The sequence below is a fragment of the Thunnus maccoyii genome, chromosome 19 (genome assembly GCF_910596095.1).
Source record: "Thunnus maccoyii chromosome 19, fThuMac1.1, whole genome shotgun sequence".
Classification (NCBI taxonomy): domain Eukaryota; kingdom Metazoa; phylum Chordata; class Actinopteri; order Scombriformes; family Scombridae; genus Thunnus; species Thunnus maccoyii.
In genome coordinates, this window is record NC_056551.1 from 6,690,562 (window position 1) to 6,834,740 (window position 144,179).

The following is a 144,179-nucleotide window of genomic DNA, read 5'->3' on the forward strand; positions in this document are numbered from 1 at the left end:
AAAAAGCAACCACAGGAGATGTTGATCTACTGTATTTTTCCTCCTCATCGCTCTTGTACAACACTTTGTAGGCGTTGCCTTTTGTGTGCGTCATCACTTATTTGTGGGTGGGCAGGACGTGCTGGACCACAACACAGCGTCAGTGGCAATCAAACAGTATCACACCCCCCACACTGAGTGACAGCAGCGGACGTGAGCATGCGGCATCTTACTGTGTACAATCATGAGGAGGAAATCTGCTGACAGTTTATTTTTCTATTTGGACTATTGTATCTGTTTTTTTCTTTAAGTGATGGATCACTGGCATGACATTCAACCCCCACTCCAACGACAGCACAATTCTATAGCTGCCTTTTGCTTACAATTATGATTTGGGGGCATACCTTTCATTGATTTTTCTTCAATTTTTTATTAATTCAATATCTTTGTTCTGGCTCACTCCCAATAACAAAACATAGAATTGTTTTCAAGATTCTTTCTGTAGATTAAAGGTTATATCCTCAGTCACCATGTTGCATTCACTTTCTAATGCCAAATTTTGTTTCTCAACAATATTATTATTTTTATTATATATAATTTCTGTATTTATGTTTGTAGCTACATATTTTTTGGCCTGTTCCCTGTGCTGCTGTGACAGTTGAATGTTCCCTCCTATTAGGTATATTAAAGCTATTATCATATCTAATTCAATCTTGTAATAAAAGCCACATGTTCTCAGAAAGTCTCTATAAATCTCTGTTTGTGCTGTTGTTATATCTCTTATTTTATATTGTTTCCTTTTATAATGTTTAAATTAACCAGTTTCCACTCTTGGTCTCTAATCTTGTCTTTTTACATTTTTGCCCTGATTTGATGGAAAAGAAGCTAAAAGCAGTTTCCCAGCAGTAGCATGTAGCACCACGCTACTCTGTCAAACGCATTTGCATGAAGGAGAGGACAGTTTTTCTGATTCACAGACAAATCATTTTGCTGAATCTGCTGACTCACATTAAATGTTGAAACAGGAGGAACACAGAAAAAATCTGGGTCCTACAACTGTAAAAGTGATTTCTCTTTAGGTTTAAACCCCAAAACAGAGTCAGTTGGAGATACGAGGCGGGATGAAAGGCCTGTTTGGTCACAGGTATCGTAGAGCAGTAAATAATGACTCAGACTCATGTGACTTTCTCTTTGATCTCACAGTGAGAGTGGCTCTCCTTGGGAATCTCCCGCTCTGTCTTCCATGAATGTGTCATCGATGCCCTCGGGCAAGTTCAGCCATCCTGCCATCCTGCAATGTTTCCACAGTACTGGCCCTGGCTTATTTGCATAGAACAAATTTGCAAGACAAATTCGGCTGTGCTCCATCTCTGTGCCTGGTGTGTGTGTCTGTGAGATAAAGAGACAGGCAGAGCTGCATTTGGTTTGAAGTGTGTCCATTTTGAGAAATAGCACAAATGTTAAGTCTTGATTTTTTGAAAATGTGTTTGTTGGTCTTTGTTTAATGGAACAGATTTGGTAGTGTCTGTCTGTGTTTCCTGTCACTGTGTTTGTCACCACTGAGGCTGTTACTCCCACTGGTCAGGCAGCAACTTGCAGAAATTTCCTGGATATCTGCTACACTTAATATATATTATATAATATATACATTCAAATATAGCCTATATTTTTATGTTGTTGGCTCAATATACCTTTTCATGTAGTTGAAAAACCTTTGGAACCTTTTCCCCTGTCCGTTCTCAGGTGAAACTTTTATGAGAGCGGAACAGTTAGGAAGAAAATCAAGTAAATTTGCAACTTTCAGGTTACCACAACACCCCAGGCAACACAGATATGCAAATGAATAAGGGCTGGATATGATACTTTGCCTGTCATCCGTGAAAAAAGAAATTAAAAAAAATCAATATGACTCTACTGCATAAAGCTTTTCACACCTGTACACTTGTACGCTGAAGGAATGTTTCAGGTGCATGTGGACATGCGTGCTTTCTTCCTTTTCTCCCGTTTTTCCCCAGGCTACCCCCGCAGCACTGCCCCTCCCCTTTCAGGACCCATGTCCTGTTTGTTTAGTCCTACCCAAGATGATCCTCTGTCTCTCTCTCTCTCTCCTGTTGGTTACCTGTGCATGATTTTGATTTGCTCTGTGTCCTCACACCAGGATGCAGCAGCAGCAGCAGCAGGTTTAACTGTTATGCAGGATCACAACGGACCCTGTTGCCCTGGTAATATCAACAAATTTTGCATAAAGACCTCAGATTTGTTTGCCAGACAGTAAGCCTTCATGTCTGCTCTGTTCCCTGCAGACACTGATTTCTGCAGAAATCCCTCTGACATACATTGGACAACATAGGGGAATAAACTTTTGCACTTTTACTATCCCATCTGTCAACTTCTTGTTATGATATTGAACGATGTAAATCATTTTTAGATCCATATTAGGATCCATTAAGCTGTAAAAATGTGTTGTTGTCATGATGCTCAGCAGTTGATCTAAGTTCTTATATTTAAAAACCATATCTACAAACTCTGATGATGCTTCATCCAGCTCTTGTCAGATTTAACAAGGTCAGGTGATGATCTGATTTGCCTTGAGCAGCTTAACATCCTAACAGGTTTGGTGTTTGAGGAAGGTGTTTCGAGTCCTCGTTAGAGCTACCATTTGTTTGTTGAGGTAAATCCAACAGGCAGGCCGGGTGTGGTGACAGTTGACTAAGTAATCAATCCCTTTTCCACTGCCTCTTATTAATCCCTGTATCCCATTCGACTCAATGCACTGTAAAGGCCGAGCAGCTACACTGGATGTATGCAAGGGTGTGTGGCCACACATAGTTCATAACCTAACAGTTTGTGCAATTCTGATTTTCTACTGAGAGTTGGTTTTGCCTCTCCAGTAATATCGAGGGAGCTTCTGAGCATTAAATACAATGAAATATCTCACTCGACAACTGTTTAACTTTCCTTCATCTGCTTTCAGGAATGAATAGCTCACCGGCCTCGGATTTGCATGGTGTTCCTGTCTGCTATTTGAATGCATGATTACTCCATTACACACTATCTCAAGAGATTTTCACCTGACGGAGGCAGTCATGTTCTTGTTCTTATTCTACAACCTGCTCCAACAGGAAAGTGACTGAGAAAAACACACAGAAAGAGCCAAACTGGGAGAAAAAGTGTGTTTACAGTGCTCATCATGTCACCTTACTAGACAAACAGTACACGTGTGTTTTGCCCGGCAGGTACAAAGGATTGTATCTTGTATTTCACTCTGCATGTCTTTATTCTAACAGAACAGCCAAAGATTTTCTCATTCAGGTCACTCTTTATTTCAGCTGAAAACATTTATCACCTCACATACTGTACAGGCTTTATCCAATCTACATCGCTCAAGCACATTTTAAATAAATTAAAGGAAACTAAAAGTAACGCTCTTCTTATTTTTTTTTATAACAAAAGCCAAAAAACATATTTCAAATCTAAGTGACAGCACATCTCCCACTCATCCACATGTAAACACATCTTGAAATTACTTCCAATATATTAAGTAAACATATTTTAATTAATTACTTGATTTCTTCATACAGAAGATATTATTCTGAAGTTAAATCTCCTTCGAACTGAATTTGATTTCACAACTCCCTCATTCTTGTACATGTATCTGTAAAGGCCACCCAAAATATACCAGATCTACATAGTATGAATATTAGCTTATTTTTTTAATTTAAAAAAGAAAGTACATTTATAAACACTTGCTTCTGTTAAGTTTAGGAGTATTTTCCTATACATGTTGTTGTCCTTCACTTCATGCCGTGCTGACTCTCGTGGTGCCTGCGGAGATCCACCTTGCGCTGGAAGCCCTTAGAACAAACATCACATCCAAACGGTTTGAAGCCCGTGTGTTTCCTGCTGTGTGTGATCAGGTTGGAGCTCTGGCTGAACGCTTTGCCACACACTTGGCATTTGTGGGGTTTTTCACCTACAACATAAAACACACACAAACACCAGTGAGAAATCTATGTAATCAAATCTTGGATCATTTTTTAGTTATTTGTGTAAAAGAGTTGCCGTTTCCTTTCCGCTGCTTCTGGAAAATCAGGTTTGTCATCTGTTCCAAAAAGTGGCAGCGAGAGTGTTTACCATAAACCTTGTATTAATAACTATGGGGAATGAATCCTGCCATTGTTCAGATTTGTTAAACATTTATTGGCGACACATGGCGACTGCATATAGTTCCTTTTACAGAGCTGTGTGTGAAGCAGGAAAACCAGATATGCAAATCCACAGGATATTTGTTTAAGTTTCTTTTTCTGATTTATCAGCAGTTATATTACTCTTGGAAACAATTCCTGCATGCAGCACCTGGAAAGCAGATGATTACAGCAACAGGAGTAAGGGGCAGTTATAGTTTTTTTAGTATCATGAAAATATGGCCACGCAATGTAAAATAATCTACATACCAGTGTGAATGTACGTGTGTTTCTTCATATCAGACTTCTGGTGGAACCTCTTGCCGCAGTACTGGCAGGGGTAAGGCCTCGTGTCCGAGTGGATGAGCAAGTGTGTGGAGAGAGTGGAGGAGCGTTTAAATGACTTCCCACACATCTTGCACTCGAAGCTTTTTTCCTGATAAAAGACAAACACACAAAAAGTGTTACACAATCATCAACGGTTGACTATTATGTCAGAAAAGTTGAGCATCAAAGTTCCGTCTTGATCTCGAAAAACTAGTTGACAAAATAATTTCACCTCAAGGTCCATTTAGTAGCTATTCTGAAGCTTTTGATCATATTACATTACAACTATTAAGGCAACAACAATTAAGAAGTCCTTGAAGTGCTCAGAAAAAAATGGACATTTTAACATTTCAATTCTATGACAACTGGGCAAACTCTATCTGCTGAGGAGAACCATGTAATATGATCAAAAGCTCCAGAACAGTTACAAAATATACTTTGTAATAAGATTGTTTTGTTAGCATCAGAAAATGTTTTTAAAACCCATCCTGGGATTATTGACATCAACTGATCATTTAATTAACTTTGAGTACTATTCCAGCCCCGACCAGTGTCAGAACCTTGAACCAGTTGTTCTTTTTACTTAAATTTCATGACTTGACATGATAAGTTGGGTGTCCTGATGAGCATCCATTATAAGCTCATTAAGTTCAGATGCCTAATTCATACTGCACTCTACAGCATATGTTTCAGATGTTTGTCCTTGTACAATAACACACGTGATATTGGCTCCTACATTTACTCAAAAAAAAACATTACGGATTTATGTGGCATGTGAAGAACTGTTGGTCTGAAGGAGCTTTGACAAGACTGAAAAAATAACCCTGATGATGTCACAATGATGTCATCAGGGTTATCACAGTATGGGCTTGGACAAGACAAATTTTTAACAGAAAGCCTGCGTTGCAAATTAATTATTAAAGCACAGAAGTGCCCCTTTAAAATGAAGTAGCTCATAATGTTTTTAATTGTGCAGCATTTTTCACTGATATACCTGAGAGTGGACATTCATATGTTGCTCTAGACTGACGGCATGGCCGAACGTTTTTCTGCAGATGCTGCAGCCAAAAGGTCGCGTTCCACTGTGCGACCTCCTGACATGAACCTCCAGTCCGTGGGGCGTTGAGAACACCTAAAACAGAGTTTGTCCATCAATAGAAGCAAATGACAACGTGAAAAAACTCTAAAATACATTTTCATTTTGAAATCAAAATATTCTTGAAGTGGATATGCTGTAGTACGTATAAGAAGGTTAAAGTTATTTTAACCTTTAACTATAGGATGTATGGTGTGAGGCTAACATGTGGTGTGTACCTTGTCACAGGTGATACAGTGGTAGGTGTTGGAGGTGGGGGAGTAATGTGTGCTGCAGTCTAGAGGCTGCTGGCGCTGTGGACTGCGGCTGATGTGAGTGCCGTAGAGATTGCTGGCATGCTGTAACACCGTGGGGCTGAAACTCATCTGACGAAGCTCGAGGGAGGAGGGCACTGGCTCCCAGGCGTACGTTGGCTTGTAGTAAGGAGGGAATTCTGCCATTGGAGGTTCTGAAGGTGCACACATACAGGCACAAAAAAAATTCTGTGATTACAAGTTATACTGGAGACTATGCTGAAAAAAAGATGAGGATACTTGCAATGGCAGCTCACCAGTTAGGTAATATGGCTGTGTGGGAGCCACAGTGGGTCTGGTTGGCTCTGGGTGAACAGGCAAGGGGCATTCAAGCTTTGCCTCCTCGGTTTTAAATGTGCAGCTGTCTGGGGGGGAAAGCTGACCTTCTGACTGAGGCCTGTCTGGGGAGTCTGTGCTCTCAACCTCTGGTGGGACTTCTGCAAATCCACAACAAATAAAAGTGTGATTAAAGCAAAAGATGTGGCCCTGTGTGATTAAAATGAAAGTAAATATTCTATAAAAACAAAACCCTGAAGTACAATTCCTCTTGGAAAACATTTTGTTTAAATATAAAACATCTATTCAGTACCAACATCTGGCAAGTTCAACTGGAGAATGATATTTTAGTTAATATGTTAAAATTAAAGTTCATCAATAGTAGTAAAAGCTTATCCATTTTTTTGCGTAGAAATCGATATCCATTTACATTTTTCAAACTGGCCGCTCATCGTTATATAATGCAGTAATCGTGCTCTAAGTGGACAGCAGCGACATAAACTGTTGTTTCCCTCAAGAACATTTTCAGAAAACATTTTTATAGTCTTACCTGTATTTCTGAGGGCCTTCGGCTCCTCTTCATACGATCGGTGCACGTTATATGACGTGCATCTTTTGTTTTTCACCAGAAATGACCGGGGCATGTTGATCCTATACCACAAAGATTTTGTTAGCGACACAGTATCACTTAAAAATATTTTGGAATATAGTAGCCTATAGATGTCAATAAAACATAGATCGAGTCAAAATTGGACAAAACTGCTATTTCAAGCACAGAAATGTAAGATCTACCACTCTCGTTTACATCATTTCAGCCTTTAATTGCAGGCAGGTTACTCTGTTATAATTAAATTGATCATAAACTATTAAAGTCACGCGCTAATCGTTTAATAGAAATTATTTTTTCTTTTGTACTTGCTCAACATGCCAACAGTTAAAAAATAGTTTAATTAGCACATTTGAGATATTTTGATAGTTTCCATTAGCCCTTAAACAAGAAATAAAACTCGGTAAAAGTTTCCTTCTAGCTGGGTGAAGACTTTATTTAATATACAGCAGCTACTCACCGTTAACTTAACAGGTTCCCGTAGAAATGAAACGTGCAGTAATAATAATTTCCTTGTCCTTTGGAAGTCAATCAGCTCAGCTCGGCGGAGGGATGAAAGAGCGTCGCAAAAATCCTTTCCTAAAAGTCAGAAAAGCAAACCAGTGTAAAACCATCACACTTGTTGCTCTTTCTTTTCTCCCCTCCCTGATTTTCAATCAGATAATTTCGCAGGGGAATCTGACTGTGGTTTCAGCCAATGAAAAGGCCATGCTGCAGGTGGAAATTTGCGTAAAAAAACACAGGGGCCTTTGCTGTCCCTGGAACAGTTACACAAAACACCCAGTGCTCCAAGGAAAATAAATGTTAGGGAGAAAAGCTAAAGTGTAAGTTAATAAATATAATTTTCATGCAGAGTGGTTTAGTAATGCGTCAGTGCCTTAAACGGATGATAATAATTTTTTATCCAACTGCGTGTTTGCGCTGTTCCTAGAAAGATATTTAAGCATTAAAATATTCAATTTAAAAATAAAAAACAGAAAGAAAAGTTAGAATTTTAACCCCCCAAAAATCCGACTAAATATTTCCACTTCTCAATGTTTGATTTACAGGATTTACTTGAAGTAATGCTGCGTGTGACTGTGTTGTGTGCAGGATTTAAGTGTCCAAAAGATCATATGAGGCTGTAGCACCTCCAAAGACACACACACCAAACCAGTCTGGAAGATTATTAGTGTTGACTCTGTTCTTCTGTGTTCATTGAAGCATACCAATATTTATCACGACAGATTTCTTCACAGGATGCTTTGGTGTCATACATGTAGCCTACCGAAAGGCAAGATAGCTGGTGATATGACAAAATTAGACAATTTAAAAAATAAGATTTGTGAAAGGGTTTTTAAAGAGGTATGTCAACTTGTCAAATCATGTTAAAAACATTAAGTTGAAGACTTTCATGGGGGAAAGAAACACTACGAGGAGGAGGAGGAGAGGATTTACATGTGGGAAGAAGTGCAAGCGCGACACCTTGTGGACAGTGTTTATATCTATCTTGACTCTTGAGACTTGAATTGGTTTGTTTAAGACTTCAGATTTTACTTGGACGTTGATGAAAGAAATATATTTATGATATTAAATAAATACAATTTTTGTACCATTTTAAGAGACAAAAATCAAATTAAGTCATCAGACTTTCCACATGGAGATATAAACATCAATCACCTTGTAAACGTGGTTTGATAATGCAGTAGCTCAGTCATGTACAGTCAGTGTCACTTATGGGTGCCTATTAATCTAACACTGGCTGGGAGGGCGTTTCTTGATATGTTTCTGCAGCCTAAATATATAGAATTCACTTATAGATGTAAACATTACTGATGTAAACCAACCTTCAACTACAACAGACAGCAATGTTAGTCCAAGTATTAAAAGATCTCTCAGTAAGTGCCAAAAGGTTGAGTGACTATTCACACTATTAAAATTTAACTTAAACCTGTTTTTAGCTTTTTAAATCATGTTATGTAATGTGTGTTTACTGCCTGCATTACATATGTACTTTATTTTATATATGTATTATGTACTCATTTACCCAAATGATAAGGTCCTGATAAAGCTTCAACTCTTCAGGAAATAACTTAATTTTATCAAAACATGTATTAGTTGTATTATTATATGCTATACTATGCTATGCTATGCTATGCTATGCTATGCTATGCTATGCTATGCTATGCTATATGATATGATATGATATGATATGATATGATATGATATGATAACTCTAGCTTAGATGGAGTTGATTTTGTCTAAAATGAGGCCAGTATACAGTAAGGGTTGAGGGCCTCTGAAACTTCACCATGCGTGATCACTCTGCCTTCACCTTTTTATTATTCTGTTATGTTTGTGACTCTATTTGCTGTTGTTATCTGTATTTTAATGATAAGTGTGGCTGTAAAAGAGCATGTATGCTTAGCCAACTTACCCTGAAATTATTACGGTTAAATAACTGAAATTTACACACAAGAATGGGATACAAAAGAGAAGTCAAGTCAAGTCAATTTTATTTGTATAGCTCAAAATCACAAATCAAAAAATTGCCTCAGGGGGAGAAAAGTCCATAACACCTTTAAAATATTCACCATGACTGTAAAGTTAAAGCACTGAACATAAGATTGATGGCAACATGGAGATGTGTATCATCTGCATAGGAGTGAAATTTATATTGAGGCATGAGAAAATAGATACAGAAAAGTAGTGGGCCGAGTAAAGCGCCTTGAGAGATACCATGCCTTCGGTAACTTATTATTATTTGGCAAGACAATCTATAACATATTTGTATAAGCTGTACATAATTTTTACTTTTATACTGTAAATACTGCATATTAACTTATTGTTCACACTGTAGGCCCACATAAACCAACTGTCTATTTTTTAATTTTTTTTTATTTCAGAGCAACACCAAAGCAACTTCAATGTAACACATTAAAGTGAACTTTTAATCACCTTTAACTTGCTGTACTGTTAGTCCTGTTTTCTTCACCTGCTGTTGATCTTGTACGTAAAGCTTTCTGCAGGATTTGAGCCAAAACAAAAATCATTCAGTAACACTGTTAGGCCAGCAGCTTAATCAGAATAATTTTGATAGAGAGAGGCACATTTTGCCAATGGCAAAGATGCAAAGTCATTACATGCTGTAGCATTTGTAATGAGTGTATGGAAGCCCATGCGAGGAAAACAGGACAAACAAACAAACAAAAAAAGATGAAATGTTAGAAATGGCAAAAATAAAAATCAAGAGTCTGATTTAGCCTCGTAAAAAAAGTATTACTTCAACATTTTGTCTTACTAAGTGCTGTACGGATTAAGATGCCAACAGGGACCTTTGTTGCATGTCATTCCCCTCTTCTCTCCCCTCATTTTCCCCTAATCTCTCTACTGTAATAATCCCCAATAAAATGCCCCGACAAAAAGTCAAAATTTAGATTCAGTATTATATGATTTGTTATCATCTTATCTGCACTGTTCACTTTATAACCATGCTTACTCCTCTAACATTTTGCTCTTATCAGTAGTTATGTATTTTGTATATTTTGCACAACTGCTATTTAAATACTGTCGTCAGCGTATCTACTGTTCACTTTACAAGCATGTTTAGACTTTTGCTCTTATTAATAGTTTTGTTTTTCATTGTTTTTTCCATTCATAGATATAGACATAGATTTTGTGAATAATAGTTTAGCTTTTATAATTTCTTGTACTTGTGCACTGCCTGGGAGTTTGACTCAACAACATTTCACTGTATGTACTTGTATGCATATATGACAAATAAAAATGTTTTGATATCTTGATTTTTACTTAGAAAGTGACATTTTATGTAGAATATTACTTTTATTTTGACTTTAGTGTTGACTTTTGTTTTGACTTACCATGAGTATTTTTATTTTTCATCATGTTACTTTTCTTTTCCTGGCAGATATAAACTTCCATACATATTGATCTCTTAAATACCTGGTTAAAAAAAACAAGAATCTGCGCGTGCGCTCTGTACATGTGGGTCACGCGAAACCGCATTACACGCACTCCATCCCTCCACCAATCATCAGCTGGGACAAACACTCTTCAGCTTCCCAGCAGAAAGCCACGACTTGTGCGGACTACGGATGAAAACGCGACCTCTAAATCAATAGACAATTCCACAAACTTTATTTTAGATGTTGTGCAGAGTGAATGAGTCGTAAAAGCTGCGGTTGCGACTTGCGGGGAGCGCTAACTTGCGGGATTAGTTTGCATGCAGCCTGACAGCGGAGGCTGACTGCGGTGGGATGGGCTGTGAGGTGTTCAAGATGGCGGCGCCCTGTGGAGTGCAGCTACTCTAACAGGTAAACAGGTCCTATTATTGACATCTTCTGTGTTTCTCTTACAGCGAAGCTCAACGCACATGACTTGTTTGACTAAACACTCGCTGTATGGCTCGCTCCCCCGCCGATTAAACGCTGCTGACAGGCGGGATGAATCCCCGGGGCGAGTGCGGGTCGCTGCTGCCAGCTAGCGTTAGCTGTGGCCGCCGGGACCGACCTGTTCCCGCACGGACCCGCAGATGGTTCATTGCATGTTCATGATTTCATCATCATTTTATCTGCGTTTTCTGTGGGGTTGCAGGCGGTGTCCGGTTTACCAGAGAAAAGGTGCCTACATATTTGTATAATCGGATAAAGTACACCCAACCCTGCCCATTGTTCTCTGCGAGTTGTTTACGACACACACACACCGCAGCTGTCTCTCTGTGTGCATGTCAGTATAACACAATAACATCACGGCCTGTTTGCATTTGAAGCCTCTTGTTTGATGCACCTCAGTGCAACATATCCTGCAGCTTTCTGCATCTTTCTTGCTTTTCTCTTTCAGCTGCAGTCACACTTGAATACAGCTTAAAGGGTATGTTCACAATCTTTCAGTTCTGTCCTAAACCAACAGTCAGGTGAGCACTGACACATGTTTATCTTGCTATAATCATTCCTCCTGTTCATACTGACCATTAGAAGATCCCTTCATAATGCTCTTACAGTGTAAGTGATGGGGGACAAAATCCACAGGCCTTCTGTGCCAAAATGTATTTAAAAGTTTATGTGAAGCGAATATGAAGCTTCAGATGTCCAAGTAAGTCAAATCAAGTAGATATCTTTAAACATTACAGTCTTTTTATTGCCAAAGTCCCCCTTTTTGTTACTATACTCTCACTGCAGCTCAACAGGGAAACACTGTCCGAGGAACACAAAGAGAGAATTTGATGCTAAAAAGACTGTAAATGTATGTAAATATGACTAACTGAGACTGCTGAAGCCTCATATATGCTCCAGATCAACTTTTAAATGCATTTTTGCACAAAATGACTGTGTGGACACACTGTGGATTTTGGCCCCCATCACTTACATTGAAAGCACATTAGAAGGTGATATTTTAATAACCAGTATTAACAGGAGGAATGATTACAGCAAGGAAAACCTCTTTCACTGTTCATATGGACACCTGACTGTTGTTTTAAGACAGGCTTGAAAAAATGTGAACCTATCCTTTAACTGATTTTTCACCCTATGATCATATCTATTATAATATCCTTTTATCATGAGTTCATTCACCAGTCATCACTCAGGCTCTCCTGCCAACATTGAGACAAAATGGGTCACTAGTTTGACAGTCTCTGACCTCCTCGACCTCCTCTGTCACATTGTGCTGGACTCACTGCCTTCCCTGTCACCATGTCTAATGTCTCTTTGTCACTTTGCCTAATCCATGCAAACTCCAGCATCTTAGAGCCAGGACCATGGCCAGAATATGAATAATAGAGCCTTTGAAACGTTTCAATTATTTGGAATTGTCATATTCTATTTATTAAGCTATATTTTTTTTGTTGTAAATTTTACTTTCCAAAGATGGCTTCAAAGCCTTTTCCACACTGGCAGGAATACAATTAGGGGAAATATTGAAAGTAATGTAGTGATTTGAATCCAGTACTGAAACTTAGCCATCAAATCAACACTAGAATAGAAAAACTTATCCAGCCCTGACTGTTAATAGTTTTTTTTTAGTATTTTGCTATGACAGGCGTTATTTTTTGACAGGTTATTTGTTTTGTCATGAATCATGATCCACAATTTTGTGAATCACTTCTTTCCAAATGATTACTGAAACTCTTGAGACTGCCGCATGATAAATGACAATTTGATTTGCCATTACCGCGTTAGCCTAATGCGATAAATATCAACTAAGCAACATGACATGATTTTAACTGGTGATAAATATCAGAGGAGACCTTCCTCTGTTTACTGTGATATCATTTTTCTTGCATATTACCCATACCTGCTCTGCAGCTTCTCATCAGGCGTGCAGCTATTAGATGCGTAGAATTAATCATATTTGAGTTTTTGTGTATATTTGATCAACGGTTTATGTAATAGCTCTTGTTTGGCTATTGTCTCTGGATACACTTAATTATTTATCTGTATCCTCATTTTATCAAGTTACTTTGAAGCCTAAATATATGTGTGGACTGATAAGCTAATCTACAGAAAAATAACTGCCAATAATGGTTCTGTTATCTATAATCAAATTTATTAATCGTTTATGTCCTTTTATCAAGTAAATGCCAAATATTTTCTGGTTCCAGCTTCTCAAATGTGAGGATTTGCTGCTTTTCTCTGTTTTATATCATCGTAAACTGAATATCTTTGGACTGTCAAAACAAGCAACTGCAAGATGTTGCATCGAGGGGAAAAAGTGATGGGCATTATTCCTTTATTTTTGGACATTTAAGAGTAATCAATAATGAACATAATGTTTTAGTTATTATATCCCTGTTTCCTTGCATCTGTCTGCTAAATGTACAGGGCAGTTGGGTTGATGAAAATCCTTTCTTCAAAATGAACCAAGCAGGCTGTTTTGTCTGTTTTTATGAAACAGCTTTTTAAAATATTCATGCAGGGAGAAAAGGAGACTGTTGCTAACAGCTTGCGCACAGCCAAATGTAATTTTCAGTGTGTACATGGAAGTGCTCGGGCTGCATAAAGGTTCTTTGTGTCCTCCTGAGCGTTCCCAAGCTGCCTGAGATCACACCGAGGGTGGTTCGTGTTTATGCCACTGACCTGTCCCTGCAAGACGTGCGCTTGGACGGTGAAAAAAACAGCCACGTTTGAATCCACTGTCCACACCCTGACTCTCAACCTCATGACTGAGCAGTTAATTAATAACAGAGAGACAATTGCACTGTGACTTTTTATGAACAGGAACTTCTACGAGCATTTTATCATCTTGTTCTGATTTGTTATGAATGAGAGAGGCTCGAGGAGACTAATACTGTCATGTTTCTTCCCAGAGGGCAATGCTTTTATCTAACATATAAGATAAAATACACTGGATATTGATTCATTTCTTCTTGTCTCACTCTCCACTCATCCACATAGCTCCTGTTATCTTGCTTTTGCTAGCATGTGACTATTTTTGAAAGATTCAATATTCTGCAGTAATGGGATAGTTTATAGCCTGTAAATGCATAAAAAACAACCAATTTTGGTCATATTAGGATTCTAATTGTCTTTTAGCGCTCTTAGTGATGTGGCTTCAGTGTTGAAATGAGATCTGAAGAGCTGATGAGATCTCTGCTGCTGATTCATTACTAAGCTGCTGGCTGCAGACACTCCGGCTATAATGACTTGCCTATCAGGATTATTTATGCCCGTTTTCCAAATGGAGATTTGTAAGGCTCCTCTGGCCTCTTTAACTTTGAATGACTGACTCAGGGTCCAGCCTAAATGTATTATAGACAACTTAAATAGACCAAAAACCTGAAACAGTAAACGGGTTAGGCCACATTGTGTTTTTGTTAAAGCAAAGTTCTGCAAATGTTAAATATAGCTCCTCATCCTGGTGCCTAGGATCAGATTCTCTCTGGCAGGGTCAAATAAGATGCAGGTCATACATTTGGTTTCCATCACACTGTCTTAATTACTTCTTGGATTACTACTGAACTTCTCTTGCTTCGTGCTACATTGTGTAAGCGTGGCAGCCATGGTTTATGTTTGTTTGTGAGGTTGTGTATAGTTCATTTATAATCTCAACTCCTGTGAACTGAGCCCCAGGATTGCTGGAAGTGAATGAGTAACATTTAGGCTAGTTAAATCTCAGCTAGTCAAGTGTGGATGTGGTAATGATATGTTGCATTGTCAATGGGGAAAATGATCAATGCCTGCTGAGTTTGTACTTTCCTGAAAAGAGATCATTCATGTTCACATTTTGACACGTCAAAGTAGGAAAAGCACACGTGTAAATAATACAGTTTAATGATGGCTGAGTTCCATTTAGCTGCTTCAGTTTCAGGCTCCTGGTATTGTGCATGCTGGCTCACTGTCACACTGTCATGGTTTACTGGGTCAGTTGAATAGAACAGAGCCATCGTTAATGTTATTAGTTACAGCTGCTGTGAAAAAGGCCTATACTCATTAAAAATTAACTTAATTAAGAATGAACTTCCCCATAGCACAACTTTTGACAATTGTGACATTTTAAAACATGGCTTGAATTAACATTGTCATTTGACAAAATATTCATAAAGTGGCCATAATCAATATTTTTAATAATAATGAATCAAATGACAATGTGTAATGAGACAGTGAATAAAACCCGTATAGCAAATTTAAGCTAATTTTTTTTGTTTTATGGCCTACAACTGAACTCTTTTGGTTCACTCTCACTACTCTCAAAGTATCGTTTTTGGCCACAAAGCAACTGTTTTCAGAGAACAAGCTCTAAAAACCCACTGTACACTACCTGCTCAGCACCAAATGGCAAATAGACACAGTTAGCTGTAGACTAACTGGTGAACATAGTGGAGCATCTAGCAGTAAGAGCCAGATATTTCCCTCAGGAGTTTGTAGAGACCAAAAACAGTTAAAATGGGAGTGAACATTTGACTTACAGTCATCAGGTGGAAAGAAACACGACCCCAAATGGATGATAATGTTGGATAAACAGCTGGATGTGCTACTTAATAGTATAGTGAAATATCCCCAACAGACAACTGCATAGTATCCATGAAAACAGGTCATGCAAACTATAGCAAAACAGGGCAATTCAGTTCGAATATGTGGTGGGTTTATTGAGAATTCAACCCTTCTCTAGAAAAGTATTTACAGTTAACGTTTTGTTTTTTTTCTTCCCCAAGTTATGACCCGTCTTACTCTCCCTCTGATTGGCTTACCCTGATATTCTTACCCTAACCAATCTCACTCCTCATGCCTAAATCTAACCAACCCAACCAACAAAGGTAACAAGTGCAAGCCAGTCAGAGGAAGAGTAGGGTGGGTCGTGACTATGGCATTCTGGGAAGAAAAAATATCGCTTACAGTAACTGTCTTTGTTGAAGCTTTAGACAAAAGATGAAGAAATAAAAGAAAAACTAAATTGGTTGAGTTGACAACTTATTTCCACTGCCCCCAAGTGGCCAAAAAAACAGTTATTGCAGGTTTAACTCAGAGTGTAACTAGACAAAAAAAATTAAAACATGGTAAAATACCAAAATTCTCTATCAGGCAATAAATAATTGTAGTAAATATACAGTATTTTTCATGGACACAAGTCACTGAGTTCATTTCAGCCAAACACATTCATCTGTCAAGATGTTTTAACAATAAATCCCTAAACACAAGTCTTACTTTTAATGATTTTTTTCAGGTGTCTGTTCAGTTAACAAGTCAGTCGCTAGCTATCCTTTGCTGCCAGTTTACGCTATGACGACCAACACACAGCTTGCAGTTACTGTGCACTCAGATGCATGCATTCACACCTGGAAGCTGCCTAGAACAACCTCAGACCCTGTCGGCCACTGAGCAGTTGCACTGTAGCAGATGGGGATTTAAAGGATAAGGCTGGCGATTTGCTATATTTTTCTTATTGTCAGCAAATTTCACGTGCAGAGCCAAACCATCAATGAACTCATCCTACTTACAAGTATTGTGTGTGTGCATCCAAAGCCTGATATCTTATTCCACTGTGCCATAGACCTCTGCTGTTGTCCAAAAACGATTAAAAACCTATCAATGAGCCGCACTGCTGCACTGGGTGACATATTCCTCTCGCTGTGAAGACTACGGTTACAGTAGTTTATTTAGAAACGGCTCCAAACACTAATAACAGCAATCACATTTTCAATCTCCGGAGAGTAGTTCTGTGTACAGCAGACGTCCGCTCCACATGTGTGAGAGAGCGGTTCCATTTACAGAGCTTCGCAAGCTTGTTGTGCTACATGTCACAACCTCTTGACTTTGTGCTACATCGTAAATTTCTCAAGGAACTTCAGTGGTTTGTCTTTGATTTGTTGACTAGAAAAATATAGAAAACTGCAAGCCCGGGACTGTATTCACAACCATTCTGAGAATATTCTCAGAAAGCTCCTAACTTAACCTAAAAAATTCTTGCAAGGAGTCCTTGCTTAGGAGTGATTTAGGAAAATTCTCAGAGCATCTCTGAGCAAGGAAGGGACAGAAACTTTTACTGTAGTGGGGAGGTTTGGTCGACCCCGTTGCTATGTATGACTTATTCTTTTAGAAGGTGTGATTGATTGATCAAAAAAAAAAAGAAAATTAATAAAAATGCACTCTTAATGATAATGGTCACATAATGGACAGTGAAATCGATAGCCCTAATTGTAGAATTTAGTGTCTCTTAAGACATGGTGTAATTATAAATACTATTTTATGTAATGAACATCTCTGTTGAATAAATTGTGAGCCATACTTTAAAAGTAGCCTGTACTCATGCTGATAGTTGTTATATCTATTTTCTTACGTTTATTTACCATGCTGGTCATTTTAATACTTAATCTATTTGATATTAACAAGGGAAAAATGGCTCAGCTTTCATCAGTTTCTGTGATTGCTGGCCAGTCTATATAAGTAGTAGTGATGGTTGGCATGTAAATCTTTTTTTTTTTCAGCTTACAGCAAATTCCAAATTTTTCCAGTTGCCAAATATCTCAGTGTTGTGATCACTTTCATCTCTGGCATTATAGTGTTATTGCATTGGGTGGAAGATGTGAGTGTATCTCTAATGAGATCGACCACAAACATTATCACTGCATGATCTAATCTGTAGCATTTCATGAACTCTCTGTCATTCAGCATTTGGAGAATATTTCTCTTACCTCATTGTCTTTCCGCCATTTTCTCCTCTGACTAAGAAACTCTTCAGCCTCTTAAAAGTCCTCCCTTTTTTCTTAAGGGCTTTGTGAATAACTTTTATCTTTACCAGGATCTAGCCTTAACTGTAAGGGTAAATTCTTAGAAAACGTCGTAATTCTAAGAATTTTATTAGAATTTCGTCACTAGGAGAAACTCTTTGTACCAGGAAGCTTTATGAATACGCACCCTGATCTTTTAAGGGCCTTGCTCAAGGGCACCTCAGTGGTAGTAATAAAGAAGGGGCTAGAGCTGCTCTTTCGCTTTCTTTCGCCTCTCTTGTATAACAAATTAAGACATCACAAAGATGTAATATTGGCCAAACATGAAAACAGCCTTAGGTCTGTTAGTGATCATAGTTCATCATCAAAATGTCGCCAATAGATACTTCATAAGAATCTACAGTGATGCGTAAAATGAGACAAAAACCATGCATAAATACTCAAAACCAAAAATTTAACGGCAGAACAAATATGGAGTTCATCAATGAGGTTAAAAATAAATCGGGCAAAGACTGCTTATTTGTGAGTCAGGACTGTTATACAATCACAGTAACACTTTATAGTAAAACATTGTCTTTAAATGTGTATTACAACCATAAACTGCAGAGAAATATGGACATAGTGTCTATGATATTACATGAAGTCTTTTAGCAGTATGACCTCATGAGGCCTTGTCAAAGATGGCATCCCAAGGCCACCCTGTCGCCCAAAAATATAGTTTATTTTTTTCTTTAGAGCCATTAGTGATTCTGAGTAAATGAGATGAAGTTTACTCATTAAAGACATTTCATTTTTTTTTAGTTTTTAAGAAATACACAAGCCCTGCTCTTCCAGTTGGTATGGTCACATGACCACTAATCCAAGATCTGTGCTCAGACTAATTCTGGGAAATGTTTATGAATTGGCTTTGGTGCGATGTAGAGCTGCCTGGAGACTGTATTGGTGGGTGGCCCCAGGAGTCCTCCAGGCAGGAAGGGACGGACAACGCGAGAGAGACGCTGCCTCCACCTCCACCACTGCCACCATGGCCAGGGAGCAGCCCAACGTGGGGGACCTCCTCCCGCTCCTGGAGACCTCCGACCTCCACCAGCTAGAAGAGATCAGAGGCCTTATCAACGAGCAGCTCAGCACTGGTAGGGCCACTTGGCTTGTTTTTACGTCAGCGTGGTTTATCTGTTTGTGTCCAGCTTTCTGGTGAGCTTTGAGAAATTATAACTTCACTGATAAGTTTGGCCAGTGTGTCAAGATCACACCAGATTGCTTTAATAATTTCCCTTTTGATATCTGAACAGTTGTATGTGGTGAAACTTCCCCTGTTGGTGTCATTTTTCTGAAATAATATGCCTACTACCCTTTCATTTAAAAGCTTCTCAAAATATCCCTTCTGTTCTCGTTGAAGAGCGAGGGTCCATGCTGCTGAACGGGCTGGTGGACTACTTTTTGGAAACTAACTCTGCCCAGGCCATGCATATCCTCTCCTCAGTCAGAGAGCCACATGACAAGGTGAGAAACGCCCCCATGAAAGCTTAGCCTCAGTATTTGTAACCAGTGTTCTCACTATTTCCCACCATCACTTTGTAAATACCTTGTAAAACTTTGAGACTTTTTAGTCAGACAAATGAAGTTAATAAAATGTTTTCTATTATAATACACACACACACACACACACAAAAAAAGACTTGAGAAAAGAGAGCACTGGTGATACATAAAGTTGACTGTATGTAGTCTGTAATCAGCAATTTGTTTCACTTTATTTTCCATTAGAAAATGTGTCATTATGGAATGACTTTAAGGTTAAGGACTGAAGGAAATTTCTTCCATGTTGTTGTTTTTTTGTGTGTTTGCATATTGCCGTAGCAACATAACAAGTGTGGTATTGTTGTGGTGTTGGGCTTTGAGGTCATCATCATTATTTCTGCAGTCTTCTATGATTTTATTCGCCTCTAATCATAATAATTCCTGGCTTCTGGAATTCCTTTCCATCTGTATTATATACATATATGGAAAATACAAAAAAAAGTCTCCTGTACCTTTTTTTTAATTAAACATAAAAAAAGAAACTCCAGCTAGCTTTCACCAACACTGATTGTGTTAAATACAGATCTAACCCTGCTGTCCCTCCCTCGCAGCACCTTCTGGACAAGATGAACGAGTGTATGACCAAACAGGCCTGCCGGCTGCCCACCCTCACCCTGCTCGGCCATGTAATCCGCAAGCAGCCGTCCTGGATCCACAAGATTGCTCGATACCCTCTGCTGCTCTCGCTGCTCAAATGCCTAAAGGTAACGACCCAGTTATGACTCAGTGAACAAAGACATCTCCTTGTCAAGGCGCTGAGATGGCGCTGATGAGGTGTGTGGATGGATGAGGATCAGAGATTTCTCATCGAGCTGCTTCTGTAGTTTGTGATATTCAGTGACTCTGGTTTTGGTAAGGTTATTTGTTTGGATTTATTTCATCACTGATCCTTTAGGCTGGCTTTCAAGCCTCTTTGTAAAATTATTGTAGATGTGGTTTTTACAAAACCAAAGATTTAATACTGGCTAGCACTGAATGCATTTTGAACTGCAACAATCAATTCCTTACAGATTTGATGCAGTATGTTATTGATCAGCTTTGTCAGTCAGTGCTCCTTAGATAAACACTGTGTGTTTGTCTACTCAAACTGGACAGAGGGGAGGTTTACAATGTTGTTGCTCAAACGTTTGTTGATTAAATCCTCGATTAGATTAAGTTTTAGCCACACTAGAGACGGGCCTCCAAAGACAGCAGCGTTGGTCTCTTGGTCCCCTGCTTTCATTCAGGCTGAAATGTTTTGACAACTATTGGATGGATCACTATGAAATTTGGTACAGACATTCATGGTACACAGAGGATGAATTGATCAGCTAACTTTTATTGTAGCACCAACATAAGGTCAAAATTTCAAAAGGGCCAAACTTGGGTTTATGACTGAATACTTACAAACCTAATGACATTCCCATTGACATGACATTTAGTGCTAATTAGAACATGTTAGCATGCTAAAATGCTAAACTAAAATGGTGACTGTGCTAAACCTAAACAGTATCACTGCTAATGGCATGTTGACATGTTGAGGTTAGCATTTAGCTAAAAGCAACAGAGTACCTCACGGAGCCTCACAGAGCTCCTAGCCAGGCTTTTTACTCACATTCTTGCTGAAACAACTGTAACATTATGTCCAACTCAAAAAGCTCAAATTGTCTGAGAAGTTACAGTTTGAATTAAAAGGCATCATCACCCTGATATTATAAAAAACAGCAAATACATGTTAATGAAAAAGAAAACCGTAGCTTTCAGTGTTGTACACTCAAATGAGTACAAATAAAACCCAAGGAGGTTCTCCTACCAGGAGATATAGCAAGAATATATAGCAAAAACTCCAACTTTTACAATATAAACTCATGGTTTGAAGAAAATAAATAAAGAATAATGAAGATCCGGGACATTTAATTGTTGCAAACAATCTTTATTTCTTTATTTCACTGGTTAAAGCCTGGTTAACACAAAGAACTGTTTTGGTAAAGTGTTCCTCCACAATATTTAGAATATTTAGAAACATCAAGCAAGGGTGACTGTCAGGTCATCACTTAAATAAGCTTAATTTCAGCCTTTTAACCATCTGTTTAATCTCTGGCTTTGTCATAAACTCTAATACTAAAACTTTAATTTCCCGGCAGACGGACACGGACGTAGTGGTGCTGATAACTGGAGTACTGGTGCTGATCACTCTGCTGCCCATGATCCCTCAAGCTGGGAAACAACACCTGTGGGAGTATTTCGACATCTTTGGCCGCCTTGCATCCTGGAATCTTAAGAACCCCGGTAGGAGTTTCCTGTCATGTCCCAAAAAACACGTCAATGCAATATGTTTGTACTCAGGAGTTCATTGTGAATGAGTCAGCCCCAGCTTGCTGACAAAACCTGGGGTGCTAAATACTCCCATACTAAGTTCTAGTAAAGCAAAGGAAAATGTATGTTTACACTTACAGTCGGCTACACCAGTGGTTCTCAACCTTTTTTGAGTCAAGGACCCCTAAATTGTTACACATTAGGTCATGGACCCCCATTTGATAAGATTTTGCTTTAGGGACCTCCATCTGAAAAGATTTTGGTTGTTAGATATGATTAAGACCAGACCAGAAGACTCTTATGACTCTTATTCACATTGGGCTCACTTCTATAGTGAATGAAATGGTAAAAACAATATTCCCTATTTTTCTGGGGACCCCGTGGAACTCCTTCATGAGCCCTGGGGGTCCCCTTACCCCTGGTTGAGAACCACTGGTCTAGGCAATTAACTGGAGCGTGAAAATCCAAACTTGGTGAAAGGGGAGGAAGCCTGCATGGACAAAATACTGCAGCTTGGTTTACTGATTAATTTGCTGTGAAACCTGTTATTTAGCCTGGAGTTCATGTGTGTGTTTCTTTCATGTTTTCGACATATTCAGGGCATGTTTCAGAGGTTTACCTAATCCACCTGCACGCCAGCGTCTATTCACTCTTCCACCGTCTCTACGGCATGTACCCGTGCAACTTTGTATCCTACCTGCGCTCCCATTACAGCATGAAGGAGAACATGGAAACCTTTGAGGAGGTAGTGAAGGTGAGGATATTATCCCTGCTGCTGTGCTCTGTTGCCCTTCTTAAGCTCTATGTAGTAAAATGATAATAAAAAAAAAATAAATTTTAAACTTTTTATTCAGCCGATGCTCGAACACGTCCGTATTCACCCGGAACTGGTTACAGGAACCAAGGACCATGAGCTTGACCCCACCAGGTAAGTCTCATACTATTCTGTCTGGCAAAGGAACAATTTGGTGTTTAATATTCTCATCGTAGTCTCCTGCATCACTTTGACTAATGGTCAAAATGTTTTGCTGCAGGTGGAAAAAGTATGAAATCCATGATATCGTCATCGAATGTGCCAAAGTGTCATTAGACCCTAAGGAGGCCTCCTGTGAGGAGGGATACGCCACCATGCCTGAGAACTTTTATCCCCAAATCCACCTGCGACCACAAGACTGCACTTCCAGCCCCTACACAGACCTTCACAGCAGCTACGGTCAGTTAAACAAAGACTTAAAAACTGATAATGGCAGATATTTATTTTTATTTACTTAAATGCATAGCTTGTACTGCTCTGGACGTGTTACTTTAAAAAAAAAAAAAAAAATCAACAAACCATGCTGATACTGATATATCTGTAATCATACACCAATAATATTGACAAGTATTGACCAGTTCACACTGCCTGATGACTCAGTGCAGTCTGCTAAGTGACCCAGTGATTAATAAGTAATTGGAAACGAGGGTAGAAAGCTGTTGATTTGTATTTTTTTATCAGTCTACCCTTTCCTTTTCACGATGTACAAGATACAACAGGAAGATGACAGTGTGTGTAGTGTTATAACAGGAAGTTGCAATCGACAAAAACATCAGTGTGCATGCACAATCATTAAACACGATGGGATTTCCTGTTTACTATCACCAGGGCACAAAATTAGCGCCAGCCATCAGCCACATGCTGGTAGAACATGGAAGTGGCTGGTAGATTTGCTTCACTCATCAGCAACAATGGTAAAAAAAAACCAATGGTAATCTATTGAGTGGCTGGTAAAATTTGAACATTCACTATTTTGCACCCTGACTATGACGCAATGTATCTGATGTATAATTTATTAGGCTATATGTTGATTCAATGCTACAGTATCCTGAATAATATTAGGGTTAGGAACAGTTTTCTCTTTCTTTCAATTAGTTTGACCTCTAACTCATTTTTGTTTGCTCTGTCAAAAGCATTTAAGTATAATTGACATTTTTAAGTTATTTTAATTGAAGGATGTCTTTTGACCTATTTTGTTTGACAGGAGCACAATTACTGACTTGTCATGAAGAGAGTGTTACTGGTTTTGAACAATTGGTTCGATGATTACTCAGCTTGTTAATTGACAGAAAATTGACAATAATGTTTATTGACAACAATCATTACAGTCATTTATCAAGCAACAAAAAATAGCCAAACGTTTTTCTGATTTCAGCCTATCAAAGGTGATGGTTTGGAGCTTTTCTCTGTTTCATATTACTGTGAATTAAATAGGGTTTGGACTGTTTTTCAAAAAGAACAAGTAATTTGAAGATGTCACATTGTGCTCTGGGAACATATAATCTCACTATTAAACCAGTAATTAATAAATGAAAATAATACAAATTAATTAATATTGAAAGTATACATTTCCAAATAAGATTTTTCTCTAATGATGACAATTATGTTTTTTTTTTCCAGTGATACACTTGTATTTTCGATATTAAACATTGAGTTTTCGTAATGGTTTAAAGGACAAACACTGAAGCAGAGACAGACTGGAGGTTGTTCGGTGAATCCATTTGAACATTGATCAGACTCTTTGTCTTCTTGACAACAGGAAGCTCTTCTTCGACCCCGTTCTCGACTCCACGGCAGCCGCTACCCCCGCCCCTGTCCTTGCCCCCCTTCTCAGGGACACAGTCCTCCTACCGTAGCCCACAGACCTCCAGACGCCAGGTAAGATCATCCATAATATGGTCAAAAACTGTCAAGAGTCTTGGTCTAGGACATGTGATTGCTCTGTAACTAATGATCAGAGGCTAATACCAGAGCACTACGTTGTTAAGCTTCTGTTTGCTGCTAGCTGTTGTACACAGGGTCATGTTTACACTCTATATATCATCTGTCAGATCTATAGAGTTGTTTGCTTTTCACCAAAAAGCCCTCAATGCCCTCAGTCAGAGCAGCGACTAGCCTTGATGTTTTTTAAAGACATGGAGAAAAAGCGGGCGGACAGACAGTTTTTGAGTCGCCAAAGTCAGCGAGCTGGCAGACAGTCAGGTCTCAGAAATTACAACACATACCCCCCGTCCTCGTCCTGCCACCTCTCTGTAGACGCTCCCGGGGGTTGGTTGCCTTGGAGATACCGTCTCCCCCTTTCTATTATTGGACCAGCCACACAAGGGAGGGGTCTGGGTGTTTTTCTGCCCCCTGGGGTCTGTCTGAGGATTTGTCTCTGCGTTACACTCCACCTCCTCAGATCCAGGCAGATGGAAAATTTGGAGTAAATGGAAGACCCGCCGTTTTAGGAAATACGATAAACTATAAATGATCAACAACTGTGTGTTGAATTCTACAAATAAATCAAAGTGGGGGGTGTTTTGGAGATGTGTTTGTGACTCATAGTCTTATAATCACACTGTCAGGGGACCAAGCAGTAAGGCTCAAGAACACCAGGTGTGTAAAACAAAAAGTAGTAATTTTTTCACAACTTCATTTTTCAAAATACAAAAGTAGGGAAACTAGAGAAAAGTAATTTCAAAACTAAGGCCCTTTAACTCAAATTGAGGTCAACTAAAAAAACAGCAACCTGTACTGAAGGCCATCTTTACTGGCGCCGCTTCTTTTGGCAAGAAGAGGACTTGCTGGATTCCTGGAAAAACAAAAAGCAAGCAAAAAACATTAATGACAGAATTTTAACCAAAATGTGTGCACTCAAATTAGAAAACAAACTGTCAAAAAATAATAGTGTGTGCTGTATGAAAACAAAAGGCTATGTGTTCTGTCATTACTTGAATGTTTGTTAATGGTACTAAAAGGAGAACCATCAACACTCAGTGTCGGCATGTGGTGCGGCCCCCAGACACAGCTGTGTGAAGAGGAAAACTCATTCTGCCACAGCAGTTAAGCCTCTTTCACACATAGTTCCCGGTAAATTACTCGGATAACCTTTCAGGCACTGCTAGTGATTTTTACTGTTCACACATGCAGCTTCATTCAGGAACATTTCCGTCTTGCGCCTTTTCACACATGCCATGGCAAAGCCGGAATAGATGGGGTAAAGGACAATCCAGCAGGTGGCGGTAATGCAACACATGGATGCCAACCGTCATAAAACTCAACAGAAGAGGACGAAACTCACCAAACTCAGAGCAAACTTTCAAACTAGGCAGTCCTGATCAAATATGAATCGAGATTAGGTTACTGCATTGCCTATTTCTTGTCTCAAATGTTTCCAGAAACATATTTTAGTGTACTGTTTAGCCGTAATATAAGAAAGATTGTGACACGGCCGACATGTTGAAAACAGACATCAAAAACCAATCACCGCCCAACTCTCAGTACGTCACCCACACGTCAAGTCTTGTGATTGGTTTGCTCGCTCCACGTAAAAGCATCTTTCGTCAAACAGATGTAACCCTTTAGGTGTTTGTCCCTCCAATATTACTGCTTTCATTCACAACACAGCTGTACTGGCATTTCCCTGAAATGTTAATGGGTTTTGAGGTGGGAAATTGGTGGTACAGATTTCCCTGAATGTCCATCCCTGCTCCCTTTCACACATGACCTCATGCAGGAAATGTTCCTTCATGGATAGACTGCATGTGTGAAAGGAGAGAAGAGACACGCTTGACTGTTAAATCAGCAAACCTACAAGCCTCCATCTGATTCACTGTCACTACTGAGTAAATTAATATTAAAAGTTATGTTTTTTTAGTAAAGTTGCAAATAAATACTTTTGAAACAATGCAACAACAGGGTGAAAACATTCAGGATTTAACAGATTTAGCTAAATTTTGAATTGTAGTATAATAAATAGGTAGAAATCTTCAGTTATAATAAATACAGCATTAACAGTAACCAATAGGCTACTGGAGTGTCCCTGGAAAAGCAATTCTGCTCTTTTTTTCTGCTCTGTCTTTCTAATTCTTAGGTAATTTAAATTTGGGTCAGTCACTCTGTTTATTATGTTTCCCTGTAGCCGTCCTAAGTACTAGAATTTCCTTCCAGTTTACAGCAGATTTTTGCAAGTCATCTGTGAACTGCGCTGAAGTATGAAAAAGTCAGCAGTGAATGAAGAGATGTGTCACATGAAGGGCATGTGTCGTGGCAAGATTTCTAATGTGTTACATTTCCTGAACACACCCTTTTAAAGGGTCAGTTCACCAAATTAAGTAAGCTATCCTAAAGATGCGTATCACCCTGATGAGCAGGAGTGGTTGTTTTGGAAAACACAAACACAATTCCATTTACATCCATTGTGTCACGTAAAAGTTTCTGGATGTTCTCTAAAAACTATTTGCATAGGCAGACACTGCAAGGTGTGAAATTTGTTTTTTGTAATTCAGGTGAACTAACCCTTTAAAGAAGAATACATGAATGCATATTACTTACTTACTTAATGCTTACTACATGCTAGTGCCTTCTTTCACAGGTGTCCACATGTGTTTAACCAGGTGGAAATTAAGTGAACTATAACACAAAAGATTTGTTGTTATCTTTGTTCTGATGTTTATCTGTCAGATTTGTAATAATTTCTCGGACCGGTCTCTTTCTTTACAGAACTCCACCTGTGAACTGAACTCTTCCTGTGGGGGGAAGGACCCTCTGTGGAGCCCCTCCTCGTTGTGCGGCATGGCCACGCCCCCCTCGTCCAGGGGCATGTCACCCAACTTAGAGCTCTCCCACAGTGCCTCACACCTTCCCAGCCGCTTCCACTGCACATCAGGTCAGATGTGCATGTATTACATCATTATAACAGATTTCAACTTGACCGTCAGTGCTTTGTAGCTTTTTCTTTTTAAAGTATTAACTGAGTGGAATTTTCTCTTCTGCTGATGCTGATTGTTTTGATCCAAGCAGGAGGGAAAGGAACGCCTGCCTCCAGCACTCCAGCCACCTCTTCCCCACCTCCCACCCTATCAGATGACTTCCCCATAATCTCCTTACCAGCCAACACAGTCCAGTCCAGTCCACCAAGAAAGGTTTGCTCCAATTTAAAAAAACATGTCCTCAGAACAGTGAGTTTATGATGAGCAGTCTATCTGTAGACTTCATTACTAATTTTATTAAAAGACAAATATCCTCATTGGGACTTTTTAGATTATTTTTTCAGCTAGCTGAACTGCAAAACTCCACTGAGGGGATTGTGATTATTCATCCCCAGTATGCTGTATGTTTTTCACAATTTCATGATAGCTTAACTGATCTGGCTCTTGTTCATTATAATTTGCCTAATTAGGCAACACACAATACCAGCCAATTCAAATAATCTTGTTTGTGTTATCTTGAAAACTAATTTCGTTGACAGCAGGAGGCAAATTGATTTATCAAACGTGGTTTAAGCCTTTGATAGTTTTGCACTCAGAAGTAAAGGAACAGGGAAAAAGAGTTGAATTCATTACAGTCATGTAATTGGATCTCAGCAGTAGTCTGATTTGCTCGGATTCCTGTCTGACAAATGTTCTTTATTCTGGTATATAAATGTAAAAACCATTGTGTTGTTTTAACAGTCACTCACATTCAGATAGGTGGAGAATAGATTCCCTAATCCGTCTGACCTGCATGTCTTTAAATTGAACATCTTACAGGAAAGAGAATTTAATTTCTTGATATGTGTGCTAAAACTATGAACTATGTGACTTTTCAGGATCGCAGACAAGGGGAAAGCGGTAAGCCTGCACTGGTGAGACAGGAACCAGTGAAAGATGCAGAAAAGAGTGCAGACGGAGCCACAAACAGGGGTTAGTTCTGATGATTGTCATTACTGTGATTTAATCATGTTAAACAGTAGACGTCTTCACGGGTGCATAATTGTGGACGCAATCTGCATCAGACACCCTGAAACACCAACCCAAACCTGATAATAACCCCCTTAATTAATAATTAAACTAAATACAAACGCAGTTCTTCTTTAAAAGTACAAAGTATATACATAGTTAAACAAAAGGAATATACACAGCAAGGTGTTTCATGTTAGACAAAACACATTAGTCCTAACTCTATATCTTATGGAACACACATCCTCTATCTTCATTATAAAATCTCAGTCTCTCCAGATGTCATGTGTTTGCCATTTCTCTCAACCACAGAAACACACATCCTTTTTCCTGCACTTCACATATAAAACACTGTCTCAAAAAACACATTATGACACATCATGTGATGTTTTACATATTTACACACTGATCTGAGACCTGGCAAGACGATGTAATGGGTTTCAAATCTGGTCTTGATTACTAGTAATCAAGTGGACCTGAAAAAACATCTTTTAGTGATGCCAAATGTTGAATAATTGGATCATCAATCTTAATCTCAATCAGGTGCAAACTTCTGAGCGCCGTCCAAAAGACTGACCATAAGAGGGGTATTTGTATTCTTGATGTTTTTGCCTTTTGGAAACTTTTTGTTTCTCACGTCACGCCGGCAGTTGTGATACATACATCTCCTCATCAGATGCGGGAGCTGCTGAGAACGTTTCTATGACTCTGACGGAACTGTCGGTCTACATGAAGAAACAGGAGCTGGAGCTTCAGCTGAGAACAGAGAAAGAGAAGGAAGAGGGTGAGTATTGACTTAGTAGAGCCTACAGAACCGGATCCGATCAATATGGGACTTGACATGGAAAGTACATGTCACATTGTGGGTATAGGTTTCCAAAAAAATAAAATCCACCAAAGACCAAATCATGCAGAGCACAAGGTGGTCACAGAAACAGAAAAATGACCCCCTCCAAAAAATATATTTTGATTTCTGTTTTAACAGACCATAAAGAGAGAAACTGCTTTGTGTGCAGAAATGTTGAAAAAGAAAAGTTGCCCAACAAGCTTGTAACTTTCTTGATTGCTTTTAATGTTTGGCAAAGGAAGGCGTGCATTCATGTGATTGTGATTCATAACTGAAGTATTGGAGGTTGTTGTGTGTGTTTTTTTTTCTTCTGCATCTGCCTCAACATGAAGAGATCTACAAGTTCTAGTAAAAATAAACTAAAACCTTTTTTATTAAGAAGATAGCAGATACTAATATATATAGAACATTGCTAACGTTAATACTAATTATATAGACACAGTATAAAAACACAACACATTAATATTAAATAACAAGGAAAGAAAGGGAAAATATTGTACAGATATTTGCTATACCTCATACATGGCTTATTTTATGGTTAAAGCAAAATATTACATGATTGACAATATATTGAAATAATAGTTTTAACTGAACTAAAAAGTTTGAATTGAATCAGATTTAATTACATACATGGATTCTCCTGTGTAGTTCATACCTCTTGACTAAATATCCAGGATGATAACACATCCTTGTTTATGTCCCTGTGTGTTGAGCTAGCTCTGCACAGTTATTAGTTTAAATACCACTTGAGCCACTTGCACTAAAAATAAATGCACCTACAGTTCTGTGAAGCACTTTGGATAAACACATCTGCCAAATGGCACAAGCTCTGTTGCTAAAGCTCGCCACTTAGATTTAAACATTTGCATTCTCATTGGGGAACAGAAAGCCGGTTGGATAGTAGGTTCTTGGCACCTGTTGTGAATGCAGAAATATTTCAGTGCAGACATTGACATTCAGAACATACAGCCAAGTTTTACTCCACCACAATCCTCCGTATGTTCTTGTGTGTGTGTGTGTGTGCATTGTTTCTGCTGCAGCTGCCATCACAGAGGAGCTGCTGAAGATCACTGAGGATAAACAGGAGATGCCAGGCCTGAGGGGCTTTGACTCCCCTTTCTACCACACCACTGAGACTCTGACCGGCTGTCAGACACAAGACAAGACCCTCTCTAACACCCAGCCCGGAGGCCCCGTCCGGGACACACACCATGTTGTGTCGACGCCTGACAAAGCGGAGAACACTGCGAGCACCAGTGGTGTTGGGAGTGAAAGAGGTGGAGGAGCAGGAGGAGACAGCAGGAGTTCAGCCCTCGGTCTCGAGCAGTCCTGGTCCTTCCAGTCAGGTTTCACCCCCATCGATCACCACCTGCACCGGAGCCCCTCCGCCCCGGACGACGAGGTGGGCAAGTTCGGGATGTTCTCCCCGAGCCCGTGCAGCAAGACCCCGGCCCCGGTGCCCTACGAGTCGTTTTTCGACCTGGCCTTGCCCAGGGCGGCCTCGCTCTTCGTGGGCCAGAAAACGTCGGAGGCGGTGCACAAGGCGGCGCTGGAGAGGCTCTCGCAGCAGGAGGAGGGGCTGGAGGACGGAGAGGAGGAAGGGGTAGTGTCTGCTTCACCACTGGAGGTGCTGGATCGCCTTGTTCAGCAGGGGAGCGACACCCACGATAAAGTTCTCAAGAGGTGAGGTTTAGATTTAGCTTCAAATCTGTGCAGTTAGATTTTTTTGTCAAGGTTTTCTGGCTTTTATTAGTACTTCTACCAAAGAGGCTTTTTTTTCCCAGTTCCATATTTTAATTTTGTCTTAATTCTCCTAATGTACAGATGGATAGATTAAGTACATTGAATTGCAAATTCCTGCAAATTTAGCTGCATTTCCATCCATCCTGAGTCACTTGTATGAAGCCCAGAACAGGTGCCACCATTACCAGTGATCATCTGTTTTAAAGCAGATCCAGATGCAGATTAAACACTTCTAAACATTTTCTGTTAATAAAATAACCCCTTTAGAAGATGTTGAAGCTTGGCGGAGGTGTTTGCTCTCTGAGTGCTCTTTATTTCTGTTGGTACGTTGTCTGTATGAAATCAGTGTTGATCATACTGAGGAAACTCAGGAGTGTGTTTTGATGTGCTGTTCACTGTGCAGAGCCTGTCCGGGTCGTTTCCAGTCTATTACTGCGGCCCAAAGGAAACACCCAGTTGAGAACAAGCACAAGCATTGTTCAGTTGCCCACTGCCCCCCCCTTCTTTCTCCACTCTCGCACACACACACTCACAAACAGCGAGCCGCTCCTCCAAGCCAATAATACAACAGCAGAGACAGTGTCAGCAAAGTCAGCGCTGGGCACAGAACAATCTGGCTTCGCTTATTTCAGTCGCCTGTCACCCCCACAGTTTACTATTCTCACCAGAGCCAAACATGGCCTGATGGAGGGGATGAATTGAAGAATAAAATGTCATTTTCATTATTTTGAAGTATTTCATTCCTTAAAAAAATTGTCAAATTTAATTTTTCAGTCATTTAGACATGAGAACTAAAAACACAATAACCTTACCCTAACCCTTGATATGAGAATTTTGAAAATTTTAATTGTCTAATTGTCTAATAATTTTTGAGTTTGCTACTAAACCTATTTTTTAGTGTAACGCCATTTTACATTAAAATGATGCTACACGTGCACACGTGGGAAGTGTATGTGTTTGTTTAAAAAGCTCAGACATTTTACATTTTGTTATGTCACTTCATCTCAGTGAGTTGTAAGTATAATTTTTGGAATTTGAGATATTTCATAATGTAGTGAATAAATATAAAATCATTTTTCAATTTTAGGGGTAGGCTATGTTTTTCTCTTAAATATACACCCTCACTCCTAAAATACATAAAGAAGTGTACATTATTATCTGGATGAATATACTCTGCATCATAATCACCATCATGTATAACATATCATTCATGTTACCCTGTGCTTTCCATATCTGTCACACAAGTTGTCTGTTAATTTGAAGTGGCTATAATTGATATTTTTATAATAACAATGTATGAAATGACAATGTGTGATGTGAGAGGCATCTCTGTAGTGATGAAACTAGCCCCTCTCATGTATTAGTGTACATGTATGCTAATACATGAGAGGCGCAAACCGGGGCTATGATGAACCTACAGTGAATTATCACCGGACTCTGCAGCTCTTCTCAGCTTTATAGTGAGTTTCAGTTCATTGTGTAGCTTACACGCTGCAACTTTACTGTTTTGGTTCACTGTCATCACTCTCATGGAGTCATTTTCAGCAGCAGCAGGCAGCTGTTTTCAGAGAAAAAGCTCTAAAACCCTCTGTATACTACCTGCTCAGCACCAAACAACAAACTGAATGTAACGTTTATCAGCTAAAGATCCAGTTAGGCTACTTCCCTCAGGACTTTGTGGAGACCAAAAACAGCTAAAGGAGAGTGAATCTTGGACTTTACATTTGCCAGGTGGCCAGAAACACAACTCTAAATGAATTATAATGTTGCTCCATAACCGCTGGATGTGTGACTAACCAATTTTTTGCTAACAAGTTAGCCATATCAACTTAAATGTCAATGGTGTGTTCACAACTTCTTTCTACTGTCTCTAAGTGGCCAAAAAATCAGTTATTGCATGTTTAAAATTAAGGCTGACCTCAAATACTGCAGTGTTTCCAGCTGAATTTCTGGCAGCTGTGGTTGTAAACAGGCGAAAGCTTTGAGATATAGTTGTTTGAGATAAAAACATCAACTAAATGTGAGTGACTTTGGCTACAGATGGTAGGATGATCTACTCTACCAAACATTGTATGGAGGTCAATGTGTGCTCTAAAAACTAGTGTAGCCAGTCAACAAGTTGATACATAAAATGTTTCTTTTCCCATTCCCAGCACCAGAGACTGTTGCTGTTCCAAAACATTCCATATTTTGATGGTTACTGGTCTTGTCTCTTTTCTCTCCTCTGAAATTTATCACACCATTAATCACTTTAGACACTTACGAGCAGCTTAAGAAGGAAATATCCCAAAGAGGTCGTTCTCATATAATGTTTTTTTCATTCTCTCGCTCTACAGATTACCTTTGCCAAGTAAGTCAGCTGACTGGACGCACTTTGGAGGTAAATCACTCAGACCATAACACTGTTGTACGCTGATAAAAGAAGCTCTTATAAAGACTGCGGACGAGCATTATTTAGGCATGACTAGTGATTCGTCACGAGCACTGAGACATGAACAGCATGTTAAAATGTTATGCAGCTGAACAGGGAATTTGTTCATCGTTCCCACAGAAACAACATTGAGTTGATTCATGCAACTCAGAAATTTAAAAACTGACTGTCGAGTGACTGTTCACATCAATGTATGAGATGTCTTCTCCCTTAAGTTAACTCCCTGCTCGAATTAAGTCAACCAGAACAAGAATCTAATTTTCTCCAGCTGCAGTTCACAACAGAATAGAAACACTCTGTGTTTTTGTTACAACTCTCTGGCCAATGTGTAATTACAGCTCTGGAATTGAATCATCTTCCCTGTTTAACTGGGGAGATGATTAATGGGAGTCATGTAATTTCGATTGCATCTGAGACAAAACTCCACTCAGGAGGCTGACTGTTGAGGTCTTGGATCAAATTTTCCAGATAAATTTTTTCTAAATGTTCTCTCTCTGCTCTCTTCCTCCTCTTATGTGTTTACAAATGAAGCTCTGTATCCAGAGTTGTGTTGCAAGTAAGATCTTGTCAGGTGAACAGGGATCGATGATATTCTTTCATCCTTGAATTCGTACCATCAAGATATAAAGCAGTGCAACTGCCCGGTAGCCAATAGAAGGCTGTGCTTGTTATCCTTCCTGTTTTCCAGTTTGTCAGTTTATTTGTTACTTATCAGGATATCTCGAAAACTTTAAGGGGACATATTATGCTTTTCCTCATATGTTCATGGTAAATGTGACCAAAGCGTCAAATAATGAGGTAAATGTATGTAGAAGTGATCCCTGTGAGCAAAAAGCACTGGCTTCAGACTGCTCTGAACGCTTGGTTTCCAATGTTTTTTTCTATTTTCAACCTAAGCCAATGTCAGCTCATGACAGATTTCTTTATATGGTCATCTTTCACTGCTCCGCTCCACTAACATTATGGAGTTTTTCTATTGTTTTGGGGGTAGACGCACCGAGCAATGACTCGAGTTGAGCTGGCACGCTGTGAGTGTTTTTCCATTACATGGCAGGGCAAAGTAAAATAAGTAGTTAATCTGTTGGAGGTATGCTGGTAGTCATCAAACATCATCATCACTGTGGCTGTTTTTGCTTGTACTATTTCTCCCTGCATTATCTCTAACTGATCCACATCAGGAGGGCGGCCTTAAAGAGACAGGAGCTCAGACTGCCTGTTAGAGACAGAGGCTGAACTGAGGGGCTGCATAAAGGGCCAGAGTAAGATTAATAAGGAGTTTTGTGCTGTCAGCCACTTGCTTTCACTTTATTTAATTACTACATTTCAGTAGGGATGTATAAAACACTAGTGCCATTATGATAACTTTCGATGCTGATACCAAACGATAACTTAGAACCCTTTTTTCATTGAATTAAATATGCCAAAGTTCTGGAAAATTAAATGTCTAAACACGCTGCTGTAGAGGAAGTTTCCTAAATAAAAACGGTTTAAATCAGCAAAATTTTCATTTAAGTCAGGAACTATCTGATTGAAGTATAAGTAAACAGGATTATGAATCATATCAGCCAACTTTCATTATTTACTTTTGATACATGGTTCTACGGATTGATTTCATTACCGACTATAATGGTTCGACATTGACATCTGAATCCTGTCAGTCTTCCTGCCAGAGCTTGGCATTTATATATAACAATTTGGTCTTTTTTTATCTTCATGACATTACCTGTGCTTTTCTGGTGTTCCACACTTAAAAAAAATAATTAATCTCATTTCTGGTAGCGTGTGTGTTTGTCAGGTGTGTGACCGTGTTAATTACATTATTATTATCGTGGCCTCCCCAGGCTCGGCTCCGCTGGACGAGCTTCACACGCTGCGCAGCCAGCTGCTCCTGCTGCACAACCAGCTGCTGTACGAGCGCTACAAGAGGGAGCAGCACGCCGTCCGCAACCGACGCCTCCTCAGACGCATCATCAACGCCACTGCACTGGAGGAGCAGAACAGTGCTATGGCGAGTTTGCATGTGCTCAATATCGCAGAATAGCACTGTTTAAGAACTTTTCTAGTAACTAAAACTGTATTTAAAATAGAAAGGAGGGGCAGACATTGCGACAAATAAAAATGCAGCACAGAGACATCCACTGATTATGGAGGCGTTTGTAGCATTTCAGCATTTCAACGCCAGCTCAGTCAGGTCTCATCTACTGCAGGTAACAGAGAAACTGTAACTGAAGTTGTTCTGTTTTTGTTTTTCAACAAGAAGTCATGAAGGCTGTTTTGTCTCCAGGAATGACATGTAACTATAAGGGAGGAACACTGGCACATACATGCAGGAATTGGCTGAAAGAATAATTAGTTTTCTCCAAATATGTGGAGAATGTTGCATATTGATTGAGTTTGCCCTCACTGAAAGTCAAGCTGAACTTGGGAATGATTTTGAGAGAAAAAGTGACGCAAACTGCCTTAAAACATCTAGACATTTAGAAATGTCTGTACATTTTGTACTTAACCTGTGCATCTGTGTGTGTGTGTGTGTGTGTGTGCGTGTGTGTGCATGCAGAAGGACCAGCTGAACCTGCAGAGCGTGGACATCTTGTCTCTGAGGGAGAGTCTGCAGGTGGAGCAGCAGCGGTACAGGCAGCTGTGGGACGACCGGGAGACGGTGGTGACGAGGCTGCACAACCAGATCAGACAGCTGCAGCAGGGACGAGACGACTACTACACCAAGAACCAGGAGCTCCAGGTACACACACACACACACTTACATGCAAACATTCATACTTCACACTGATATAAAGATGCACAAAGATTAGATATACGACGGTGTATACATTTTAATACAAATACGATTTCAGTCACGTTACATTTTTCCACTGCAGACACCAATATAATATATGATGTGACTCTTTTTAATATGGATGTGTTTTATGTGTCCAGAGCAAGCTACAGGAGTGTCAGAAAAGGATGGATGAACTGGAGGCAGAGCTTCAGAGGGCCAACAACAAAGTCTGCCACACTGGTCACCTCCTCAACCAGATGACCATCAAGGTAAAGGAATACCTGCTACGTAGGCTGATTCAACACATTATGTTCTCCTTTTTGGAAGGTTACAGAATATAATTAAAAGCCCTTTTCAGACGTGGAATGAATAACATTGCCGGCTTCATCTATCTGTTTCTGTAATGGCTTTTTGTCAGTTAGACATTGTGGAAAAAGCAACAATACTCCTGTTTACTACACAACACTACAGGCTGCATCAGTGATGGATTCTAAAACTTATTTTGACACTGAAGCCTTAAAAATGACCATCATGAGTGGAAAAAGGCGTGTTTAATTTCTTTTTGTGCAAATTTAACTTTGTGCTGCTCCAGCTGTTAACCTGACATCATTTAATTCAGATTTGTGTCATTTTTTTTGCAAATTTGATCAGGTTAGATTGCCATGGTGACTTTAAAAGTGATATTTGCATATAATGCACCTTTACCAACAGTTAAATTGAATCAGTGTTTCTGCCCTGAACAATCACCTGTAGGATAAGTTTCCTGACCTAAAAGAAAGATGCCTCATTTCAACTTCATTCTTATATCAACTTACACATCTTTTCTTTCACGTCCGGGCTGGTGCTCAGTTGCTGATAAGGAGATGAACATGTCTCAGCTAACAAACCAGTATGACCACTATTCACACATATCAAAGCCTGGTACTATAATCAGCAATCTCACAGTTACTGCATGTGTGAAACACTCCGTATAAAGTGTGAAAAAGTCTGAAGACTAAAAATTTGGACGTGAAAGAAATTTGGGGATGCAGAGTAAGAAAGAAGAGACCTCTGTATCCGCTCCTCTAGGCTAGCAGCTTGAAGCTACATTAGCTGCTACTAGCATAACACAACCAAAGCCCCAACCAAACTGTTGGCGGTGGAGTTGCATTGTGGGTAATGTAGGGGCCAGGTTTTGACAAAGAGGACTGTGGAATTAAAAAAAAAGAAAAAAGACGATCTCTGGTTTGGCTGCATTAGTTTTGATCCTTGTCTTTAACTGTCCATCATCAGTTTGACAATGTTAACTCAGTTAAATCAGTGGAGTGCTCTTTTTAAATTAGCAAGATTGTTTAGTCGCTGCTCTTCTGGCTCATTCAGGCTAAATGCTGAATCAAAATTTAGCTACACATTTCTGTGTGCTCACTCGTGCTTTCCTTAATGGAGTAATAGGGCAGGACAGCGAGCAGGCTGGCAGACAGTCAGGTCAGACTTGCCCCCGTCCCCGCCCTGCCACCTCTCTGTAGACTGCAGACTGTCCCAGGGCTCTGTTGCCTTGGAGATTTTGTCTCTCCCTCTCTATTTTTGGGTCAGCAGAGCAGGGGGTCTGGGTGTTTTTCTGCCTCCTGGGGGTTTGTCTGAGGTCTGTTTCCCTCTTCTGACCCAGACTGAACCGAAATCCTGGCAAACAATAAGCCACTGATTCAGGAAACGGGCATTTCAAATTAACACAGTTGACTTTGAGTTCGTTATTTATGATATTCAGACAGAATGAAGAGACTGTCTGGTCTAATTATCTATGACGTCAGGGCCTGGGGATTGATTTCTTAAGATAATTTTCATAGATTGGCTGTAAAGCATAACATTACTCTTCTAAGTTTACCACAAAGTGAAAATTCTGTCATAAACGCGCCTTTGTTAGGGGCTAAATTAGCTTCTTAGAGTGATGTGATCTTCAACAGATTCAGCCAGATCTGTAATGACTCATTCTGCTGTGCTTTTTGTTGATGTATTTCCAAATATTTTTGGACAGGTTAGATTTGTAGCGTAATTGCTGTTTTGCCCTCCGTCGTCATTGTTTGTCTTGTGTGTCCTTCAGCTGAGCAACAGTGAGAGCACCCAGCAGCAGATGAGCTTCCTGAACAAGCAGCTGCTGCTCCTCGGGGAGGCACATAAGCTGTCCATGCAGGAATTACACCATGCAGGCGCTGATAATACAAAGGTATGGTGGAAAGAAATGTGTGTGTGTGTGATCTAGAGAACTGCAGATTCGATGTATGGAGGTGAAACTGTCCCAATGAAAGGTTTAGCTTTTCTGTAACATCGATGGTAGATACATTAAAGGCAGCTAGCTTCATCTATAGTATGAATATACACTGAAGTGTAGCCAGAAGTTTGTTTTAATTGTAGATGAGTTATTTCGGAAAACATCATCATAGTCTTAATCATTAAATAACAACAAACAAAAAATACCATAAAATGAATACTCATATCTCATAAACTCCATGAACAGATGTCATCTAAAATTGAAAGAAAATCCAAAAAGTTAAAGCTGCCCAACCATCCAGCCTTGGAGCCACATGTTAAATGATAAAGCTAGCTGCTAGCTGTGATTACTGTCTGCCAAATGGTTCAGCATCTGACGGTGATCTCCTCTCATCTGTAATCTGAATCATTTAGCTAATTGACAGAAAATTAATCAGTAACTAGTTTTATTACTGTGATTTTAAGCAAAAATGCCAAACATTCTCTCGTTCCAGCTTCTCAAATGTGAAGATTTGTTCCTTTTCTTTGTCCATCTGAAGTAAACTGAAGATACCAGATTTTGCCATTTAATGACATTTTATAAAAACAAAGGGAATAAATTATCTGTTTAGAAAATAGTCGATCATGAAATTAATGTTTAATATCAGCCTTAAGCTGCCTTCAGATGAGAAGAAATTTTCTCTTCGCTCACTGCGAGGAAGGGTGCAGAGCATAGTGTAGTTTTTCTTCCATCACTCTCTGCCTCCCCTGCTTGCATGTGTCGCTTCTGGCTACGTCACATACAGCTGTTATCTCACTGCTTGCGCTTTGAAAGGTTGGCGGCAACTGAGGTCAAAGTTGAAATAATTTGATTTTCGAGTGGTGCACCACACCAAGGGTGACGGTTCTGCCTAGTTGGACACACTGCTCTCCCCAAAGGAAAACAATGGCACAGCCAGCGCAGAGGAGTTTTATTGCTGATGGAATGTGGGCAACTTTATTCTCAAGGTTTTCCCCTGATACACATCTAGCCTGTGCTTTATTAGCTTCTTTTCATAATATACCAATAATAATTTCATATACATTTTCAAATAAATGACAGAAGGGTCTGTTTCATGCATCTTATGTTTTTACTGGTTCTATCAAGTAGTGCTGCAACAAACGATTGTTTTCATTAGACTAATAGATTAATCGACTCTGAGCTCTACTTTATAGAGAGCAGCTCAATTAGAGTAACACTGGCTCAATTAGCTCCATTGACAGGATTTTTCCAGAGTGTTTTCTTGAGTGAAATTGCTGACAGTGTCGCTCATAATTTCGGTATCGTTCAACACTTAACACTAATGTTTTAAATGTCCAGCTTTCATTGACTGCACCAGAAGACACAGGGAAAGCTCTGAGTCGAACTGCATTCAGAAGTATTATAGCACTGTAAGTAAAAAAACAGAGTAATCTAATACTCATCCAAAAGGTTCAAGGCCACTCTCACCAGAGGACTACAGTGTAGGACAGCCTGTTCTCACATAGCTGAAAACTATTATTAAAATGCTCCACAAGCCTTCATCTGTCTCTTTTTGCCCATTTTCTTTTGTACATTTCTCATTACGTCATGGCCTTTGTGCCGCTGTGGACAACGACCCCACCACCCAAGGAGGCCCAGATGCTGCAGGTGTCTTATGGGAAAGAGGTGGAGACGCTGAGGCAGAGCCTGCTGGTTCAGGGCCAGAAACTGGAGGCAGCACAGCAGAGAGTCGCAGAGCTGGAGACGCACCTCTCCAAGAAGGAGCACCTCATCGCAGAGCAGAAGAAGTTTCTCGAGGACGTAAAATGTCAAGCAAAGTGAGTATCTGTTTGTCAGGAGTTAGTCTGAACCTCCATGTCCTCAAAATAAGCTTGGACTGGAAAAAAGACACTTTGTCTTTGGTACCAGTGATCAACACTTTGTGCGATTATTGTATCTTTCTTTGTCTTTTATTCTCTTTTGACCTGTCCCATCTCACGTCTCTCACTTCTCTCGGTATTCATCTTTCCCTCACTCCACTTGAACTTTTACTGTTCTCATATTCTCTGTGTCTCTCTTTTCCTCTCTCCCATCGCTCTCTTTAGGGCGGAGCTGCAGGCCTCAGACAGCAGGTATCAGGCTCAGAGGAGAATCACTCAGCTGCTGCAGACTGAACTCCTGCAGCTCTACAGCCGAGTGGAGATGGAGGCTCCTGCCGGCACTGCCACCAGCTCACCACCAGGGGGCAGAGCTGACCCACACACTCCTGCTGACTCCAGGTCAGGCTCCGACCTGCAGTCAGATGATTATTTTATCTGGTTTATCTGCTGGTTTGTTTGTTTTTTTTAGGCAGTCTATTGCATGATATTATGTCAGACATAAACTACACAGAAGAAGGTCAGTCACATTTTTATTAACACAACAAAAGCACTCAACTGATGGCTTTTTGCTCTGATTATGCAGTCACAATGTGTTTATTTTGCTTGTGAGGAGTCTGTAAGAGACTGTACATTTTGTATTTCTCAAATTAGCGTTTTGTATTTCACAGCTCCTTAGTACACCTAGACAGTATCTGCAAAAAAAATGGTTTTAGACATCACGACTAATACTTTAAAAGTTCAAGGCTTTACAGTAATAAACATCTTATTCTGTAAGAGAAGAATATCAGTGGTATGGAATTGCTTTACAAGCAATAAGATGACGATAAAAATACAGAATGCAACTTGGACCGAAGGTGTCTAGTAAGTCAGTAAGTACATTTTAAACATGTCTAACGTAATGAATTAAAGCTGTGGCAGTTATTGTATGAATAGTTCTTATTTCCTTTTCAAACTAAGAATACATTTTTTGTGATAATTTAAAAATGGGTAAATAACAGATGCACAATTAGTTATTCACATTGCTATCTGCCATAGAGCCAATGTTGATACTACCACTGGCTATAAACTGTGGTATATTGATCAGTTATTAAAAGTTAAAAAAAATTAGTGCTTTGCTAGTTTGAAAATGTTGCTGTAAATATTTTCTCGTCTGCAGTGTCATGGTGCCAGATGGACCAAGTAAAACTCACACCCACGAGGAGGTGGACAGTAGACCACCGCACGACTCCCCTCGGGGTAACGGCAGCACTTTATCGCCAGGGCAACCAAAGGCGAGCAACTCTTCCAAGACAACAGCCAACTCCATCAATGGCAGCCAAGACTTGGCCCCGCCTCTGCTGGTGGAGCCCTCCCTGTCCTGTCCCCACACCAACCCGCTCGCACCCGTGCCCTCCTCTGACGCGCCGCTCACAGTGGGTTCTTACCCCAGCGCCAAGAGCTTCCTGGGCATGAGGGCGCGCGAGCTGTTCCGCAACAAGAGCGAGAGCCAGTGCGACGAGGAGCAACCGCCACCGCGCCTGGCTGGCCTCGCTCACGGCCTGAAGACTGAGCTGTGTGTGGAGCCGCCCTGCCAGGGTTATATCGCCCCCATCGGCCCTGCCCCTTCCCCTATCCCGACTCCGCCTCCCCCACCTGCTCCTGCTCCCGCCACTCCTCTCACTGTGCCCACCAAGGAGCACCCCTCTGAGCCCAAGCAGCGGGCCTCCAGCCAGGAAAGCCCTCGTCGGAAGGCAGGGGCGGGGCCTGGTGGAGGACGGGGTCAGGCGGGGTCAGGGCGCCCCCGGCAGCAGCAGCTAAAGATCATGGACTACAACGAAACACATCACAAGCACAGTTAGAGACACAGAACTGAGCCGGGACGCAGGGCGAAGGAGGAGAGACTGAAGTTTAACGATGAAGAAGAGCTACAAATCAGCAAAAGAGTAACATGTCAGCAACTCTTTGCAATTCAGTGTTATTTGTTCCATTCCTCTGAGTGGACAACAGGATTTCCCCAAAAATGTTTCTTTCTTTTTTTTTTTTTTGTCTTTTTAAAAAAATACTGATTCATTCCCCTGAAGACTTTAGGTGAAGGTGACAGAGATAGAAAGTCTGTGTGTTACCGGTGGAGATACTAACCTTATGAATTTGGTTATGAGACGAAGGCGCTTAAAGATACGCTGACAGGATGTGATTAATATTAATAACTTACATGTGACACTGTGAGTCTGAGGTTTAAAGGGTCAGTTCACCAAAATTACAAAAATGCACATTTTCCCATTTGGCTCCAGTTGTATCTAGCCATGCTTAAAGATTTGGTTGTACTGTTCAGGTTTTGAGATATCTGTCTGCCTCCACCCCAGTACAGTGGAGGTAAATGGGATTTTGTTTGTGGGCTTCACAGACAGTATCGATCAATTACATAAAAAAAAACTCAGCTCCAGAAACAGTGTTCCAGGTAGTTTTGGACAATCCACAGACTTCACAGTGAACAGTTTTCAGTGGAACTACTGAAATAGTCCCTTTGAAAAAAAGTTCACTGTGAAGTCAGTGAATTATGTGGAATTATGGAGAAACTGTTTCAGGAAAGAAATGTTGCTGTTAAAATTACTGTTAGAGTTGCTGCCATTTTCCAACACCGTGAGACCACAAATAAAGTTCCATTCACCTCCGCTGTGTTGGGTGTGGAGGCAAAAATCTCAGAGACCAATATCTCAAAAACCCAAACTATCAGCTCTAGTCGATACCACCAGGTGTAAATGTGAAAATACTTTTTTCTTTCTTTTCTAATTTAGGTGTACTGAATCTTTAAAATTTAAAACCACTTCTAATCAAATCATGAAAACCAGGAGAGCAGGAGCTGTTACATTTGTCACGATCATCTATTAGGCATGTTTTGGCGTTGACCATGGACCGAAATATGTGTGAGTGAATGTTACATCGGAGCGGTGGAGGTGAGATGTTTGGGTGGTTGTTTTTTTTTTTTTTTTCAGGGGAAACCTTGGAAGTGTGACCATATCATTGCTTTACTGAACTGGAAAACTAACATTTCCATACAAAACTCCATTGAGTTTTTGTCCAAATGAAGTCAGAAGGCAACTTTGTTTGTTTGCGAATGTACGAGTCATGTTGGTTCTTGTATTTCAGCAAAGATGCAACACAGAAAGTGTATGAAATTTAGAAACAGATGAAATTTTATGCATTTTTATTAATTCCTCATTATTTTCCCATCTTTATTTTTTATTTATTCAGCCATAAAGGATGCTCACAATTACGTATCCTGAATTTGAATTAGACCTGGCAAGTGACACAACGCCCAAGCTATAAAATCAGAATTTTTTGTTCAAGATTACCATGCATGCAAACATTTGTGTTTCCAGCTGAATTCAAACATCTCTAAACATAAGCGTTGTTTCTCGTGTTGATTGTACATTCAGTTGTTACGTACAGCGTGGGAAACGCAGCCGAAAGCGTCTGGTCCAGTCGGTTTCCCTGCAGGAAGCAGGTCTGACAGACACAGACTTTTCTCGTTTCTTCTAAGTATTAGAAGTCTAAATCCTGTTGTCCACTGGGAACTCCTGCTGTCATTTCCTTCTGCCTCGCTATCTAAAGCATGTTCAACAATCCACTTTAAATGCCAACCGTAGTAACTAAAGCAAACCAAGACAGAAGGTACAATCAGCACAAACTGAAGAAACCAGGACTCTGACCGGAGCTGGAGAATCTGGGACGAAATGGCAAAAAAGGAAGTTCTTAAAGCAGTGGCTTGTGTTTAACTGTGAACAATAAAGATCGTCTTCAATGTTTTGCACTACAATTCTGAGTTTTGCTATTTTTTTCTGTTGAATGTAACTCCCTCCGTTTGGTTAGTACCTCTGTGGAAATGCAGCATCAAGATGTTTTGTTGCTATGATCATTGAGGGTTTAGTTTGTTTATGGCACACTTTCCGATATTTGCAGACTGAAGAGAGTTGTTAGGTTTACAGCTCAATAGAAAACTGATGAACTGAGAATTAATGGGTGGCTGTCTGATGGTGTCTAGGATGTTTTTCTTTGGATGTTAGCCCTGTGGTAGAAGACCCACCTGGATATGAAAGCACAGGTATGATCCCTAGAGCTCAATCCATTGGCTGATTAACTGAATGGTCAATTGACAGAAAATTAATCAGCAACTATTTTGATAACTGATTAATTGTTTCCAGATTTTAAAATGTGAGGATTTTCTGCATTTCTCTGTCTTTTATGATAGTAAACTAAATAGCTTTGAGGTTTGGATTGTTGGTCAGACAAAACAAGAATATGTCACTTTTTGGCTCTGAGAAATTGTGATTGACATTTTTCACCATTTTCTGTCCTAATGAGCACAAAAGATCACCGTGGTATTGACTGCCTGGCCAAATTCCCAGGTTGGTTTACCAATCCAGACCACTAAAATCTTCATAATTTTAGATTATATTTTATTTATGTAGTTATTTTTGTTCAACACTAATGCATTGAGAAGTTTGATATATTTTGTTAAAATGGTTAATCATGTTTCTATTTCCCAAACTGAAGTTAAAAAAAGTTTTGGTTTCTGTACTAAGACTTGGATACCATATAGGCACAGATAATAAGTTTTATCAAACAATGCCCTGTCCTACCACAAAACCAACAATTACAAAAACCCTGACCACACTAAATGCTACTAGCAATTAGTAAAAAATGATTACAAATATGATACCTCAGGTAAGTAGTTATGCCGACATGTAATCATATATATATAAAATAACATTTTCTAAAATATTACTGCAGTGTAGTTTTAGGAAATATCCATATTTTTTTCTTGCCAAGAGTTAGATGAGAAGATGGTATCAATCTTCTCATCTATTTAAAGGTTCTGTATGTAAGAATTGTGAAGCAATTTATATGTATTGTTTTTTATTGCCAATGAGAGAACAGGTTGTAACGCAACTTAAAAAATGAGACCTTCCCTGACTTTCTCGGTTGCCTGTTACAGAATGTGGACTGATTTCTATGTGTAGGACTCAAGCTGTTTCTTCCATGAAAATCAAAAGGATGTTAAGTTTTTGTGCACTCCCAAGTGCCTCTCTCCTGCTAACATCAACAAACAACCGGCACACACCACAACAAAAATTGTGCTAACTTTATCGGACTAGAAACACCCTGCAGATACTAGCTCTCCAGCTCTGTTACCCATCAGGTTGGCTGGTGGCCAGAAGCCTAACCATGCCAGCTATCACCATTTCTGGCTACAGTACCTTTGCTTTTTGAGGGGTTGAGATGGCTAACTGCCTCCATTGACCATCACACATTTCACAACAAAACCGTACTGACTGAATGGGAGTGAGAGATGCTTTGCTGAAGCACGGTGCAAAACACAACGTTGGAGATCTTTTATGACGTCATGAGAAGTGTAAGTGAGGAAAAAGACATCACCGGCAATAGTCTTGCACCTCTAAGTGTGAGCATGTGCTCAGGCAACAGAATGCTGACTGCAGCTCACTTGACGGCCACCAGTGTCACTGATGAGATGGAATTTCTGATTCTTACATGTTGAACCTTTAACTCTCGGCTAGAAAGCTTATGACGAGCTGTTCCTTCAACATGTTGCAGAGGTGAGTCTGTAATGCTCTCAAAGCCAAAATGTCATTACTAATAAGAGATAGCAAAGGAGGCAGAGTCTCATTTAGGTTCAATAAAACTGCCCTTTATATTGATTATCATTAAGAATTGGACACAGCTTTTCCTGCATTTTGCCTTACCTGAAAAGTTTTGTACTTCAGCAGTAAAATATTGCATCTACTGCTTTGAGGAAGGACGTTTGTGGTGTTTTTCATGTTTAAGAACCAAATGTGGAATCCTGTACTCAGAGCTGGATATATGCACAGGTATTCTAGACACATGCCTAGGGCCTCATTGCCACTAGGGGGCCCAGACCATTGACTGTAAGTAAGTAAATCATGGGTGTATTATAAAACATCCGTGAAGTAAATATAAATAAATCTTTATATACAGTCAATGGCCTGAGGGATAACTGCCTACATTAAATAATGTTTAACACACACACACACACACATATATAAACATAAAAAAAAAATTTTAATTACAAAAATACAATCTAAAACTGTATTTCAACGTTTAGATTTTTATTTATTTATTTTAACATACACAACGTTATTTTGGCGCCAATGTGCGGGAAAAAGTATTTCCGGTTCAGTGGAGGTCATGCTGGTATGCTAGCAGCAAACTAGCAGCGTTTTAGTGTCGGCACGCTTTCGGGTGCAGCAAAGCGCAAAAAAGGAGAAAAAGGAGGAAACTAAGAAAGAAAACGACAGAAAGGGGTTTTACACAAGTTTCTCGAATTTCAAAGCCCACAAGCCAGTCTCAGTTACCTTACAGTTAAGTGCTGCAACACCCTTCACACCGGAGACTCGGCGGCAGAGGCAGGTGATTTTAGCCTCAACGTTACATTAGCAGCGTCCTCTTCGACGACACAAAAACACGACCACAAGTAATAAGGATGGACAACGTCAGCACCAACATCACAAGACAAGACTATGGAAGACGGTAAAACCTAATTTACTGCATATATCCATGTGTGAAGACGACTCACAAATACATTGTTGTGAAAACAACAGGAAAAACAAAACCATAATTTCTAATAGCATACGCATTGCAATACATTGTGTCTGGGTAACGTTATTTGCTATTCCTGATACCTTCACATCACCTCACCTGGCGCTCTGTGATCATTCTGCTGTTGAAATAGTTGCGTGCAACAGTCGTTATTGGGCTTGCCTTATTTGGTATATGTGTGTGTAATGATTATTTTTTAGACATACTCTGTAATGGTTTTACGTGTAGGCCTCATACAGACCATTTATGATGGAAATAATGATATTTAGTATGACGTGTTGCATTGGGATGTGAGCTGCATTCAGATTGGAGCATCAGTGTAAGGATTAGGCCCATGTTTATCTAAGGTGTCAGGGTTTATGATTTTGTCTTACATTTTTCTGATGTTTGTGTGTTGAGCCTGTACTGCAAGAACAAGTTCATGTAATTCTATAGTCTTTATATACCCATAGTAAATTTCACACAGGAGGGGGGTCACTTCAAGTGTGGTCACCCTAGAGCACCACACTCTGTTAATCCAGACCAGGTTAAAAGTCATTTTGTTTGTTTACCAAACATCAAAATGTGCACTAGGGGGTGAAATATACAGTCTGCCTAGTGTAATCTATCTATTTAATCCTGCTCTGACTCAATACTGACAAATTGTTGCCTTCATTTTCTCCCCCTAAACCTAATCGTTTGACATTTCTAAAATCACATCTTTCCTGCCTTCTATCTAAGAAGAAGACGAGTACGTTAGATTTTTTATTCTCACAGATACTGTAGGTTTTTCCAAAATGTTTGTATTTACTTCTATTCTTCTGTCTGTCTGTTGTCTTGTTCCCACCAGAGGACACTGTTGCTCCAAAAACTAACACCGGAGCCTGCAGCCATGTTGGAATCAACAGGTAAGACAGCCTGGTAAATACGGTGTTACACAGTTGATGATTGAAGATGATTTAGCTCATTAGGCTGTTAACGCTGTTGTTAAGGTCAATATGTGACAGCAGTATTGATGATATTGACAAGAAGTGGTGTTATGTGACCCCCACCCCCACCCCCACTCCATGTATTTTTTCTTCGGTTTACTTGATGTTAACTCAATAAGAAAATATTTGTATCATGACTGTTAAAAAACCAGAGCCACTCTCTACAAAGACAGCAAATAAACTGAAAGCAGAAACATTACTGATGCTCAAAACAAATCATAATTATACATTTAAATCTGTCTTATTCATTTGGGAATTTATTTGACTTTTGTTTAATATAAACAAGTTGGAAAAAAAATAGGAATTGGACAGTGTTACAGTTTGACAGTTTTGTCATTTTGTGTTTGTATTTGTGTGTGTGTGGTTTGTGTATGTACATATGTGGCTGTGTTTGTTTTATCAGCTCCCAATTCCCCGGGTCTCGCTGTTAACGCTCATCCTGCTTTCGGGGCTGAATCATTTTTTGTGAGTATAACCGACCAAGTATGATTAGTTTATCAAACGCGTGCATATGTCACGAGAGAGAGTCCAAAAAAGAAAAAAAAAAAGTGGTATGATTAATTTACCAACATTCCGCAGGGTCAAGGAAATTGATGCAGGATAATTGGGCACATAGGGAATCCTTGGCAATTTGTGCTTTCAGACTCTACTTGAGAAATTAGATGTCAGTGCAAATGTGAAATTGCTCCTCAATGTTCTCAAAGATTCCATGAAAATTTAAATATAAATCTTAAGTATTTCCAGCAAAGGGATTCTTTCCTTTTTTTTGTGTGTGTGTGCCAACTTGAAATGAAACCCTGTGAAAATGATCTGAATGAAGTGAAAGTGTATGAGGAGGGAAAAAGACATCGGAGCTTGTGTAAAGTTGGGGCTGCGCTCCGAGGAGGATGTCGGGGCTCTTGCTCTCAGTAAAATCCTCATGCAAGAATTCATTAGATTCTTTTTGACAGGAAGCAAAGTTTGAATTCATCTGAAGACGTGTAATTATAATATTCAAGATATGTACACCTATAATGCAAAGTATAACTCAGACGTGCTGTATAGCCTACTTTTTTTTTTTTTCTTAGGGTGTCAGTGTAGAAGTTATGTTTTCATATGAATGAGAATAAATTCCACAGAAGTGAATAATTGATATAAAGGAGCAAATGTTGGTCAAGTTCAGGAGGTCATTGATTAATAAAGTTGCTGTGCATGTTTTACTTTAAAAGAAGTTAGAAGATCCATGAACCACTTTATTTTTATGCAATGGTCAACAATTACATTTTTATCAATTTAGCTTCAATTACGAGGATTACTGGAAATTAATAAATCATTATCATCATCGAGTCTGATCAAAACTTGAGGGAAATTTTATATTCATGCAAGATCAAGATAAACTGATCGCTTAAAAGTCTTGCTCCAAAATCCTAGTTATATTTAAATGTTAGTGTTTATTCCTCATGGACACGCAGTGCAAAAGAAAATGCTAAACAAGAATATTTTTGGTAAGCATACTACATACTGACACTCTGGAAAACGGCTTCATTTGTCCTCATTAAAAGCTTAAAAGTCCATGAATAAGTAATCATTAAAGAGGATACTTTTTTTCCTGCTTTTTTATCTTCGGCCTTATGCAAAATACACTCACTGACTAAATAAATATGCTCCATAAAGGCTGTTTAGAAATGTGCCCTCCCCCCTCTACTTCCACATTTAGATGGCTGACATGCACCTAAAGATCTGATCCTACATTGGCTGTTGGTTTTGGAGGGAAAAAATTGGACCTCCGAGAGTCAACTTAATGCAATTAAGTGAGGATGATGAGTCTTTCTCTCTCTGTGCTGCTTGAATCAGTAAGCGAGGCAGAATCAAAACTTAAAGGCAAGAAGAAAAGAAAAGAGCGGGAGATGAGCGTGCACAGACCGGTCCCAGCGGTTTAATTATTTTAATTATCTCTCCTCTTTCAGCTTTCCTAAAAAAGAGGCCATTAAAGGATGCCCGTTTGGGTTAATCTGATTAAAAAAACAAGATGGAGGGAGAGATGAAAGGCTGCAGATGTCAGTGCTAATCAGGGGAGTTAAAACTGCTATTTGTGAACTGGGACGGTTGTTAAAGTGGGTAGAAAGTGCGTGCAGTGTGAGTGTTTTTTTTTTTTTTTTTAAATACGTTTTTCCTCACTTCAAAACACCTCCTTTTTGCAGCCTCTGTTGATAAACTCCCTCTCATGCATCTCCTCAAACTAACGCCATGTTTGATTCTCCGCCGCGTTCTGTAACTGTGCTGGCAGCACGTCAGGCAAACGCGGCACGACTGGAGAGAAATAATAAAAGTTTAAGTTTAGTCCCCAGTGATATGGTTTAGTTTTCCTACAGACAGATGCCATTTGAGGAAATGATGAAAGCAACATTAGCAATTAGCAACACAAGAGTGGATATTTCTTATATTTTGCATAAAGTCGGCCAATAAGGCACATGATTGTTGATTAAAGGACCAGTGTGTAGGATTTAGTGGCATCTAGCGCTGAGGTTGCAGACTGCAACCAAATGAATACCCCTGTCCTCACCTTCCTTTCCAAGCGTGTAGGAGAATCTATGGTGGCCACGAAAAATGCGAAAGGCCCTTTCTAGAGCCAGTGTTTGGTTTGTCCGTTCTGGGCTACTGTAGCAACATGGCGGGCTCTGTGGACCCGCTCCCTATGTAGATATAAAGGGCTCATTCTAAGGTAACGAAAACACAATGATTCTTATTTTCAGGTGATTATACACTTATTAAAACATACTTATGAATATAATATTCCATTTCTGCCAAGTCCGTTCCACCAGATGCCACTAAATTCTACACGCTGCACCTTTAACCAGTGTCTACGCACATATAAATCTCTTCTATTCAAGTCATTTTTGCCAATAACCTATTCCTTAAAGTGTTATTTTCTTATAACAAATGAAGAAAGTCTGTCAGTTTCCAAACTTGTCTGTAACATCATATATCATTTTTCTTGATTCCCGTGGAACTGCCTTATTCATTCTTGTTTCAAGAGACATGACGGTAGAGGGGAAAAAGAGAGTTGAGGTAGGTGTAACTACAGTCAAAGCCCAGCAAGTACAAAACGTTCCTGCAGCCAGATCAGCTAGGACGCCCTTTTAATTCTATGTTCAGTTTCTGTGTTCAGCACAGGAAAGTAAACAGAGTTTTCTATTATGCCTTCTTCAGTGTACAATCTTATTTTTATTTCAAGATACAGTAATTCCTTGAAAATTAGGTTACTGTCTAATGGAAATATGCTTAAATATTCGTACAGCACTGGCATATTTTTTTTGAAAAAATTTTTAATTTTTCAAAGAAAATTTTAATATTTCTGTCTAATTCAATTTCAAATAGAACTGACCTGGTAAGATAGAGATGATTTTGCAGTGTAATAATTTAATAAGTAGCCATATGTATCAACTCTAGGCTACCTCACTCAGCAGGCCAAATGCAACACTGTCAACTTTCATAATGTGGGGAGTTGTTAAAGTTCCTCTGACTGCAGAGCTTGACATTTGTTCAGGCAAGAATGAGCACAAAACCAGCACAGGTGTTGAGCCACAGCATGGTGAGAGAGGAGGGGAAAGGAGAAAAAAAAAAGAAAACAAAGATCTACTTTCAAACTAAATCAAGCAGAAGGAATGTCCTGAGTGTGTAGAGAGATGGACGGGAGCCCATGCAATATTAAAGTACCATGTCTGGCAATGCCAACCGTGCCACTCCTCTCCGCGGCTCCCGCCCTCCCGGCTTCCCGGCCATCGGCTCTTCCCTCAAGGTGACACTTCAAAGTGGGCACGCAGACGTGGCAGGCCTGGCTGTCGGCATGGAGCCAGCCTCCCCCCACTCCACCCCCCTTTTCCTCCTCTTTCTCTCCCGCCCACCACCCATTCTACCCCTCTACCCCCCTCACCACCACCTCAAAGACACAGCTCCTACCCCTGCTGGGCCAGGTCAGCGCCAAGATCCACACCGCTCGCCGCCTTGGGAGCCGTTGTCAAAAAACTCTACCCCACAAGCTTAATTAATAACGGGCCATTCCTAATGCAAACCCTCTGAATCTGCAGCCTGTTTCCCTCCGTTCCTATTGGTGAGTTCTGAGGCCTCGACAGAAGGCAGACAAGGAGAGGAGGGCTGGTTGGGGATGCATCCAAATCATTTGAATTTCGATGATTGGGATTCACATGCATCATTCTCCATGCTTTATAACCTATTTTCTGTGTTGTACAGTGTGCCTGCAAGCTTGCCTGCCTGTCTGGGTGTTATTTTTTTTTAAAGATGTCTCTCTTCTGCAGATGATTGGAGACACTCGAACCAAAGAATATAGGGCTGCTCTCCTCGGCCTGTCTGACAGGTGGGGTAGGAAAAACCTAAATGTGCACACATACACACACCCAGTCTGCATCAGCTGGGTCCAGGGCCTGTAATCACCTCTCAAACCTGGAGGGAGAATTTTACCGAGCGTGCCATGATCGATATTTGCCGATCCGTCTGCCCGTATCAACCTCAAATAAAAGCAGAGAGCAGGAGACAAGGCAGCACAGGCAGGTCGTGGGGAGGTCTGCGCCGCCCTCGTTTGATGTCTGCGAAAGCGCTCATCAGTGTGTAGAACCGTCCTCATCTCGGCACACCGGGTCACCGCCGCCTCACCCCGAGCAGCGCATGGCTGATTGTCTCTCTGTCGGAGCGAATGGGGTTGTTGTTTTCTGAGGTGAGAGGACAGATTTTTTCCAGCAAGCTGGGCTTCGGTTTTTTAATAGGGCCCCAGCTCCGGCACCTCACAGGCCTCCTCAGGCCGACGCGCTGATGAGGAGGAGGGGAACTCGTACAAACTCACTCCTCCTTCTCCTGCCATTCCTGAGCTCATGTTGTTACTGTATTTTTATTCACCGCATGTGATCCTCTGCCTCGTCCATTGCATTCGTGATGGGCTGAGCGGGGGGAAAAAAGTGCAGGCTAAACAACCCCGTGTGCCTCGGGAAGCCGTGGTTAAATGGTACACGGCTCGGAAACATAAGGTCTGCACGTACGAGCTCAGCCACGAGAGCATTATGGCATTTAGGGCAAGGAGCTGGTTACGGTAGCTGACACACTGATATAATTAGGTCGTAATAAATAAGAAAGGCAACAGGGAGTGAGGGTGTGTCTCAGCACTGGCCATTAGAGAAACCACATAGGTTGCTTTTTAAGAAAAAAAAGTCACCTGTCTACCTGGAAATAGACACACTTTCTCTTTTTCCAGCACGGTCTCGCACTCATTTACTCAGTGTCCTACTTGCAGAGTCCTTATCAGTGTTGTTCTAAACCCCAGAAGCCCTGGCCCTTTAAGTGAGCTAACCGGGGTGATTGTAGGCTCAAACCAACCTTAATTAGTACACTTACTGCACAGCGAGGGCAGGTATGAAGGCGAGCCTCCGCACTGCAGTTTCCCTCAGATTAAGCCTCTTTCAGACGAGGCTGTAACCTCCCACAATGACGCGGTAATTAACTTCATTAGCTTTCGATTCTCTTTTAGTTTTGGCAAAGTGGGTGAGGCTTAGTTTTGGCCTCCGTTGAGATGATAGTCACAGAAATCGGTTAATCTCATCTGTCTGTGTTTTATCTCCACCAATGTTGCTGTATTTCATGCGTGCTACCTGCTGTTCATCTTGGCGACATGCATGTGCATGAGCGGGTTGTAATGAGTCAGGCATCGGGTTTTAATAAGCAGAGCTTTACCCGCAGATCCTTCTGTGATTTGCATCCATGTCGGACACGAGGCGTAAAGCGGGGTGATTGATTCATGGCTCGTCCCATATTGGAGCGAGGGAGAGGGAGGAGAGAGAGAGAGAGAGAGATAGAGGAAGACTGTAGATTTATTATCAAGCTCAGCGACAAAAGGGAGGAAGAGAGTGTGCATATGTTAATCCGCTGGCTGAACGATGATCAAAGACTGGAACAAGCTGAGCCCTGCTGATCGCCTCGGGGCAAACGATGCTCTCCAAGCAGCTGGGAAAGTGTGCAGACGAGGAGTAAACAGATAGTTAGAAAAATCAATAGCAGAGGTTTGGGCCACAGCTTGGTGTGAAGGTCAGAGGAGACTGGTGTCCGCGGTGCGTGGAGGGAAGTCTGGAAACCAGGGGCACTTTTGGGTCAATTTAAGAGAAGTGATGTGTTTACAGCTGAGTTGTGTCCAGGCATGAAGGCAGTTCAAGCTGAGGTTACGGCTACTCTGAAAGGAAAAAAAAAAAAAAACACCACGAAAAACATCAGTTTCTGGTTCAAACTCAAACATCTAAGGATCCGATTCATGGGCAGTGGTATGGGTCTGTGTTTGGAATGAGGACCTCGCGTCAGCTCATTTGGGTTTCAAAGGAAGCAGGATTTTCTTTTTAGTGTCAAAACACCCTATGTGGGTCCTGTTTGTTCGTTATCTGTTATCCCACCTTCTTCTTTAGACTGACCCACAGTATTCCCACAAGGCCTCTTCTTCAGGTACCCACGCTGGCTGGCTGCTTTGGGAATTCGGTCCATCCCTGTGATCCCATCCTCAGGGCTCATTTTGGATTTTGCAATTGTCATTGCCATAAATATGCGATTCTCCCATGTCATCATGTAAATTCGGTAGAAAAACAAGCACTTTCTCTTTCTTCAAAACAGTCACCTCTCAGCGTCATAATGTGCAGTATCTGTTAATAAATAAAAATATCTGTCACTGCTCTGTTGATTATAAATTCATATCTTTGTTTGCCTATAGCTGAATAATTAAGATGACTTAGCTTTTTACCCCCAAGCTTTGGCTTCTTTTGACTTCCACCACTTCTGTAGCGGATTGTTTTTGTGATTAGTCACTTTGTTTAATCTGGTAATGATGGCATCCCCTCAGGCTAAATGCCTGATTCGTGCTTACCAGTTTATTTATTCATTTGTACTTTTGACGTGTTAATCTGCATAAACGGCGCGGAGCTCCACCAGGACCCCCGAACGTCTCTGCACCTGTCAATTACAACAAATCTGAGACACCAGGAAGCACCCACCCTGGTCTCCGCACCTTGATCATTGTAGAAGTCCGCCTGTCAATCAGCCCTGATTCACCTTGTCCTGTCAGGGAGATATTGATATTCAGCCCTTCATCTCTACCTCAAGTCTGCAGCATTAATTGAGCAGAACTGCTGCTAATTAAGATTGATGAGGGAACGTACAGCACTGTATAGAAATAGACAATACAATACCACACAATGCAACGCTCTCTCTTTATTCTGAGGCAGTGGTTTCCAACCTTTTTGGCTTGTGAACCCCTAAAATGAAGCAATGTGTACTTGCACCCCTTCGTTACTGGTTGCATTAGTATAGGTTTATCTTGCATATGCCTGAATGCTTTTTAGAGGTCTGAAAAGGTTAAACTGTATGTTAATTCACAATAAAAATGGAAAGATTTGAGGAAAGCCTTAAAAATAACGCTTTAAAAAATAAATGTTTTTTCTGCTTTCCTATCCTGTTAATCTTGCTATTTCCTACTCCGTGTTGGGGTTGGGAACCACTGTGTTAAGTGAATTCTTGAAATGCGTAATTTTTTATCTCAGTCTATGTCTGGACCTGCATGAAAAAACCTATTGTGAATAACTGGTTTATGATTTCTGTAATGCACTTGCATGCTGTCTGGGAATATTAGAGCTTTGTACAAATATAAATTTTGCAAACCTTCAAGTGATTTGTGATAAAATTAAGTTAAATAAAAGTAACATAGCACAGGGGCATTCTGGGTTTTTTTTAGGAGGGACATGGTAGTTTTACAGTATAGAACAGTACACCACACGTTAATAAAGATACACAGTCATAATGATTTCCCACGTAGCCAGGAACGATAACACGACATGGTGTCAGAAGTTGGATAGTGTATCCCGAGAAGGTCACCTGCATTTGATAGAAGCCTGGTCAAGAAAAGAAAAGACCATGAAGGAAACCAGGTAAACACCCTTGTGTACTGTATGGGTGATAAAGCAGACGACGTACTGAAAGGATTGAACTTGTCCGAAGTGCAACAACAGCAATATGCTGCGGTAAGGGATGGATTTCATGGCTTCTTCGCTGTTGTGATGTGATATATGGAATAAGCACATTTTAACAGGAGAAAACAGGGAGAAAATGAAACTGTGGACTCATTTTTATCTGCTTTATACACATTGGCTGAACATTGCAATTATGGAACGTTGCATGATGAGCTAATCAAAGACAGACTTGTAGTAGGGCTATCAGATTGTGTGTCGGAGCGCATGCAGTTAGATAAGGATCTTATGCGATTGAGATAGCAAGAAAGATGGAAGCAGAGCAACCTGCATGAGGACATAGCGAGCAAAAATGAGACATGCTGAGTGGATAGAGTTATGAGCAAAGGCAAATAGGATGAGAAAAAGAAGAAACATAACCAGGGTGATAAGCCTGGCCAAGGGCACACAGAGAATAAGCTCAACAAGTCAGTACATAGAGAAAAGTGCATACTCCATTCCGTTGAACCGACTCTTTGCTCATTAGCTGGTGTTTGTATCTTTAGCAAGCTTGACTGCAATATGGGCTTCTGGCAAATCCTGCTAGCAGAGGAGTCCGCCAAGCTAACGACCTTCATCACACCATTTCGGCGTTAGCACTTTAACCAGCTGCCAGTCAGGATAGTTTCTCCACCTGAACATTTCCAGAAAAGGATGATGACGGAGGTTACTGAGTGTCTAGAGGGCGTAGTCTTGATCTGGGGCAGCTCACATGAAGAGCATGATTCCTGTCTTCATGCAGTCTTGACAAAGGCAGAAAATACAGGCATAACCCTCAACATGGAGAGATGTGAGCTGTCACGAAGAGAAATTAAAATCCTGGGCCACATTATGTCAGAGGCAGGAGTTAAATGAGACCCAACCAAAACAGCAGCAATCAGAGAAATGGCAGAGCCAACTAAAACAAGTGACCTATGCAGCTTCCCAGGAATGGTGAACCAACCAGGAAAGTTCATCCCACAGCTTGCAGAGAAAGACAAACCTCTCAGAAACTTATTCTCAAAGAGGAACCAATGGTTCTGGGGAGCTGACCAAGACAAAGCCTTTAGCAGCCTGAGGGAGGAGCTATTATACACACCTGTGTTAGCCCTTTATAATCCAAACAAGAACAACAAAGTGTCAGCAGATGCGTCCTCTTTTGGATTAGATGCAGTTTTGCTGCAAAAGTGGAGTGAAGAATGGAGGCCTGCCTATGTAACCCCAGATTAGAATAGGAGTATAGGCGTAGATGTTGCTATTTTAGTATGTTTTCAATTCATGAAAGTTAATTGTAACGTTTTGGTCACCTAAAAAAGTCTTGTTCAATGTTTGGTTTTACTAAAAGACCATCTAAGGAGTTGGCTGGTCAATTTTTCCAGTAAGTACATTTTGTTTTAATGGTTTTGAGTGTGTTTTTTTCACTAGCCAGAATTAGCATTAGTATTAGCATTATCACAGTTAACCATACACTGTAAATGCACCATGCTAACCAAACTAGCAGTTAGCGTTAGGGTCAGCTCCACCCTCTCCACCAAATATGGTCACTTTGACTCCAAAGCATGAGCTCAGCTACCTCCCACCTAGAAAAAAAGTATGGGTGACCGATGCAAAGGTAACAGGAAATATGGTGGGTGAACACTCAGCACCACGTTCATACATGGTAGATGTGCCTCATGGAACTGTTCACAGGAACTGCCATCACCTTATCCCTATGGAAAGACCTGAGAGTACACAAGACACTCAGACGCCCGCACCAATAAACACAGCAGTGTCTTCCCCAAATTAACCAACACCTAAACCTAGACCTGATTGTATTACAGTCAGAACCAGATTTGGCAGAGAAGTAATGAAACCACATAGACTGGACTTGTAAACAAAAGACAATTTGCAAAGGGAAAAAAAGCAACAATGTTAATGTTACTGTGTTGTGAGAATGCCTCAGATAGGCTTGTTGCCTAAGGGAAATGTTTGTTTATTGGCCTGGAAAAAGCAGTGTTTGAGTTTATGGCTATGTTCTATAATAGGTCTAATACACCAAAGTAAATACTGTTTTGGTGTACTTAAAAGGGAAGATGTGGTGTAATTAAGTTATGTTAATGTGACGTAGCACATGCCCAGGGGCAATCTAGGGTTTTTGGGAGGGGCATGGTGGTTTTTCAGTACAGTACAGTAGGCTACACATTGCTGATAATAAAGATACTTTTGCAAAGTGATCATCATAGTGATTTCACATGTAGCCAGAAACAACATGTTAATGTGACGTAGCACATGCCCAGGGGCAATCTAGGGTTTTTGGGAGGGGCATGGTGGTTTTTCAGTACAGTACAGTAGGCTGCACATTGCTGATAATAAAGATACTTTTGCAAAGTGATCATCATAGTGATTTCACATGTAGCCAGAAACAACAACATGACATAATTCAGACTCATGACCTCTGATTTATGGCCATTCATATTGTATGTAGCATATCGCTGTAAACCATCAAATTTTGCAGGATCGTTTGGAGTAGATGTGTGTATGTGCCATGTAAATTATGTTGCAATTACACAATGTACATAAGGGTAATGGCAGTTTCTGCAAAATAGGCCATACCCAAATAAATTACAAATTGCAGTAATTACAATAAATTGTAAAAAATTAGTTACTCTTTTTGAGCCTCATCCAGTTATTTTTCTGACCAAATTTGATGAAAATTGGATAATTTTTTTAAAAAGCTGGATGAAATCTGATAAAAATTTGATTAAATCAGGTAGAATAAAGGAAGAATTGGTCGTCCATTAATGGCAGTGGTTTGGTGGTTTGATCCTCAGCTCCTCCTGTCAACATGTGGAAGTGTCCTTTAGCAAAACATGGAGCCACATATTGCTCAGGATGGCCAGGCCAACAATCCACCATCATTGCTGTGTGCAAGGGGGAATGAGGGGCACATTGTAAAATGCTTAGTGTAAAAGTGCTATGCAATTCTTTTAGCAAATGGGCATGGTCCCTATAGGCTACTTGAAGATTCATCTAGCACCAAAAAATCAGGGGAAACTACAAACCAAAATCTAATCAGTTCTTCCTTGGCCCATGGTCCAACTTTTCACCAAATTTGAGTAAAATCTATTGAGTAGTTTTGGGATACTCTGCTTTTTAACAGAACCTCCTGTGTGTTTATAATGATCACATCATCTGAACTGTTTGCAACATATTATAAGTTTTGACTCAAGAATTGCTGAAGTGGATAAACCAGTCTGCCAGGAGAGTTGACAACACACCAAACATCAAAAGAAACCGACCGACCTCTTGTGCTGCAGCCTGGCCATAGCAAATCCTCCGTATGTTATCGGACAGTCGGAGACCTATAATTTACTGCAGTACGGTTCAGTTAGCCCTACAGCAGGCCTCTGGTTATCTGATGCAAATGTTCCCAAATGAAATGAATGGGAAATATCAACAAGCTCTGAGTAATTGCGGCTGATAAAAAATGCATGGGGGTTGTGGTGCTGGATTCGCTTCTCGCAGATGCAGGGAAGTTATCTCTCATTACCTGCACCGTGATAAAGTGCACTGACTTCACCGTCAAGCTAAAGCAATGCATTCAGCTCCGTCTAATAAAGTCTAGTGCCTACTATGCACTTGCCAGTGAAATCCATTTGCAGCAGTTTGTTACGGAGGAGAAATATTGTTACTGGCCATAGCGATTAATTTTCTCTCTCTGCTTTGACGCTTGTCTCCGTAGTTAAAAATCCCTGCACATGAACTCTGGATGTTTTATTCATTGTAAAATTTAATTTATGGATGTAGACTACAGTATGTGAGGATTTCACACTAACAACCCCCACAGAGCACTTAAAAAGTAGTCTGTCGCAGTTCTTCATACGATATCAGTTAGTTTTCAGCACCAACTTGTCATTAGGCTATCTGTTTCTTGCTGCCATAACTCAAGACTTCAGTCCTTCTATCTGTCACCTGAGTGTCAGGAGTCAGGAGGAACTCTGATTCAATCTGCCATGCAAAACAGCTGTTTGCCTCCAAGAAATGTGAATAATAAAGAGGATGACAAGACGGCTGTCGCAGCGAGCACAGCGGGGGATCCAAACTCCACAAACCAAAAACATGAGACTAGATTATGAGGAATGGATGAGGTTGGTTTCATGGCAAAGATGAGCAGCTTCTCCGTGCTGCTGGGAAATTTATAGTCTGTGGAGATTTGAAAAATATTCAAACAGGAAAATACGATGTGGATGCTGCCTAAAAAAATCTAGGAAAGGTCAGATGAAAGACGGTGCCAGTTTTTCTGCATGTTTTAGTCCATTTGCAACTTTACATCAACTTACTGCTGAATTTTTATTTTTGTATGTTTTTGAATTTTTGAATCTTTTTCTTACCTTCCAAGTTGGTCCCCTTTTAGGTGTTAAAGTCAAAATGCAAGCTGCAAATTAGCTTTAGAGAGATACATAATCCAAAACAGTGAAATATCATGTCACCTTTTATTTCTGTTAATGTCTTATCTTTGTGGGGTAGTGCAGCTGAAAGCAGAGCTGTTTTTAGGTCTCTTGGGACAAATCCAGGTCAAGTCTTACGTCTTCAAAAGCAAATTAGAATTCAAGGTAGAAGTCTTTCAGGTCTCTGAATGCTGATTATTAAAATACACCATGTTTGATCGTTTTATTTTCAGAGCTGTGTTAAGTGTTCTTTCATAGCTGTCTTATTAATTTTTTGTTTTTGTTTTGAAATTTTACCAAGTCAAACCTTGAGACCTGAACGTTTTTAGCCATGCTTGCAGCATGACATGTTGTACACACTCATGGTTCTCAGAGGATGACATTCTTGATTTTAAGTCAAATAACTTGACAGCTATTTGATGGATTGCTATGAAATTTGGTACACACCTTCATGTCCCTCACAGGATGACTTGTAATAACTTATGTGATCTTCTGACTTTTCATCTAGTGCAATCATCAATTCAAAATTTCAAATTTCCCACCTTTAAGACCAAATACCTGAAAACTAGCGAAATTCCCATCAACCTCATCTATACCTTATGCTTAATGCTTATTATGTAATATTAGCATGCTACTGGAGATTAAGAAGGTGAATATGGTAACATTGTATCTGCTCAACATTAGCATGTTAGCATTGTTATTATGAGTATGTTAGCATGCTAAAGTACGGCTGTTGACTCTTAGTCTTGTTTGCTTTCATGTCTCACAGCAGTCAAATCCAAGTCACAACTTTTTGTTTTTGTAACTTATATCTTGAGTGTACAGCTCTGAGTGAAAGCACAAAAACATTGCATCACCCAGGATGATGATCACTTTAAAAAAAAGTAGACATAGAAGTAAAAGTTGTTCTCTGTGATGCATTATCCAAGTTTCACTTAAATTAATGGAATCTAATGGCTTCCTGGAAAATGGAAAAACATTTTGAAATATTTAAAACGATATATGCTTTGGAAAATGTTGGATTTAAAGTGTGAAATTGTAAGTATATGTGGGCATTAAGACCAAAAACAGCCCTGCATTAAAACAGTGAAGGGGCCTGAGTTGGTGGGGGTGTTTTGTTAAAGATACCAGTGAGACAACAAAATACAATCCAAGACGTTCAGTTGGAATATCGGATGCCAAAATACTGCACAGTGGTTCATAGCACTTAGAGACAGGATTTTACAGCTCTAGAAAGTTATCAGGACCGCAACTATTTTATCTTTCATTGCGACAATGGCGAGATAAACAACAGAAACACTCTGTCCGTGTTACAAAGTATTCCACTAGGAATGCAGAATGCAGCACCTCGCCAGATGACGCTGCATTGCATTGCAGCAACTGGGTGACCACACGTTTTTTTTGCCAGAGCTCTCTGCGCTTGCACCTCTGATGTGTCGGTGGATTGGCCACATTCAAATGAATGAGGGGCTGCATTTTTTCCCGTCAGGGCAAAGTCGTTGTACACAGCGGCCATGCAGAGATTTGTAATAATTGAATGAAACATGCAAAAACCAAATTATGAACATTCATTGCTCTGCCCAACCTTTCCCAATTCTTCTCAACATACTGTCAAAAAATGATCCCTTTTGGATGACAGATAACATTTCTGTGACCTTTTGAGATTTGCATGTTGCCCGTGCAGATGAAAAGATCATCAACAAACCGGAAAAAAAACCTCACTTTTCAACTAGGGTTAATGCTTGTGGCAGTGCACTGACGTCAACAGCTGTTCTCAAACAAGCCCTTTGATGACTCATTGACAGCAGAAGCTCCCGATTGCCACTTTCACTAACTGGGGAAATGTCAGCGTCTGCACTCGGCGGCGGCTGATCACAGTCCCTCTACAGCTCTCGCCTGCCAGAACGAGGCAGGTATGAAATAGCTCTGGTGTTAATGGATGTGAGAGCAATGTTGACCCTCTCCAAAGAGCAGGCTCTCTGTCTCCATTAAAAAGGGCCTTTGCTTTGGTCTGGATCAGAGCCTTGGCTCTCTCTGTGCCACAGGGAGTAACCAGACAAAGGTAATTGTAAGCCTCCTCTGCCCCTCCACCTCCACATCAGGACTCAGGGGAGTGCCTTGGAGGACAAGGATTCCGAAGTAGAAAGAAAACACACACAGACAAGTAATGATTAGGTTATTAGCGTTGAGGTGACTAATTACCTAATTGTACTGTCAAAAGGGGGAGCAGGCGGGGGAGCTGGGCTGCAAGGTGAGGAGAGGAGAGGGGAGCAGAGGTGGAGTGTTTGGAGAGACTGGGGTTCATATCCTCTCTCCTCCCTCCCCAGGCTGGGCTGCAAGGGTGGGTCCCTCGCTCCATCTCTCTTTCCCCGCGGCGTCCCCCCAGCCTGCTGTTCGGGTCCCGGTGACATCTGCTCATAGCGCGGCATGTCCCCCCCCCCCCCCCCCTCGGAGGCCGGAGTCCCCCCACACACACACACCCCCGCATGTCTCCCCGTGCAGATGTTGCAGTCCCTGGGTCCTGCCTGCGTGGAGAGCGTCAGGCCCGTTTGATGTGTGATGAAACGGAATCGAGCGAGCCACTCAGGGGCTCAGGGAGCAGAGGGGGTGAGGAAGGGTACCAGGAAGGAGAGGAGGGAGGGGGTAAGAGTACAGGGAGGAAGGGATGTTGGGATGAGTCTCATTACAATATCAATCAGAGGCCGAGCATAGAGCACAGGGTTGGGATGTCCCTGCACTGGAGGTCAAAAACCTCAGGAGGAAGATGATGGGAAGGAGGAGAGGAAAGGAAAGGAGATAAGGAGAGGAGAGGGAAGAAATAAGGAGAAGAGAAAGTGGAGATGTTGTGAGAGGAATAAAAACCAGAGGAGAGGAGGGAAGACAAAGTGAAATGAAAGAAAAAGAAATTGGATGAAAGAAAAGAGATGATGAGAAAAAAGCAAGAAGGGAGGATATGAGACATGGTGAGAGGAAAGGAAAGCAGAGATGAGAGAGAAAGAAAGAGGAGATAAGAAATGAGGAGAGAAAAAAGGACAGATTAGGGAAGGAACATAGATGAGAAGGGAAAATGAGATGAGAGGAAAGGAAACATCAGGGGAGATTCAATTGTAGGAGATGAGAAAAAAGAAAATGAGAGGAGAAGAAACCAGGAGAGATGAATTGAAACAAAAAAGGAGGAAAGGAAAGTAGATGAGAGAAATCATGAGATTTAAGGAAACAAGAGGATAAGAAAGAGGAAAAAGGAAAGCAGAGAAGAAAGTGGGTGAGTGGAGACAATTGAATGAGAAAAGAGGAAACTAGAGGAAATGAAAATGGAAAGAATATGAGATGATGAAAGAAAAGATGAAGAGACAGAGTAAGAGGAAAAGCAAAAGGACACAAAGAAGAAACAAGGAAAAAAAGCAACGTAAACTAGATGAGAGGAGAAAAATTGAGATTAGAGAAGAGCAAGCAAGTGTAGAGGAACTGAGATGAAATGAGAGGAAACAAAATGGGATGACAGGAAAGTAGATGAAAGGATAGGAGATAAGAGAAAAGGAATGAGAGGAGAGGGAGAGAGTGGAGAGGAAATGAAAGGAAACAAAAGGTGAGGAGAGACAAGTAGATAAGAGAAGACGGGATGAAAGGAAAGGAAACCAGAGGAGAGGAAAGAGGAAACCAGGGGAGAAGAGAATATATTTTAAAAAGGAAAGGAGACAAGAGGAGAGGAAGGCAAAGGAAGGAAAATGGAGAGTAGAGAAGGAAGCTAGAGGAGACAAAGTGAAATGAAAGAAAAGGAAAGAAGAGGACAGGAAGCAAGAGATGAAAGGAGAGGGGGGGAAAGGAGACAGGGTGAGGAAACCAGAGGGGGAGACAAGGAAGCAAGACGAGAGAAGAGGAAGTAAAATTAGAGAAAAGGAAAGAGAAGAAGAGAAGAGGAAATGAGGGGTGAGGTAGCAGATGAGAGGAGACGACGAGTAAAGGAGACAAGAGGAAACGACATTAGAAGAGAGAGAAAAGCAAAGACGAAAAGCAAAGATACAAGTAGATGAGTGGAGAGGAAGCAAGAAGAGAGGAATTCAGATGAAGGGAGCCGAAACAAAAGGGGAGGCAAGGAAAGTAAATCAGAGACACCGTGATAAGAGGAGAGGAAGCAAGAGTAGAGGAGCTGGTCGCAGCTTTATCTCTTTCTTCCCCCAACATGGCTTCCTCCCCTGCGTTCCTCTGTATTCCCTCATTTACTCCTGCATCTCTCTGCCTAATCTTGCTCCCTGTGCAGTATGTTAATTATTGTTGTGAAAGAACAGAAAGTTAATGACAACGGCGTGGAGGATGATGATGATGATGATGATGATGATGATGCGATTATGATTACCGCTTAGTGCGGGCAGTGGCATGCCTGATATGAAAAAGTTTAACAGGAGGAAGTGGATGAAGAAGCACTAACAGGGGGGATCAGGTGAAGCGATGGATAGGTTAGCAGTTAAAGATCAAAGTGAAAAACAAAGGCGGATTTCAAACGGGCCCAGAGAGCTTGGCAACAGACCCACGGCTCCTCTGATAATACTTAGATCTATAAATGTTTCTTTTTTTATTTATTTATTTTCTTATTTATTTTTAAAATTATTCATCGCCATAATAATTTGGGCCTAACAAGCACTTGAGGGAGACGGCTTCCTTTTGCATCTCTCTCTCCCCCATTTCTTTAGTTCCCCGCTCCGTGGTGCAGGGAGCTCAGGGATTTGGGGGCACTATTAGAGAGAATTTCTTTTATTTGCTGCTAATGAATGATATGCATGATACTATTTTCTTTTTTCTTGTGTACTTTGTGGGGGTAACTGCGAGGATTGGGGCAGGAGCTGGAGAATTGGACTCTTTTTCAAGGCTTTGTTCATTTAACCCTCTTCTCGCCTTCCGAGCGAGTGCATGAGGTTGTTATCGTCGCTTTGCCAGATTTCCAATTCAAATATGCTATCATACTTCACTTGACACTGCTGATATGGCATAGTTTGACTTTGTTTTGCTATTTTCAGTCACACTGTATGTTTATGAAATATGGGTTAACTGGTCTGTAGATGTAAGGAGATGCACAGCAGGTCTGTGAAAGTCTCTCTGCCACCAAGACAAATAACTGCATATTTATTGTTCTTTATTGTTCTTGGTGATTAAAATGATTCCAACTTGTTTTTTTAAATGCCCACATGGTGCAAAAACAAATCAATTTACTTTATTTCTCATGTGTGTTGAGTGACTCACAGTACATGTTTTAATCTGCCTTTTTGCATGGCCAAAACTTATGAAGCTCACAATGAACTCAAACACTGAACCTCAAATCAGTTTTGTCCTTTAACAATTACAGCAAAGTTTTAGTCAAACAAGATTGCTGCATCCTTGAAAATTATGCCAAAAAATTGAAAAGAGAGATAAGAAGAATGTGGACTCAGTTTTAGGGTGTGAAAGAAACCCACCATTCTTCAATTTTAACAAAATCAAATAGGTCGGCTGTGAAATCACCTTATTTGTGTCATAGAACGGTCTCAGTGAAGACTAAACTCAGTCGTTTGTAACTGATCTTCTGACCGAGGAAATGTGGATTATCGAACCACAGAACTGCTCAAACTGCAATACAGCTGACCAAAATGTTGGACCTGTCAGAAAAATCCATATCCAAAATCCAACTTATTCGGGTGATTAATCAGATGTGATGATTCCCCTCAAACTGAATGATAAACGACGGCTGATGGTGGAAAAGATTGTAAAATTAGTCAGGGGCAACTAATTCAGTATTAAAACTTGGCTTAGTCTGTACAGTGTCTGCCCGTCTTAAGTCAATGCTGAGATATCTACAGGTTGTTTTAAAGCCTGTTTAAGTCTCTAGACTGACATGTCCTATGACGGAAACTTATCACTTCTCTTTTACATCTCTCACACGTTCTCACCTTTCAGATATGTTATGAATTGAACTGTTTTAGCATGTGAAGAACCTTGAATGTGAAGTTTTTTTTGTCAGTGTGCCAGCATTTTTTCATTTGTTATAGGATAACATACAGCTGAGACAATTATAAAATACATACATAAAATGAGAAGAGTGATGCTCAATTAATCTCATCTCATAGTTTAATGCCTGATGAAGGTCTATGAATGCAATGTTGCTTTTCCAACAAATGAACGCTGACAGTGTGCAGGAGTCTACTACCTTCTCCTCATATTCAGTCATAAAATGTGTTCTAAAATGAGAAACACACTGCCATCAGGAGAGTGCAGTTTTCCTTGTCTTCAGAATTTGAATGCCATTAATCCTTAATGGCAGATTTTTTTGTTTGTCGACAGCTTTGGGAGACCAAACCAGACCAAATGACTTGTTAAATCTGATTTAAAAAAAAAAAAAATTTTTTACAGTGTATTCTCCTGATGCCATGTTATATAAAGTATTTATTTTGCTGATTGTGCAAAGATGTTGATATTCACCGAGGGAACACTGACCTTCACCTATCCATGCAGGAAATAATGCAAATATCTTTTAAAGTGTCATCCCAGTAGACTTTGGAACAACTGCACACACACAAATACACACATGCATACATAGACAAACACAGGAACATAAACTACTTTGCCTGTAGTGATGGCTGCAGTATTATATTCCAAACGTTAAAACAGCAGCACACACCAGTGTGCTCTGTGCCGGTGTAAACATGGCCTGATAATGACCTCCCTCCAGACTGGAGAGCTGCTCCTCCTCGGCTGTACGTCCCCCCCTCTCCTCTTCTTCTTCTTCTTCTGCGGTGTGATGTGTGTTGACCCAGGCTCCAAAAACTTTGAAGTTGCCTCTCTGCCACCTTCTGCCTAAGTCGGCAGCTTCAGATGGGAGTTGATGGAGGTGCTATTGTCTCCCATTGGAACGTGCTGCAGGAGAGGTTGTGTGATGAATGTTTGAGCAGCGGTGATAAAGCTGCACTTTTCCCATGCTGAGAGTCATGCCAGAGGCTTCACATGCCTCGCCGGTCAGGAGGGGAGAGTCCAGGCCGGGCTGCCCTGATCTTTACCTCCTACACTGGGCTATATGGATGGGGCTTCAGGGAGCTTTGGGGCTAAAGGTCAACTGTAAAAGTACGGCGCACAAGTCCATAACACACCTGAGAGAAAACACTTGCTAGTGTTGATGTGCAGATTCACACTGACGCCTGTCTTTTCTTCTCTGTTTGACACATGGAACAAAAACAAACCTTGTACTAATATGTGCCGACGCTGAGGGCTCGTGTTGATATTTAATGAATCGCTGTAAATGACCATTAATTAATAAACTTCATACTTCAGTCTCCAACGTGTTGCATGAGCAAATGTTTAACTTTTAATCTCTGAGCAGAGATGTCGACACATGCTCGAGTCTGATTTTAAAAACCACCACAGATTGACTCAATTAGACCAATCCAGTGAAAGATATCTCTCACATGTAAGGTGGCGATGTTGAATCCCCGGCTTTGTTTGCTTCTGCACAGCTTGTTGCTCCCCAAACCCTGAACATCTGTGCAGTGGGAGGGGCTTAGGTGGGGGGAGGGTGGGGGTTGATGGCAGGCCACATGGGGAGGGCCTCTTCTCCCTCAGTCTGTCAGCCCACCTGACTGCTGCTGTGGCAGGCCTGCCCAAGGCAAGACCACAGGCTAGGGCCTCCTGTGGGCCTCCAGCAGAGCTCGCCAGCCTCCCTGAGCCCATTAGAGCACCCCTCCTCCCACGCCGCCTGGGCGGCCCCCACCCAGCCCTGCAGCCCTCTGCCCCAAGATGCCATCGCTCTCTGTCCTGCTCTGCTCTGAGCTGGAATAACTCTATTGTTTTCCACTGTTTGCCATGTTGTGTCTGTAATAGGAGCAGTTTGGGGGCATGTGTTTTCTTTTTTTTTTCAAATTTATTTTTTCTGCCTTTGCTTGCCTTGTCCTCAGGCTGCAAGGTTTCAAATCAGGCTCCTGAGAGGCTCTGGCCTCCAGTGGTGTGAGAGTATTTTTAGGGAACAAATCCCAGGAATGCCTTTTTACAGTAATTGCACTAATGTGGTATGACTGTCAAAGCTTCCACCTGTGTCCACCACTCCCCTGAACAGTCCAACATGGAGGATTGTTGAAGCACTTAACCTGGATACGCTGTGTCTCATAGCAAACACTATAGCAGGGTATACTTCTGCTGTATAGTTCCCCCTGCGTCTCTTGTATCTTTGCTTTAATGAGATCATCACAGGAGCGACTGAGATTCTCAGCGGCAAGGTGAGGTGGTGGGGGAAATGATCAGATATTCTGGATATCCTGTGATTCTCTGTCTATTTGAGTCTTTTTGATCTAAATGAAACTACAGTGTGCAGAACGGACCCTGCATGTGAATCAGAAGCTGCGACTTTGCATACGAGCTGCAGGAATACAAGGAGAACAAATTCATGTTCAACCCCAGTTGTGGATGCAATTTGTGAACGTGAGCTTCTGAAGCGCGCTGTAATGGTTCAATTTATAATTAATCATATCTGATTTGCCAGATTGCCATAAACTTGGGGAATAAAAATTTTGGAGTGTTGGGGTTTCTGATTTTTTTAAAGCATTAAGTATTCATGATCCTTGATGGATATATAAACTGTGGTAAATCCATTGCCTTGAATATTGATTATCTCTTATTAAAAATGCAGTTTGATAAGAAGTAAGCAGCTTTCTCTGGTCAGTCTCCCCCCGTTTTACAACTTTCATATTATTTTTTTAATTCCTGACCTCCTTGTGGTGTTTCCCTGCTTGCAGTTCAGTATGCCAATTAGCTGTAGAGCTCTTTAACGAGCAAGTCATTAGTTCTAATTAGGATGTGGTTAACTGCGATGCATTAAAAGGCGAAACCCATCATGTTGAAGGATGGTGGTGTCGCCACTAAGCCCGACTGGAAACAGCTGTTGACTTTCCTGAGAGGGTCACGCTATAAACAAATACTCCCCTGAGCACAGTGAGAAGATGGGACACCTACTCAACAAAATGATTGGCATGCAACATTAAGAAAAGCAGGTAATTGAAGTCTGCAGTTGAAAAAAAAAATGGTACTGCCGGTCTCTATATTTTATTTTTTGAATATATAATGTGTATATATAAGGTGTAGGCCCACAAAATTATTTATTGTAACCTTCTGTTCAACCCTGTCTCCTAAAAATTACATTTATATAATTCTAATTTGGTACATCAAATACATTTCAAAATAAACACAATTCCTCCTGATTATGTTTTTAATGAACCATTCGTGATGTGTTCATATTGAATGAATCTGCGTAATATTCTCTATATTTGGGTTTTCAGCACAAAAACTTCCCGGGGCAACTAAAATGTTTTTACAGTTTACACAGAAAAAACAAAACAAACAAACAAAAAAACATCGAAGGTGAAATGAAATAAGACGTCTTTCTCCAACTTCACAGAAATACGTGATATGACCACGACCTCTTAACACCGCATCATGTAGTGGTGGCACATAATGTGTTACAATTTACATGCTGGAAACAATGCCAATGGAGAGTCAATTAGGATCTTTTGTTATGGTAAACACACAAATATGATACAGAGAAGTGACGCACTTCAGATGATGTCTATATAAGGTGACAAATGTCCCATAACTGGAGGTGGCAGGCTAGATAGATAGATGCAGGAGACTCCTGTTTGCTTTCCATTTCCAACCAGAGAGCAAACAGCTTTAAAAAAACAAAACATGACTATGATTGTTGTTGTGTTTACTGTTGCCATGATGACGAAGGTTGCCTAACTTTAAGGAAGTAGTAACTTTAACCCACACCACGTTTCAAGTGATCATTTTAACCCAAACCATGATCTCTCCCTAACCCTAACCAAGTGATTTTTGTGCCTAAACCCAACCAGACCTTGACTGCAGTGTTGTCACACCATGAAACATCGTTTTTTTTTTAACAGTGATTTGTAAAAGCAGGCTGATCTCACAGAAATATATGAAATGACTATGATCTCTTAACACACGTAATTTTAACACATTACATGCCACCACCACAGAATGTGATGTTAAGAGGTTGTGTTCATTTCACGTATTTCTGTAAGATCAGGTTTTCTTTTTCTATATTTAGCCAAACCACCACCATTCTTAGCTCTGATAAGATACTATGTATTGTATCACTGTCCTGGATCTCTGACATCAGTCTCAGCAGAATGCTAAAAATACAAACTCAGCTGTGGTAGGAAATCTTTTTTGCAACCTATAAACTGGGAAAAACAGGCACCTGATTTTACAAACCATATAAAATCAAAGATGGCGCAGAACCACCATGCTATGCAGGACTGTGATATCTACAGTCCTGGATCAATGCTAGATCTTCAGTGTCTCCCGTGTCAAAGTCCTGCGCTTCGTTGGACCACCATCCAACACAAACACCTCCAAAGGGTTTCTGTGTGGCACAAGAATGGGTCGCACTTTATTTTACAGTACACTAATAAGACGTATTAAGCCATACTTTGTATTAAATTAGACAAAAACAGACACCATACACCTAAATTATGCTGTAATTAGAAACTGCATATAATGCTGTATTAGACCCAAAATATACTATACTTAGACACTATAAGACCAGATTATACTTTAATCAGAAACCAAATAAGAGATCCTAATACACTATTAGACACCATTTTACAAGATCATAGTCTAATAAGAAATCAAATACAATTCCATATCAGATCCACAATATACTACAGTTAGATGCTATTCTACCCATACAACAAAATTATGTTATAAATAGACAATACATTGTAATGCTACCAACATAGGCTGATGAATTTAATGCCATATTGTGTCGGGCATAGCCTTTATAATAGACAAAACACAGGGCTCAGAGGACGATACGTTTATTTGGCCTTTACTTACATAGTTTAATGTTCTTACCGGGTCATTTGTTGCTCATATGAAAAAGACTGTACCATAAACTTAAGTCAAACCACATCTGGTCACATCACTACTTGACACGTTCCCTCATAGCCTGCGTGTTCTCCGGAGTCCTGTGGAGTTTGTAGGTAATACATAATGTAATACATCCTTCCTCAGCGCTCAACTCCCATACCAGTTAAGACGTTAAACCATTTAATGCCATGTCACTATCCAATCCCAGTAACATTATGCTATGGAAGCTGCCAGAACATTGCATCTTTATTTCCCACTGTTTGACCCTGATTAGATTTTCTTAGAGGGTAATTTTCTGACACATTACAACAGAACTTTACTGTAAACTAAAGGGAAATCACATATCTGTCACTTGAGACATACCAACACTGTCTTCAGCTGGTCCCGTGCTCTGTAGTCTAGTAACATGCTGCAGGCTACTTAAACATCAGACCATTTAATTCCGTGTTACTATCTAACCCCAGTAACATTATGGAAGTTGCCAGGACGTTGCATCTTTATTTCCCACTGTTACCCTTGTTAGACTTTCTTAGAGGGTATTTACATTACAAAAGAGCTGTACCATAAACTAAAGTGAAATCACGCATCTAACCCTAACCCAAAACATATTAAGGCTGTATTGGTGTAATGATGGGTTGCCATTACTAGATCTCTAGTTAATAGTAAGTAGCATTACTAGACAAAAATAGTTTATTGATGCACAGATTTGCATATATTACCCAGGTTAAATAAACACGCGTGGTATTTATTGATTGATTGTTTATGTATTGCAATTCGCTTGAGTCTGGGGTACCATGGTGGGGACGCTGAGCTGTTGCACCTCGTCGTTTGTCTTTGAACAAGCAAATATGCACATTGATTCATGACTCAATAGTACCAAAATATTTGTTAATTGAGGAGTCTAATGTACGACTCATGCTAAGCCAATTGTAATAGTAAATTGAAATCTGTCTGTTTCATGCACAAACTTACCTCTGCCTGTTCTCCTACTCCCAGGATGTTCAGGCAAAAGCATTCCCCAGGGGCTCACACATCTATTAATAGTTCCGGGAGGGCAACAAGCAGGAAGTGGGTAGAGGGAAGTTTACACACCCAAATATAAACCTAATAAATACCAATAAATATCTTACATAAATAAATAAATTTGAACAGTACAACCAAACTCCCCTCTATCCAGTCACTGTCACTGATTCAAATGGTTTTACTCAGTTTAAAGATTTGTATTCACCAACAATGTTCTTTCTTGTTTTACTAAGTAATCACATCACCATTCTTAACACTTTGACATTACAGTGCTTCTGGCTGTCTTTTGTTCAATAGTAAGTTTAGTCTGTTGCTGGTTTGAATTTTATCATTTAGCTCTAGGCCTGCAAGTTACCACATCATAATTTTTCTGTGTCTTTCACTGCTTTCAGTAAACTTTTAACTATGAAACAACATAGCTTAATGTATATCACAGTTGAGCAACAACGGTGCTTTCTGTCACCGGTGAGGGGAGTTTATGAGCTACTCAGTCAATGACAATGGTGATTCAGTATAGTCAGTTTAGTTTGTGGATTCAGTGTTTAAGATTCATTCTTGCATGTACTGAACACCTCATGTAAACACTGTTTGTTTTAAGAATTTGAACAAACAGCCAATGCTATGTTACTTTTTGTTGAGAACAGTGTCCTGATTCTAAGCTCTGAGGAAGAACACATGGGCTATGTGGCAATTTTACTTTACTTTTGTGATAAAACCATTGAAATGTTTATCCGCGACAAGCTACACACAGTTTAACAGCAGTATAAGTAAGAAGAGTCATAAAGTCAGTGAACAGCAGTATCTATCTAAAGTTTGCTAACATCAGCTAACATTAGCTTACATTAGCCACCATTAGCTACTGGTCAAACAAATACTAGAGCAGTGTATTGAATTGAGCAAGCGTTTTATTGCTTATGAATACAACTTTGAAAGAGAGAATGTTTCTTCATCTGAAAGTTTTCATAGTCTCACTTTAAAAACGGTCCTAGCTAAATTAGCCACCTTTGAAAACTTAACTTATTTCCTGTTATAAATTGAACAGCTGACCAGTATTTTTTTTAAAAATTCAAGCGCACATGTATAGTTTGACTGAGTATATCCTTTTATTTTGCATATGGGGAAGCAGTTAAGGTAAAGTTTTAACAGATTACTTAAAAACAATTGAATGATAATAATTCATAACAGCATAAAGATTTTGTGGAGGCACTTTGGAGAACAATCCTTCAAAGTACTTTTGCAAACCCATTTTTGTTACTGTTTAACTCCTTACTAAGAAACTATCCTAGACACTTACATTTCACAGACCCTTTTAGGAGAGGCTGTTTGGTACTTATGGAGGATCTGAATCCCATTACACATAAGTCGAAATAGTTGGCAGACAGCTGTTTTTGCTAATGTGTGTGCGGGGATGAGGGAGCCAGAGGAAGATGGCGGGGTGTAGCGGAGGATGTGCAGGTGCACGGCGAACATGACAGAAAGGTACACAGACGGAAAACAGACAGAAAGTGGTATGAAACACAGGAGGAGAAAAGATAAAGAGGAAGAAAGGAAATCAGCGAGACTCGTAATGTGGGAGTCGCGGGGCTCGGCATAAATCGTCGTAGATTACGGAGCCTGTGGAGATCTTTCGACTTGTGTTCCTCCTCTTCCTGCCTTCTGTTTGACATGAGAGTGAATGAGGTAATCCACGGTGCTCAGGGGTACACAGGCGCTGCTCCCATCTGGGCTTTGAACCTTTTGCTCACCTCACACTCGGTCTCTGGTGTGTCGTGGTACAGTGGAGCACGTCAGACAAAGAAATTAAAGATGGCAGTTTACAGGGAAACACTCGGCTCTTTTGGTAACGCGGCTCCAAGAAGAACCTGACAAATTGATTTAAAAGGATGAAATACGTTCCCCAACCCACAAACGTTTTCCCTTCACTTTTTAAAACATATTTACCTCCCTGTCTGTTCCCATTTTGTCACTTTGGGAACGTGTGCGTACTTTGTGCGCGTTTGTGTCTGTTTGCATAGTTACAGTCATGTACTCATTCATTTTTCATGCCGTTATAGCACTTCTTTGCAGCTAGTGCTATCAATGAAGGGTTTTTTTTTTGTTTGTTTGCATGTGAGATTATACGTGAGTGCATACAATATGTGTGTGTTTTGAAAGTGCTCTGCTTGCGAGTGTGTGTTTTTTCAAAAGCAGGACTGCGACTGTTCCTTTGTTGCTCACAGCTGTCCCACATTAGGGATCAGCCGCTATTCCCCAGGCAGTAAAGGGTTTTCAGAGGCCCTGCTAATTGGCTGTAATCTCCTTTTTAAACTTGAAAGCCAGCAAGCCTCCAGCCTCGCAGTTTACAAGCAATTAATGCAAGGAACACCAATATTGCTGGTCACAACTGGTGTATATCTGTTCCCTCTTCCTGCGGTTCCCTCTTATCTGATCTTGTGCCCCTCTCGGAGGCAGATTGTCTCCTCCTGCGTCGTGGGCCCCGGTGTAAACAGCTACTCAGTAGTGGGGCCTTCTGGGGAAGAGGCACAGCGGGGGGATTTGGTCTGAATCTTGAAGTGTCCGTGGGGATGATGGCGGGGTTTGGGGATCGGAGGGGTTTCCTTCTCAGGCGCTGATGAAATAATAATGCACAGAGTTGGCAAGGCTGAAATTTGCACATGAAAATCCTCTCCCTTCGCGCTCCTTGCGTCTAATGTGCCGCCGATGACAATCCCTGCCTCTCACAGTTTATATGCAAATGAGTTCTCTCAGCTTCCTCCTCCTCAGAGAGTCGCCCAGCCGAGCTAGAGAGAGGGAGATAGACAGAGAGATATAAAGTGAAAGAGACAGAGTGGGGCTTTTTTGTTGTGTTTTGTTTGTGTTTGTCTTGTTTATTTTTAAAAGGATTTTTAAAAGATGATAATATATTTTAATTTTTCCCTTTGTTTCTTTTTTTTTTTCCTGAAAGGCAATATGCAGATTTCTCTGAAGAGTTTGAAATGCCAGACTTTTCTTTTGTGTTTAATTGGAACATAATGCCGGTAGTCTAAATAAAGTGTTTGTGTGAAGTGAGAAATGGTTGTATAATGACTAAATTTTTTCTGTTTTTTTTCTCAAACAAACAAGACTCATCTTCCCCTCTGGAGTCTTCTCCACCCCTGCCTGTCTGATTATTCTCTTTCGATATGAATACCGTCTCCTCTCCATGACCTCTGCCCTGTCTGCTTCCCTCCTTTCTTGTCCGCAGGCCTCAACCTCCTGCTCAGTTGTCCTGGTGGGTTTTCAGGTTACAAGCTGCAAGCTAAAAATTAGGGTTAACAGAAACAGTAGAACAACACACATAAATCAGAAATCACCGGTAAGCAAGGACTTCCAGTCCACGCTGAATAACAATTCTGTTCAGAGCGTGAAAGCATGTGGATCTAAAACAGAAAGTTGAAAATATGATCAGTAGCCTCGTTGAGCCAGCTTAAATCTCATGAGCTCAGCTTTTGTTTTTAGTCTGAAAAACATCCACCAAAGAAGCCAGACCAATCAACAAACAACAGGGAGTGGTTTAGATGATTACATTTGCCGCCTCCTCAAAGTCCAAAACATACTGAGTAACTATTTAAACTGGGGTTTGCAGATTTAAAACAAAGCATGATTCAGCAACAGAATGACCCATTTTTCATCACTAATGTATTCAGAAACTGATTACAGCAGACAGTTAAAGAAATATCAGGCTTTGACATGTTGTAGGCTACTACCTGCTTCATATGATCTTTGTCCACGGCCCACTGAGCTGAAATTTCACGTTGGTTAATTGATACTTTATAACTAAATTGATACTAAATTGATTAGCTTAACAGTTCCTTGTTGTCAAAACAAGAAACGACTGGAGGTTTCACTGTCTATTTTCACTGATTGCCCCCCCCCAATTCAAAGCAAACTGGGCCTAGTCAGACAGAGGGGTGGTGAGATGGATGGGAGGAGAAGGAGGGGGGAGGGGGGAGTACAGAGACAGAGAGGGGCTTCATGTCAGCCTGCTCTCCTCAGTCACGGCCAGTTAGTTAAAGCAAACGCAGGCGGACCCTAGAGAGAACGCAGGGCGGCGGAGAGTGCCAATCACGGCCGAGCCCTGGGCATTCCCCGGTACAGCTCGCCTTGAGCAACTTTTTATTAATTTAATAAACATCCCACAGAGACGGAGCAGTATGGACTTTCGTACCCTCTCAGACAACAGCACCGCTCAGGCCTAATGAGATGTGCTACTCACGCACACACAAGATGTGCACACACCACCCTCTCTGAAAACACACAAGCATGCAGCCCACAGGCTGGGGTTGCTCAGTAAACATGGGTGAGTGTGAAGTGTTAGAGCCAGTTCACCCAAATGACTAGAAAACATATTTTCACACTTACCTACCTGTGGTTTCTAGCCATGAGGATAGTTTTTGTTTATTTGCCCAGGTTTTGAGATATCCGTCTCTTGAGATATCTGCCTCCACACCAGTACAATGGAGGTGATTGGAATTTCATTTGTGGTGCTCACAGAATTGAAAATTGGCATTTAAAAAATTCAGTAACGTCTCTCTCAAGAAACAGTAGCACACTGTAAAATTCATAGAACACACTGTCAACAGTTTTTTCACAAGGACTATTTCTTTGGTAGAGTAGTTTCAAAGAAAAGTGAAAGTGTTGTGAGGACCGCAAATTATATTACATTTACCTCCAGTGTATTTGGGTGCAGGCAGATTTGTCAAAACTTGGGCAAATAAAACAAAAATTCTCTTAATAATTAGACATGACTACAGGTAAATGGGGAAAATACACATTTTTTTGTAATTTGGGTGAACTGACCCTTTAAACTGGCACGCTGACTTTGAAATAAACTATTTCTCTTCGGCCCCCAAAACACTCCTCAGACTTCATTATGATTCTGCGGGCGGCGCTGCGATGCGCCAGGGGTCCGACTGAGAGCACAAAACATTATGAAAATAATAATGATCTCACTTTCACGCTTGTTTCTTCCTGCCCCGGCTGCTTATGGCGGGCGTCAGTGTCGATGGGAGTCATTAGAAGGGTCGGGCTCTCCTCTCGACTGATGAGTAGCGGCTGCAACGGGAGGGACCAGGGGAGCAGGAGGAGGACAGACTGCGGCACACTAACAACCACAACCATCATCATCATCATCACCACCACCACCATCGCCATGTGTATCTGCTGCTCTGGGGAGATGTTGCCTCCTGTCAAACAGTGGAAGGACCCCGGTTTGCCTGCAATGTGAAGTTGTGTGTGTGTGTAAATGTATGTGACTGCTTCTGCTCGTGTATGTGTGAGCATCTTGCTGTCTACATAATTCCCTCCCAGTCTCAGCTCACTCTTCTTGGCTTCGACTGTTCACTCTTCTTTCTCTTCCTTCACCTCACCCTCTGTCTCCCCCCCTCCTCCATTTCTCACTGTATCACTCCATATATTCATGAATTTCCTGTTTATCATGAAAACTTATGCATGAAAATAGAGGGTGGGATGGGGGAGAAAGGAAAAAAAACAAAAACAACAACAACAAAAAAAACCAAACAGGGTGAATGTTGATGGGGGTTTTGTCTTGTCTAGGTGCAGCGCTGCACCGGCAGCCCAGTCCTTGGGGGACGTACGCAAGAAGACCCCGATTCCATCTCCCTTTTCTTTTCTTTTAATTTCCTTTCTATTCTCTCCTTCCTTCCACCCACCCACCTACTGACTTCCTCCTTTCCTTTGTCCCCCCTCGCTTTAGCTTCCACCCCCCCCCTCCTCTTCCAACCCGCTGCCTTTCTCTTCTCTTCTCCATCTCTCCTTCAGTGTCAAAGCCAGTTACAGGCAGAGGAGCTCTCCTTCTTAAATAATTCACAAGTTGATTAATAGACTCACAAGGGTATAATTAGGCAGGGGAGAGACAGTGGCTAGTGTAACCAGTACAGTGCTTAGGGGAATTAGAGAGCGGGGTTATTGAGGAAATGGAGAGTACCAGAAAAAAAAAAGAAAGAAAGAAAAAGCACAAAAAAAAACGTGGCGGTTGCAGTAGTGGACTTGTAGAGGGGATGAAGAGGCGGGGGGGAGGATGAGGAGGGAAGGAGGTGGTCGTTAAGGGAAGGGGGTGGGTGGGGGGGCACCTCTTTCTAAAGCTATGTGTTGGTTATGAGGCAGCCTCTCCAGGAGCATGGAGCCCAGGGTTTGTTTGAAGTGGAAATTGGACAGTTTGAATCCGTCTCCTTTAATTTTTCACAATTTACAGGGCCCCCCTGGGTGCCTCACACTCCTCTTATAGGATATAAATTAGTTTTTTTTTGTCCTCTCACTCCCTCAGTTTTCAAGCACCTGTTTTTTCTCTATTTCTTTTACACATTATCCAGGTACCCCTGTTATTTTTTTTTTTTTTCCCATTGCCTTCTTCCTCTTCCTCGCTGAACGGAGTTGCAGTTTCACCTCCGATGTTTGTCAAACAGTCAGTCATCAGCATAAAACTTCACTTATGTTGCCTCTAAGGCATCTTTTGTATTCTGAAAGGGATGTGCTTTCCGCTGCCAGACCGGTCTTCAAAACAAACAAACAGAACAATGGAACAACAGATCTCTCTTCTCAGTTCAGACATCATATTTCGGTTGTGGTGATCTCTGTCTGCCTTGCTTTTGCTGTTAAAATAAAATGAAAAGAACCAACGGAAATACACCCAGACAGGTACAACACTCTGCCTTTCCAGCTTGTGCTTTTTTTTTTTTTTTTTTTTTTTTTTTTTCTCCTTGCTTCCCGGGAAGTTCTCTACGAGTTAAAGCAGTCATATTGGGTACACACTGCTGCTTCTTTGGTTTGTTCCTCTGTATTTATTTCATTGTCGATATCTCAGATTGCTTCCCGCCGTACCCGCTCAGCTGTGTTTTTTCGCACTCAGGATTCGCCGATATCCAAACAGACTGATGTGTCCATCCCAGCGCTCAGGGCTGGCTCTGATGTGCGCCGTGTCTGCCTGCATGTCGACGTGTCAACTCTAATTCAAACTCCTCTGTTCTCCTCTCATCTGTCTGCTCCAGATGTTGCACTGGTTGTCAAAATGGATCTCTGCTCCTGCAAAAAAAAAAAAAAAAGGTGGAAAGCAACACATTTCTCTGTTTGTAGAAACTGATAGAGACACTTTGAAATTCAATTCAGGCATGCAGGAGATGAGCCCAATTCAGCGAGTGTAAGCCTTGATGCCACTGCTGATTTAATTTTTTCGCTTGTTATCTGCACTGAATCATCTGACGTGACTGCCAAGAGAAAAAACGCAGTGCTTATTGGTTAATTCACTTCTTAGCTTGTCTGTATTTGACAATTGTGCATTAATTATCCTTTCTGTACTGTGAAATTGGCCTTTCTTTGTTGTCCCCAGCGGAAGACTAATGACTTCTTGATATTTTTCCCCGTTTCTTGGCTGTACAGATACCCTGCCACCAGGAGGTGCTGCAAAGAACGGGACCCCTGTGTGTTGATTTATTTATCTGTGTCTGGATTAAAGCCTGTATACCTGATAAAGGGGATGTCAGAGGAGCTTTGACAGCCACAGAGGCGGCAGAGTGTGTGCGATTTGGTCGCTGCGCCGGCAGAAACAAGGAGTGTCGATGGCATCTTTGAAGTCTTGACAGACGAGAGCCTCTGAACATCCCCTTAATCTTGCCTTCCCCTCAGAAAGGCGTGCAAGCAGGCAGGTTCTGAGCGCGCTCGGCTCCCTGTTTGCCTTATTCTCTTAATGACACAAACCATTCAGCGACCACGCATGATAGCATTTCATCTGGCATAATGTGTGGTGGCTGCTTACTTCAAACGCCTCAGCGCCTCTCCGCGTTAAGTTGGCTGGAGACGGCAAGAGCCGGGACATGAACACACAAGGCTTTTCCTATTGGCTTGATGGGATGCCTGTGTGTAGTGTATGCTGTTTGATTGTGCTGATTGTTTTCGTGAGGCCACCAAAAGCAAATACAAAGAATCTGCCGTGTATGATTGTCTGGAAATCAGATCAGTGGAGAGAGATATGTTTCGTACCTGAATGCTCTGCCTGTTGAGTGATTCACAGCACTTATAATGACCCTTGAACCTTGAACTGTTCCCATTACTGTTTCCTCACATAGCATACATGATAATGCTTCCTCACATAAAGACCAGTCACTACAAAGACAATGTCAGGGAGGTGCAGCATTAGGCTGTGAAGGGTTGCATTGCATTAGTCTGCACTCTATCTCAAACTTATTTCCCATCAGTGTTTTTCCATAAATTCCCATCTTCCTTCCCATCACATCCAGAACAATGACAAAGCAGCAATGTAGGCTGAGTGGAATATGGGGGGCGTTCATTGTGGAGGACCAGAACTGCCGGGCAGAAGAGGGCGCTGGGGTTAATTACTCCATTACTGGGTGGCTCAGCCAGGAGCTGTTTAAACAGGCCCCAGTCAGCAGGGGATTAGGCCTCATTACTCCAGCTAAAGTTACGCCCACGACCCTTCCCCACCGCCTCTTACTGCGGGCTTGTCAGGCATTCTGGGGAATATTCATATGGAGGGAGGAGGGGAGGATATAGGAAGGGAAAAGAGATTAAGACCATGCAGAGGGGGAAGGACAGGTGAGGCGAAGAAGAGCAAACTGGCAAGAACGACAGGGCTTAACTCCAGCGGATCGCCTGCATCATCACCTGAGCTCAGCCAGGGCTACAATTATCCCCCAAAATGCCGGAGCGCAGCAAGATTAGCATCTGAGGCTCAGGTTACCCTCCCTCCCCACCGAACCGAACTCCCGGCCATCCTCGGCCACCACCTCTTCACCGTCCTCCTCCCTCCAGGTGTCTGATGGCACTCGGTGATAATGACAGTGCTCTCGTTTACTGGAAGGACTGGCCGCTTGAAATTAGGTCGATATTTGTGCTCCATGAGCAGAGCACGATGGGTCAGTTTACCAGGTCTATAGGGCATGAAATACTTCAGTTACAGTGACAGTCATATAACGTAGTGATGAAAGATGTCTGTGAAATAGATGAGGTGATGTTACAGTGTGTCAAATGTGTTGAATAATGACTGCAAATATAGTGTAATACTGTATTTGTATGGGGTCGCTGTTTCTTCCTCATTTTAAATACTAAAACAAGGCTAAAAATCTGATTGAAAAAAAATCAAATAGTTGAGCTTAGTCCATCATAAGAGGACATTTACTGTAAACTGCCAGCTTTGTGTTTTTTCAGCTCTGCTAAACATAAAAGTTAATACATGAAATAAAACATTAACTTGCATGGAAAAGAGAGGGAGATGATATTTCACAAAACAAATGCAATACATTTAAAAGAATTTTCAAACATTTTGGGAAATATGCTTACTTGCCGAGAGTTAGATGAGAAGATTGATACTGCACATAACTTTCTGTAAAACCGTAACTTTTATTTGTACAGATTAAGCAAATGCAATATAATGCGTTAATTAATGAGTGTTAGAGGTGCTAGTAGGAGGATTTTGTTATCTTTAGAAAGAGCCAGGATAGTTATTCCCCCCTGTGTCCAGTCTTTATGCTAAGCTAAGCTAACCATCTCCTGCTTCATAGCCTACCAACATTAGAGTGTCTGTTTTCTCATCTAAGCAAATTTCCCAAATTATCAAGCTGTTTCCTTCAAAAAGTCTGGTTATTTAAAGATGAAAATTATTTTTATTATTAGTATCTAAACAAGAGTCAGAAGGAAAGAAGATGAAGATTTTGCCTATTTCAACATTTTGTCACCAGAATTTCTTTAATCAAGTTGAGATGAACTAGAAGATAAATTATGTTTTCACATCGGTAGATCATTTCATGGACTGGACTGAGGTTTAAATGGCTGGGCTTGAGTTGAATATTATTTTTTCCATGAAACCGGGTAAGTGTCCCGTTGTGTTTTCACTCACAATGATTCTCCTAACCTGCAGAGAAAAAAAATGTATCGAGATGCCTGCGAGGATAAAGAATTTAGGGCTGTATTTCAACAAAGTTGCCAATGGATCAAATGGCTATAAAAGTGGATGTCTTCCAATTAGAAGAGTCAACTGTGTACAGGGAGAACTAATCCAAAGGCTTTTGAAAACAGATTTGTGAGAGCTTGAGTTGTGGCTTGCTGAACTGCACACTCAAAGTTTTGTGTCAGTGCCTCTTTGTCTTTAGTCCAATCACCTGGAACAAAAGAAGAAGGGGAAAAAAAAAAACTACAGACATACACTTTTGTATCACGCGCAGAACACGAACACGCTGGCGCACAGTGGTCATGCAAATCTCTCCAGAGGGGCTGCCAAACGCAGTCGATAAAAATCCTATTTCATATGAGTCAAAATGCTTTCTTGATTTATAGGACATGCTCGCTCACCAAACTATGTGATTTAAGTTCAAATCCAGAACAGAGCTTCTATTATATAATTGAGGACAAAAAAATCAATAGAAGCAGCTGGATGTGGCCGCGGCAGGCACGGCTCGCATCCATATTGAGAGTGTACCCTCTTCGATCTGTGTTCAGGGCTCAGCTTCACTAGCCTAATCACACACGGAGCAGGTCGATTGGAGGACTTAGCCAGTGGCGTTCTCCAATGGCATATGTTAACATGATTCTCCCTCTTGCTCACTGTTAAAGGAAAAAAAAAAGAAGCTGCACCTGAGATCCTTGGCCATTCAGAGCTAAAAAAAAAAAAAAAAAACAGGGATTATTTTAAACATAGCCTGAGGTGAGAGCGAGATTCTCCGCTCCGGTAACCTGAGCAAGCTGGAGGTGGGCGGCTGAGGACAAGAGGGGCAAACAGGATATTTATCCTATTGATTTTCTAAAGTTGAAACAAGAAGATTTAGGGGGGCTTGACTCTTAAAATTCCCAAGGAGACGCTCACTGCTCAGCCACATGGCCATGAACACACACACACACACACACATACACAGAAAGCATCTTGCTAGTGAGAAGTGTGAGTGAGGTTTAGAGGCCTTGAGCTGCAAAGCTGTGCTGTGCTGTGGAATGATGTGCCCCAATGTGTGTCAGAGGAATCATTATAGCTAGTGCTAGTGCTGAAGCCCGCCTATGGTGTGTTTGTGTGTGTTTGTGTGTGTGTGTGTGTATGTGTGTGTGTGTGTAAGAATGTGTGAGTCATGTAGCAAAGTGGAGGTGTGAGCAGACAACAGATGGGAAGAGCCTCTGTATTGCAGAGATGTGGCTTTTGTCTGTCCTGCTGAAGGGAGAAAACCTGCAAACCAACAACAAATGCACTGTGAAGGAAAATGTGTGGGAGTGTGACTCAGCACACAGAAAGTCTCCTGGAAATTTATAGATTTGGATGGCAGCTTCACAGTGGTATATTTGCTATATATCTTTAGAGCAATGATCCAACTAAAAATTCACAATTTTGCTCATTTTCAGGGTAACTTGGTCTGTTATAAGTTGCAGATGTTCCTATTTTTGTGCGTAATAAAGTTGTAGAAAGTGGAAGGAGTAATTCCGGGCGTGGGAGAAAAAGTTTGATTTTCTGCATACAGAATGTTAGGTGACTGACAGTTGGAGCACTTCAAGCCTTGGATGGAAACTCTCCTGGTTAAATCATTAGTATAATAGATTAACAAGGTCAAAGGTATCAAAGATATAAGCCTGTGGACATGGAAAAAAAAAGTAAGCAGAAAAGTCAGCTATGACTCCAAGGGGCATTGTGTCAACAACGACTGATGGAAGCTAAAGATTACACAGTTTAAGGTGCCAGTATACTCTGTCAGAGCTGCTTGTCAGACAGTCCAATAGTTTCAGAAACCACCTCCCCCCCAAACCTTTCTAACATCAGATTTTAAGCAGCTGTGCAGGTCCAATTCTGTAACTTTCCAAAAGTGATGAACTGACATTCACACCCACTGCATGCAGTGACTGGCAAGCTGTACAGAGATGAGATAGGAGCCAGGGTTTTAACTTCTCTCTCTCTCTAGCTCTCTCTTTTCATATTTGACACAACTGTTTGTGTCACTTTTACATTTGTCAATACCTCTGGAACCAGTGGCTCCTCCAACTTTGCAACTCAACATTGCTCGATCCATTGCTACAAACATTTCCCCCTCCTACCTCGCTGACCTTCACCATGACCACACTCTTCTGCCAACACCAACCTCCTGTCTCCCCCCTCAAGGACCAACATCATCTGCCACCCCCTCCTCACCTTTTTAAACTGCTTTCACTGTCACTTTCACTTTTATATCCACCTCCCGGTACCCTGCCTCTCCCAGTAAGAATTTGATTTGGTGATTTTCAGGTTTCGAAAGACAGCAAAATATCTAGGTTAAAAATGGGCTAAATTTTGTTGAGAAGCAAACAGCAATTAGATTATTTATATAAATTCTGTTGAGACAAATATGTTATCTGAAATCTATAGGAGACACAACCAAACTCAGCCCACTGTTTCCTAGACATCTACATACAGAGCTGTAGAGTTGAACTCCAGTCAGACTAAATGAGCACTTGAGACTTGACCTGGACATGACTGAGACTTGACGAGATTTGACTCCCTAAAGACTTGAAAGCAAAAACATTAAAGTTTTAAGTTTTGACCTGGTAAAATCCCGGAATAATAAAAAATAACTAAAGACAACAACAGGCAGCTCTGGCATGGCCACACACCTCGAATGTTTCATTTTTAGCCCCTTTGCATTGAAATGCAAATGATCAAATTTGTACGTTAGCATTTTCTATTATGGATTTTCTGAAATTTCGGTTAAAATTTGTGCTACATTTGTTACTAATAAGTACCCACAGACATATAGAAAGCCCATCAGGGATAGCCTCTGTTTCACTAGTTAGCATTTCTTTCATCTGCCTTTCTGGGGAAAAAAAATGAAGCGTGTTTCTATTGTACTTGCCATTACAAGTTGAAACCTTCAAGATTTCAAGTTCATTTACTTTACTTTGGATTTTTAGTTATTTACGTAATTTCAAATGCGATTTTGAATTAGATTCTTTTTCTTCTGGAACAAAGAAGTTTCAGAAGTTCTCTTTTTATTTTGTCTTTCTACAATATTGGCATGTATCTTTCTATCGTAAGTGCTATTTTGGAATTAAGTTAGAACGAGCGTTACCAGTGCTGTGGCAAAAGCTTGCTTTTTGCTGCATTTTATGAACATGAGTTGCACAGACAGATGACAAAAGATCCTGACATGTTTCTGCTCGCATTCTTTTTTCTGTTTGCATTGAAGCGCTATGATTCACCAGAAACCTGACAACCTGAAATGCTTCAAATTGATAACACAGATTGAGACCAAGATTTCATTAGACCATGTTACACAGTGTGACAGCTAACAAACATGTAGAATTGCTGTTATTGCAGAGTGTATAGGGGCCTTTATACTTGCCCTCATGCTTACTGCTCTGTAATAGGAGGTCATTTCCTGCTAAGTTAATAATATAAACACTATCATCAATTTCAATACAAATGCATCACTTGATAATTACAGGTCGGCAGTCTTGGCTGCAGTCGTCTGTCTGCGCTCTCCAGCTGCTCCTGTTGGACCTCCCGGGTCAATCTGCAGCCATGACTCGTCGCCCGGTGGTCACGACTTGTGACTCCTCAGTCATGCTCGCAGATGATTGCTGATCTCATAGGTGGGGAGGAGGTGCCACAGTAATTGTTCTTTGGAGTGTCCCAATTATGCCATTAACGGCCCCTCAGTGATGAGGCTAATGGCGAGAGACCTCGTTTGCATAGCATTATCTTAATTGAGCCCGAGGCCTGGCATGAAAACAAGCCCGAGATTATGTTACTGATGGATGGTGGCGATGGTCCGGCAGCAACCATTTACCCGACAGCTATATTAATTAACAGCTATCCAGTTACATGGGCTTTAACAGGGATGAATAAGTTAACATGGTGGCTGTGACGGCGGTGGTGACCGGGCTCCTGTGCTTATGTGTGGGCTTCTAATGGAGGATGTGCGTGCGTGTGTGTGTGTGTGTGTGTGGAGGAATGCTCAAGAAGCCTGGCATCAGATCTTATTACCCATTTCCTAAAGGAGGAAACCGAGCCAGCATTAGTACCAGCCTTTAAATAAATCACCACACAAAGCCTGTGCTAATACTTTTAATCGTGAATTAATTACACACTCGTTGCGGGGAGAAGACCCATAAATGTTCCAATATGCTCAGGCCTGAATCTTTATCACACAGTATTTCAGGAAAATTACACCTCCAGAATGTGTTGCCGTACATAAAGCGATACAAAGACTTATTGTGGATCCTCAGACCAGAACCTGGACTCACACAGGCAGTGTCTGTGGATTAAGATGGAGTTTTAAATGAAGCGGGCCAGCCAGGTAGCTCTTTTGTTATGTAAAGATCTGCCATGTGATCCGGCAGGATAAAAGAGGAGAGAAAAAGAAACCGTTCAGATAAGCTTCCCCTCATCAGATAATTAAGGATGCCTTTGCTCTAGTTTCCCCTTCTTAGCATAAGTGTCTGATCAACTTTCAAAAAGCTCATCAGTCAGAGTTGCTCCTCGGAGCTCTGCTCCAGGTTTCCTCCAGAACCTGTCTGCCTGTGAGTCTAGCTCTGCATCAGGGGGTCTCACCCTGAAGGACCCAAATAAATTAGCAGAAAATCAATTATTCCACTAGAAACAGCCAACAGCGAATGGCCAGTTCCAGGATCAATACTAGGTATTGTTTTGTAATATATTTGAGCACTGGAGTTTATGTGAATAACTTTTGTAGGGCTGCAACTATACAATTATATTAACATATTTCCATCATCGATTTACAATATATATTGACTATTTTTCTACAAAAAGTCAATGAGTGACACCTTTTAATCCATAAAATAATGGCAAATGCCCATCACAAGTTCTGAGAGCATAAGATGACATCTTCAGGTTGCTTGTTTTTTCTGAAAACCAAAGATATTTAATTTAAAATGATATAAACCAGAGAAAAACAGCAAATCCTCACATTCAAGAAACTGCAACCAGCAAATGTTTGGCATTTTATGTGCTGATTGACTAATGGATTAATTGTTTCAGCAATAATTTCCACACTGAGAAACAGAAAAGTTGTAAATCTTCAAATTTTGAGAAGTAGGAGCTGGCTAATGTTCAGCTTTTTAAAAATTTAAAATCAATTATATTAAACATAAATATGTGTTATCATATCAGATAAGTGATTAATCGACCAGTTGCTCCGTTGTTAATCAGTTTTTTTTAAGTCACACTAGACATTTTTTTTTGCCACGTTTCACCATTTTGTTCTCCAGCTGCTGGTCAGTGCCGGCATTTCATGGCAAGGGTTTTCATCCCACCCTTGGATGCAAACCCAGTCTCACAACTTTACACTTTCAAATTGCATGCAGTGCATATGCCAAAGTCCAATTTTGCAGATCATACACCAATTTAACGCCGCATTTTTAACCTTTACCCATGTCATTGAATACCATTTGTTAGGGTCAGAGAAAGATCATGGTTTGGGTTAAAATAGTAAAATGAATTAAATCCCTGGTTAAATACCTGTTGTGAGATTAAAAATCTCCAGTTAAAACACCCCACATGATGTTAAAAACCTGGGTTAAAATGCCTGACATGACGTTAAAGATGTCTGGTTGGTGGTCTGGAACAGTGCTCTCCTGCTGCTTTTGCAACTTTTTTGCCAAACTAATTTTCTAGCCATCCAACCAACCCACCTCTTCCTAATAAGCCAAAAATCACCTTATAAAATAAAAGAAAGACGCATCATATTGACGTCACTTCCCTAGGAAGGATCGATGTATCACCTGCACGCAAAATTGGGACTTTGGCGTATTCACTGCATGCAAATTGAAAGTGTAAAGTCGTGTTATTTATACGCAGATTGAAGAGACTGGGCTGCTGTTGCAAATAAGCCATGCAAATGAGAAAACAGAATTATGAAATCGTCTCTTAACGATATGCAGAGGAGGTCAGCGTGCCGCGCTTGGCTACAGGCTACAATAAGTGAAATTAATTATTGTTTGGGCTGCCATCTAATTCCAGCCTCTCAATGAACAGCTTAGACGTTTTTTTTTTTTTTTCCCCCCCTGTTACATTTTCCCACCTCGACACCCCTTTGCTCCTTGTCAAAACTTCTCCTCCACCTGTCACAGTGTCTGAGTTTTGTGCACGGCCGCCCCCCACTCTTCCTCCCACCACCTCCTCCTCTTTCTCCTCTCCATCGCCCCCACCCCCCCCTGCCTCCCCTGCTGCCAGTTTTTAACTACACTCCACTCTGGCCTCTGCTCTACTTGTTACAGCCCCAACACGAGTGCAAACAATCAAAGTCTTTGGGAACGCTAAAATATGCATGGCTATCCGTGACAGACAGATAAAGCAGGGCAATTAGCCACGTAATCCTAGAGCATCGTACGGAATAGTCCGCCTCAGCTGTCCTCCCTCCCCTCCTTCCCTTTACTCTCTTGGTCTCCATTAGTTAAATGTACTCTGTGTGTCGGCTCCCCATCAAATCAAGTAACACTTCCCCTAATTGGCTTATAAATAATACAGCAGGGCCTACATTATAATTTCATCAGTGGTAAACATTGCGGGGGCAGTTGGTAAAGAACCTATCCCTCATTAATTTCTTAATTTGGGTAGATGGAACGAAGGGGAAGTGAGGGAATGAAAGGTGGAGAAGGAGAGAAAGATGTGGAGATCGGATGAACAGAGGGCCTCGTATCACCTCAGGCGGAGAGAAAGAGAAAGAGTGAGGGATGGCGGAGGGGAAAAAAAAAAAAAGGAAGGGGAAGAAGATGCGGCTGCTGCTGCTGCTGCTGCTTTTGTTAAGAGATGTCAGATATTCAATCCAAGGGTTTTGTCAGTACTCCTGTGCAATAGGTGATGAGGCCCCCACCGCCCCCGTTTCACACACAAATACACACAAGTAAACACACAATCTCTCTCCCCAGTTTCACTCGTTGTTCTTTTTTTATACCGACTTAATGAATATTTCATAACGAGCAACATAAATATTCATTCTAATGGTTTTGCACATAGTTATTACCGGTATTTCCCTTTTTTTTTCTTTTTTTTTTTTTTAAACAAAAATACTCATTACAAATTCTGCATAACCAGGCCCTGAAATAATTTCTCTCACTCCCATGCAGATACACAGAGGACTGCACAAGATTATCTAGATCAACTGCTCAGACAGTATTTCAACAAGAAGTCACCGGAACTGCTCTGAAAATGTTCCCAAAAATCTGGTGTTTGCTTTATGTCGTCTTGAAGGTGTAATTATTTGCAACATATTTATCTATGGGAAGGGGCGTGAAGTTAATTACTAATTTCAGTCAATGGCTGCAATCGCAACATAAACCAGAGAAATTCACAAAGATTCCCTGAGTGATGAAATCCTTTTTGTAAAAGGCAATAGGTCTGTAACCAACCTTCCTCCCCGTGGCAGATAAATGTCACTGAAACCTGCTATTATATTGCATAATGCACTTTTAAGGGAATTTTACATGGCCTGTGATAAATGCTATGAAATATGAGGTGTGAGAATATGACACCCTCTGATCTCTGAAAGACAGATATTAAAGCAAACTCTCAAATGAGCAATCCCCTCCTCCTCCTCCTCCTCCCCCCCACCAACCTTCCCTTCCCTCCCCACTTTCTCTTCCTGCTGAAATGTGGAGTACAAAAGGCACAGAGAGCCCTTCAGCCTTCAAAAGGAAAGTTAAGCGCTGCACATTCTTGGTGAGATTTTGAAAATGGAGCCACCTGAAGGCAATCTGTCACCGCTGGAGCCTAACTTGTCACCGTTACAGAGAGCTGTCACTTCCAGTGCCAGCGCTGATGGAGACAGACATCCATCATCCGCTGCATTTACGAACACACTATACGTGATGTCTTGCAGGCCTGCTGAACAGTATGTTTCACTTAAGATCTGCCCGGGCAGAAGCACGAATGCTTTCTGTTATCTTTTCCCTGTCATCTTAAAGTAAAAGAGAAAATACTATGTTTAAATCCCCATACAATAAAGAAATAACTGTCCGTCAATCACACTCAAAGCCACATTACACAGATCTTATTAAAGGGAGAAGTACTTAAATCCTTTACTGAAGAAAAAGTAGCAATAAGTCTTGATTTTGAATTTTACACAAGTAAAAGTAAAACAAGTGTTGGCTGTTAAATGCATTTAACCATCAAAATCACTCATTTCTGTCACAGGTTTAAAATAATGTTATGGGATGATAGAAATCCCCAATATTGAATGTAATGAGATGTTCTTCAAAGTGAACCTACCAGACCAGTGGTTCCTGATCTATTTGGCTTGTGGCCTCATAAAACAAAGCTTTATCTACATGTGACCTCTTGTCACCAGTTGCGTGTGTCTATGATAAGTAAAAAAAACAACAAAACAAAAACATATTTTATTAAAATAATTTCTATTATTAATTATATTAATTATCCAGTAAATCACACGATTTGGTGTAGATGTGTAACATACGTGTTTTTTCTTCTTTTCTATCTTTTTAATCATATTGTGAACCCTTGTTAGATTTGTCTTCTGGCCCCCTGTAGGGGTCACAACCCCCCAGGTTGGATCCAGACAAATGGTTCATCTCAGAGTTATAAAGATTTTTCAGTGAAGTGGGAAACATCTTGTGTCCAGCAGTTAAACATTTGGCAGCTTAATATTTGCATATTCATAGATTTTTGGATTTGTCAATAAGGGAGAATTTTTAATGAAGTAATTTAACTTTTTTTGTGGAAAAAGCGTATCAGACACAAATTACTATTCAAGATATTACATATCTTAAAACATATCTGGATGGGGGAACTATATTGTTTTGCAGAACTGTGGTGAGTTTAATGTGTTTCCTCTGTGTGGGCCTGTTTGCTACTTACACATTACTGATCTGTGTGTCCACATCTTTCAGTAATAATTTTCTAGGTTGATGAATTAGTTGTATTGTTGTTGCATTGATTAATATGTCTACTGATGTTCGGATTTCAAATACTGTATATTGTAAATATTTTGGATAATGATGCTGAAGTAATTGATGGTATTGTAGTATTGTAGGGCTCAATGTAGGACACCCTCACCTGTGTTGACTGTGAGGTACATAATGTATGTTGACCCTCTTGGTCACATGGTGAATCATGTGATGGAGATATTAAAGCTGTAGTATTGTAGCCAGGGCTGGATTGAGCCACTAGTGGGCCCTGGTGCAAAAATGACTTTTGACCCCTGCTGACATGAATATATTAGTCAGTATTTAGTAATTAGTTTGTGGTACCTCGATTAAGCACAAATTTACTTACTAAAATGCACAATATGAGCACAATATATACTGAGACAACAAAGGCCTGAAAACTAGATTTTAAATCAGGCCCCCCCCTACAAGATAGGGCCACAAGTTTAGGTAATAATGGGTTGACTTAAGGCCTGTATCACTTCAGTTTTTTATGTGCTTTACGATGCAATTAATTAAATTACCACAAACTAATTGCCACAGGGTGAAACTGCCCACTTTGCCTGCTTTTCCCAGTTGGTAATCCAACCTTGGTTGTACGCAGTAAATTTTATAGTAGCGTCGGTTCACACATGATAAAACACGGGGATGTGCATACACTGTGTTGTAGCTTAGATTCACGAGCATGAACATTCCCAAAATTGGTGACAGGAAGGTTTTTCACCATCAGTCATGTGCTCCTCTACAGCCTGAGAAAATTCCTCAAAACTATCAAGAAAATGTCTAACATGTATTATGTCACTGAGTTAAAACAAGAACTTTGATCTTATTTCATATTTCATGTACTTTCAAATCTTGAAACTGCAAAACAAATAGTAACTGTTGGGAATTGTAGTGGGGAGAAAAGTAGTGCTGAAACAGTAGTTTAAAGTGTTGCGTGAGTGTGTGAGTTGATTAACACCAGATTAATTATCAATTTTGACAATTGACTTGTTTAAGTAATTTATTGAGCAAAAATGAAACATGCTCTGGTCGTAGCTTCTCAAATGTGAGAATGTGTTGCTCCTCTGTTTTAGATCACTGTAAATCAAATATCTGGATTTTGGACTCGTCTCAAACAGTCAATTTGAAGATGTCATTTATGGGTTGTGATGGACATTTTTCACTATTTTCTTTTTTTTTTACATTCTTTAGACCAAATGGTTGATCACTTAAAAAAAAAATATATATATATATATATATAATTAAAATCCTTAATTGCAGCCATAGTAAACAGTTGATTTTGTTCTGAAATGTAGTGAGTAAAAGTCTCTGAAATCAAAATACTTGAGTAAACATACTCCCTCACTTCCCACCTCTGAAAGTGAGGACATTGTGCTTAACATCAGAAAAGGTTAAACCAGCCGTACACACAATGCGGCCCCTCCACTTAATTACAGCAGAACAAGAGGAGACAGCGAGCATGTTGACAATGAACTTAATTAATGTAGCAGTAAAAAGTGGCCCTCCCTCTCCATGTCCATTCTGCTGTTCAGTATTAGTTCCACTTCAGTGCTCTCAAAGCCGGGAACAAATAGTGACTCTAATGATGGACATGCAACCTTCCCCCCTCTATCCTCCCCGCGCAGCCCCTCGGCTGGTCTCGGGTCACTGCCCTCCCTACCCCTCCCTCCTTCTCCACCCTCAGCTCCCCCTGGGAGGGCAGAGCGGGGGAGTCAACCAGTTAGACATCCATGTTCACCCCATCAGCTCGGAGAGAGCAGAAGACAACCTTGCATACTGACTTCATTAGCGCTGACAAGTTGAGGGGGGATGCGGCTCAGTTTAGAAGATTTTAGAAACAGAAGAGACAAGCCTCACGAGGGCGTGGAATGAAATGATGCAACTCCGGATCATCGCTCTGCCGAAGTGATTACTGTGGTGAATATCTGAGACCAAACTTTGGAGACAGGTTTAGACTTGGATATACATCACCAGCCCTATTTCTAAATTCACTGTTAATTACTGGCATACATGTTCATTTTTTTTGTTTTCATATATTGCATAATCATTATAATTAAGTGTATTCTGTGATTCAAACAAGGAAAAAAATAAGGTTTTCAGTAGGCAACAAGTCATTTGCTGTCTTATTGTGACTTCAAGACTATTTTTTCCTCAAAACTCATGTTTGATGAGGAAAATCTTTCCAGTGGGGTGACAACATGTTTCAGACAAGACATAATAAAAAGAATAAGGCAGAGTGCTGCACACTGGTTATCAAGAAAATTACACTTGAATCTAGAAAAGGCTTTAAAAGTTGATTGGCTTTAGAAACAGGCGAAGTGATGTCACCTAATCGTGTAAAGTTCCTCAAAATTCAGATTTTTAGGATTCAAAAATAGACTAAAATACTGTTACGATTCTTGTTGTGAAAAGCCTTAAATAACAGAACGTACTCTATAATGTGGGCAATATAAATAAAATCACTTTATATTGTGAGATTGTCTAGAAAATGAATTGAGCATGTGTTAGATGGATAAAATACCATCGCTATAAAGCATTACACAATGGCCTAAAGAAAGCTACTACAGTATAGACCGTATAATAAAACCTCTGACAGCTGACACATTTATATGTGGCACATATCATGGTATCATATCATCATAAACATGTCCTGAGCTATACTCCGAAATGTGACAAAATGTAAAACGAATCAACGGGAGACTCATAAAAGCTCTGAGTCTAAAAAAAACATTGTCGTGATCCACCCAGGTGATGCAGTCAGAGGCGGCGAAGCAGCTGCCATGTTTTACAGAGTAAATTGGAAATATTCTGAGGCGACAAAATGAATCGATACTCTTGAGAGAATACAGTGGGGCATATCATGTTCAAAATCTAGTCTAAACAAAACAAAAGGAATATCACATGAAATTAAGGTGTGAAAAGGTGCCATGAATGTTTTATGCCATCCAGCCACTGACATAAAGGATATAAATATTGTATGCAAAGAGAAAAATCCCCCGTTTGAAGTCTTGAGAGGGAAGACAGTGGGAGAGAAAGGGAGGGGAAGCAGGTAATTACTGGTGGAGATGCTCTTTGACGGATTATTATATTAAAGCAGGAGGAGGATCAACCAAACACAGCTAACCTCTGTAACGGTGCTGGTCTCCACCTATCAGTGATAGGAACATTACAACCTGAGGAGCCACTTTCACTTGACAAACAACACTTAGAGCACCAAATCCCCAGGCTGGAAAAACAAGGAAACAAACCCGGCAGCCATGAAGGCACCACACACTGCAAACCTACCGCAGCCAGGCCTGATGAAAAGCTCATCACAAGGCTTTAGTTGCTGCCATGGAAGAACTTTTCAGTTTACTTGCTCAGACTTTTTGGAGCGCTGACTAAAATCTGTAATTAAGCAGTTTTAATGAAGTGCTGAACGCAGCTCGTTTAACAAAAGCAAGGTTATCTTCTGCTGTTTTGGCACAATCAGGGAGGATTTGCGTTCGCTTTGAACTTCATTTCCTTTGAATGAAAATCTGTGAGAAAGTTTGCTTTTAAAGATAATATGGCCACCACTTTGGAGAGTTAATCAAATCACTGAGACTGCATTTTCACAGGCAGTATACCTACGTGTCTTCTATGAGAAGAGACAGCTCTATTTTTACATAACAGAACTGCAAATGTCTCTTTGTCAAATAGCAACACAACTGCTGCCTCAACCTGCCTGAAAAAAGTGGAAAATCCTTTTACTCCTTTGTCTAAAAATGCCTAAAAACCTAAATTAAAAACCAGGAAATCATGACGGGCGTCACAGGAGAGGACTGCAGGAAAACAAAGGTTTTGTAATCTGTCAAAAAACAAACAAACCCTTAACTCAAGGTCCACTTACTAGCTTTTTATTAGCTCACAAACTGAGCATTCTTCACCCAACTCTAGCTAGCAAATTAAGATTTTTTTTCTTTCTTTTTCATCAAACTAGTGCTTCTACAGTCAAGAATAAACATTGAACATGATCAGTGGGTTTGTAAATTTTTGTTGTATTTAGTATATAAAGGCTGTTTGAATCCACATGGTCTGATATTCCTTTTTAGTTTATATATTTCTATCATAGCAAACATATAAGCCAGACAGAAGAGAAATACTGACAGTAATCATATTGGTTATTATCTGCTATTTCAAATTGAAGTTTATTAACCTATTAACTGTGAGATTAGGCTCAACTAATGATTAGTAGTCTTTAAAAGGGCCAATGTGAGTAGTTTCAATATAAGTAATAATTATACATATAGTAGTAATAGTAAGTCTACTTAAAAAGTACTATTGTTTTTACCCGTGCCCCTGTTCATTCAAAACATGGATGATTTTTGCAGCTATGTTCCTAAAACTATACTAATCGTACCACCCAACCCAAAACATTTCAGTCTCTTGCAGCCATGCTCAAGATAATGTGATAAATGATTCACTTTATAGTAAAATGGGAGACACCCCCTTCTTCCCCAAATGGACTGAATCTTCTTCTTGGTCCAATAAATGCCAACACTGAGCTGAGAAATGCAGGCTTTAGAAATAAATATATAAATAAATATATATATATATATATAAAAGGTCCCTTTTCATGATGTCCAGAGTGTTGGGAGTAGAGCTGCCTCCTCTCCTCGCCCCGGGGCAGACTATCATCTCCAGTGACACCAGAGGGAGGACAGACCCCACCCCACCTCTGCTGGGCTGGGGGGGGGGGGGGGGGGGGGGGTGGCGGGATGTAAGGGATGAGAGGCCTCGGTGGAGAGAGGCTCTGCTGCTGGCCCGGTCTCCCAGGTCCAGCTTCCTCTTTGATCACCGGCCGCCGACCTCCATGTCTCCAAAACAAGGAAACAGGGCTGAGGGGAGGGACGGAGAACATGCGGCTGAGCCTGTATCCCCTCCCTGCAGCCCTTGTTCTCTCCAAATATGAAAAAAAGGGTTAATTGTATTTAACAATATGCTCTCTAACCCCCACCGTCACCACTGCCGCCGCCACCCTCCCCTCCTTGATTAGAATTAGAATCACATCTGGCGCCATGTTCTGTCCCTCATTACTGCTGAATCTCATTACAACCCGCTCCCGTGGGAGGGACCGCGCCGGGTTTTTAAACACACTTTTCGCTTTCTTCCTGCCTCTTGCTCATCTCATCTGCCTCGCCGCTCCTTCTATTCTGCGTTTACATTAGCGGAAGTCCTCATCTGAGAGAATGACTGAGCACCACCACCCTCCTCATCCTCCTCCTCCTCCTCCCTGCACTTGGAAATTGTTTTACAGTGCCAATTAAAGTAGGTAGGTTGAGTTTTTTCCAGAGTATGTATTATTCAGACTGTATTATTTGTTGCGCTCAAAAAAAAAAGAAAAAAAGAAAAATCACTAAAATAGAACTAGCAGAGTGAGTTCCACTTACTTGCAATAAAAACTACACCAAAGGTTTGAAAATATAGTCAACATAAGGAAAACGAGGGAGCTTATTTATGGTGCCCTGAAGTCCTACTGAATAATAAAAACCTCCATATATAACCACATTTTAAACTTTGTTTCTTTGCACCCTTGTGCAAACACTGTGTCTGGGTGGGAATTAAATTTGAGGGGGAGGGGGAATAAAGAAGTCTGTAAAGTTTGAGTCCAAAATGTTTTACCTCAGTAAAATATTCATTTCAAACCATGGCAGGGGAGAGCAATTTCTCAGCACACTTTGTAGGCTACACTCAAGAGGAAATAGAGTTTGAATGTATAATCAAAGCCTTTTATTTGCACTTTTAAGATACCAATATAAAGTAATAAAACTGTGAACAAAATACATGAAATAAAAAAAGTTGTAGCAGTGATGTCTGACAAAATTGGACCCTGCGTCAGAGCGGGGAGCTCTGAAGGTCGCAGGGAAGCCCTGAGGTTGCTCCGGTCGTTCAGCTCTAGATCATCGGTGAGTCGCAGAGTGTGCAGGGCGCCTGCAGTATCTTCCTTATCCACTCTGGATCTGTGGAGATACAAAACAAAGTCGTGTTTGTACTGAAGATTTCTAAATATGCAATCATTATAAAAACTTTTAAGGCCCCTTTAAGATGCATACTTTACTACATCAATATGATGGCAGTTTCACATGTTGATGCCTCAGTCACTTCTCCGTTAACATCAGGATATCAGTCTTACTAGATCAGACCTGGTAACGTTTCTGTAACTCTGCCAGTAACGCACAAGTCTGAGTGACATAAAGGCTAAGGCACTTTTGTGTAAAAGAGATCTTGATCTTATTGAGACTTCCTGAATAAATAAAGCTTAACTAACTCATTAATTATAATTTCTTATGCACAAAGAAAACGCAATCCACAAAACACTGAATGAGCCATTATTGTTGTTTCATAAAAAAAAATGTTTTCCCCCCTTGCAATGCAGAGAGAAAGAGGTTAAAAAAAACTCATACAACTACAATAATCATAAGACCAACAGTCTCCCTCCCTAACTGTTCAACAATTGTGAATATGCAGCAAAATGCTTCCCATACTGTACAGTGTGTGAGCAAATAGGGATGAAATGAGTCCCAACATTTTTGTCAGTCTATGCTTGGACACAGTAGTGACATTAGAAACAGGCAGCAGAATTCTCTAATAAATAATGAGAAATTACAGAAGTGCATTCACTGTGAGGGCGAGCATCCCTCACATTCATGATGATCATTAACTTGAGGTTTCAACAGCAAATAATACCTGCCTCACATTGGTAAACTGTTAAGAGACAGGAGCTGCGATGATGTTGATTTTGACAGATGCCAAAACTGCACAGACCTGTCAGTCTTTAGCTCAGATAGGCTGGAATGACCAGGAGAGCCCTGCCTCAGGCACTCAGGCAGGACCGATAAAGACCTGGGACGCATCGGGCAGCTAGATGAAGCCAATCCTCAAACACTGAGAAGAGTGCGATGTTTTTCCCTCCAAACTGTGTCCACTGCAGGACCCACATTGCTGGCAATAGACCCCTTGTTTATTTGGCATTTTTAAAAAAGGCACCAAACAAAACCACACGGCCTCATGATTCATTAGTATCTTATCATAATAATTGCTTTAGAAGACTGTATGTGACCCAACGTTGTGCTGGTGTAATGATCCATTAAAGGTGCATTATGTAGAATTTAGTGTTATCTAGTGAAAGGGACTTGGTAGAAATGGAATATAATATTCATAAGTATCTTTTAATTAACGTATAATCACCTGAAAATAAGAATTGTTGTGTTTTCATTTCTTTAAAATGAGTCCTTTATATCTACATAGGGAGTGGGTCCTGTCCCACACCGCCATGTTTCCACAGTAGCCCTGAACGGACAAACCAAAAGCTGGTTCTAGAGAGGGCCTTTTGCAAGTTTCGTGGCCACCATAGTTTCTCCTACATGTTTGACAGGGAGAGGGGGGCATATTCAGTTTGTTATAATCTCCAACCTCACTGCTAGATGCCACTAAATCCTACACACTGCATCTTTAAAATCGTGTGTCAAAGACAGATGTGCTGCAGAAAGATGTCTGAAAACATGTCAAATGTATCTGGCAAAATACATTTTTACATATTTTCTATATTTACATTAAAGCAATACATGCTCATCTCTAAATCCAACAATTAAGCATGAGTATTGGGCTAATTGGCTGCGGAAATTATTAATGCTCTGCTGTTACACCTATACTATACTTTCACTGTCTGAAGTCTTTGTCATACACACACGTTCTGTAAAAACACGATTAGAAACCAGTGCATGTTATTGCACATGTGAGTGTTTGTGTCACAGCCTACCACTGAGCTACACCGGACCAAACTGAATAAAGTCATGCAAAGATAATTAATGTCTGCACCAGAACTCACAATTCCTAAACTACAGTAAATTGAGTAGATTTTAAATCCGCCACTTATCAAAAATGTGGACAAACTGAGACATAAGGGACACAGCTTTCTGATTAGGGAAATACATTATAATCTCTGTTAATCTGTCCAGATGGCATAACTGAATACAGGCTACATACCTGTTTCAAGTGGATTTGTTTGTTGTAAAATAAAAATTCTTGATTGTGCACTCATACTTAAAACTTTGAGACATGACAAAGTTGTTTTTTGTTCTTTTTTCTGTGAATGTGGCAAAAACAAAGTCTCAACCAAGGACCTGAGATAAACTTTCTGACCAGTTTTTGAACTTCCTGATCAGTTTTACAAAAAATCTCCACTAATTCTAATAATCATTCATGTTAAATATTGTGTTTTGTGTGTGATCTGAACAGCCGAGCGGGACGAGGGCTGACGTTGAAGGTTTCAGGACTAGACGGCTGATCGAGAGCGTGACTGTCAAATGGAGGTGGAGGAAGACGGAAAGTGGCGCTTACCTTCAGGCTCTGGCAGTCTGGAGATGCTATCCAGCAAGAGGCAACGTCTAAACGTCAGCGTCTGGCAGGCCTGGTATGACAACACACACCTGGAGGAGACCGAGAGAAAGGCATTAGTGAGCTAGCTGGCAGGGACAGAGACATGCACACGCACGCTCACACACACACACAAACTCACAAAAGTGGAGCAAAAACAGCGCTGAGGTACAGCTGACGGGCACAGATTTCATTCTCAGTGCCCACCAGACACACCACGATCTAGCTAGCGAGAAGGCTGTAGAAATGTTTGACAGACGATATTTATAAGACGATGAGAGTGGCGCATGGGTAAATATCAAAAGGTGGGAGGCTTGATTACAGCTCTGTGAAGATAAATAAACCGTCAAAGAAGGCATTTGGCATTAAGATTCAATTCATGTCTTGACTGTCAGGCTCAACTGTGTTATCTGAACCAGAGGCTGAAGCTAATAAAAAACATCTTTAGTGGATTAGATTTGAACTTGTGGAAGTTGTTCAGAAGTCAAGGATAATCTTTATACCTGAGCCACATGTGACCGTTTTTACAGATTGCTTGTTTGTGGTCCGTGAAGGGCAGCACGGCCTGACACAGGCTGCAGCGCTCCGAGAACGTCTGCTTGTTCATCTTGTTCTTGATGTGGCCGATCAGGACCTGAGAGGGATGACACACACAGAGCCGGAGGGTGTGAGTGAAGGCAAATATAACACTGAAGTTTAATCCAACTTTTATATTGGCAGCAGAGAAGACACAAGTGAGTTTAATTCTAATCTCATAAAAGGCTCAATGGAACAGTTTTATTTTGAGCTGATCTGAAACACTAATATCAGAGCTGATCTTGTCATATTTTCAGTTCTGGGTGAGCAAAGCCATATCAAGATCCAATCCTTTGTTTATTTGATCCAAATGCACTGCATCTTCACCTGATGACATGTACTATACAAGACTTAAAGGGAAACTTCTGTATTTTTCAACTTGGACCCTATTTTCCCATCTTTTTGTGTCTAAGCGACTAATGGGGACAATTTTTTAAATTGGTTCTCTGTATGATCCTTTCCATAATGTTGTCAGACACTTACAATAACAATCTGAGCCTTTCAATGGCAAAACAAGCACTTTCAGTAGATGTACACTGAAGAGGTGCAATGGCCCTGTCAGATTACACTGCAGCCCGTTTTGCAGCAGCCGTTTCTGCATACAGTGTCCTTGGGTTGCATCAAAGGCGCTTAATTGTAAATACTGAAACATACACTATATGGATCCCTGTCCACATACATTTTTGTACTTTTGGCCTGGGGTTGTTCTCATGGTTTAGTTGGTTCTTATTAAAGATCTCATGAAATGGTCACTGGAACTTCCTGGGAAACAGTACATATTCAGTGTGGATGTCATGCTGCACAACTGAGTGTACCAATAAACCAGTAAAGTAATAAGACATTTTTCAACAAGTCCACCTATCTGCCCATCTTATCAAATCAAACTCCTTTTTCTTAATAACTGAAATCCCATTGGCTTATATTTAAGATTGACCACTCACTGACCTGTTTCAGCAGGAAATACATCACTACATCATTAAAGAAGTAATGATACCATTTCATAGGACCCTGAAGGGAAATCTGACTGCTACAGCATACACTGATATTTTGAAAAATAGTGTGCTTTCAACTTTGTAGCAACAGTTTAAAGAAGACCCTTTTCCTGTTTCAACATCACAATGCTCCCACACACAAAGCCAGGTCTATAAAGAAACGGTTTTCCCAGTTGAGAGTGGAAGAGCTTAACTGTCCTGCTCAGAGCCCTGACCTCACCAACGCTCTTGTGGATGAATGGGAGCAAATCTCTGCAGCCAGGCTCCCACATCTTGTGGAAAGCCTTCCCTGAGGAGTGAAGGCTGTATCAGCATATAAAGCTCATGGCTATGGAATGACATATGGCTGTTCACATGCTGAAAGGCAATGTAGTGTAGCATAGTGAGGATTCAACGTCAGCAAACTGACTCATGAAATGTCAGTTACACAACAACATCTATACAAGTGTGTTTGTGTGTATATTATATATTACACATACATACACACACATCAAAAGTTACGTAGTCTCACTTTAAAGTAAAATTGTGATGCGGGCCATTTTCTTAAATGAGCTTAATGCCGTTAAACATTTGTTAGCCAACTTTACTGACTTTAATGTGCTTTAAGTGAACACTGTGCTAATATGCTGCATTATATAAATATCACTTTGGGATTGCTCTGATAAAAGTATTTGTGGTATGATGCAGAAGTGAATAACTATCAGGTAAGTCAGTGAGTTTTACCTCTGCAGCTCTGTCGTTAGCGTCTCTGGCGAGGTACTCCACCAGGCCACAGGTAGGTATGCTGGTGTTCTGAGCGATCCAGGTGTTGAGATACACCACGCCCAGCACCTTCTTCATGTTCTCTCTCATCAGGTGGGTCTCCACAGCATTGATCCAAGCCTGCACCTCTGCCATCTGCTCCTCCAGATTCTCCTCCTTCAACTGTTTTACTCCACCGGGCTCGCCTTCCTCTTGCACAGCTTCTTCTTCGTTTTCTCCGTCCTCCTCTTCCTCGTCCCTGACAAACACCTTGTTGTCCTCGTGCGTAGGTTTCCAGTGGTGATCTGTCGGAGGTGTCTGTAGTGACTGGTAAAGTATACGCACTAAAAAGAGCTTGAAACGCCACAAGTAGGGCGAGTCTACTTCCTGGATCTTTTGGTCGAGCTCTTCCTGCAGCGACGCAGGAATGCACTTGTTTTTCAAAATTTGCCACCTCACGATATCAAGCAGGTCAGCCAGTTTGTACAGGTTCTGCATGGGGGACTTGAGCAGCATTGCTGCTGCTGTTTCTGGAGTTTTCAGGGTCACAAAGTGCACCTGGTAGGTCCTGTTAACTGGGTGATAGGCACCAACCATACCTTGTGTGCTGGCAAGCGCAATATACGCTCCATTGTGGCTCACTGCAATCCCATGTATCCGCCTCCCTGTTAGGTTTTCAGGTCGCAACATGTCCTCTTGATTGAAAATCAAAGTGTTCTCTGTAAATGTCGGTGTCAGCTTTTTTATCCACCCATCTATGGAACATGTGTACACTGCTACGCCATGTTGACTGACTGCTAGTGAGACCACAGGGAGCGAGTGGAGCCCTGCCACATGAGAGTTGTACACATTTAATCCGGCTGGCGAAATCATGAGCAAACACCAAAAGACGTAGCAGCCGCGTGAGGCGACAATGAGGCTGCAGCTGGATTTATGTATCGGGTGGATCATTGGGACACATTTGATGTTTTCAACAGCGATCTCGTCGCACTCTTTCCAGAGGATGACGGGATGTCGGAGGGTGAAGTAGCCCTTCACTCCCGACAGGCTGACCGGCATGATCTTGACGGGTCCCACCTCACTGCCGACAATCAGGCCGCTCATCCGGCGATCTGCGCTTTCATACTCCCACCACGCCAAGTCACTGGGTCTAGTCACACCTGATTCGATGATATCATAAAACACGACATCTGCCCCGTTTAAAAAGGGCACCACAAATTTCCACAAAACAAGGTCACCGTTCTCCATTAAGATGGCGAGGAGTACCATCTCCACGTCTATGCATGTGTTGTCTGACTGAACCTGTTTGATGGTGTAAACGCTCGACCACTCCATCCTCAGAGGAGTCTGCATACGGAAACGCCGCTGCAGCTCGTCAAAGTCCAGCAGGTTTGCCTGCGGCGGCTTGTTGTCCTTTTTGGCGTAGCCTCGCTCCTTCACCCTCTCACTGTACTTTTTGGTGAGATCAACGAGCATGTTCCACTCAAGACGCTTGTGGCTATTATGAATGGTAAGTCTATGGTCAAGTGTTAGACAAGCGAGCAGACAGCGTCCACTAGAGTCACAACCTAACGGAGACCAACTGGCATACTTTATTCCTTTGTGCACTCCTAACGATGGGTTCATCACTCGGTCCGCCAGAAAAACTTGCCTTACAGTGGGGTCGGGATGTGAGGAAAACTTCTCCATGGCTTCAGTTTGCTCTTTGGTTGGTCCCACCTTAAAAGTTATAAAACACAAAAGAAAGCAATAATTAAGGTTAAAGGTCAGATTTAAGAAAAGTTTGCAAGTCATCCAAACTACTGTACATGTGCAACATACATTAACATTTGATTGCACTGACACATTTTTGAACCCCAAAACACTTTGAAATGGAACAAAAACTCAGAATCATGTAGTATTTGGGAGTTATAGTTTTAAACTGAGAAATTTCAGAAAACCTGAAAAGTGATGCTTGCAATTCTTCAGGTCTGAGAAGCATCTCTGATTTCTGCTACTAATTGTCAACCTCTGTTAATTTTGGGTTACACTGACATCAGTACAAGTGATTTTTTGGACAGCAGAAGTAATTATCCTAAATTAACCAGAGTAGTTGCAAAGTATTCTTTGTAAGTAAAGTGATAATGACCTGAAAGATACTACAGGTTCATGGATATTGTGCATCATTGACAAATAAACTGGATCAGATGGATATTTGACATAACAATATAGCAGTGTAGCAAAATGTATTTTAATTTCCTGTATCAGGGATTTCTATTCACATGTGGGATGGTTTTGGTAAATGACTACCAACACTCTGTTTTGGCAGAAGATCCTGCCACTTAAACAAGGATAACACAACAGCCGCCACCTGGATGGGTGATGTAGCAGTGTCATCATATTATATGTGGTCTCTAAAAATCGAGTTGTGCTTTGAGTGCCATCATTTACTGCTCCCAGTTCAGCAACACTCATATGTACGAGCAGTTAATCATATGTATAAATGACAGCAGGAAACAAATGTTCCCTTCTGTCACTGTGCCTTGTGAATGATAAAATTCAGCTACATCCAACAGTTTATCTGCCAAGTCCTTTTTTGGAGAGAAGACGAACCTATAAACAATCATGTTTGTACGCCAGAGCAGCTGCGCAGAGACAAATTTCCCACAGCAAAATCATTTGTCAGTTTTTCACTCTCTCGTTTCATCAACACTTGTATTGCGTAGCTATAATTATTTTACTTCCAGTTTAGTAAGTAAATAATGAAAATACAGAAACATCCACCACTGCCAAACTAATAGCACACAGGTTTAAGCATTGCTGAGCTCGGAGTTTCTAAGGCATGTTTACACAAGTTGCTGTGCAAGTACACAAATAGAAACACTACTACAACTCACAGATGTCATTTTTAATCACCTGAGTATTCTTTAGACACATCAGTGTTACTTATTAACAATGGCTGTAACATAAAATGTTCTGGCACTTGTGTTGCAAATAATGTCCAAAATCTGACTTCACTTGCCATATATGGGGAACACTGCACTAAACTCTATCAGGTCACATCAATCCCTTGTTCCTCTCTGATTAAAATCATTTTTGGCTGACCAAGACTCACTGCAAAAATCACAGCTGCAACAATTAATCAACTAGTTATCAACAGAAAATTAATCTAAATCTATTTTGATAACCAATAATGGTTTTAGTATTTTGTTAAGGAAAAAATCTTAAACATTAGCTACATTTGGTTTCTCACATGGGAAGATTTGATGCTTTTCTTTGTCATACATAATGGTAAACTTGATATTTAGGTTTTGGACTGTTGGTCAGACACAACAAGACATTAGAAGCCATGACATTGGGCTAGGTGGAGTTATTAATTTTCCACTATTGTCAAATAACACGATTCATCGAGAAAATAATCGGCATTGTAATCAATAATCAAAATTAATCAAAAAGCAAATTAAACACAGCTGATGGCTGAAGCAGAGATTTATTTTGCTCAACTTTCTTCACTTTTTTTCCTGTCCTGCTTTAAACATTTCAGACAACTGGGAATGTGGTGGACACATCGTCTTCATCTAAAGGGAGTGAAAACCATTTAAAAAAATTATTTTTGTGTCCCAGGACTGTTCCTTAAAATCACAAGAGCCCCCTTTTCCATAATAGCTGGAGAAATGAAAATTAATTTGGTGTTTTAGCAGGTCAGAATATCTGTCAGTGGTTCACGGATAAGTAAGATACTGTCTGACCATCTGATTTTTGCACCAAATGAATCAAGGTTTAGCAATCATTTGCCATAGAATGTCCAGAGTATTAAGCAGGGCTGCAATTAACAATCATTTTCATTAACAATGAATCTGACGTATATTTTTTTGATTTATCGATCAATTGTTTAGTCTATGCACTGTCACAAAATTGGGGGGAAAAAAATCCCCATCGTAACGTCCCAGAGCCCAAGATGACATCTTCAGCAGATATTCAGTTTACAGTGATATATGACAAAGAAAAGCAACAAATCTTTGCATTTGAGAGGCTGGAATAGTTGATTATTTTTCTGTCAATCAACTAATTGATTAAATGACTAATTGTTTCAGCTCATGTATTAAGGTTGTCATTTCTTCTACAATGTGCTTATCTATATCAATCTAATAAAATCATCAAACTAACACCTAACTGTAGAGATGAAATGCTTAGTGGATTGATCGTTCATCAGGTAAAGATGCCAAATATTTATGGGTTCCTGCTTCTCAAATGTGCAGATTTGCTGTTTCTCTTTATATCTTTGTAAACTGAAAGTCTTTAGGTTTTGGACTTTTGGTCGGGGAAAACGTGCAATTTGAGGACGTCACCTTGGACTCTGGGAGCTTGTTATGGGCATTTCTTACAATAATATTATCTGTCAGTCAATTAAGACTTTTATCAATTAGTGAAAATAATTGATTTGTCAATTAACCAAACAAATGATCAACCACACCAATCAGGGTTGTAACTAACAATTATTTTCATTATTGATTAATCTGTTGATTATTTTCTCGATCAATGGATTAGTTGTTTGGCCCATAAAATGTCAGAAAATGGTGAAACATGTCCATCATTGCTTCCCAAAGCCCAAGATGACGTCCTCAAATGTCCTCTTTTGTTCCGACCGACAGTCGGGTGCCTTCAAGAATGGTCAAAGACGGGTCTCCAAAAACACTCCATCTACCAAGTTACGCCAGTGATAGGGAAAAGCAGACACTAAATTATCATACTACTACATACTTAAGAATAAAGTAATGGATAATGGACATAGGATTGGAGGTGGCGCCTCATTCATTCCTATGAAAGTTGCTCAGTGGTGCATGAAGTTCGACTTTCCGGAATAAAACTTCCCCGATCTTCTGCACCCATAGAGCAAGCACACTAGCGTTTCCTTTAACTTCGCTTCCCAACCACATGCACACCAGAGACTTCCGCCAGACAAGCCAGCTAACTCCTGGTTTAGCCCTCTGCTAACTTGAACAGGATAAAAAAATTCAATCGTGCAGCTCTTCAAGACTTTCCAAATGTTATCGAACTGAATGGATCAAATTCTAATAGTGAAACAAGTCATGTTGCGGAGTTGTGACACTCAAAAAAAAAAAGTATCCACTGTTTTTAGAGCTGCTCCTTTTCCCATGATTGTGTGCGGGAAAGATGCTTTTTAGACCAGTGTGCATCACACGACGGACCCGTAATTACACGGTTTGGCCACTATGTCAAATTGGCTTCAAAGCCTAGCACTGTTCCTGGGGGATGCTGCTAATCAGCTGCTCTGCTGGGAAACCCACCTGTCTTTGGTGAACACACCATCAGTAGCAGACTGGACCAGAACACATGCAATGCATTCTGGTTGTGGTGGGATTCCCCCTTAAGAGTGATTTTGGGAATCTGCAGCCTTTTTCTCAGTTTTCTCTAGTTATAAAGGCACCAATTTAGAAAATAATTGAACATTTCTATTACATGGGTGACCTAGTTTTAAAAAATTATCATAATCACAACTGTGAAGTTTCCCTTTAACTGCTTCCATACCTGTAAACTGGAGGGGGTGCGCTAACTAGCTGCGCAGACGCCTGTAAGGTTGTTATTGCTTCCTGATACAGCATATTACTTAATTTAGAGAGTTCAACATTTGTGGATATTTACCCGTAATCTGTGCACCTCAGTGGGCACGGGGATGGAGGTCCTGTGCAGCGCCAGGTCCTGTTTGTTGCTGTGGACGTCACAAACCAGCTCCATCAGCGACATGGAGTTGGTGGTGCACACAGCCAGGCGGTGGTCCTGCGACCAAGAGAGCGGCTGCAGCCCGCTGACCGGGGCCATGAGCGGGACGACGGGCTCCCGCCTAACTGGCACATCCTCCGGCCCGAAGACAAGCCCACCGTCGTTCTCGGGCTCCGTCTTTATGACCACATTTCTGGGAAGTGAATCCGCCGAGTCTGGCGGACTGGTAGCCGACATGTTTTCTGTGTGGTGGAAGTGACGTCGGCGCGCGCGGGAGGAGAGGAGGGAGGGACTTCCTCCGCGGAGTTAAATAGTGCACTGTGGATGATGTCAACAACCAAGTTTACATCCATTTAACACTGCTGTTAGGAGGAGTAATATATATATTGTAAAAAGTAAAAACCAAAAACAAAACAAAAAACACCCACACCCATGTTAAAATGTCCTGCAAAAGATGCCAAATTATCAATTTATTTTTATTTTTTAGAAATTATTGAATGTTGCATATGAAAATATGTTCCCAGTCTCCATATGTATTCAAAAAGCTATAGGTTTCTCTCATATTGTCACATTGTATTCATTTTTATTCTATTTTAAATCACAAGTCAGATCACTCAAATATTGATAATGAGATTTTCCTTTTGATTGTTATCTCAGATCTAAAGAGCACAGACTGAAGCTATTAAGACATGTGAGTACAGAATGATCCATAATGTCAGTTCATTATAGGTAAGGGAAAAATGTTGGGTATTGTCAAAGGCCACAAAGGGATTATAAATTGGGTGCTATAATTTATTTCAGTGGTTTTTAACCCATCCCAAGATAATTCTGTGGGGTCAAAATATTCTTTTTTTTGTCTTGTGTGATTATAAACCAGATAGCTTTGGGTTTTGGTCTATTGGTCAAACAAGTCAGGCAGCTTGGTGATGTCAGCCTGGCCTTTGAAAAAATATGACAGACATTTTGTGCCGTTTTCTTACATTTTGTAGACCAAGCAACATGAGTTACAGTCCCAATGCCATATGTGCATATTCATATGTAGGCTATGAATATGCATGTAATTTAGTATGTATGCAAATACATACCTTGCCATTCACATTGATCACATGTACCTTTAACCTTTTTCTGAGTCCTTGGTCCTGCTCACAACTCAGGATAACAAACATTTAATAGACTGAGCCTTTTTAGCAAACAACAAACAGGAAACACTATGTCTGAGAGCAGAAGTTCAGCTCATTATCATGTACGGAGCAGATGAACATGTGTAGGACGACCGCTTCATCTTCCTCCATAAGTAAACAGAATACTTTAATGTAAAAATGTGAAGCAGGTGTACCATTTCTATTTACAAGATGATGATTGCAGTTTTTGACCTGCCAGCTGTCAGAACAACGAGCACTGATCAAATGTGGAAAATACCATAACTGATCTCTGAGATGTTGTCTTTTGAACTCCTCACTTCACTTGAATGCCAATCACTTTCCCCCTCAGACTGTCAGCATGCATCTAAAGGAATCACAATCAATGCATGCAATATTTCTATTGAAATATTTGTCTTCATACATTAGATTTTTTTTCTTTATAGAACGCTTACACCACATTTTCTCTAACATCATAGTAATGTATGTGCCTATAAGGTCTGTTTGTTTTTCGTTTGTTTGACTTTGGCAAAGCCACAATGTCTCAGAACAATACAGCACATTCAGACTTGGACAGTGTGTCAGGACACTTGCACATCCTTGTTTTAATTAAATTAGATTAGATGAAACTTTAATGATGTCCATGGGGAAATTTAGTAATCTATGTGACACATTCATTCAAAGAGGTTAGACCTATGTTGAAACAGCCCTGACACTCCACAATGACATATTCACCAGTCTGAGAGAGAAAAAAAATGAATTCAGTCCCTGACAGGTACGACATCAGTCATTTCATCTGTCCAAGTGTGGTCACTCGTCACCAAGAGAGATCATTAATTGTCATATTTCAGTGTTAATTAATAAAAATACGAAAACGATCCCGTCTGCAGTAGATGGCACAGATATATATCAGCGTGTTTTATGCAGTGAGTCAGTGGACGCTCTTGGACCGGTCAAAGGTCAAACTGCTGCAGTCGGATGCAGCGCTAGAGATTCCCAGGCACATAGTGATTTGTCACAGCCCTCACATGAAAGCTCCTCTCGCAGTAGCTGCCTGACTCTCAGCAAGATGACAGCGGGATTTCAACAGGCAGAGTTATTTGTCACAAAACAAATTGTTACAAATCTGTGAGACAAATATAGAATAGCGCACCCACCATGTTTTAATCTCTCATTTTTCTGTCTTTTGTTTCGATAATCGAAATGAATAAATGAACGGGGACCATGGTATGTTTCATTCTTAATGAAGCGTGTAGTGAATGAATATTTCAGACACCTGCTGTGTGTCTTTGGTGGATTTTGACTGGGGACCCAATCCCAGCCTGGGATGTATGAATGTTGGATTAAACATTCATCAAATGCTGTCACAAAAACTTTATCCTCTCCTGTCAACCACATAAAGACGGAAACAGGCCCCTGCGCAGGCCAAAGAAACCCATCCATGATTTGAACCTCAGTCTTTGGTTTACTTATTGTTTGGTAGTGGAATTATTTAGGCTGCGCTTGAGTCATGTCTGAAGGTATATAGGTTATGTAGTGTGGGTTTATGGATATGGATGGGGTCAGCTCAGGTCAATTCCCTGCATCTCTAATATCCACCTGCTGTCTTGTTATTGCCTGTAGGTTGCACTTCAGCCTTTCAACCCTCAGTAGACCACATCCTCTTCTGTTTGCTCGCTCCAAGTGTCAGTGGAGCCGCTTACATGTATCCTGTGAGGAAACCCACAGGGATGTTTTGATGCATGGTTCATCATACATGTTTTAATCATTCAGTCTTTCAGACACCTCCCAGGAGAGGGCTGCTGCAGCGCATTACCGAGTACACACAATTAGTGACATAATCATGATGATGATAATGAAATGTATTTAGAGCATATCAGCGTGGTTTATTCTGTTCGGGGAGACATTAGCAGGACTGCAGCCCTAGAAAAGGCTCAGTGCTCGGGCTCCTGGCGTTCTCCCTCTGGAGACTGGCAGAGCCCGGCAGGTTGCCACGTCAGAGATTAGCAGTCATAGCAGTCGACTTGGTGCTCCTTCTGCGCCGTCAACTGCGAAAGCCTCACCTGACAGGTGTTGCTCTCAATCAGTGCTCCTCTGCCCTCCCATGCTGTCCTTGGGGCAGGGAAACCTCCCATCCCCCTTTACACATCCTGACAGCTTCTAACAGGCAATGCTCTGAGATGTATTTGGCTTCATACACCAGTAAAGCAAATCCCCCTCTCAATGAGAAACCACTGATATCACATCAGTGATATCGGTAGGAAACACAGTGCTGGCCTTTTATTTAGCTCCCCTCAGGGATGTTCAGTCACCTGTTAAAGGTCAAGGTGATAGGATGTCAGGATCAGAGGGGAGGCTTCAGTGTAGGAATAACAGTACATGCTGTGAACTGTTGTAACACTGTAGGATAGAAAGAAACCAATGATCACAGGTTAAAAATAACACCAGGGGCCAAGGGTGTATTTGTTTCTGAATAAGAATGGATTCATGTTTCCGGCAATGTTCTATTTAATATTGAATTGCTACAGAAACCTCTGACGTCTATCGGCCACATGCCTAGTGAGAGAATAACATACATTCATATTTCATACAGTTAATACAGAATGGCCACTTCACATTAAATCAGGTTACTCAACTTACAGTGTCAACAGACAAAATCAGCACAGATAACAAGAAAGTCACATATGAAAGTCCACATGTGAAATTAAGGTATATATCTTGGTTTTCATATGAGAGTAACTGGAATTTAACATGCAAAATATTGTTGTAAACAATATCCTTGGAACTACTTTCTACTAAAAAAATATTTGTTGCATCATGCTAGTAGTCACCTGTTCTGTGGATAACGCAACATAATGGCAGCACTGTTTCTGGAAAGACACATGCTGCTGTTGATTTTTTTTAATTAAAATTTTCAGTGTGAAAGACATAAGCTAGTCCAGTTGTAGGTTGAGCTGCATTTGCTACTCTCTCTCTCATGACATTGTCAGCTGGCTGCAGTAGAAATCCAATGCACCCTCGCAATTTGGCGGACTATTTAACCTGCCAATGCCCCACCCACTCACCTGGTCAGCTCTGCTCATTAAGATGGAAGACAGAGTTTCCTGATTTGAGAGGGAAACTATAGAAGGGGAGTCTTGTAAAAGAGGGATTTATAATTAGCTTTGACTTGAGGGATATGCTTCACTTCAACAAGGTGAGTAGCTAGGTGAATTGCTGCATGTGCTAACATGTATGTTGAGTGGATATTTGTTCTGTTCACATGGTTTCTGTGCCTGTTACTATCAGCTAGAGCTGTGGTTCCCAACCTAGGGGTCAGGACCCCCACAAGGGGTCATTGAATTAATCTAAGGGGTCACAAAATGATAGGATGGGATAGGACAACAGAAAAAAAAACATATTTCTGACACTTGGCCTGCACCATTACCATGCCAGTGTATGCCCGTGGTTGGCCTGTTCAATTCAAGCAGTGAAAGCAACACCTACCTCAACTACATGGCTGATACAAACACATCTCCTCCTGCCGGCAAATGTTTTTCCTCATTTAAGAGATATGCTCCTCCCTCGCCGCTCGCCATCACTTCTCGCTGGAATGTGCCCACAGACTGTAAAAAAATAATGGACGTAGCCACCGCGACATCATTCATTGGTTTGTGGACTCCCATTTTGAAGCCTTGAGTTCGGTATTTTGACCGTTGCCACCTTGGGTTTTTGGAGCCAGAAATGACCATATTTGGACGAGAGGATGGAGCTGACCCCAATGCTAGCATTAGCTGCTAGCTTGGTTAGCATGGTGCATTTACAGTCTATGGTTAACTGTGATATTGCTAATGCTAATGCTAATTTTAGCTAGTGAGAAACAGACTTAAAACAAATTGTACTTACCTGAAAAACTGAACAGCTGACTCCTTAGAAGGTCTTTTAGTACAACCAAAATGCTGAACAAGGCAACCAAAATGTTACAATTAATTTTCATGAACTGAAAACACACTAAAATAGGGATAGCTGCGCCTATACTCATATTCTAATCTGGGTTTACATTACATACATATGTACATACAGAACTAACGTTGTTGCCATGGTAGCGATTCGGAAAAAGGACTTTTTAAAAAACTTTCCTCAAATTTTTGCTTTATCTATTATGAATTACTGTATTTGATCTCCTCAAACCTCTAAAAGTTATTGAAATAAAACAAAAAAAGCCCTCTTTCATTTAACTCATAGACAATGCAACCTGCAACAAGGGGTCCTGGGTCGAATTTGCTTTATTTTAAAGGGATCACAAGCCAAAAAAGCTTAGCAACCACTGAGCTAGAGGAAGTCTTGTTCACTGGTTGCTAATCTCTGCTCTCATAGGACTTTTTTTTACAGAGGACATTTTGACATGTCCTAGTGGGAAAAGCACAGGTGTAAATAATACATTTAATGATGGCTGAAATCGATGTAGTTGCTTTGTTTTCAAGGCCCTGGTATTGGCTAACTGTCACACTGTTATGGCTTACTGGGACAGTTACTGGAAGCCATAATGTTATTAGTAACACCTGAGCTTTTCCTACAATGACAAGTCAAATTTCTGTGTGAAAGGCCTACTACTCTAATTGATATTAGGTGGCTGAAGGAGCATTACGATGTTTTCGTGCTGTCATTCACATAAGCGTTGAATTATGAATACTCCAGTTTGTGTGTTTGTGGTTTGAACTAAATTGGTTTGGCTATTTGTTGTTTTGAGGGACTTCCTGTTAGCTCACTGTAAAGCTCTCTAGTTCAGAGTAATTAGTATTAATTACAAATATAATTGCACAGAGGACATTCAAATGATTGATTGCCTGTAATATTGGCTTAACATGGCTTTTATTTGTTGCATTCATCATATTTTCTCCTCACACTTTCCATTCAGCGAAACACTCCAGAAATACTTCAACTCAAATCAACATGTTTATCTGTCAGCTTGCCTTACATCATCTAAACTTCCTGTTCTATGGTTTATAACTGCTGCTACAATCAGCCACACTCATGTACTGATGGCTATCTGCTGATAATCACTATGTAACATTTAATAAGAGGAGTGTGTGTTCCAAAATATGATTAAAAAAAATCTTAGCCCTCCTTCTGCACACTAGGCAGGTTGCTGAGTTTGGAGGGCATATATTCCCTGCACTGTTTGGAGGTGTTTGTAGAGGAATGGCTACATGGTGGTTAGTGCTGCTGGGCGACTCTACAACTGGATTCTAATACAGTTTTTGGGAGCATTTTATTGTTGTCAGTATAAGTGAAAACTCTGGCCTCCTGGTGGCACTAGATTTATCTTTGAGCACCATGGGTATCGGTACCAAATTTTATGGCAATCAATCCAATAGTTGTTGAGACATCTTATTAAAAAACAAAAATGTCAACAGACTGACTGGCTGACAATGCCATCCATAGAGCTATGACTATAGCATGGCTAAAATGTGAGGTTTTCACATGACAACCCTTTTAATCTAAACTCAGTCAGACGAAAGAGACCTTTCTTTAAACTAAGCTAAGGAGTAGCTGTTTTTCTGTTTCCTCATTAAAAATATCAAATGGAAAAAATAATCAGGATAGTATTCCCAAATGAGCCTGTGGTATTTGCCTTATCATGTTTATCCACAGAACACTAATGGGGGAAGTAACTTTCTAGAACTGTTGAATCAAGGGAGTATTTGTTTAGTTTACAAAATCCTGCCACTACCTATTAGTTAGAAGGTGTGTTTACCTGAGGCCAGGCCCCAATCTGTAGGTTATTAAGGGAAACATGGAAACTGATTGGGTGCAACTCAGGAGGAAAACCAGCCTTTCTATTTATTCCTAGCGATAATGGCTGAATTATTCATCCTGTGTGATGATTAATTAAAAAAGGCCTCAGGTCCTGTGGCAGGTACAGGCTGCCGAGGCACACGCTGACATTCCCATGTGATGTGCTGGATGTCTCTGCCTCCTCCCGCCCTCCTCCTGCTTTCCTCTGCACGTCTTTAGGGAAGGTGCCCTTACACTCATTACATGCCTGTGCACCCAACACTTTAACCCAATTCACAAATACATGAGGTGAAAGACTAGGGTCCGATAATAATGTGTAAAAGCAGACTAGGGTCAAGTTGCATTTTCAAAGTTTTCATGATTCTTGTCACGAAGGTCGTTGATAGATGTTTCTAACTTATATAGATAAGATGGGAGCATGTATGAATCTAATACAAGACAATATATAAAATATATTTCTATTTTGTGAGTACTCTACCATGTATTTCTGAATTGAAAAAGCAGTGTAAGAGGTTTTGTAGTTTGGTACTCAAGGGGATCCCACTGTCTGATTATGATTTTAAATGCTTTGGCATGAGTTGGACATTTCAACTCTAGTTTAAAATAAATTATATGGTTATTTAAACATGCAGTACTTATTATAGGATTGGGTCTGCAACACAAAATCACTACACAAGTAGAACTTGTTTGTGTGGATACAGAGATATTCCACAGAGCTGCAGCGACATGCTTGTAAACACACCACAAGCTCAATTTTACTGTGCATCATTTTGTAGAGAGGCTGGTAAACATTATACAGGGTCCTAAGTTAACTATTACTTTGGACATTTTAGCAATACCTCTACCTATTCTTTACATTGATGAGTACCTGTTTATGTTTGATTTCCTTTTTTTTAAACAGAAAAGGCAACAAAATTTGTATTACTGGACTAATATCTGAGAGCTAAAAGGGGACATAAGGTTGTTTGGAGGAATAGAAGCAGAGTATGATGACTATACTATGTGGCTACAGGTTGGTCCATGAAGCAGGGAGTGCTTATGTTTGCTCCAGCCTGAGGTTTTGTTGTGTGTGTATAAATGCAAAAGACAAATCTTCAACCACAGCTGTTTAAAGCTGATAGTGTCAGATGGCTCCAATAACGCGCTCAGCTTTGGTTTTGTCTTTGTAATAGATTCTTTGGAAGGTCCTTCCTCCACATTGATGGATTTTGTCTCACTGTAGTGGCTGGTTGCTGCCAGATTCAGGTAGGCAGCGGCTGTTGTGTCCTCTGACCTAGTGTGGGCAGCTGGCAGTGGGCAGGACATGCCCTGTGGCAGTGCCAGGGGAAGGCCAGGAGGGCTGGGGTCCAGGCCTGCTCTCGCCTCTGCTCGGGCCCCGCTAATGGAACGGGGCTGGGCCGCCCATATGGCACTTGTGAGAAGAACTGGGGGCTCTGGAGGTTGACACGCGGAGCCACCAGGCAGTCTCCCGTTAGATATTAAACAGGACAGGACCAGACCTACGTGATCACCCCACGCCCGCCCAGTGTTATAGATGTGCTCGCTGATAGGGATGGAGACACACCTGCACCAGAGGCTTCCATCTGCCCTTCAAGGACCATGCTGCTGTTTTTGCATGTTTTGTTCCATTAACTACAAATCAAAAATATTTCTGGTTATTGCCAACTGTTACTAAACTAAAACATCTTGAAGTTTTTTTTAATTGATTTCCTACCTTCCAGGCAGCCTTTGGTTTCCATTTATTTCACTACAGTATGAAAAACAACCCACAAAAGCATATCATGGGAAAACCAAAACTGGGAGACAAACAATAAACAAACATAAGTATTGTGAGTAGAATAATGTGAATATGGTCATTTCTTCTTTACAAAGTTTAAATCTATCAACAAGGAGAAGGAAGTCTGTTGCTTGTCACTGCATGTAATCATGATCCTTCTCTAACCTTGACTGAATGTTTTAGTTGCCTAACCCTAACCATATTTTATTTGCCATGAATACAACCTTTCCCTAAGCTTAACCATACTGCAGCTTCCATGCACAGATATTACAGAAAGGGAGAACTTTAAAAATGTTGGCATTGAACAGAAAAAACATTGACATTGAACTTAACCCAGGGTTTTGCAATATCAATATGACAAAACTGGCGATGGGATTGATCTAGTGTTGCTGTAGAGCAAATCCGATATGGAACTATAAATCAGTTATTGTGTCAGAGGTACCTACGGTAGGACTGCTGTATGTCATAAGGCAGAAGCGTAAATATTATACAGAAAAGATGAAGATGACTAAATGTTCTTTGTGATTATCTCAAAGTTATTTATCATACTGTAATTCCAAGAACTGAAAGAAAAGCTGCATAGAAATGCTGCATTATTATTATTTTCTGCTCTTGTATTATTTGTTTTGACTGCTTCACTATGTGTAAAGTGTCCTTGGGTACACTGAACGGGAAATTGTTACTGTATACAAAAGCAGAGCTCAGCTTTATTTAGTAACACCACCAGACTTCCTGCTTCATTTGCGAAAACTACTCCGAGAAGGCCTCACTTTTGTTTCTGCGGAGTCTCTTGACAAAAACAGTCAGGTTAACGAGCCAACAACTTTGAGAACGTCCTCTAGTTGGAGGTCAAGGAAAAATTGGTTTGCCAGGATGTACACTGTGTTAGCCCCTTTTACAGGAGCTGGCCAGATAGCCTGTGTGTATGCAATGAGGTGGACGGGAGAGAGCAGTGTAGCCCACCAGCCCTCTCTGGCACCGGACCGACCTGGCTCTTCTCTGAGCTGCGTGGGACCAGGGGAAGGAGAGCCACATGGGATGGGAGGAGAGAGGAAAGTGCATTGGAGCGGTCTGCAATGCTGCAGTGTTAACAAATGTGTCCACATACTGTATATACTGAGATAATGCTTACTCTCTAGAATAACTATGTGCTCTTTGCTGACTGTACCACACAGGCTGATGCAAACGGAACTAAAATTACCACTTCAGGGTGACACTGGCAATTTGTACTGCAGACCTAAAAAGAGAGAAATGACGAGGGTAAATACAGTCAGCGGAAAAATACAGTTTGACGTTGCCCTGCCCTGGTTTTCCTGCTAATACTCCATTAAAAAGTGAGGCCAGACTTAAAACAGGTCACTCTCGCTAACCCTCCCTCCCATCTCCATTTTCTTCCACCTCTCTCTCTCTCTCTCCTCCTCCTCCACCACCCTGTCTTCATCCTCCTCTTTCTTCTCCTTCCACCACCCACCTCTCTGGATCTGGAACAAAAGCCACCTCCGCTGCCGCCACCTCCCCTCCCCATCTCCTGCTTTTCCATTTTATTGGTGACAGCTGCCGCGAAACAAACTCGCAGAGCGAGAGAAATGATGTGTCAGTGGAAGGTCCTTTAGCCCGCGCTGCTAATCTGTCACACGCCGTTTGTTGTTTACTGTTTCCTCCCGCTCGCCGACTGGCCGGCAGCGTGCACCGCGCAGTAATGGCGACAGATGCTGACCCGCAGAAGTGTGAATCTTGCCGATTTCTCCCTGCTGTCAACCTGTAAATTACAGCTATCGGGAGTAATTAGACCCGATAAAACCCTTCCAAGCCTCACCCCCCGTGACACACACACAGACACACACAGTTCTGGCCTGTCAGTGACCTGAGTGAGTGCCATTTTGAGCTAGAAGACTTCAGGCCCTGAGCTGTTCTGTTCAAACATCATTGTTTTAATTTGTAGATCTCTGACTTAATTGTTTTTACATTTAAACTGAGATTAGAGGCTTATATACTTTGTAAAATATTGAGCACTCTTCTCTATTTTTGGGTCAAAGTCTGACATCTTTCCCCAAAACACCTCATGACTTTGAGGACTCTAAGATCGATGCTGGCAGCGGCTCTGAAGTTGCAGAGGTGAGTCCGTCCACAGTGAACTATCTTGGATGAATCTGCAGACGTTGCCAGTCGTCCTCTACTTATCCTCACTGAGGTTTTGCAGGGCCAGCGGGGTCCTGGGCAAGACCAGAGAAGCCAGCATCGGGGCCACCTCGTCTTAACCTGGCATCCGTGTTCGGCCTGCAACCACCACGGCGGCCACCACTGCCAAGCATGCTCTTAAAAGCAAGGCCCGTGCCCCTTTAAGTAACTCGCTTGATACCAAAGGTCACGCAGCCGGGTCTTGTCATCCTCTCCCTGACTCTCTGCCCTCCTCCTCCACCTCCTTCTCCAGCCCTCGGTGCCCACTTCCTGACCATCGGAGCCAATCACTTTCCACCCCTCACCTCCTCCGCCGCCAATGCCGAGCGGCAATCTGTCACCCGGGCACTAGGAGATGCCACCCTGCCGGCCGCCTTCCGTACACTGCAGTAATGGCTTCTGGCAGCCCTAGAAAGATAAGTAACCGGCAAAAAGGCAGGAGAGCGGGATGAAGAGGGAGGGAGGGCCGAGGGCCAGAGAGCAGAGGACCCTCTCTCACATCCAAGCTGCCCCCATCTCGCCGCTGTTCGACCCTCCTCTCCCCCTTTCGCCTCACCCCGCTTTGGCCCGGTCGCTTTGCACGATACTTCAGTGAATAAATGAGTCGTTTTAATCCGACTGACAAGCTGGCATTGCCCAGCCCTGCCCTCCATCTGTACTGGCGGCCAGCACAGCAGCAGGCCCCAGGCAGCCCGATGTGCCAATCCAACACACAGCTTATCCTGGCTGTAGCTTCAGGGACAGAAGGGTTAGAGCTCTATGCGGCAGCTACCCTCTCCACCAAAAGAGCTATTTATATAAGAAAGGGATTAGCTGGTGGAGACTTTGATGAACTGGAAAAAAATTATGAATTTGCTCCCATCTTGCTGTAGTACACGTTTGAAGTCCTCGTCTTTGTAAATGAAAAATACTGTTTATTTCCTTCTTTTCCGTGTGATCAAGCGATTGAGTGTGGGTGTTAAATTTTATTTTACACCCACAGTCTCAAAGCAACAATATATTTTTAGGGCAGCTATGAGTTCTTCTAAAGTAGTCATGAGATTATTTCATTTTTTTCCCACAATTGCATATGCCTCTGCAACAGATGAACGTGTCCACTCTGCGACAAACGCTAAACTGAAAGTGAAACTAGCCTCATATCCCTCTGTCCCCACCACTGAGGGGTTAATTTTGCTCTGTCATCCTTGGCACAGCAAGAGGCCAAATGCACTATCACTCACGCGGTCCGCCGTCCCGACCGAAAAAACCCAGAGGGAGAGAAAAAACTTGGCCACAGGAGGTGCTAAACCCTCTGCTCCATTTCCTCTCTCCACAAGCTCCTCTCCACTCCCACTTTTGGCCATGTGTCACCTCCAAGTCGTTTGGGAAGGGACCTGGTAACATTTGAGTGCCCAATTAAGCGCAGGGGCTCAGTCCGCGCCCCCCTCTGGGTTCCGTTCAGGCACGTCACCGATGAGTGGGCTGCCATCTTCCCTGTGAACCACACATACACACACACACACACACACTCACATATACGCACTCCTCCCACCCTCATATTCTTTTTCATGCTTACTTCCCCCGTCTGTTCTGCCTCTTTTTCACACAAACACACTCTCCTCCCTGGTTAAAGATCCCCCACAGATCTGATTGCAGCTTATCTTTGGAACAGGAGGTTATGACTGTTTGATCCATGGCCGCCGAACCCGTTGCCAGTTACTCACCGGGGCCTGGATGCTGTTTATTAACCGGAGGGGTCCTCCCACCGCGGCGCTGAGGATGCGAGGGCCCAGTATTTTGCTGCTTTTGGTGAAAGATTAAGCACTGTTTTCTTAAATTAGCCTGGAAAACATGAAGCATAAACATAAAAGGAAATATTCTTTATACTCAAGGTCAACCAGGCGCTCATTATCACCCATATTGAATAATTACTGAACTTAAGAAGTGTAGAAAAAATAAAACAACAACTCCGAGTTAGCACAGTCAGGCCTTTTGAAGTGTTAAAGGAGTGCTTATTCCCTTAACCGGAGTGAAAGAGCATCGCTGGATAATTTAGGTTACAGGCTCGGCGGTGACAGCTGGGCAGCATTGAAAGCCAACCAAATCAACATAAATCACTGACTTTTTTTTTTTTCAATAAGTAGGTTAATATCTCAGAATGGTGTTTAATGTTTTATTCAGCACAGAGGCATGGACAGTGTAAAGGGACGGCAAGTGTTTTTGAATGCAGAAGGGAGGTGGAGGGCTGGGCAGGGTTTGGCATGTCCCTGAGGCCGCCTCAGAGCACGCCGGCCCTGTTAAAGGAGCGCAGGAACGATCCTCGCTCCTCTCGAGCCCTCTCCATATTATACAAGTGCTTTGTAAGTGTGCCGTCATTACTATTCATCACAAATAAATACTTAAGCACTGAGAGCTTAGCACCCTGCTGCTTTACAGTTATCCATTATTTCTGTCACCTGGTTGTCCTTTTTCTGTCTCCTCCCCTCTCTGCCTCTCTTTCCCTTTTGTGACTGAATGTTCCGGTGCCCTTCAACTCAGTAGTGTGCTGGGAGGGAGCTGGTGGCTAGTGCCTATGTGCCAAGCCTCCCCTGTTTTGTGTCCCATATTCTCTGCCCTCACCTGAGGCCCTTCCCCTACAAGACAGCAGGGCCAGAGACTTTATTGTGCTCTATGCGCTTCCCAAGACGATGCCCTTCCACTGTTCTCAACACCTTTCAACTCCACACTCTTTTTCTTCTCTTTTCGCACAAACATAAGCAACACACCCACACAAATACCCTCAAGTTCAAATGCGCACCTAGTCCACTCCTGCCCTAGACACGGGGGCAAAAGTCCATCGCACCCCGTCCTCTATGGCGGATTTTTGGAAGGTGATCTGATCCTTTTTCCTCTGCCACGGTGCTTAGCGGGCTGGCTGGCTCCGTTGCAACACGGCGTGCGCTGGCGTGGACTGAGCCTGGGCCAGTGTGCTCAGAAGCTGATGAATTGCAGGCGAGATGCGGGGCGGCAGCCGGCGAGGAGCTCCAGCGAGCGGCCGTCACGCACTATCACCGTCTGCTCATGTGATGGGGGAAATCGGAGAGACGGCGCTGACAACTTAATTTAACACCAGATCTGGAGGAAGCCAGAGTGCCACTGCGCTCTGGATAATTGATAACTCTGCCACCCCGCCACACCACGCTTCACCTCGTGCCCACCACAACCCGGCTCATCATCTACCCAAATCAGTGGTGGACACATTACAGTACAGATATTAGAGCTTGTAAGGTTGTTTTGCACTTTTTATGGAAATTATTTCTCAATCCAGAAGCAGGGGTGGAAAAAGTGAAAAGTGCATATGTAGTTACTGTGTATTTCAGTCAGGATTTGTTATGGTTTGACATTTTTTGATACTAGTGCCAGTATAATAGGCTACGCAAGTTTCGGTACAATTTACGTAACGTAACCTTTTTGAACCCTTAGTTTTAGGACTATAAACACCTTGTTCTACAAAACTCTTTTTCATTTAATGAGATACTTTTTAAATATCTTCATGTTTGATGTGTTCTTAACCCTCACATCTGTAGAAGAACTTTGATTTAATTAATGTTAATCAGGAAATATCTGATCAAAAAACAAGTAAACAAGACTAGGAATTTAATGCCAGCTTTAAGTACTTTATAGCTTTCTATACTTGGTGCCATAGACACAATTCAGTCCTCAAACAGTAATGAGGTTACCTAGCCCTAGCTTCCAGGCTTTTTAGGCTTTTTGCTGCATTCTCCTTTTGAAAAACACTGATTAAAGTTACATAGGACACACAAGCTCTCTCTGGTTCTCACTGAAGACTATGATGCTGAAATTTCTCCTTGGGCCGCAGCGGTGCGACGCTGCAGGGGAAGCACGCTGCCTGGATCTCCTTCACAGGCTGTTGGAGGCTGCCGAGCAGGAGCCCGGTTGACTGGTAATGCCTATTAATTACTAATACAAACTGCTAATTAGCAGACCAAACACTGGCATCTGTACAGTTTGTTTTCCCTGCAGCGATGATATTGAGCTCTAACACAAAGAGGCAGTAAACCTGAGCTGCCTGACGCGCATCAGAATCAAACAGGACTTGCTGCTAAGCATACGTAATGCCAGGATCATGCACCAGAGAGGTCAAATAAAGGGCAAATCCAAATTTCATGAGGATGAGATTTCAGATGACCTGTTGTAAGATCAGCAAAGCTAAGTACTTTTACTCAAGTACCACTGGAGTACAAGTTTGAGGTATGTGTAATTTAGTAGAATGATAAAATAGTGAAATAGTGCTTTCATCAGGTGAGAGGCTAACCTTTTCAGGAAGTAATTTTATTTTTTAGCTTAATGACAATACATATTTGACATGGTCTGAAAAGAAAGGGAAAGTGACTTTTGACTTTTACCCAACTTATAGAAGGATGTGTATCTGATCTGACAGCATGATAGCTAACAACAAATTTGGCATTTTTATTATTTTGTTGACTACAATTTTTGTGATGTTCATGAGTTTCTGACATGAACCATTTGTCTCAATCAGTACATTATTTTTGATACTTGAGTACCTGTCCTGTACAGTTGATACTTATCTGCCTACTTGTAAGTAAATATTAAAAGCAGGACCTTTACTTAATGGTAGCACTACTTTCAGATAATGGATTTATATATTCATTAATGCACTTGCAAAGGATGTGATTCAGTTATATATTATCACACTCACACTTTCAGCTAGCACCCGATTTAACTGTTATCAGCCTATTGATGCAGTCAAATCGGGTGAAATCGGGTGCAGCTAGCTACCTTAGACTGACCCACCTCCAGGCCCCACCCAGCTCCTCCCAGCCAAGACAAGATGCCACCCCACCCTGCCACACCGCACTACTCACACGAAAAATAAATGAGTAATCGGCCACAAAGTGTCAGCCAGCCTTAATCCCCTTTTAATTTCCTTGTGGGGCCTGCGCCAGGGCTCTGACTGCAGCGTGAAGCTGGCCGCTGATGGCAGGATGGGCCGTGGTGACAGGCCGGCAGGCAGCGCAGGCCTGGGGGTCTTTACTGGGATCCAAGCAAAGAGAATACAATAACCACACACTGCCACCACTGTTTGCCTTACACTTGAGCGGGATTTAGGTTTCCCCAGCACTCTGTCACAAGTATGTGTGCACACACGTGCCCGCACGCACACACATGCAGGATTGTCATGCAACCAGATTGTACTATGGACATATGCATGCTCTTTTTCTCTCTGCTTCCCTCGTGAGGGGTGCACACACACAAACACACACCTACATGCATATATTAAGCATGTGCTCAAGCACTCAAGCACACCCCTGGTAATACTACTCTAGATGAGGCTATTTATATCTTAATTTATACAGGTTGTTCTCAGCGTAGGGGTCATCACCACACAGCTGCCCAATCCCCAGCAATCACACAATGCCAGGAGTATTATCTCCTTTTGAACAGCAATTTATTTTCTTCCCTCCTCACTGTTATTCAAAAGTAAAGGTCCCGTCATTAAAATGTATGCTTTCTCAATGCACCCACACTGCAAAAAGGGCAGCAGGCGAATAGCAAGCACTCCCCATTCACATAATGAAAGGCATAAAGGTGCAGGCTGAGGAGGGAAAGCTGAGTAGACGATGCACGTTTTTGTAACACATTTGCCCGAGAGGTGGGTTCAGTGGAACAAAATGGAGAAGGTTAACGTTATTCTGGCAGATGAAGGAATTTTTCATGACATTTACACACAGCATGGATTTTCTCCCTGGGAGCTCCGTCATAACACTCGACTACACAGCATATGAGCAGTGGCATATGCATTAAGTGTACAAAATATTAAAAGTGCCTCCTTGCTCCAGAAAGTGCATAGTTGGAGGAAGCACACACATTTGCTAATGATGTAATCTGCTAAATTTGTATCAATCACAATGAGGAGATGTGTAGAAAATGGTGGGAGAATAAGATTTCATGTTGTTTCAGGTACAGATTTTAGAGATGTCCAGTATATCGATTGGTTGATTTTAGGATATAATAGACATAAGTATTGGCATACATGTTGGTTGATAAGTAACAAGAAACTGATGTGCAGAAATGCCAATTTGCCAAAATATAATTTAGAAACGGTGGCGCTATTACATAGTTTGTCCACCAGAGAGCGCTGACAGTTTCATTTTTCAATGGTTAAATGTTCTGCTGGGTACATATCTGTCACAATAACTAAATAAGACTAAATAACTCAATTTAAGCGATCATTATAATTGTTTATGTAAAATAACGAATAGCCGGTATATCATCATCAGATTATTTAACACTCAAATATAGCGGTATCGGTATAATCGGTGTTGGCCTAAAAAAAATCCAGTATCGGATAAATTTTAGTAGATTATGAAAAAGAAAGTGTCCTTTCTGTTTCAAAAGCAAGGCAACATCACTGAAATAATTAGTTGATTATTCAGTTAGTTGACTGACTGACAATTAATCAAAAACTGTTTTAACAATAAATTTATTATGGAAGTTATTTAGAGCTAAACGGTGAGTTGATTATTCGTTGATGTCTTTTTTAAACAAAAATGCCAAACATCCTCTGGTTCCAATTCATGACAGTAAATTGAATATATTTGGTTTTAGACAGAAAATAATCTATTTTATGACATCACCTTTGGCCTCAAGAGAGTGAGATGGGTATTATTTACTGTTTTCTAAACCAAATGTTAAATCGATTAATCAAGATAACTAGCAGATTAATTGATGATTAAGAGAATCATTAGTTGCAGCCCTGAAGTCAAACAATTTTTGTTTCCAGCTTCTCAATGTGAATATGTTCTATATTTCTCTGTTGATATATTTTTGTCAATTAAATATCTCTGAGTTTTGATCTGTTGGTTGGACAAAAATACAAAAAAAAAAAAAGATTTAAAGATGTCTTCTGCTTTGGGAAGTTGAAATGGGCATTATTTGCTATTTTGTGGCATTTTATAGATTCAATTATAAATCAGTTAATTAAAACAACAACAGACAGACTTATTGATAATGAAAATAATCATTAGTATGTGAGTGTCTCTCCTCATTCCCCCTCTTGAATTTATATTAAAGCATCTGCTATGTTGTTTGATTATAAATAAAGCCCTCTAAGTGGAAAAGAGAATATTCAAACTGTCTCTGCTTTCTGTCTAAAGGTTTTTCTAAGCGCCAGTTCTCACAGCAAAGGTCTTTATGGCAACATAAGGGGTTAGCCTAGATTTTCAGTCCAGTCTCATTTAAGGCTAATTCCTGTGTGGGTCTGGATGTTTGATCCCATTGCCCATCTGAAGTAATTAAAGGGTTATTAGTAAACAGATATTCACGCTCGCTCACTCTTGCCAACTGTTTCATGCCATCTGCTGCCGGCGCACGTGCTTTGACATTGGAAATATGCTGCTGCACCGACACGGGTGTTTCAACGCACAGGGAATGAACTGAGCTTTCATCAAGTCTAAACACAGTCAAACACTGTGTGTGTGTGTGTGTGTGTGTGTGTGTGTGTGTGTGTGTGTGTGTGTGTGTGTGTCAGAGAATAAAATAGAAGGAAGAGCAGGAAATTATAAGCCTGCTTGAGCTATTTTAAACCTACTTGTTAATTTCAATCCCTTTTAACTGGCTCTACTTTTGATACCAGCCGACCACTATTTCATCTCTACAGCCCCCTCTTCCTCTTCTTCTCTTCTTCTTCTTCTCTCTCTCTCTCTCTCACTCTCTCTCTTTTTCTCTCTCTCTCTCTCTCTCCCTGTCTCTCTCTCTCCTCTGGCTCCAGCTCTGCCCTCCTGTCTGTTTTTATCCTTTTTTTATTTTCAGTAATATAGAAGGGATTAACCCTGCTGGCCCCTCGGTGGTTACTGTTTCATTTTATTCTTATTAAAATCTTAAGAACCTGCTTTATTATTCCTTTTTGATACTACCTCAATAATCCTCTGCCTGCCTGTGTGCGTGTCTGTTTGTGTGTGTGTGTGTGTGTGTGTGTGTGTGTGTGTGTGTGTGTGAGTGTGTGTGTGTGTGAGAGTGTGTGGCATGCAGCCACACACCCGTAGGTGTGCTGTGTGATGGATGTGTGTGTTTGTGTTTCTGGCTGGCAGGAAGTCCAGGACACATTATACACAAATTTTAATCATGCGTGTGCAACATATAGATGCACAGACACAATCTTCTGCTGGCTCTGAAATCCAGGAGTTGATTCTTTTGCACATTTAAGACCTTAACATATTGAGAGAGGTGTCATTCGACTCATTGTCTCTTGTGTTTTTTCTTCTCTTTAGCTGTAATTTGCCACTTCTGACAGATTATTTTTTTCCTGTTCGTGTCGAGATGGCTATTACCGCTGATGGGTCTCTAGTGTTTGCTGTGATCTTTCTTACAGCGAGCTGCATTGATTTTGTGAAACCTCTGATAAATCTCAGACAGGAGCCAGACAGGAGTGTTGTCACAGCAAAGCTTCCCTGGATCACGCAGTGATTTCTCCTGCAGTTTCACTGACCTGGGGAGGTTTATTTAGAGAAGCAGTGCAGAGTGACACTGTAGTGTTTCATTACATCTACTGCTAAACAGTTTCAATTCAAACACTGTTGAACATCAGCTGAAGGAGGAGGAGGAGGAGGAGGGTATTAAATCCAATTTGAATTTTCATTTTTAATTTTAAGTGGCGTGTGTGTCTTCACATCAGACAGGAAAAAGACCTTTGCAGAAGCTCTTGCTGTGTGTGTGTGTGTGTGTGTGTGTGTGTGTGTGTGTGTGTGTGTGTGTGTGTGTGTGTGTGTGTCGTCAGTTTTCCATATACTACACAGGAAAAAGGGGCTGAGGAAAAAAAAAAAAAAGAATAAATTAAGGTTTGATTTTATCCTGCGAGAGGAATTTCTAATGTGACGTTAACCTATCATTTAGTATGCTTTTGGAGAGCATCTGTCCAAGTCCAGCTGTAAGCTTTTCAACCTGGAGACCAATCATCTCTTCATTAAAAGTGTGATACTGTTCAAGTGTCTCCGCAGGCAGCCAGGAGCACAGAGGATTACACTATCGACTTAGCGAAAGGTCAACATTATTTGATTTTCTCAAAGGTTACTATTTATACCTATTTATCGACTGCCGTTTTCTCATAACATACTTGAGCGCGCGGGAACGTCACATATATATTCATCTTCTTTTTTTTCTTTGTCCTCCCGTTTGAGACTCGCCTGCAAAAGCGCCGCATTCTAATTTTCTCATTTGTGATGCATTAAATTCAGATGAGAGGAGGATTGTTGGGGACAAAGCTGATCACGCTGTGCGAGATGAATCAGAAATTAAACCAAAGTGTTTCATTAAGAGCAGTTGGCTGGCTGCTAAGACAACACGGGGGTGTAATCCCCTCCTTCACCCCCTCCTTTTTTTTTTCTTTCTCACCACTATTTCTTTAACTCACATCCTCTATAGATGCATATTTAATCTTTTCAGCCCCCCCCCCCCCCCCCTAAAAAAAAACCTGTAACTGTCTCCTCTTCTGTTCCACTTTCTTCCTCACTTTCTCTGAGGCCTGTGAGAGCTCCTCCTCCTCCTCGCAAACAGAGACATAACCAAATCCTTCTCCCCCCTCCCCTCCTCCTCCTCCTCCTCCTCTTCCTCCTCCTCCTCCTCCTGCCTGTGCACCGGGGTCACGCCATCAAAATGACTCTTTTTATTACAGTTCATAAACAGCGGCTCCCCCGGCGGCCCCTGGAAATTTCACATAAACTTTGATCAAACAGACGTTAGCCTCCCTGGTCCTCAACCACCTCTCTCCACGCGTGAAAATAGCTCCGCTCAATCACAGGCAGAGAAAACACGCCGAAAACAGTGCAAATAGCAAGGCAGTCACTGATATATCAAGTCATTATTGACCAGAACACCAGGGGAATAGATCTCATATAAAAACAATAAATTACTCTTTGCCTTTTTTCCTCCTCACTCCTCTACCCTCCCCCCTTTTTTTCCTTTTCGCTGAGGTGGAGATGTGAGGCGATGCACTGGCAGTAAACTTTGTGGCTTAAAATTAATAGCTTGGAGGGGAGCACAGGTGAGCGATCCAAAGTGATAAAAGCATCCCAAAATAAAAAAGCAGCAAGTTGATTTAACTGTGTGTACGTAGAGGCTGGAAGCTGTACGATAGTTCTTCTTGGGCTTTTCTCTCGCTCCGTCATCCTCCTCGTCTCGTTTAGTAGAGCTGTCAGAGCAGTTTTTCTCAGCGTCGAGGGCTCACAGCGCTCCCTTGTTGGTAATCGTGGCCGAGGCTCGCTGTAATGGAGATGAGCAGCAGGGAAACACTGTTTTTTTGTGGTGTGGTTGGGGTTTGTTTTTTTTGCAGGGGTAGAGATGCCACAGCTTTTCACAAGTGTAGAGCTCCAAAATCCATGTGAAAGTTTCCTTTTCACTTTATCACTTTCTTTTTATATAAACAAGACAGCCTTTATGCTCCAGAATGTGCAAAAACTATGCAACAACACTCCCCCCCCCCCACCCAACACCTCAAATTGGTAGTAAAATCTTTGAGATGGTGGTTGTATCATATTTTAATTTTGGCAGATATTTGGTGAAAATATTGCCATGGGAAATGTGTAATTTCATTGATATATAAAAAAGAAAGCCAGAACTGATTTAATCAACCGAAACATCAAATCTTGAAGCATCAACAAGGGTTTTGGGGGAATAAAACTGAGTTGAAAAAGATTTGAGGATACTTTATCTCTTTGTTGATAAAATCATAGTGATTTTACTGAATGATGATGCTGCTAATATAAAATCTAAGAAAAAACAACTTAACAGATACACAGTGACATCCAAAATAGATCCTGTATCATGTTTTAGAAATGAAATAATCTCCAAAATGTCAAGTATTCCAATTTATATAAAAAACATTTTCCTTATGTTATGGCGGGGTTTGGGCTACTTTTCCAGCTACTTTTCCACCACAGGAAGTGCTTCAGCCAAGTTCTCCTTATGCATTTTCTTTTACAAAGTCCCCTCTTTCTAAAATAGTCAACTACCTAATTTTGGAAGATGAGCATCAAAGGGAAAGACTCTCCCTCCTCTGCTGCAGCCAGTCTGTCCCTCTGCAGTCAGACAGTGATGACTGTGTTTTCTAAAGGCTCAGCAGAACATGATGCAGCTGAGCTATAGTTACTCCTCTGTATTGTTTGTGTGTCTCTGCCTCCTCACCACGCTGTACCAGCTCCGCCTGGGTCTTTCTATCAGCCGGTCTATCTTCACCACCCCCCGCTGACTCCTCACCTTTCCCCCCGCTGCATCTTATCACTCAACCTCCCCTTTCTTTAATACGCCGTTAGCCGCGCCAATTACTCTATCTCTCCGAGCCATCTCCCCGCTCCTTTACCTCTCCCCTCCGCCTCCCTCTCGCTGCTAATCCTCTCCCAGGCCTAATTGAAGGGGACAGCAGCTCTGCGGGGTCACACGCCGACGTGGCGTTAAAACGGAGCGCCCTGGAACCGAGTGACACGTCTCTCCATCCTGATCAGCTTGCCATATATATATATATATAGCTACACACCAGTTTTTTGTCTGTGCATCTTCTCTATTTCTCCTCTCCTCTCCTCTTTCTCCTCCTCGGGGTCAGAATGCGACCCGGAGCCAGAAGCAGTCTACAAATTGTCAGAGAGAATCCCAGAAGAAGAAATGGAGCCTCAGTGCCTCTAGTTCATTATGACTTAGGATGTGAGTTAGGCAGCAGTAGGCTATGTGTTGACATTGTCACAGTTATCACGGGAACATCTGTGTACGGCCTGTCAGAGGTGTGTGTGTGTGTGTGTGTGTGTGTGGGAGTGTGCTCAAAGCGAGGAGGACATGTTTGTGTACCTGCATGCATACATACTGCAGACGCATGTGCTCTCTGTGCATTTTTTCCCCCCCTCTTGTTTTCATGTGTCCATGTGGAGGCTGATGGTTCCAGGTTTGGATGGCAGCGTCTTGGCACCAGCGGGTCTGCTGAGACCTGCCTCTGCGCAGGATCAAGGGGTGCAGGGGGCTGCTGCCGCGCCCAGCCAGCCTGACTGCACGCCAGCTGCAATCCCTAATGCCTCCGCCACATCCTTGGCAGGCTGCGCCCCTGCCCTTTTCCTCCCCAGCTCTTCTTCGTCTTGGCAAAAGAGAAGGCTTCATCTTATGAATTGATTTCATTCCTGCTTCCTCCTCTTCACACCTCCGGATATGTGACATACATTATTGCCTTTAGATGATGGTGTTTGACTAGCGGGCACATGATGAGAAGTGATTTCCGCTCAGCCTTTAAATCTGCTAAAACCGTGTGTTTATGGGTAATTACACTGGAAGTAATTGCATAATATTAAAAAACAGCAAGCGAGACGGAGTTGCAGATTATAAATCATGCTGCAGCGCTGTGTAGAAAAAAAGTGTTTGATGTGTTGGATTTTTATTGGGAGCCTGTTTATCTTTGTACTTGTGTCAATGTTTACAAATGTGTTAGAATTATTTTGTATGGCTCATGGTGTTTGTCCTTTACTGTGTGTAAGAGGATGTTGATATTCTTAGGAAAAAGTGTTATGAGAGCAGTCAGGAAAAGTTGATTCCCATAAACAGGCTAACTTGAGACATCTGTTGTGAGAAGCACTTGAATCACTTTTTACTGTTTTGCAAATTTCCGCTGCACATCACAAACTGTTTGCGTGTGTGTGTGTGTGTGTGTGTGTGTATGTGTTTTTTTTTCTATTATTATTTTTTTATTCTCTGGCAAGTGGGAGAATTTGTTGTGTTTTCTTGGGGTGTTATTATGGTTGAGTTTGGGGACTGTCAAAGGGACGCGGCGCTGCACAGTTAAACTGGGACTCTCAGTACCCATCAGGCCTCTGTGAGTGTTTGTGAAGACGACACCACAGAAGGCGCCTTCCAGAGAAAGCGTCACATCCAGTTAGCAGACACCCGGCGCGCTAAAGAGGTTAAACTGCTGCGCCTGGCACAGCCAATTGTATTGATAACCGTTTGAAGCTGGTTTTCTCTCCTACCTGGCATCACGCTTCACACACTTTATTCGGCTTGCCACTCCAGACAAACTTCAAACCTGGGAGAGTGTCTTTCCCTCCACTCAGGTGAGGTGTATATAGGTGTGGGTGTGGGTGTCTCTCTCTCTCTCTCTCTCTCTCTCTCTCTCTCTCTCTCTCTCTTCCTGTGTGTGTGTGTGTGTGTGCGCGCGCGCAGAGCTAGGGGCCTTTGCTGCTGTTTGTTTGTGCTGCCTCCATTCCATAAACCAGGCCTCTGATCTCCAAGGCAACATGCCTCCAAATTCCTCTGCCGTTCCCGCTCCATGTAAATATATCGGTGTCAGTTTGTCTGATGATGAAATGAGCATTAGGATCCGGAGCAAGGCAGGGAAACCACACCGCTTCTTTTACGATTAAAGCCATCCTCTCGGCAGTGTGAGATCTCCGGCTTCTGTGCGTGTTAGAGAATAAAGTTTCTGCAAGCAGAAAAGTGTCTTAGCACATCTGTGTTTCCTCTTGACTTGTCGGTCTATTCCTACTTTTGCTTTACCGCTCTGTGCTCTCTCTTCCCCCCCTTCCCCAGTCTTTCCTTATCGGCTTGTTAGCCCGAGGTCTTCACCTTGGCCTGGAGTTATGGCTCTGTCGGGCAGCTGTTCGGCCAGCCCTGGGGGTCCTCAGAGGCAAATGGCATGTCAAGGAGTGGTCACTGAGGTAGATTGTCTTCCCCACAGTCAGCCTCACCGACACCAGTCTCACTTGTCCAATTAGAGGGCTTTTTGACCCCCTCCCTATAAGTCCCCAACCACTCTTGACTAATTCTTCAGCGTCACCGCTGCCCTCAAGACGAACACACACACCTGACACCCTGCAAGAGCACAGGTACACATAAATACTGTGTGTGAGCGAAGAAGCTCAAACACACACATACAAACACGAAATAACAGTGTATCAACTTCTTGTGCATGCGCGTGAGAACTCACACGCATTAATGAGTAGCTGATATTTATGTGTGTTCGCATAATTATGTTTACTATCAAATAAACCCGAGTGAAAAGCATGTGGGTTGCACAGATGCCAAACATTCGCTATAGTTTCAGCTCATCAAATGAAGATCCTCTGTTTTCTATTATTGTAATTAGAATATCTCAGACACGTGATTTGAAGACGTCACCTCGGGGTCTGAGGAATTGTGATAAGCGTTTTTTTCCAGCTATTTTCTGATATTTTATTGGCTAAACGATGAATTAGTCAATCATTGATATAATCAACACAATGACAATAAGCGTTAGTTTCATCCTAAGTTGATCTGTTTTAAATAATAGCCCCTGTTCTCTTGTTAGATCTACTCAGTTCGGGTAGAAGGTCTTATAGGTCAATGTGTAGAGTTGGTTCTGCGTAGATTCATTAGAAATAAGACATTAAAGTGTTAATTGTTCAGTGACAATTACACGTAGTTGACAAGTCTCGATTAGTGAGCTCTTAGTGCATAAACAGCTCCAATCCACCTGAGATGTTGATTGAACTGATAGCTGATGTAAAAACTGACATTGTGTTAATTTGGTAACGAGGTAAACTAACACTTCTAAGCTGGCTTTGTTAATATGGTGGAGCCGGGCTCTAACAGTCGAACTGCCTCACGTATTTTGACACTTTGATAATGACAATAATTCAGTACAATCTCGTACATGTAAATCAAACCGAGGCTGTGTTGTTATTCATGCCTGCCACCACTGATTGAATCGATTGTCGCGTGCCTGCTTGCTCCCCTGTAGGCTATACAAGCAACATCAATCATTTGCTTCCTGCCAGAAACCGCAGCGTTGCTCCCTTGACATTTCTGCAACTTTCCCATCATTTATCCAGTGCTGAGACATCGGGTGCTTGATGCAATCAAATTGTAAAAAAAAAAAATAAAAAAAATAAAAATCAACAGTTTGTGGTATGTTTGGATGAATTTGGAAGCTTGTAAAGACGACACGCGTCTCCATGGTCGATCCAATAGTGTAAAACTTAAATGTGTCATTAATGTAAAAGTCCACCTCCCTGAATGAAGGCATCAGGCATCTAACACTCACACCATGCACATAATTCCATCTTGGTTATCATTATGTTTGCATCTTTAATGTCTTTATGAAGTCTCGCAGGTGCAACACTTGTCCACAATTATTTTATTTTCTGCCAGTGTATCGCAGTTTATGCATTTCATTCCTGCCACTTCTTCTATTAACCCTGATCTCCATCTCTACTATTCAAATCACTCCTTCGTTTTGTTACACTCACGTGCACACTGACAAACAGCAATGAACCCGCTGGCGAGAACCTGTTAGCCATCGATACTTTTTTTTTTTTTTTTAACAAAGACCACGTGCCCCCCCTTCCCCCCCCCCAACGCAGCCCCCTCTCTCCTCCTCACCCCAACCAGCACACAGTAAGGGAGGGAGGCCTAATTCAAAAAAAAAAAATGCGTGGTCCTGCTCTGCTGTCTGCCCTCTACCAGGAGACAGAGTGTGAGAGAGCTGCCAGACATCACACGGAAGCACCGTTAAAAATACATGTATACCACTCCTCATCATTTATTGATGGCCTCTCCTCCCTTTATGTTTATGAGGTGAGAGGCCTCCCTGTGGCCCCGGACAGTGACCCCCAGGGTCCATCGGGGTGTCCAAGAAACTGCCTGTTCCCTCTAATTTAGCCCGCTTTCAAACAAGACCAGATCATGAAGACTCTTCCTCATGTATAAGCTGTATGCAGGGATCACTTATAAATAGTAAATTGCTGCTGTGTTGAAGCCGAGTACACTATTTCAGGGTTTGGAGAATCAACTTCATTATGAGATTGTTGACCTTGGCTGTATAAAAGGATTAAAATGTATTTTTAATTGGCTGATCACTTGGGTGGTAAGGGGCTATGTAACCCTTAAGGTTAAAATCACAAAAATGTCAATTAAGGAGCAGTAATGAAATACCTCCCATTGTCTAGCATCATCAATATAAATCATAAGATAGCAGTCAAGCCAACACATATCTGTACATCAAACGCTCTGTCTTCACACAGAAGGGTTATTTTTCAGTCTGTGTAGTCCTTTTCTTATTTTGCTCTCGCTGAATTTATTACGTTACGTCTACCGCAGATCAATAACTCTGCATTTTCTTTCTGAAAGAAGGAGAAAAAAAGATGACTGGTTCGTGTTTTATGACCAGCTTTGCCATTTCCTTGAATGTCTTTGTCTGGAAGTCACGGACACATCAGTGTGAGATTTACTCATTGCTTGAGGTTGTCGTCTGGTCCCAGAGGCATTTCCAGGGCTGGTTTGGCCGGTGGGGGTCAGGCAGGGCCTCGGGGTGTTTTTTTTTTTTTTTTTTTTTTTTTTTTTTGCCATGTGGCCTGGTTGTAGAGGCTACTGAGGGAGCGGTGTGGCAAGCAGCGAGGCCTGCCGTAACACAACAAGGTATTGATCGAATAATCTCTGTGTCATCTGATGGGGATGCACCGGCCCCCTGCTGCAAGACAGCTTTCATCACTCCCTGGGAGAAGTGGAGGCATTTCATATCAAGAAGAAATCAAAAATGGGTTCGTTATTGAAAGGGCTGAATTTAATTGCCTGTGTGTGTTTTTATAGCACTTAAAAATATATATATTTTAGAACAATACTCTTGCACACCAGCTGCTTCATCCCCATAGAAGCACCTGTCTTAAACATCTACCATTCACTCGTCGCCAGATCAATTCAACAGTTGGTCTAAAATCATATTGACCATTTACAAAACTAATACATGTTGTTTGTCATATTTCTTCTGTTTAAATGAGCCTTGAATGATTGATTGTTTCAATGAAGAAGCTTTTAACAGTCAAGGGTTAAACAGTAAAGTTGTTCTTATTAGTTGTGTTGCTGAGTCTTCCAGACAACATTTGAGATTGTTGTCCTACAGGGTCAGATGGTGTTTTCTAAATTAAACACAGGCATTAAAGATATGACTTTCTTTGTGAAAATGTAAAAACATTTTTGAAACATTTTGATACTAAAACTGAGGTATCGAAAAAAATATATTGTTTTGGTATCAATACTGAAACTGAGGTAGCTTATGCTCCCACTATTAATCAGGTAGCCTACTGTATAAAAATACGCTAGCTTGTCCTGTTGTTGACAATTAAAATGAAAAAAAGCCTAGTTAATGAACTTATGCTGCGTTCAGGTTATATAGTTCAGACCGTAATGACGAGGCTCCAGGTGAAGAATAAGCTCAGCTACCATGTTGTGAACTTGTGACACGATATTTCCCAGTCGGCGGGGAAAAAAAACAACAACTTCAGTGTCAACAACAACGGCTGCAAAGCCACCATCACATGTACGTCTACATAAAATCCAATATTAACACTAATACAGTAGATTGAGCAAAAGGAGCAATAGTCTACTTTTTGTTTGTATGTGGTCTCACGTGTTAACTCACCACTATGTAGACTATAGGCTAACACAATTAAAAAAAGCAACTTCAGCCTATATAGCTTTTTAGCTATGCTTTAAGGCCAGCTATTGGGACAAGTATCTTGTTAAAATGGGAGGTTTTAGCTTCTTCCCATTCTGCCAACATTGCTTGAACGCAGCATTAGCCTTGTGATAGCAGTTGGATGAATAAAACAGATAATTTTAGTGTTTTCCAGACAAGGCTGGCTTTAGACTACTGAAAGAGAGTATATCCTAATGTTACAGTATTATTTGATACGGTTTCCTTGTTTTTGGAACTTCTACGTCAGCCAGTAATTTTATCGACATTAATGAAGTTTTTGGCGGTTTTAAGCGTGTCTCGGTGAGGCTTCTTGAAGCTGTTACATATTGTAAGTTCAGTCAGTCCCTCGGGATGTCCACTCTCCTCTACAGCCCAGTAAATATGAAAGAATGAGAGGTTTCTCTGACTGTGAGGCAGCAGCCCCACCTCTCCTTCCCCGCATCTATCCCCCGTCCTCGCTCCTCTCCTAACCCTCCTTCTGATCCGAGAGGAAAGCTTTCATTATTTGCTGAGATTGGGATGTCAATCCCCGCGCCCCTGACCCAAGTTTGTAGTTTCCCCCCCACCCCCCCTCGCCATACTGGGGGAAATGATTAGTGGGGTTGCCTCCCCTCCGCTGCCCCCCCTCCCTCCCCACCCAAGCACATCCATGCGAGGAGGCTGCTCCTTTCACTGCTTCACACTCTCCCTCTTCACACTTGCTCATACTTCATCATGTACTTCATCTCTTCTAAATGTCTGCTCATTGCTGAGTCAGATTCATTGTAACCCCAACCTCTCTCTGCTCCCTTTTTTCTGTCTTATTTTAAGCTATTGAGCCATAGGAATCAGCTAGGTGAATGACGCTGAGTGACTTTTTAATTTTAGCTTTTAATACGAAGCTGGCATGAAATATATTTTTGGAAATAGTAGCTATGACTTAACTGGGGTCAGTACAATTTGTCCTACTTTCCCCTGCCTGCTGCTTTAGACTCTCAATACAACCTGAACATCATGATTTACTACAAATTAAAAGCATATTTTTTTGAAAAGAAACAGAAACGTATGCGTTTCCGTTTCTCATTTCTTCTTCTGATTTGAAAATGACATTTTAATCATCAACTTTTATTGTTCTATCAGGAAGAAGAAAACAGGCCTTTGTGTATGGATGTGGAAGAGATAAATCTTTAACTTTCTCTGTTTTGAGAACCAAAGTCAAACACTTTGTTTGGAGTGTTACACATGAGGATCTGTGTGTAATAAAGTGTTTTTGCTCTATTTTGAAACGCTTCTGTGTGCCATTATGGCTTCCAAAATGCCCTACATCCATGTGAGATATAGAGGATATAGGCATGTGGGAATAAATTGATATAATTTTCTTCTCTGACTAACTGTCCATATAAAGGCGCATTTCGCGTATGCACGAAAGCTGTAAATAGTTCTTCGTTTATGGCTATTGTTGGACTAAAACGGCAAAATAGGCCATGCGTTTCTTGAGGATTTTAATTGATCTATTTTTTATCTTCCCCCGCGGATTTTTTTAAACAAAACGCCGACAGTGTGTTGAAACAATCTTAATGCAAGCTGCAGATTTGCCTCATTGGCGCACTGAAAGAAATGAAAGGAAATTTAAAAGCTTTCACACCAAGAGCACAATGCAAATTACGCTTTGATTCTCTCTTAATTTCATCAAAAGGTTGTTTTTTTTTTGTTTAGTTTTTTTTTTTTTTTTAATTATTATTATTATTATTAGGAGTCCATGGGATTAAGCAGAGTCACTGATCCTCTGGGTCTATAAGCCTTTTTTTCTTTCTTTCTTTTTTTTTTTTTTTTTTGTCTGTCGGGAGCTCAACGAGACTCCATCCGCACTTCATTAACCCTGAGCTGGGGACAATCCACGGTAAGAGCCGAGGGATTTACAACCAGCCTTTCACATGCAAAGAAAAGAGAAAAAAAAAATCTCCGAGTCATCCAACAAGACACACGGGGCTTTTTCTTATATAATCAGCTGTGCACTTTGCAAGAATAACCCCCTTTTGATAAAAAAAAAAAAGGGGTCGTCGTTATCTGAATCGGTCACGGATCCTCATGATGGGACTATAATGATCTTTTGGCAAGTTGGGAGGTGCCTGATTTTTCCCCCCTTGTTCACTTTCCCAGTCGTCAGAACCCGGCGGCTCGGCTCACTGTATTTTTAATGCAATTTTACGCATCATAAACGCGCCAGTTATCAGGCCGTCAGTCTGATGTTTCACGGCGCGGTCAGCCACTAAGTGGAGGCCCCAGATAACAGGTGCCATGCGTGGATGACAGCAGGGGGAGCTGGCTATCAAACCCATTATCGACTTTCAATTAAAACCTATTAAAGTCTTTTGTCTAATCGTTAACATCCTACACGCCAAGTCTTGTCCGTCAGCCTGAACTCCTTTAACCCCCAACGCGCCACGGCCGGATAACTTGGGTCCACACGCAGACTTTGGAGGGGGGGGAGAGCGAGGTTGGTGCTTGGGTGGTTGGGTGAAATTTGTATGGAGGAGGGAGGGGGTGGTGGTTGGTGGAGCCGCTGACCAGCTGTCCCCACGCTGATCCCCGGTCTGCAGTCAGCTCCAGCCCGGTCACCAGCTGTTGGAGCCGTTTGGCAGAGGAGCGCACATCCAGCACCCTCAAGGAAAAGAAGGATGGAAACAATCAATTTCCAAATGGGATCATTTAGGGCACTTAAACAATTGCGCATATAACATTAATATTTTATCTCCTGCATTGTTTATGGAAAACGAACTGGAGTTGCTGCTGTTAATTTAGGAAAGTGGGAATAGTTAAAAAGGGAGGGGGGGGAGGAGGAGGGGTGGTGGACAGGACAGGGACTCCATTTTTGGACAGAACACCTCTCTGCTTTGTTGGCCCGTCTCATAAGATATTAGCTGGAATTGATCTTTGATTGCACTTTTAAGCGTGTGTGTGTGTGTGTGTGTGTGTGTGTGTGTGTGTGTGTGTGTGTGTGTGTGTGTGTGTGAGAGAGAGAGAGAGAGAGAGAGAGAGAGAGAGAGAGAGATTTCAGGGTAATGGTGGTGTTGGGGTGATGGGGGGGCTATTGTCTTGTCGTGCGTGAGTTACGCATGCGCGCTTGCTTTTTGCTCTCAATTTCCAATCAAACTTTTTCCTCAGCACCTTGCAATCAAAACTGTTCACACATTTATTCCTTCAACAAGACAAAAAATAAAACGACCTAAAGTTTAAAGTCTAATTAAGGCAAATATTTCTGCAATCAACACAGAATCTCATGAACATTTTGTCCAATCTGAACTGAGTCGTAAAAAAAAAAAAAAATCTTTCTGCAAATCTCACACTCTTCTTGTGAAAAGGTTAAGAAAGCACTCTGCTCCACTGGTGACACTCTTGTTAACTTTTTTTTAACGCCTTCATCTCAACGTTAAACAAATTAAATCAATAACACCAAACCAAACAGAGGAGGGAAAAGTCGTTTGACAGACACGCTCAAATTCACTCAAACACGTTTTTCCTCTAATAGAAACCCGCGAGCCCCTAAAATTGTGTTTATTTTTGAGCTGCTTCCAGAAAAGTGGAGTTGTTTAATTAAAGCTGCACCACCCATCTTCCCCTCAATCTTTGCTCATTGACTCTGACATGTGTTCATATCACTTTATGATAAAAAACGAGTCAAAACACGTCGACATTGGCCAGACAAGCCGTCTGTCTCCAAAAAACATATAAAGCAGACCTCCACGTGAATACTCTAAATGGATTTTTCTCTCTTTGATATGAGAATTTGATTGTTTTTGTCATTTTCATCTTTTGATCAGATGGTATCAACCCAGAGTGTCAAAAGGTCAAATTTTCTACATTTTTTCACTAAATGTTTTTGCTTTTTGTGTCGAAATGATCTGAAACGAAGGATATTTGTTTTTAAAAAAGCAGGCTATTATCTTCAGGCACTTGTTTGATTGAAATAAGTTGTATAAAGACCATGCATTATGTACACCACCATGTCAACAAACAGGTTTTATCACAATGATCGCATGCGCTGCAGGGCTATTGGCTGCATTAAACAGGTGTTGTTTTGTCACTTCTTGTAGATTTGAATTGGAGAATATAAATTTTCAGAAAACAAGTCCACATGTTGAATCCTGCTGACATGACATTTCCTTTTCCACACATACAGCTCAAGCAGGCACGTGATTAAATGAAAGACTTTTATTTCCACATTTATAAAAGTAATTCTCTTTTACATCAAATCCCCCCTTTTCTGTCCAACTTCTGCTGTGAATTTCACCAAAAAATGAACTTCACAAAACGGGGAGAGAGTTGAGGAAGCTAGAGGAACGAAAAAAAAAAAAAAAAAAAAATCATATAAATAAAAAAACGATCCAGGAAATATTACGAGAACCACTCCACAAGTTTGATATCTGCAATATACATTTTCACCAAAGGAGAGTATAACAATTAAGGGTTATCACGGCTTCATATGAAATAACATAAGTAATGCACAACGTCTCTTCAAATACATCTATAGCAAATCAACAGGCGGTTACACCTGAACGTGGACCCGAGTCCAATCCGTTTGTTTATCGAAAAATAAAAAATAAAATCAATTCAAACATTGCTGAGGTGATTGATTCCCCCGTTTCTTCCTCTGCAGGGATAAAACTGCTTTTTTTATAAATTACTTGACATTTTTTTTATCTCGCTAAAACTTCAACTAAGAACAGGAAAAAGACTTTTTTTTATATAGATTTATTTCTTTGCGTAACTCTGGTGTTTGTGCCTACATGTGGGTCCAGGCATCCTTTCTCAGACAATATGTTTTGTTTTTTGTTTTTGTTTTTTTTTGTTTTTTTCATTTTTATTCTGACTCGTACGCCTGTATAGTTTCTGATGGCTAATCTAGCCTATTATGTTAAACTGGATCACCGTGGTCTGAAAAAGACACACTAATAGATCAAACAAACAAACAAAAAAAAGTTTCTTTTTAAAATCAGTCTCTTTCGAATAAAAGGGAAAATATTCTTATTTACAGGTTTATGAATGCTGATCATCTTCACGTGTAAAGAAAAATCAATAATTTACAAGGAAAAAAAAAGAGAAAATATTTAGTAATTGTTCCTTTGGATCCTCTAACTACATTATATTCAAATTACATGGAAGGATGTTCATGTCCGCCTTTGCCCATATCCAGGAATATGTGATAATAATAATAATAATAATAATAATAATAATAATAATAATAATAATAATAATAATAATAATAATAATAATGCCAATAGGGGGTCTGATTGGCTTTTAACTGTAGGTCAAAGTGTCGCCAACAATTATGTATGTTGTTGGGGAAACAGTGAAAATACTGAAACTGGAATCAAATAAATACATAACTTAGATGCTTTGATTCGCATTGAAAAATAAATAAATAATAAATAAATAAAGCTCATGCCCCCCCCCCCCCACCCCCCCTCAAAAAAAAGAGGAAAAGAAGAACAATCCTTCCACTCAGACAGTTCGCGTTTCAGTCACAGAGCTCCGTCCATCATATCGGTTCTCTCGCACCGTATAAAGGCCTTGAACCGTTTTTTTTTTTCTTTTTCTCTTGTTCGTCATATTTTTATTTCTGTCTGTTTTTTATCTCTTCTAATGAGTCCCAAGCTGCCAAGGTCGCGGCGTACAAAAAAAAAAAAAAAAAGAAAAAAAGAAAAAAAAAATTCTGCAGGGGCCGGCTCACCGCTGCTGAGCTGGCCGGGGAAGCACGCCGGACATAGGGGGTAGAGGAGGCGGGGGAGGCGGCGGCTCGCTGCCCCCCTGCAGACCATGCAGTAGGATCCGAGGAACCAGGGGTCTCTGCAGGGCCGGTGGGGGCGCCGAGGGACCCCTGTACAGGTAGAGGGCCGCTCCGGGGTCCAGGTTGGACACCAGGCTCTGTGGATAGAAGTACGGGGATGGGAACATCCTCTGCAGGGCGGAGTAGTTTCCAGCTTCCGCCAGTAGCTCGAGTCCCACCGCGGTCTGCCTCTTCCACTTTGTCCTGAAAGAGAAAAAAAAGACAGTTTTAGCCTTTAGCATGTGCATATCTATGAATACATGTAGTATTAGTGAGTTTGTTTGAATTTGACACGCACCAAAATAACTCCCATCTGTTTACCTGAGGTCCAATTAGAAGGCAGGAGTAGGCTACATCTGTTTTTTTAATAACCAAAATCTCCAACCTGCCACTTGTATTCACACCCAAGGATGTCTGTTAGATTGCCAGTATGCAGGTGAATAATTCATAATAAAGATAATTGAGTAGATATAGCGGTTTGTTTGAATTATTGATATGCACACATGCAACGATGCATTATTCATACCCCAAAGTGTTGTGTTTTTATATTTATTTATGTCATTTAGTTGCCTGAGAGGCGAAGCTGTAGATAAATAAATGCTGAAGTTAATTCGAGCGAAAACTGCAGAGAACACGTTTTTATGTTACGTTTTTATGAGCATGTTTTTACATTTGACGGAGACGGTTTCTTTTACTGCTGCTTGAAGTTTCATTTCCTTTAAAGCAGCCTCCTGAAAACAAAGTTTACAGCTAGTTTTCAGACTCTTTGCGGTTTGATGATATGTGACTTTATTTTTTTCGAAGATCATGTCCGATTAATCTTGTTGCATGAAGATGCTGAAAAACTCCGGGCTGACATGCGTCCATCCTATAATGCCTGAGGTTTGTATTGATAGAAAAAAAATGTGTCTCCATCATCTTATAATAGAGAGCTAAAAGCCAAAGTAGAACTCAAGGTGCCAAAACACTAAATAATAATAATAACCTTATAATACTGAAGAAAATCACAATTTGGTGACGTGTCTCTGATAGCTAATAAATTTATTGTCTGTCAGTCAATAATTGCTCCTGGTGAATTTGCTGAATCTGTGTCATTTTAAAGTCAGAGACAGCTGGAGCTTAAATAATTGAAAATTTGATGATGCTGATTATTCATCATTCGTCATTTTTTCTTTCTCAAATGTGAATATTTGGTGTTTTTCTTAGTCCTGGTGCTGAATCGCTGTTAGTTTTGGACTGTTGGTCGAACAAAACAAGAAACTTGAAGACGCCCTTCAGGCCCAAACTGTGATAGAGGCTTTGCCACAATTTTCTGACATTTTATGGACCAAACAGTTAATTAATTTAAGGAGAAAATAATCAGCAGATGAATCGATAAACACAATGAGTCGCTGTCCTAGTGGCAGTTACTGATGTGCAGTCAAGTCATGCCAACTTAGGGTGATGGTGAAGGGAAAACATGGCGTCCCTGGGTCCTTGTGTCTATAGCCTCTTTATATGAGCCAACCGTGAGAAATCAGTTCCCCCCCCCTCCCTCATCCTCTTCCTCCCCCCCTCCTCCTCCCCTCCACCCTCCCTCCGGCCCTCTTGAAGAAGCAGCAGCAGCAGGGTCTTTACCTCCGGTTCTGGTACCAGGTCTTGACCTGTGTGTCGGTGAGGTTGAGGGAGGCCGCCAGCTCCATGCGGTCCTGGACGCTCAGGTATTTCTGCCGCTCGAAGCTGCGCTCCAGCTGGGCCAGCTGGTGGTCCGTGAAGGCCGTCCGAGCTTTCCTGGGCTTTTTCAGCCGGACCTGAGGGCTGTCTCTACTGCTGGAGATCTCCCTGTCCCCCTCCTCTTTCACTGGAGGACAGAAACAGCGTCGAGAAGAGGAAGAAGACAAAATCAGGTGTGAATACGGAGCTAAGGCCTCTCACATACTGTGGAATATGTGCATCCGTGTGTGGACGCAGCAGCGGAGACGTAAAGAAATGTGTAGCAGCATCACATTCTATCTGTATAAACTAAAATAAAAAATAATCCAAAATGGTCAATTTTATGGCCGTATATAGAAATATGAAATGAACTCTAGATGGATCAAAACTAAACATAATCCTGATAACATTTAATGTCTTTTTTAAAATGGAAATCACTGCATGTCCTGTATGAGAGATGCTATAAATAAAGGCTTCATTGGCTGGTTGGTTGATTGATTACATAGTTTTAAAATATAGTAATAGTAAAACAATTCACCCAACCCCACCCCCCTCCCCCTCAAAAGACGTGATTAAGCCCAACTTTGGAACTACATGCTGCGCTTAATTGGTTTTTAAATTAAACTTTATTAAATTTTA

The 144,179-nt window shown here is 41.2% G+C and overlaps 4 protein-coding genes and 1 long non-coding RNA gene across 9 annotated transcripts in view; 2 read left to right on the forward strand and 3 right to left on the reverse strand.

Moving 5' to 3' along the window:
* Window positions 1-3,298: 3,298 nt before the first annotated feature.
* gfi1b (growth factor independent 1B transcription repressor) lies at window positions 3,299-8,047 on the reverse strand. Its single transcript, XM_042395648.1, has 8 exons — window positions 7,971-8,047; window positions 7,223-7,341; window positions 6,706-6,806; window positions 6,137-6,316; window positions 5,805-6,034; window positions 5,485-5,622; window positions 4,434-4,599; window positions 3,299-3,952 (listed from the first exon to the last, which is right to left on the reverse strand). Exons 3-8 carry the CDS (start codon window positions 6,797-6,799, stop codon window positions 3,774-3,776), a joined length of 987 nt encoding a protein of 328 aa, XP_042251582.1. The 5' UTR covers window positions 6,800-6,806; window positions 7,223-7,341; window positions 7,971-8,047; the 3' UTR covers window positions 3,299-3,773.
* A 2,708-nt stretch (window positions 8,048-10,755) lies between these two features.
* On the forward strand, window positions 10,756-44,228 carry tsc1b (TSC complex subunit 1b). The gene is made up of 22 exons (XM_042394698.1): window positions 10,756-11,075; window positions 18,845-19,056; window positions 19,323-19,426; window positions 20,053-20,205; window positions 21,625-21,769; window positions 22,396-22,550; window positions 22,651-22,724; window positions 22,831-23,009; window positions 24,370-24,488; window positions 27,315-27,480; window positions 27,615-27,736; window positions 28,402-28,495; window positions 29,208-29,315; window positions 30,419-31,061; window positions 33,458-33,501; window positions 35,394-35,560; window positions 36,110-36,292; window positions 36,487-36,597; window positions 38,406-38,528; window positions 40,203-40,390; window positions 40,658-40,831; window positions 41,589-44,228. Exons 2-22 carry the CDS (start codon window positions 18,948-18,950, stop codon window positions 42,268-42,270), a joined length of 3,843 nt encoding a protein of 1,280 aa, XP_042250632.1. The 5' UTR covers window positions 10,756-11,075; window positions 18,845-18,947; the 3' UTR covers window positions 42,271-44,228.
* Window positions 44,229-46,598: 2,370 nt separating this feature from the next.
* LOC121885336 lies at window positions 46,599-99,620 on the forward strand. 5 transcript variants are annotated; one of them, XR_006092534.1, is made up of 6 exons: window positions 46,599-46,978; window positions 47,877-47,934; window positions 48,419-48,480; window positions 75,594-76,688; window positions 77,389-77,635; window positions 77,945-78,412. It is a non-coding gene; the product is annotated as an uncharacterized LOC121885336 (long non-coding RNA). The 5 variants fall into 5 exon arrangements; XR_006092533.1 differs by having other exon boundaries at window positions 77,389-78,412; XR_006092536.1 differs by lacking the exon at window positions 75,594-76,688 and having other exon boundaries at window positions 46,608-46,978; window positions 77,389-78,412.
* gtf3c4 (general transcription factor IIIC, polypeptide 4) lies at window positions 97,004-107,975 on the reverse strand. The gene is made up of 5 exons (XM_042394699.1): window positions 107,617-107,975; window positions 101,956-103,692; window positions 100,168-100,298; window positions 99,629-99,717; window positions 97,004-97,248 (listed from the first exon to the last, which is right to left on the reverse strand). The coding sequence occupies exons 1-5, from the start codon at window positions 107,929-107,931 to the stop codon at window positions 97,184-97,186; spliced, it is 2,337 nt and encodes a 778-aa protein (XP_042250633.1). The 5' UTR covers window positions 107,932-107,975; the 3' UTR covers window positions 97,004-97,183.
* Window positions 107,976-140,244: 32,269 nt separating this feature from the next.
* Window positions 140,245-144,179, reverse strand: part of barhl1b (BarH-like homeobox 1b) — a 7,355-nt gene continuing 3,420 nt past the window's right edge. The window contains exons 2-3 of the mRNA XM_042394701.1: window positions 143,466-143,688; window positions 140,245-142,052 (exon numbers count right to left, since the gene is read on the reverse strand). Of these exons, the coding sequence (XP_042250635.1) occupies window positions 141,749-142,052; window positions 143,466-143,688 (527 nt within the window). The 3' untranslated portion in view covers window positions 140,245-141,748. The remainder of the gene's footprint in view (window positions 142,053-143,465; window positions 143,689-144,179) is intronic.

Bases quoted from the DNA above. Each gene is read 5' to 3' on its own strand.
- gfi1b (XM_042395648.1), bottom strand. From the start codon at position 6,799: ATGCCCCGGTCATTTCTGGTGAAAAACAAAAGATGCACGTCATATAAC. The intron at 4,600-5,484 runs GTATATCAGTGA...GTCTTTTATCAG, and splicing joins ATATGAATGTCCACTCTCAG to GAAAAAAGCTTCGAGTGCAA. The intron at 3,953-4,433 runs GTATGTAGATTA...TTTATGTTGTAG, and splicing joins ACACACGTACATTCACACTG to GTGAAAAACCCCACAAATGC.
- tsc1b (XM_042394698.1), top strand. From the start codon at position 18,948: ATGGCCAGGGAGCAGCCCAACGTGGGGGACCTCCTCCCGCTCCTGGAG. The intron at 20,206-21,624 runs GTAACGACCCAG...ATTTCCCGGCAG, and splicing joins CGCTGCTCAAATGCCTAAAG to ACGGACACGGACGTAGTGGT. The intron at 36,293-36,486 runs GTACACACACAC...TTATGTGTCCAG, and splicing joins CCAAGAACCAGGAGCTCCAG to AGCAAGCTACAGGAGTGTCA.
- gtf3c4 (XM_042394699.1), bottom strand. From the start codon at position 107,931: ATGTCGGCTACCAGTCCGCCAGACTCGGCGGATTCACTTCCCAGAAAT. The intron at 100,299-101,955 runs GTAAAACTCACT...CATCCCTCTCAG, and splicing joins CTAACGACAGAGCTGCAGAG to GTCCTGATCGGCCACATCAA. The intron at 99,718-100,167 runs GTATAAAGATTA...GGTCTCCTCCAG, and splicing joins AACGGTCACATGTGGCTCAG to GTGTGTGTTGTCATACCAGG.